Below are 135,305 nucleotides of genomic sequence, written 5' to 3'. Positions count from 1 at the left end.
ACTTCTGTGTGTTTGGTAGAGGGAGGGGCTTATTTTAGTTGTAAGTTATAAACCAGACACAAAATTTAGCTCTTTAATAAAATACTTCTGGAGCATTTATGTCCCAATACAACTTAACTGACTGAAGCTGTTAGACAATCTTGGGCTCTTCCATAAAAAGTTTTTAGGCATTTATGTCAATACAAGTAATTCGTGAAAATAAGGACTTCAGTGAGTTTACTTGAAATCAGACATTTTTCCAGGAGGTAGGAAAAGTTTGGGAAGTCATTTGACAAACAATATTTTGATGGTTGCTTTAAAACGTATACTTTAATAACATACCTCAAAGAAGATTACCAAAGTTGCTTTATAAATTAAGACTATAAAGTCAAAATTTAATTCATAAAATTTGAACCTTCTATGTAAACTGAAAATAAATAAAACCTGAAATGTCTGAGTTGTAATTTTTCTTTATTTTCTGTTTAAAAACAAAAGCAAAACATCCAGAATGCCCGATGTAGTGAAAACGTATACATGGGCCAACACTCTTAAAAAAATTCAGTGCAAAACAAAACCCAAGAGGTCTCTTATCTCAGGGTAATTTTATAATCAAATACTCAGACTACTGGAACAGAAGTATTGGAGAGGCCTGCTGGTCGAATGCAGACTGCTGGCCACAAATCATGAGAATGAACAAGTTGGATAAATCAACAGATCTGGGAGCAGCGATGGGCCTTTAAGGGAAGGTCCCGGAATATGGGGGAGGTACCTCGGTAACATTTGCGCTGCTCGCCCCCAATGCCTGTTGCGGGCGTCAGAAAGAAGGCTGCCGGACCCACGGTCTCACGTAGTTCGGAAATCCTCTGGGTTCCCAGTATTTCCGTCTCCGCACCCCGTCCACACCCCGAAGGTTCGGGAGGCTGCCCCGCCGACGCTCCGCCCGCAGGCAGCCGTGGTGCTCGGGCGCGCGCGGTTACCTTGTCCGCCCCGCGCCTCTGCCGCTCGGACGGGCTCCGGGAACCAGCCCTCTGGTCCGGCGCGGGGTGGGGCTTCGCCGGCGGGCTCGCGGGGCGGCGGGCGGCGCACGTGCGGGCGGGCGGGGATCCCCGGCGCCGGGGGCGGGGAACCCGGAAGCGCGCGCGGACTTGCCGCTCCTCGCCGGGCCGGCGGGGACGGCTCAGGGAGGCGCCGCCCGGGCCCCTGGCAGGCTGTGCTCACAGGTGGGCAGCTGCGGCGTGGGCACGGCCGAGCGGAGCCGGGGTCCCCGACTCTAGCCGTCACGCCAGGAGCCCCCCAGAGTCGAAATTCAGAGACGCTTCCGCGCCTGTGGTGGAGCAGAGCCTTTCCCATTCGGTCTCCGCCTCTTTTTCTGCAGCCGCACCTCCGTCGGGAGAGCAGGTAACTTCCCTTCCAAGGTCATTCTCCGAGCGGGGCGGCGCTAGAGGCCCGCCCACGTCCTCCAATTTGACAGTGGAGGTGGAGACGCGCTCCGCGGGAGGCTGGACGGCGACCTCGGGGCTGCAGGGGAACCTTGTAGCGTTCCCCCAGGCGGTTGGCGGCTCCAGCATTGGGGCGCATTAGCTGGTACGAGCAAGCGTACGCTTCGCTGTTCCCTGCACCCCCGGGGGTGAGTTTCCACAGCACTCAGCCTTGGGGCGGGGACCGCTCGGCCCTTCCCGGCCAGCTCCGCAGGTGAACTCTACCACCCGCGCCGGGGATGTCCCGGGCCGCGTGGTCGGCTGTCGCCATGGGAACGTCTTGTGTCCAGAAGGCGCCTGCCCCAGATGGGAAGGGGTGGTGAAGCAGCTTGGAGCCCTAAGATCCTAGGAGCCCCCTGTCTGACCATATGAAGCCACAAAAGCTTGATGAAATTGGGACCCCTCCCCCACTTTCTTTTCATTTTTGATTATTCAGGCGTTGGTGTTCATCAGAGAGAGAGGTGTGGATGTATTTACAAGATATGAATTGGAGTCTTTCCACCTTTACCTTTTGAGGGCTGCTTACATCTCATGGTGACAGGTGCAAATCACAGCACAGAAGGGCAGTCAGTATGAAGCCAGTGAAAAAAAAGAAAACCGAAGAACCTGAATTGGAGCCCCTGTGCTGCTGCGAATACATAGATAGAAATGGGGAAAAGAACCACGTGGCTGCTTGTTTGTGTGATTGTCAAGATATCGATGAAGGGTGTGATAGGTAAGAACAGAGCTTTTCTTGATGCTGACTCTACTGGTCCTTTTAAGAACTACCATGTGTACTTTTAGCTTTGCCATCCAGAACGCTGGATTTTGCTCTTGATTCCATTTTCAAGGATCAAAAATTGAGAATTGTTTTCTATGTCAAGTGTGGGGATTTTATAAAGATTGTATGCAGTAGTGTACACTGGTCCAGCTCAATTTACTAGAACATTATTAATTTTCATTTAAAGAGAGATGATGATGATGATGGAGAGAACAGGCAGATAAGGTATACCATGCAAGTTGTTATGTATATTAAAAAAACCCCAAAAACTGCAAGCTAGCAGAATCTGTAAGTTTAAAATAAACACAGTAGTTCCAGAAAGTTCCTATATTCTCAGTGGCCTTTCATTAGAGACTGACTACATTCTTACCTGGTTTCAAAGCACCTTGAGGTTTGAAAGATCATTTTTGTGTTGTTCCTGGTTTTGCACCTTGTTTCTGAGGAGGAGCTCCAGCCAAAAGGCATGAACCTCCTCTGGATCGACTGTTTTCAGGGTGAGCAGTGACGCCATCTTGATTGATCACATCATATTGTGCCTTTATTTCCACCACTCTCAATGATAGGAATTACTGTCCAAGAAGATAATTTTTAACATCACTGAAAAAAATGTATGTCAAACAGGAATAAACTGTTTTTTACCTACTTTCTGAATGGAAAACAAGAATGTGAGAAGAGTAGGGATATTGGACATTTGATTTAATTATTTCTGATTTAAAAAGTCATTTCACCTGCAGATTGTTAACTTAGACCTTGGTGCATTAATCTAGCCATGAAAAGCATCCTCTAGGGACCACTGCAGTCTTGTACTAACGTTGTCTCATAAAGACTCCATTGCTTCTTTATAATTCTTTAGATTTAGTCTAAAATTCATACTGAGAAAATGGGACACTTTGCACTAATAAATGGTAAAATTATGCTTTTTCCATAACCACTGTCACTTAGACCACAGACTTTCCATTAACTTTGTTTTTTCTCCTTCCTATTCCTTAAGACTGAGGCTGTCCCCTGAACTCTCTCCTCTGCTCTCTTTATACCTTTGTCCTCTGGAGATAGAGTTCCAGTGTTTCCACTGTCCCTGCTCCTCTGTATGATTCCCATGTAGTTACTCCCACTCACTTCAAAGTTGTAGTCCTACTGAATAAAATTGTCTAAAATCAAAGTTCTTTCCTATTTTCTATCTTTCCATATTAGCCTTAATCCATTCACGCTTCTATAACAAATACCTTAGACTGGGAGTTTATAAATGACAAATTTATTGTTCACCATTCTGGAGACTGAGAAATCTGAGATCAGAGTACTGGCAGAATCAGTATCTAGTGAGAGTCCTATTCCTCATAGATAGCACCTGCATCCCCACATGGCAGAAGGGGTGAGTGATCTTTGTTGGACTTCTTTTCTAAGGGCACTCATTAATCACATGAGAGTTCTGCCTTTGTAACATAGTCGCCTCCTAAAGACCCCATCTCTTAATACAGTTGCCTTGAGGATTAGGTTCCAATGTATAACTTTGGTGGGATACCAGTGTTCAGCATTCCACCACTGACCCTTCAAATTCATGTCCTCACATGCAAAACACATTCATTCCATTCCCCAAACCTCAAAATTCTTTATTTTTCCAGCATCAACACAAAAGTCTTAAGTTCAAATATAATTTAAATATCATCTAAATCAGATATGAGTAAGATTCAACTACAGTTCATCCTGAGGCAAATTATCTCCTAGCTATGAACCTGTGAAATAAATAAATTTCTGTGTGCTTCTGAAATACAGTGGTGGGACATGAATAGAACAGACATTTCTAGTTCAAAAGTAAGAAGGAGAAAGGAATGAAAGCTCCTAGCCCCACAGGGAAAACAACATTCAGGCTTGAGAATAAACTTGGGCTTGAAGTTCTACCTTCCAGACATACTGAGATGGAGAATGGGCCCCTACAGCTCTGAGCACTCCTCCCTCTATAACTTGCTGGGTGTGGCCCACACTGAAGCTCCAATGAGTTGGAGTCATGTGCTTACAGCTCTCTTTCCTTGGCTAGAGTTGCATACTCGTGGCTCTACCAGTCTGGGGGCCCCAGGCAGCCCTATTAGGTATGGGAAAATGGCCCTACTCCCATGACTCTGTAGGCTTTGCCCTAGTAGGGGCTCTCTGTGGTGGCTATGTCCCTGTGTCAGTTCTTTGCCTTGGCCTTGAGGCTGTTATGTCTCTACAGCTCTTAAGAATTGGTACTTATGACTGCCACCAAGATTTACCCCTAGAAACCCTTGGAGTGGTGGACACTGTAGCCTATACTGCACTTGGGTCCATTGGCGTCACACCTGGGCCTGCTGTGAAATGCTGCACCAGAATTTAGGGATAAGAGACTTAAGGTGGCACTGGGCAGCAAGCCCTGAATTCTCACAGGTACACTGGGTCTTTCCTATGCAACTGTTGTGTGGTCAAGGCCCTGGCATTTTGACTTGTATTGGAAGTGGAGCTTTCAGGGTCATTCTTCCATTGCCTTAGTGAATGGCATGACTGGTCTATATACTGATCTCCTCACCCACTCCCTTGGTGTTTGCCCCCAAACATACTTTCTCATTTGTTACAATATAGACAGGCTGAGAACTTCCAAATCTAAGTTCTGTTTCCATTTTGATTATAAATTCTATCTCCTAAAGTCTCCTCACATTTTATTATAAGCATTCAAGAGAAGCCATGCAGCACCTTGAACACTATTCAGAGATTTCTTCCATCAAATATCCAGTTCCATCCCTCTTGACTTATAACTTCTACAAAACACTATGACATGAACATAATTAAGCCAAGTTCTTTGTCACTTTGTGTCAAGCCTCACCTTCTAGTTTCTCATTTCCACTTAGACTTCATCAGGAAGGCCTTTACCATTCATATTCTAAATATTCTGCTCATGATCTCTTAGATAATTTCTAAGATTGAGGCTTTTTCTCTACCGTTCTCTTCTTTGAGCTGTCACCAGAATTGCCCTTACACAGTAATGTAGGTTTTTTTTTTTTTTTTAAAAGGATGCACTTCAAAACTCTAGCCTGTGTCCAGTTCTGAAACTGCTTCCATATTTTTAGGTATTTGTTATAGCACCACCCCACTTCTTAGTACTGATTTCTATCTTAGTCTCTTTGGGCTATAACAAAATACCTTAGATTGGGGAAGTTATAAATGACAGAAATTTATTGCTAACAGTTCTGAAGACATGGGAAGGCCTGGGCACGAGCACATACTGTGATTGGTGAGGGCTGCTGTCTACTTCATAGATGGTGCCTTCTTGCTGCATCCTCACATGGAAAGAAGGCAAATGAGCTCTCTTGGCTTCTTTTATAAAGTATTAATCCCATTTGCTCTCATGTATGACCTGATCACTTCCTAAACTCCTCCCCCCCTCTGCTTTTTGGTACCAGGGATTGAACCAAGGGATGTTCAACCACTAAGCGACATCCCCAACCCATTTTTTATTTTGAGACAGGGACTCGCTAAGTTGTTTAGGCCCTCACTCAGTTGCTGAGGCTGGCTTTGAGCTTGAGATTCTCCTGCCACAGCCTCCCAAGCTGCTGGAATTATAGGTGTGCACTACCATACCCACCCTGACCCCCTTTTTTTAAGATAGGGTCTTACTAAGTTGCCCAGTTGGCCTTGAACTATTGGGCTCCAGGATCCTTCTGTCTCAGCCTCCCAAAGATTAGCTGGAACTATAGGTGTGCATGCCACTGTTTCTGGCAGTCCTATCTCTTAATACCAATGTGTTGAGGATTAGGTTTTAGCACGTGAATATGGGGGAACATAGACATTCAGACCATAGCATAGCCTAAGTGTGCAAAAGTGTCAACAGACACCATTCTGTTTATTAGGGTAAGGCATTTAGCTCATACTGGTTTGATCTCCATTCTTCTTTGTGCAGAGCCCTGTCCCTGCTGAAGTGATGTGCTGTCCAGGACAGGTCTTGTGCTATACTCATTCCTCTTCCTTTCTCCCTTCCTCTCCACCCACATAAATGCTAGCTGGCTATCAGGGTCAAGTATAGATCCATTTTTTTTTTCTACTAAGACCCCTCTCATGACTCCACCTTCTTCAGAACTCTTTTTATAATGTTTGATCATAAGAATTCATTAGATGATTATTGTTGCTTTGTCCCTTATATAGTATTTTGTAGAATTCTCATTTTGTTTGTACAGGCTGTGATTTTTTGAGATTGTTTTAACCATATACACACCCATATCTATATATTTCTTGTATTGAGTATGTGTATATACTTATTAAATACCTATGTATTTGTTTAAGAGATAATCTTGACTGTTAAATTTCTAAATATTATCTTGTTCCTGTTTTTTAAAGTCTGAAAAGCTCATGTTTAGTAGTAAGGAAATAAAATGCTTGGCCTTTAGTCTCTTATCCTTATCCTGCTATTTGGCATTCAGTGTTCAGTAGTTTTGAATTCAGCAGACCTATATGAAGTGCCTTCTCTTTGTGCTCTTTCTGAATAGATGGCTTACGTGTAAATCAGTGCAGCCAGAGACTTGTGAAAGAATCATGGATACAATTTCTGATCGCCTCCGAATTCCGTGGCTTAGGGGAGCCAAAAAAATTAACATTAGCATTATTCCTCCACTTGTCCTTCTGCCTGTCTTCCTTCACGTGGCTTCCTGGCATTTCCTCCTGGGGGTGGTGGTTTTGACCTCCCTTCCTGTGTTGGCACTGTGGTACTACTACCTCACTCACAGAAGGAAAGAACAGACTCTATTTTTCCTGAGCCTTGGACTGTTCTCATTGGGCTACATGTACTATGTGTTCCTGCGGGAAGTGGTTCCCAGAGGGCATGTGGGGCCCACTCGGCTGGCTGTTCTTACCTGCGGGTTGTTTCTGATACTCTTAGCCTTGTATAGAGCCAAGAAGAATCCAGGCTACCTCAGCAATCCAGCAAGCAATGACAAATCCCTAAGGAGCAGCCAAAACGAATGTCTGAGCAAAAAAGGGCAGGAGAAGACCAAAGGGTTCCCCGGAGCCGACACGTCTGGGAGTCTCAACAACCGCATGCTGAAGGATGATCTTAAGGGCTCCTTCAGGATGTTGGCCAGCAGCCCGACCAAGGTGAAGGAGGACTGGTGTGCCAAGTGCCAGCTGGTGCGACCAGCCCGGGCCTGGCATTGCCGTATTTGTGGCATCTGTGTAAGGAGAATGGATCATCATTGTGTCTGGTATGTTGGAAAAATTGGGAGGCCTGGAAAGTGTGAATTCATGTACAGCTCCCTAGTCATATTTGATCTTTGTGCTAGCCTAAAATTCCTCTCTTTCCCAGCTTTACACCTTGTAGATATTTGCAGGCCTTAGGGATGTTCCCACTTAGTCATCAGTTTTTTGAATTTCACAGATTTAGTTTCTTCAGTTATTTCCTGAAGGAGAAAAACGCTTTGGGTGTGGTTTTCCTTTTTCTTTCTTTTTCATTTTGCAATTTTCCTTTGAACGACTCATTTATTTTCTCCTTTCTAATAGAGTTGAATGATTTTTTTAAAAACAGAATTTATCAGCATATGTGTATTTTTCTCTGCTATTCTTTTTGAACAGAGGGCTCGGGAACGTGTTCTCCTATTTTTAGGTAACTCTTTTGTTCTATTGCCATACACCCTTAATGATTTTTGATGCTAACAGTAATTTCCACTCAACATTATGGAGTTGAAGCACTATCAGATAACTACTTATTTGCAGAAGGATGGGCTTCTTTTATACCTTCCAGCTGGCCAGTGGCTGAGGAACTTATGTAAAGTTCATTAGATACACAGTGCAACATTTAAAGACAACGTCTGCAGCTTTACGGAGTTACTCTACACTGAAGGGAGAATTGAGTATTCAGGTACAGGACTGCTGTTAAGTAGCATGTTTGTAGCTTCATTGCTCTTAAGGTAGTTGTGATAATTGAATTGTGTTTTTTGGCCATATAGCTTACCTCTTCTTAGCAGGGGATGCAGGAGAAGGTGAGGGTGCTGGAAAGGCCAGGAGGGCATCGGAGTGGAACTCAAGTGTACAACCCAAATACAGGGGCAGCTCTTTTCTGGGACTTTGTCTTTAGGGGTAAACAGGTATTTCCATTTTTAGATATTCTACTTCTTTGTCTTCATCACTTATTCCTGTGTGTGTATATATATGCTAGTTTGCCAAGGGCCTAACAGCCTCTCCCAAGTGAAATCTACTTGGCCTATCTGAGCATCTTGGTGTGCAATAGGCAGGAGAGACTGCTTGTCCATCCTGCCCTACAAATGGCCATGACACCGAACTATTTTTACCTGACAAGTAGCCTGTATGTTATCAGGTTACCCCACACTATGTTTCTAACCTCTTTGATCCTTTTAATAATCTCCTGTACTGAATACTTCTGACTTAGCATTTTTAAAGATTTCATAACTCTACCGTATAGCTTCCTTTCTTTATTTAGCATGGTGATGGTACTGTTGACTCTCTTTGTCACTTGCTAATAGACTTTGCTTATTAATACCAAGGAAGAGGAGTTAGGAATGTAGCTCTATGGCAGAGCCCTTGCCTAGCATGTGCAAGGCGCTGGGTTCAATTTCTAACATAAAATAATATCAACATATGTGTATATATTTTAAATGATTCCTTAGCTAGGTCTGCTTTTTGCTTTTTTAAAAAATTAAATGATAATGATTCTACTTGGTAAAGAACATAGAATATAGGTATTGCTCAGTTTGACAAGTTTTAATTTTTTAAAGTTGAAAAAGAGAACTTAACGTTTTAATAACTGAATTACATTATTCTTATTTTAAAAGCTTTCTTATTATTTAAGTTATATAAAGAACCTTTAAAATATGTTTGCTTTTCATCCCCATGCTGTTTCTAGGATAAACAGCTGTGTTGGAGAATCAAATCATCAAGCATTTATACTTGCCCTTTTGATCTTCTTGCTCACTTCGGTGTACGGGATAATGCTGACCTTGGACACCATTTGTAGAGATAGAAGTGTCTTCACTGCCCTTTTCTATTGTCCTGGAGTTTATGCAAATTACAGGTGAGATATGTATCCCAAAGTTGATACACCCAGCCAGGAAGTAATAGATGTTGTCATTAACAGGAGCTGTTATTTGCTGTTAAGTTAGGATTTGTTCAAAATGAAGGACAGGTTATAGGGATCCTGGGTATCCCTGAAATTGCCAATAAAATTCTGTTGTGGTTATATGCATTTTTCTAGGGTGATGTCAAAAGGATTATTAATACTTAAAAACTGAGGAGCTAGTACTATACAGACAGGCCCAGGCTTAATCAGGAACTTTCAGAGTCAAATGACCACTTGCACACCCAAGGTAACAATAGTGAAACTGAAACAATAAATATAACTAGCAATACCAGGAATCATTTTTCACTTTATTGCTACTTTCAGGTGCTCTTTAGTCCAACCTTAATTTACTGTTTCTGATTCTTTTGAAAAGTGCTTATGATCTTTATAACCTTTCTTTTCTTTCTTACTTCTCATGGTTTTTCCTGTTCTTTTTTTTTTTTTAAATCACTCATGATTACTGTGGTATCTAGGTCAAAATTTCCTTAGGCATTATTAGGTGGGGGCCTGTTTATACCCTGTAAAGTTTTCAATGCAGTGGCAAAAACTGGGACTCTTCAGAGTTGGCTTTGTCACCCCCACCCCTCAACACCATGCGCTTCCCTGCAGCATTCTTTTTCCTTTCCTCCATCATTGTCCTCCAACATGGGTGTTCCGCAAAGGTTGTGGTACTTTCCTCTTTCTTTTCATTCGCCTGCCTTCAGAACCATCCCTGCTTTCTCCACATAGTATCCTGTGCAAATTCTTTTTTTTTTTTTTTTCAGTCTATGGACAGATTTCCCCACTGTTACTCTAGATTGGGACATTTTTGGGTGTTATTAAAATAGATTGGTTCTCTTCCTCAGGGCACAATTATTTCCTAGACGACTGGAGACTGTTATATAGTTTTGGAATTCTTGGCTGACACTGTGGGTGATGAATGTCCTTCTGCAGCAGAGCCTGTTGCCATGACATCATGGAACCCCAATTTTCTCTCTCCATGTACAATCCAAAAGAACTCCAATTCCTGTGATAACAGACTCCGGTTCCATGACTCTCTCTGTAGAACCCTGCATCCCAGGAAACACCATCATCATCAAATGTCCATTATGTGGCGCCTAATGTAGAGCCCATCAGAAATGTACATCAAAACACCAGTTATGATTCTACCCTTCCACATAGAGAGCAGCAGCCCTGCACATCCTGCCACCCATTGAAATCCTATTCCATGTATATCCAAGGAGAGCAAATCTGTCCTGGGAATTTTGCATTAATAGAACGCAAGTTTCAAGGATCTCCATGTAGAGCCCTTCAGTGATGTGGAAACACCCATCACAAATCTCCAGTCCCTGATCTCCAATATGAGTCCATCAACCATGAGAATCCACATCATAGAACCAGTGAAATGGTTCTCCACAAAGAAACAACATTCCTATACATTCTGATATCAAGAAAACCTCTATGCTGTGACTGTAAACATAGTGCCCAGCATCCTGGGAATTGTGCAATTAATAGAATCCTAGTTATTTGGATCTTTGTGTAGAGCACAGGAAGAGCTCCAATCATAAAGTTAATTTTCCTTAGTCTTCATGTAGAGTCCAGGAACACTGAATCCTGCCATCTTAGAACCTTAGTTCCCTGGGACTTCCATGTACTACTGGCAGCATTCCAGGCCCTGCCATCATTGAAGCCCATTTCCCTGCATCTCCACATAGAGTCCATCAGCCTGTGAGTCCTGCCAACATAGAACCATTAGTGCCTTGCTTGAACATAGAGTCTAGCAGCACTGCATATCCTGCCGTCAGAAATTCAGAGTTCTCTGAAATTTCCTTATAAATTCAGCAGCTCTGCAAGTTTTGCTAACAGAAAAATCCAGTTCCTTGCTTTCCATAAAGAAAGAAAAGAAAGAAGCATCCCTGACAACCTTTGCACTATAGAATTCCAGCCCCTGCATCTACATGCAAATCCTGGCAGTTCTGAATATCCTTCTACCATAGATATCCATATCCATCCGCTGCACATAAAGTTCAGCAGCCCAGCATATCTTGTCATCATAGAATCCCAGTTCTATGGAAATACATGAAACACCCTGCAACATGGGAGTCCTGACATTCCTTCTAGTCCCTCTATTTTCCTGGCATTCAACATTTATCCCAGCAGACCTAGGAGACCTGCCATTGTAGAATCTTAGTTCTCAGGCTCTCTACATACAAGCTACAAGATCTGTGATTCTTTCCATGATAGATACAAGTACTCTGACTCTAATTCTAGATACAGCAGGCCTGGGTGTCTTGGGATTATAGACAGCAATTCCTCTCTCTCCAGATAAATCTCAACTCTGCTCATCCTACCTGTCTGTGCTCTGTGGGGTGATTGAAATGAACTAAGGAACACAGCCCCACTGTTGGTTTTCACTCCACTGTGCAGGTGATTCATGTCACATCATCTTTTTTTTTTTTTTAAATACTTTTTTAGTTGTAGGTAGACAATATTTTTATGTGGTGCTGAGGATCGAATCCAGTGTCTCACACATGCCAGACAGGTGTGCTGTCATTGAGCCACAACCCCAGCCCCTCATGTCACCTCATTTTGATGGTGAGGTTCTTGGATTTAATCATTTCCGAGGCCCTTTTCAGCTTTACAAAAGAAGATTCTGAGTGAATTTATCTCCAAATAACTCTCCATTTGCTCATGTTTGAATGGATATAATCAAATGGCATGGTGATTAGGCATCTCCTCCTCGCAGCTTCATTGATGAGCCTAAAAGGAGCTTTGCTGCCTCGTAAGGTAATTTGTTTTAGGAAGCTGAGTTGGAAATGTTGTAGTGCTCCTGCAGATCTTATAATTGAGGCTACTAAGTATTGAAACTTGCTTTCTACTTTGTGTTTGTCTGCATTGGACTAGAAAAAGAATGGAGATTAATAACTTAAGCACGGTTCCTAGGTTCCCATTGCAACTTCCTAGAGGACATTTTTGGCAAACTTATGGCATCTTCATTTTCTCCTGTGTTAGGTACATTTTAGGAATTACACATTCATTCATCAAACAGATGTTGAATGTCATTGTGTCAGGGCTGTGCTGGTTGTGTGGAAGATACAAAATGTAAAAAACTGCCCTTGCTATTCTAGTATAACATACTAGAAACAGAGGCACTGATGATTATAAAATACAGTGGAACATGTTGGTTCTTGTAAATTAAACCAGCTATTGGTATTCTGAGGGTAGTAAGGTATTTTTAAGTTTGGAGGATTGGAAAAAATGGCAAAGTCCTTAGTAATACGTAGAAAATGTATAAAATGTGAGAATGGTAAGGACTCTGTGACAAAAATGGCTGTAGCCCTTTTCTCTCTTCACAGCTCGGCTCTGTCCTTCACCTGTGTGTGGTACTCTGTGATCATCACAGCGGGTATGGCCTACATCTTCCTGATCCAGCTGATAAATATCAGCTACAATGTGACTGAGCGGGAAGTCCAGCAGGCCCTTCGACAGAAGACGGGGCGCCGGCTCCTCTGTGGGCTCATCGTGGACACAGGCCAGTACAATAGGGGCTTCCTGCGGAACTGGCAACAGTTCTCCACCCTGGGCACACGTGCATTCCACCACCCTGCCGAGGACATCGTCTGAAGTGCCTTCTGTGCGGCTCTGAGGAGTGGCTCCTCCCTCCAGCTCCTTTCCATTTTACACTTCAGTGTCCATGCAGGATGTTCATTTTTATCCCCAGTTCCTTACAGGCATTATAGGGCCATGCTCAGGTTTGGATACTGGACTGGAGAGAAATTAATTTTTCTGACTTCAAACATAAGAGATTTTTATATTGAAGCAGTAAAAGTAGAGCCATTCCTTTCCAGTCACCTTATTAATTGACTGAATCACCAGAGGTTGAAAAGGATGTGGATTGCTAATGCACAAATTGATAGAAGCAATTCCCATCCATTAGCATGGGAGGAGGAGTTTGGGATTAGGAGAGCTTCTAGTCCCTCTTTCAATTTTTTAATAGCCATGTGACCCTTAGTCGAGTCACTTTCCCAAGTCTCAGGTTCATCTGTAGCATGGGGTACTGATGCCTGCCCTGGCTACTTCACAGAAGATCACAGGAGGATTACACAGGGGTCACATGAGGATGAGGGATGTGGAAAGCACTATGAAACAATTTAAGCACCTGAATATGTGAAATGTTATTAGGAAAATCCCAAGACTGAAGAAAAATGTTGTGGTTCAGAATACTAAAGCCAATATTATTAGGGTTATCAGTTTTCAGCATATAACATGTTGTACAGTTATGGGAATTTCTCCTTAAGTATTAGACATTAACTACTCACACGGGGCAAGAGATGATGAGATGGACTGATTCTGGTCATCTGATCTTAAAAGGACAGTTGATAACAATGATGAAGATAATTATTATCAGTGTAATGTGTAGTGGTCGTGAGTATAGGAAATGAGTTATTTTTATTTTTTTACGTGTTGTACTTACTGTAACAAACTCCAAAAGGTATTGAAGGGTTTTTTCCTCTTTCTGTGTTTCACCTGGTAAGGTGCTAGCACACAAGATAGTGGCTGGAAGAAGAACAGCACTCTTATATTAGGGAGTCTTTTTCTTGGTAGGGAGACTTAATTAATATCAAGGGCTTGTTTTTTTTTTTTTTTTTAATTCTCTACATACATGTTTCAAGTGCTGTAACTTTATAACACCAAATTGCAAAAACCAGTCTTGTGGCAGTCGCATTATTCTGGCATAAACTGTCTTTGAGGAGTTGATTGACATCTTCCCACTTAACTTACACATTAATTTCCATTCACTCTTCCCTACATAAAGTATCTCACTAGGAGAGAAAAACAGGGTATATGTGGCTTACTTTCATTAATGCATTCTTCCCTTATTTTCTCCAAAGTAATAAGTTGTTTCTTTAATCATATCTCAAAACTTGAAATGTATTAGATGGAATATTTATATAGAATGGATCATTCTGCCATAGAATTAAGAGTGCATTTCATATAGGGAAAATACTCTCTTGAAATGTTTGATTTTATACATGTACTGTTCTGCAATCCCAAAGATAATTCTTGAGTCCTTAAATTTGCCTTGGCTTGTTGCTTAATATAGGGGAAATACTGCTAGCTTTTTCCATCAGTCAGTGCATGCTGCTTTAGCAATAGATTTGTACGTGTTGAGAGGAAATACTACTTCCTACAATTCTGGGTAGCACCATCCCTAGTCTTGTCATTAGTTGACATTCTTCTTAAGATATTGTCATTACATTTTTATTCAGGCATGTCATTACTCTCCCCAGAGATGGATTGTTTAACAAATGATAGGCTCTGTGTTCCATTGGGACGAGCCAAAGACCCAGCCTGGGAATGCCAGCAGACACTGTGGTTTCTACAGTGATGCCCTCTCTCTGGCCCAGAGTCAAATATTCTTTTAGAATTGAAGTTGGCTCTGATATAACTAATTTCTTTCTGTGTAGGTTTTAGATACGAGAGTTGGTAATAATGTCAAGGACAGCGTTATGTAGGCAGAAATTGGTAGTTTTCATGTGTCTTGAGCCCCAGCTAAATAGCTAACTCTGATTATCTAGTGATTGATAATAAAAATTCATAGATACATCAGTATAGTCACTTATAATAACTTGCCAAATAGTAAATAGCAATCCAAATGTGATGTGAGCTGGGTGCAGTGGCACATGCCTGTAATCCCAGTGGCTTACGAGGCTGAGGCAAGAGGATTGCAAGTTCAAAGCCAGCCTCAGAAAAAAGCAAGGTGCTAAGCAACTCAGTGAGACCCTGTCTCTAAATAAAATACAAAAAAGTGCTAGGGATGTGGTTCAGTGGTTAAGCGCCCCTGGGTTCAATTCCCCAGTACCAAAAAACAAACAAAAAATATGACAACAGTAGTACAAAAAGACCAAAGTCATCGAGGAGATTTAGGAATGATCACCATCTCTGTAACATCTCACTCCTTACATTGATTACCTGGATGAGGCAACTCAGTGTCCCTTACTTGGATGGGAACTGCTTAGATATTATTCTGGCTTATTGGAATTAAGATACTTGGTTTAAATTCCTTAAGAACTCATGATTGTCAGTTTACTGAAAAAGCTCAAACCTGAAGGAAGCTCATTGTTTTTGTGGAGTAAAAGCTTTCTGAAGTGTTTAAACCAAAAGGAGCAGCAAATAAGGGTCTACATGTGCACAGTGTTTCTGTAGCCTCTGCAACATCCTTGGTCTAGACTTTTGAGCCATTTTATAATCTGGAACCATCTAAGGGATTTCATTATAGGCCTTGGTTCTCTCTGGAGGGCAAGAGAATTTATTGTGGAGTGTTTGAAAGGACAAGATCTCTATGTTTGAGTCATCCCAGAGAAATATCTGGTAGTTGTGGTAGTGAAGAATTGCCCTGCAAATCTATATCCCAGCAGTCCCTTGGCCATAAGAGCAAACTCCTTCCCATCACCCTCATGTTCCTCCCCTTCTGGTTGTCTCACATCCCCAGACTCTGTTAAGAAACATTCTGGATGTGAAGCTTAATAAATTGCCTGTTATATTCTGGCCACTTACAGAATTATCATACCACTGTGTACTTTCTTGGGGAAGAGGAATGAGTCCATTTGAAAGACTCAAGGGACAGATAGTTAAGGGTCAGGATTGGACAAAAGGAGAAAATTCTTTGATGTTCAATGTTTCTTAGATACCCACAAAATACTCCTGTGGTTCTAGCTGGGTGCTTCTGAAATGAGCAGACCATTAACAATGCCTCTTTGGTAGGTTACTCTGATGCTGCTAAAGTAAAGCCTTAAGTGTGTTTTCAGGATAGCATACTGCTTATTTCACCCTCAGCTACATTTGTGTTTGTCTTTAGGATGTTATAAATCTTTGCTCTCCGAGTACTGTTTTCCTTTGGTGAGTGAAGTGATTATTGTCTTCCACTGTTCCATCTGCCTAGAAGTAAGATTGCTACAGACTTCCTCTTATGCAATAGTCCTTGGTACTTCTAATATTTTTAAAAAGAGAAAATTTTCTATACTAGAATCTCTCACTGCCAGAAAACACAATGCCAGTAAGTTTCTGTGTAATACTGATCATCTGCTTAACAGACTTATTTCCTTGGTTAGGACATTAGCTTTTTATTATGAAGCTCAATTAATAGAAGCAAAAATATGACACTAGAAGCACAGTTTTAACCAAGATATTTAAAAATTAATATTCTGTGAGGTTTAAGGATCTCTATCAACTAGGTAAATAGGTTTATATGAATTACTTCATTTTAGCCATATTTTGGTACCCTGCATTTTAAAGAATTTTCTCAAACAAGCAATGGATGATAACAGACTTTTGCTTGAGGCACCTGTTTGGGATCCAGTGTTCTCAGCAGTTTGACAAATGTACCATTTTATATCCAGCACTGCAAAGGCGATGCAGGGGAGAATCAAAGCCATGCTGAACTTAATACCGAATAAAACTCAGTGTGTTCTTGTGGATGTTTGCTGTGATTAATATAAACTGTTTGAAGGGTCAGCTAAGCGTAATCCTGTTGCTAGTATAGTTATCCCCACTCTGGCTGGCACTGAGTGTCTCACTGGAGTACCAGCCATGGGCCACAGACTAAATGGTCAATGGAAACACATTTCTTAGAGGCTGTGGCCATCTCCAAGTGGGGCCTGTGACTTACTAGTGCTTTAGTCTTCAAATAGCACCTTTCACCTCTAGAAATTCATATTTATAAGGCAAAGCTTTAAAACCTCAGCTAGTCTATTTTAATTGTTGATGCAACTGAAGTTCTGTGTTTCTTCAGCTGGATCCATAGACAAGATGCCATGTTACAGAGCTTGTAAGCTCAACTTGTGATCCTTCTGTCTAGGTGATTTGATGGTTTGAGATGTTTGGGGCCTTTTCATTTTATTACATTTCTGGGCCTGATGTTGGACTAAAGGAAACCTAGGAGTATTTATTTAATATTAAAAATTCAATATTTAATGGAACTGGCCCAATAACATTAAAGGGATTTCTGAAGTCAACCTGGAGGCCATGGATTACATATTGCACTGTTTTTATACCTGTATTCTTATCCTCTTATCACCTCAGAATCAGATGCAAGGCCTTTTAAATCGAGATTTTACAAATTACTGCCATTTGTGTAAAATGATGTCCTGTGACCAAGTTGTTTAAATGGAAAATAAAGTGCTTTCTTTAAGGAAAATAGTTTGGTGTGTCTCCTGAATTCATCTGCTTTAAGAAAATCCTGCATTGTAGCTGCTGCTGCTTTGGCTACTTTGATTTCTCATCCTATGGACCTGTTCCTAACCCCAAACCATCATTTTCTTGGTTATTTTCCCAGTTTTGTATATCAGGAAACTGCTTGTTTCAGGTGTTGTGTTAGCAGTCACATTTCAAGTCATAGTTTTCTGATAGTTCTGAACTATCTCTTTTAAGGGTTTTACAGGTAGTTTAAAAAGTCCAGGTGGTCTAATCAGAATATTATATGATTATAATATTCATATCCATAATCAGAATATTATGGATTGCCAAGCTTGAGGTGAGCAAAAATAAAGCTTAAGAAAGAAAATAAGCTGGATGTGGTGGTACACAGCTGTAGTCCCAGCTACTCAGGAGGCTAAAGCAAGAGGATGACAAGTTCAAGCCCAGTGTAAGCAACTTAGTGAGATCCTTTCTCAAAATGAAATGAAAAGGGCTCAGGGTTCAATCCCTGGTGCCCCAATCCCAAAAAAGGAAAACTTGAATGGGATCTATTTAGGTCCCTGACGTTTTTATTTGAGGAATTCACCCTTCCTTATCTACAGTCTTGGCATTGAATTAATACTGATATTTGCTTTTGGATGCTAATATCATCCAATATTCTGTAACTGTTATATTGTTAAATGTATATAGTGGTTTGGATGGAAAGAAATGAATTACTTTTAGTTCCATTTTCTTAGAATCATCTTAGAAAAGATTATTTTTTTTTTTTAGTTTTAAAAACAACTATAATCACATTAAAGACTATTTTCTTTAGTTTTAAAAACAACTATAATTAAAGGAGACAACGTGTGGGGGCAGATTATTGTAGAAGCAGTAAAAGTTCATTTAGGGGTGTTTTATCATATCTTGGTTAATCATCATACATCTTCCATGAGAAAAGGATGCAAGGCACGTTGCAGGTAGTGGAGAGGGACATCCCTTCCAGGAAGTACAAGATGGAGACAGGCACTTTCACTTGAAAAACCATAAGACTTTATTTTACCAATTCACATTTCTAACACACCAAATAACAGATCCCTCAGGGCGACAAGGATCTTACTTGTTTTACCATGTGTATTAGTAGATTATTTGAATTGCTACAATAAACATGTATTGGTGATGAAAATTTTTTCCTACCAGGTAATTCTCTAAGACAGTTCATAAGACGAGACCATTTTATCAGTGTACCTTCAAGTACCTTAGAGATAAGTAATTCAACATCTAGATCAAACTGAGCTGAGGACTAGAAGACAAATCCAGTGGCTTATATGAAGTTGCAATTGGGAGCATGAATAGATATTTTAATGGATTGCTGGACTGTCTTTGACAGAGTTATTAACTTTTGGAATTTATACTTATCAAGGTATATTATATTCATTGACCCAGTTTCTCTAAAAATCAGTTTAAGCTGCTACCCTCCAAAGCAGCTGTGTTACATGGTTTGCCATAAGGGGTGGCCAAAAAGGGATGGGTGTTGTAGGACACTTGTCCTCAAACTCTGACCATCCATGCTTCCTTTTCTGAGTACTTACTATATTTAAAGTAGAAAGTTTCTATCAACAGCTCAAATTAAGACATAAGGACACATATTTTCCTTCACAAGCTCAGCAGGCAAAGACTTGTCCTTTTTAAAGTTTACTATGCTAAAAATGTATAGGATACACTTGAATAGTAGCGTCCTAGACTCCAACTTCATATGATCCCACCGTGCTAAATGCTATAGTAAATGACTAGCAAGAGGATTACAAGTTCAAAAACAAAGTATCTCAGAAACAGACCAGGTCCAGGAATGTACGTGGGTGGGTGGAGACAACATATACACACATTCTGGACCAACTGGCCACTGCATCTGTATTTATGGGTACACAAAAGACTTCTCTTACTCAAGGGATGAGTATCTGACTGAAGGGATAAGTAATAGTCATGATGGTGCCAACATCTGGAAGTCTGGGAGAATTTCAGCCACCTTCCTGCGGAGCTGCTCTCGCCTTTCTTCTTTCCCCCTTTCGTCTTTCATAAATCTTACAGATGTCTTCCATGTCTGAAATGCTTGGTTGAGAATCCTCCTTTAAAAATAAAGTTGGGAGGAAGGGTAAAATATTAAGGAAAAGTTGACTTTCCAACTGATGTACATTTAAACACTATTAAAATAGTTATGTGGGGGCTGGGGTTGTGGCTCAGAGGTAGAGTGCTGGTCTAGCATGCCCGAGGTACTGGGTTCGATCCTCAGCACCACATTAAAAAATTAAAGATATTGTGTCCACCTATTAAAAAAATAATTATGTGAATAAAAGGTTAACATAAAATGTGTGGAAATCACAACTGGGATTCAGTAAAAGGGGATGACAGTGGAGAGGGAGATTATTTATTTTGGTAAGATTGCAGGGAAAGCCTTTCTAAGGAGATGACATTTGAGCAGAGGACCCAGTTGGCCTCTGATAATGCAGGCTGCCTATAAGACATGTTTCTCAGGTGATCTGATCACTACCTGTTATTTTGTGCCCAAGCCAGGATCAAGTGATTCCAGCAAGGGCACTGACAGCAACAGCACTCAGGGCAAAGATTTTGGAAAACTACATGCAGAATGTGCCACTACTATGGGCACCGGGACTTCAGTGCTTAGTTATATTTTAAAAGCCTGCTGGTTTCTGGGTACAGTGGTGCACACCTATAATCCCAGAGACTCAGGGGAGGATAAGGCAAGAGGATTACAAAGTTCAAAGCTAACCTGGGCAATTAGCAAAACCCTGTCTCAAAATCTGAAAGGAGGCTGGGGATGTAGTTCCCCTGAGCTAATTCCCAGTACTGCAAAAATAAACAAAAATAAATGCCTTCTGATAACGTCACCTCCAACAAGAATAAAAACAAAAACAGGAAAAAAAGAAACGTCTGACTCCAGTTGAGAAAAAACCTAACATTATTTGTGGAAGCATGGTTAAGGAGGGCCACTGAAGCTTTATCTCTATGATCACAGGAAAGCATGCTATGTCCTTGGAGGGTTTCTCAGTGCCTGCTCCATCTGAACACCAGCCATATACAGGAGAGCCAGGAAACCTACCCAAGGAGGCAGTTAAAGTGAACCGAGAGTTTCAGTATAGTGGGAAGGGACCTCAGTGGTGAGAAGGACAGGGGCTGCCCAGTCTGGGGATGAGGAGTGTCTGAGGCTTTTGAAAGACATGATCTCTGAACAGCTTTAGTCAGGGCAAAGGAAAGGCTTTCCCAGAAGAGGGTGCATCTTGAATAAAGGCAAAGAGGCAAGAATAGCCGAGCATGTGTGAGGAATTACAAGAGCAGTTATGTTGAAACAGAGGTCAGAGTAGTTTATATTTTCACAACTGGAGGAAGGATTTGTTCTAGCCTCTTAACCACCTAATGAAGCCTGGAATGAGTCTCAATTCTCATTACTTTTATGGCTGTTGGTTGTCTGATGTTTTGGATAAGGTTGATTTTTATTGGTAGAAGTATGAGAGAAAGAGGGGGGATAAGGGGGAGTGTGCACATGGAGCTTTGAACTTTTTATCCATCCAGTCCATCATTTACAGCTTCCTGTACTCATCTCTAGGGCCCTGTGTTAGTCAACTTTTTATCACTTTGAGACAAAGATACCTGACAAGAACAACTTAGAGGAGGAAGAGTTTATTTTGGTTCACAATTTCACAGGTCTCAGTCCATGGTCATCTGACTCCATTGCTCTGGCCTCAGGTGAAGCAGAAGGTCATGGCAGAAGATCATGGTAGATGAAAGTAACTCAAATCTTAACAACCAGGAAGCAGAGAGCCAAAAAAAGCGGGGGTGGGGAGGGATATATATAATCCCCAAGACACATCCCCAGTGACCCATTTTCTCTAGCAATGTTCCACCTGCCTGGAGTTACACCCATTTAGTTCATTTAAATTATTAATCCATCAAGTGAGTTAATCCAATGATTAGGTTATAGCTTCCACTATATCATTTCACCTTTTACATTAACACAGGAGTTTTTCAGGGGCATCTTGTGTTCAAACCACAACATTGTCTTGTCCCCAAAAGCTCATGGCCATCTCATAATGTAAAATACATTAGTTAATTTCCAAGAGTCCTTATAATCTTAACAGTTCAAGCATGGCCCAAAAGTCCAAGTCCAAAGTCTCATCTTAGACTTAAGGCTAACTGTTGGTTGTAAGCCCTTGTAACAATCAAAAGCAGATTATGTATATCCAATATATATGGCACAGTGTTACGGTTTAGATATGAGATATGCCACAAAAGCGCCTGTGTGAGACAATGCAAGAAGTTTAGAGGTGAAACGGACTGTTACGAGAGTCTTAACCTAATCAGTGCATTAATCCACTTGAATAGATAGTAGGGTATGACTGGAGGAGATAGGACACTAAGGGTGTGACTTTGGGGTATATATTTTGTCCTTGGTGATAGGCAATATCTCTCTCTGCTTCCTGATTGTTATGTCCTGAGCTGCTTTCTTCATGTCCTTCTGCTCTGATGTTTTGCCTCACCTTGGATCCAGAGCATTGGAGATGGCTGTGTGTGGACTGAGATCTCTGAAAATATGAGTGCCAGATAAACTTTTCTTCATCTAAAATTGTTCTAGTCAGGTCTTTTTGTCACAGCAGTGAAAAAGCTGACAAAAACACACAGAGTAAACATTTTCATTATAAAAGGGAGGAATAGAGGCACAGGAAGAAGGGATGAGACCAAAGTAAGATCTAGCTGGGAAAATAGGTCCTGTAGCTCCACATCCAGCACTGAGGACTCACAGTGGTGAGATGTGATCTCCAAAGGGCTTGGGCAGCCCCACCTCTATGACCTTGCTGGTTGCATCCTACATGGTCTTTCTCTTGGGATGGCTCTCTCTGAGGCCAGCAGCTTTTCTCAGCTCCCAGTCCCTATCATTTTCATCTCTTAATTCCTGGGGTCTCCACTACAGCTTCAGCTTCACCTTCACAGCTTCATGCATTGCACTCTCAAGGGCAGCTGATAGGGATTCCAACCCTGCTATACTTTGCCTGGCCTCCTAAGCCTTCCTTTGAAATCTCAGCAGAAACCTCCATAACCCTTTAACTTCAGCATCCTGTAGTCCTCCAGAACCAGTGCCATGTAGAATGATACCAAAGTCTGTTGCAAGCTCAGGCAGTATCTGGGCCTCCTTGGACGATGGCTTTAGATAGCCTCTTTGTACCTGGGTGGCTGAACAAAATGAAACAAATTCTGAGGAAATAACTTTGTGGGTTCTGCTAGGTGAGCTGGGTGCCTCCATGATTTCTTTTTAAAGGCATTTTCACTTCTACACTCTTGAGCCTGCCATGGGTGTGGTCTTGCTGATTCAAGAGATATCCTCAAGGTATCTTTCCTATTGTCTTTGTGCAAAGTACTTGGCTTCTCCTTAGTGGCAGTAATACTTTCAATGACCACACCTTCCTTGTCCCCAATTTTACATACACTTTTCTGGCTGATTGCAAATTTTAAAAAATCTTTTCTGCTTTTTGTTCCCGATTATCACAGTAAACTTAACTAAAAAAGTTGCCAGCATTAGTCATAACACTGCCTGAATGCTGTGCTGCCTTAAAAATTTCCTCCACCAGATTAATCAGTCCATTACCTTTAAATTCAGCCTTACATAAAGTCTTAGGATGTGGGGAATCTGTAGAAAAGTTCTTTGCCAGAATCTAACATGAATGCTCTCTAATCTAATTCCCAAGAGAGTCTTCAATTCTATGAAACCTCATGAATATAATCCTTTACTATAGGCACTCCTGTGAGAATTCTGGTTTTCTGAGATCTTGCCAAAATTGTTCACTAAGTTTACAACATTCTAAGGCTTCTCCAGCCTGAATTATCAAAATGTTCCAAACTCCTTCTGCAAACCAGTTCCAAAGGCTTTTGAACTACATGGTCAGGTTAGTCACAGCACTTTCTGCACTTCTCAGTACCAATTCAGTCAGTTTTTTTGTCACTCTGACCAAAATTCCTGAAAAGAACAACTTAGAGGAGGAAAAATTTATTTTGGTTCATAGTTTCAGAGGTTCACTCAATGGTCAGCCTGCTCCATTACTCTGGACCTAAGGTGAAGCAAAGCCTCATGTTGGAATGGCCTCTTAGAGGAAACCTGTTCATCTCATGACAGCCAGGAAGCACAGAGAAAACATGAGGAGCCAGGGACAAAACACATAATCTCTAAGGCATGATTACAGTAACCATTTCCTCTAGTCAAGCCCACCTGTGTAGAGTTACCATCCAGTTCATCCATTTGAATTATTAATTCATCAATAGATTAATCCATTGATTAAGGTTACAGCTCTCCCAATCTAATCATTTTACCTCCTGCATTAACGTAGGAGCTTTTAGGAACACCTCATATCCAAATAATAATAGGCCCTCTCCCAGTCCTTGAACCTGTCTCCCACTTTTACCTGCTATTCATATCTTATCTCTCCTGTCTACACAACCATTTTCTGACTTCCACATTTTAGTTCCTACTGTTTTACCCTACTGAAATGCTCTGCCCCCTGCATGGAAAGAAATAGGGCAAGTAAACAGCTAGACAATGATGAAAGTAGGTTGGTCAGAAAGGTGATATTTGAGCAGATATCTGAATGATGGGAAAGTCCAGGTCCTATGAATTCTCTGAAGCAGAAGTGAGCTTTGTTTGTCCAAAGAATAGAGGCAAGTGGGTCAGGAACACAGTAAACAAGGAGTAAAATGGGAAGAGATGAAGTCACAACAATACTTTCATATCAATGAGACACTGCTGAGGGGCTGGGGATGTGGCTCAAGCAGTAGCGTGCTCGCCTGGCATGCGTGCGGCCCGGGTTCGATCCTCAGTACCACATACAAACAAAGATGTTGTGTACGCCAAAAACTGAAAAATAAATATTGAAATTCTTTCTCCCTCTCTCTCTCTAAAAAAATAAAAAAGATTTATTTAAAAAAAAAAAAAGGAGACACTGCTGAAATTTTATTTCTTGTTGATTGCATGGATTCCTACATTGATTTCATAACTTCAAACCCTGAAGAGAAACACTATCTTACAAACTATCTTAACTATACCATATATATCTTTACTATATCATTAACTATATGATATACTTAAGATATACTTAAGATATCTTAACTATATCATTTGTTATAGTTTACCAATGACAGTGAATTATGAAAATAGGGAGGAAGACTGATCCAGGGAGCTGCCATGCATTATCTGTCTGCCTTGAATAATTCATCTACCTGCCTATAGCCTGTTTCCTTGCCTGAAAATGCAAATCATGAAATCTGCTCCCCACCCCTGGGTTACACTGTGATAAGATGGTTTGTTATGAAGCTACAATGAATCTCAGCCTCTATTCAATGGCTGAGAAACAGAAAGAAAACAAAGAAAGGCAAAAAGCATTTTAATAAAAATACATTCACAGTGACACTAACTAATAAATATTAGCTATTCTTTTGGACAAACCAGTGCATTACAATGATACCTTGCTTACTTTTCACAACAACCCTATAAAATAGGTTCTTTTGTTATCCTCATTTTAGAAAGGGGAATCAGGGAGGTTTTGAAAGGTTATTTGTCCAAAGTCACAGAGATATTTTTTTTTTTTTTTTTTTTTTTTTTTTTTTTTTAATTTTTTATTGTGGGTTGTTCAAAACATTACAAATTTCTTGACATATCATATTCCACACTTTGTTTCAAGTGGGTTATGAACTCCCACCTTCACCCCATACACAGATTGCAGAATCACATCAGTTACACATCCATTGATTTACAAATTGCCATACTAGTGTCTGTTGTGCTCCACTGCCTTTCCCATCCTCACAGAGATATTGAGTCCTACCTTTCAGATTCTAAATCTGAAGCATTTTATTCAAAGGCAAACCTCTGAATACTCTCACTTATTGCATATTTATTTTAATTTATACAAAATCATAATCAACTTGCTTATCTGTTGCCAGACCACTGATTTCCAGTACCTGTAAATTAAACATGGATGAACGGTTTTTGTTAGGAGTCGGTATTCTAGTGTACTAAATTATGAAAACTAATAAAAAGAACAGAGATATGCATGCACAAGAGCGCGCATGTACACACACACACACACACACACACACAACACACACACACACATACTCCTACAAACAAATGAAAGCAACCAAAATAAATCTGAGGGCAGTGACAAAAGAGATATTTCTACACATCAAAACAGTCTTCACATCTCAAAACCCAGAGGCATCCTGAAAGCACCCACCACATTCACCGATGTTCATAAGGAATGATACCAAATCACCAAAAAGGATAGACTGTTTACTCTCAAAGGGAAGTGCATAATATTCAGAACATTTTTTGTACAAAATGCTTAAAATTAGAAATCAAAGAAAAAAAAATGTATTTATATAGACTACCTTATTTTCTAAAAATACTGGATTAAATTATTATTTTAAATATTAATATGATATACAGTATGATTCCAGGTATAAAAAGTTCTAAACCAGGCCCAAAACAAAAACAAAACAATAGCATAATAGCATTAAAGGCTGCATACTTAGGAGGGAAAAGTATAAAGGAAAGTTAGGAAGGGTTCACTGTAAAAGTCAGGAGAATAGTTTATCTTTGGGAGGGACTTATGATTGGGAAGGAGCTTAGCGGACTGTGATGTTCTATATCTTGACCTCAGTCATGGTGAAATGGATGTCTACTTTTTTAAAAAATGTTTTTAGTTGTAGATGGACACAATACCTTTATTTTATTTATTTACTTTTATGTGGTGCTGAGGATCAAACCCAGTGCCTCACACATGCTAGGCAATTGCTCTATTACTGAGCTCCACCCCCAGCCCTGGATGTCTACTTCTAAACAATTCATTAGACTCTATGATTTAGGTACTTTTCTGTATTTGTGTTATATTTCACAACTAATAATGTTAAAAAACTAATGAAGCAGACGGTATATTTACTTAGGTGTGTTGTGTGTAATCCGCATATTTGATCTCCTTGCTAGTCTCGGTGAGGTGAAGAGGGCAGGCCTCCTTCTCATTTTAAAGATGGGTTCCCCTAGAATCCCAGGGTGGTCAGTGTTTCCCTCTTACCCATATAGTCAGTGGATATGCTGGGACTCCCAACCCTGCCTGGTGTCTGAGGGCTTAGCTCTCCTTGCCTCCACCTCCTATTTCAAGACATATTCTAGTAGAAGAGCATTTGTGAAGTCAGTGAATTTCTTTAAAGATCAAAACCTCACCTGTCACTATGTTCCACTGAGATCTCGTGCTTGTTCTGAGCATCAATCTTCACCTCTTTGACCACTGTAAACCAGGCTCTGAAAATCCTCTTCTGAAGGAAATGTACACAAAGTTTTCTCACTTGTTCCTCCAGATCAGTCATGTACTGGGGATAAGGACAGGAACAGAAGTGAGACAAATAATATCAATCGACAAAGAATTAGTGCAAATACCTGGACGCAGAGGCGCATGCCTGTAATCCCAATGGCTCAGGAGGCTGAGGCAGGAGGATCATGAGTTCAAAACCAGCCTCAGCAATGGTGAGGCACTAAGCAACTCAATGAGACTCTGTCTCTAAATAAAATACAAAAAAGGGCTGAGTATGTGGCCCAGTGGTCGAGTGCCCCTGAGTTCAATCTGCGGTACCAAAAAAGAAAAAAAAAAAAAAGAATTAGAGCAAATAATATGAGAGAGAGAGAGAGAGAGAGAGAGAGAGAAACAGAGAACAGAAATATACAAAACAAAGGAACAAAGGATGCTAGAGGGATAAAGAAAAAAGAAGAATATGGAAGTCAAGATAATATCCTCTATAATGTATTATAAAAATAACAGAAACAGATGAGTAGGAACAGGTGTAAGATTGAGGGGTAGGTTTCTAATAAAATCATCTGGGAACTGTGAGAAAAAAATAAGAAGTATAAAAATGTGTTGATATCATATTACATGTACTTAGAATGTTATATACTAACAAAAATTGATCTGACATTTTAAAATTCATTTCAAAGCAATGAATTAGATTCACTACTATATAGTCTTCTTGAAAAAAATGTAATGACCACAGGTGTTCCACAGCCCGTTTAATTTTCTTATACAGGACTAAGCAGTGAGATATATTTAAAGTGTCCTTCCCACCAGGCCTGATGGTGCATGCCTATAATTCTAGCTACTCAGGAGGGAGAGGCAGGAGGATCACAACTTCAAGGCCAGCCTGGGAAACTTGATGAAGCCTTATCTCAAAAAGATCTGAGGATGTAGCTCATTGATAGAGTGCTTATGTTGCATGTGCAAGGCCTTGGGTTCAGTTCCTAGGATGGAAAGAAAAGTGTCCTTACCTGTAGCCAGCCCTGAAAGACTCTCCTAAGCAATATGTGGGAATAAAATTGATCTGCCTGGGCCATCTTCCTATTCAGACTGTCCTGACTACACTGGAACCAGGTCAGCAGGCATTTCCTTTGTAGAGCCAAAGAGTGATGTTCTTCTGCCACCTAGATATATTTTTAAGTGAGAAAAGGAAATTATTCCTTAAATTTTAAATCATTTAAGAAAACTTCAGCTTGTAGTATATGATACTGTATACTGCATTTAAGCAGTTCTTAGGGAAGAATAACCTTAAGGTATAGACAGTCTATGTCCCAGAAGTTTTGACTGCCCTGTTATTTGGAGGATATAGATACACATCATCATGCATGGCCCAATGCTGACTCCCTGAAGACCACTCCCTGACTGGCTGTTATAGAAATGGCATAAACAATCTCCAAAGCTGTCACTTCACTTCCATTGAGTTTTGGAGTGGGTGGATGGAAACATTCTTGGTTTGCTCTCCTGAAACAAGGACAGCAACTCCATAACAAACCTCTCTTTATTATGTACTTAACCACTGTTTAATTGAGAAAATGCCAATATTGTCAATTAGTTGTAATAAACTGTCACAAGCATTAAAATTTAGATATTATCAATAATTCACAAACCATTTGTAGAAAAATAACATGATGAGCATTAACATCTTAGCAACTCAAAAGGCAAAGAGTATCATTCTATCCAAAAAAATACAACTTGCCGTTTATAGATTTTATAAAGTATTGTTGTTTTCTGTATTGTTTTATTCTTTCAAGAGACATAAGAAAAAAAAAAAACCCTCTCTCTTAGTTCTCTCCAGGCAATGAAATATTTTCTAAGTCTTTTCTTAGTCATTCATCCCTGTGAATATGACTGATCCAAGCAAACCTTTTGGTAGTCATATTTATTGGCCAAAATGAACATCACAGGGGTACTCTGTGGTATATACAAGCCTGGAAGCCAACGTTTCATCTATTTTGAACTTCATGATCACACACTTGAATACTCTGTTCCATGCAGTGGATAAATTTATGAGAGAAATTTCAGTGGTATTCAATTTCATATGTCTCTGTGATAGAGGCCTTGCACATGCTGGTTCCAGCATGCTTTCACCTGGCACTGTGAAATCATATTACAAATGTTATATATATATACACTAACAAAAATTGATCTGACATTTTAAAATTCATTTCAAAGACTATAAAGTAGTGAATCTAATTCATTGCTTTCCCCCACTCAATGACCTTGATTGTGGCTCTATGACTTGCATTGTCCAGTGAAATATTAGTGGGCAGCAGAGGTTTCATATAGGTTTACATAATTTGGCTTGGTCTTTTGTATATCTGACAGCTGCCAGGTGAAAGCATGCTGGAACCAGAATGAGGTATGGGGAGAGACCTAAACTCAACACACAACTAGCCCACAGACATGTGAGTGAGAAATAAATTCTTGTAAGCCACTGATATTAGGCAAAGTTATCACAGTAGAACCTAATACACACCTGAGAACCTTTTCTGTTTCTTAAATTCTGCTAAAATTACTAGAAGTCTCTGTTCCTCTTACCTTGAAGATCTCTAATAAAAATGCTTTCTAATTTTTTCCAACCTGCTAAATTAGAAAGTCTTTAAAAGATTAAATACAAACTCTTATCCCAAACAAATAAATACACACACTTAAATAATTTATCTTTTGGACTTTTAAATCACCCAACTCCTCCTAAAGCCTAGTTTTGATACTTGTGCTATTTGAAGAAGTTGTTTTCTAATTTTGAGGGTGAGGGTAAGAGTGGGACACTGCACCTGGGTGTTTTGTTTGCTTTGCATTCTCAATCTCTTCCAAGGTTCTAGACCTTTTTTTCTTAGCAAGAGCTTTTTATAATGTTCTGTGGCTACTGCTTCCAACTCTTGGTTCCTTTTAATTCTCTTCTGTTTCTCTAGTTCTTTCTGCAAAAAAAAATAATGAAGTAAAAATGCCATGATGAAAACACTAAGGAATTTCAACAAGAAGTTAAAGTATTTAATTTGAACATGAAACAGTATGTTAATCATTATAAAAGAGCTCTGGAATATTTTTCAAAAGAAGAATCAGTTCTGCTTAAAAGGTCAGAAAAAGTTGGTTATAAGCTCTACAAGAATGAGCATTAAGTATATTCTTGGGTTTATATTTAGTACTGTTCACAGAAATGGTTTACCTCTTCCTAAATTACTAAAAAGTAAACATCTAGTCAAGAGACATCAGGAATTTTCCCTCATTTTAATGGAAAACCCAATGTAACTCCCTCATTTATGTTATGAGGTACAGATTGTGTATAAATAATGCTATTCAAATGTAAAGATACTCCATTAAAAAATTCCAGAAGTATAATCTCATTACCAATCTTTCTTTTTTAAGTGATGAACAATAAGTCCAGAGGCAAGTTAAAAAGTACTTGATTATCATTAAGCAGCTTTCCTTCCTCCTCTGAGGAGAAAGAGAATCCTGGTGATGCAATGAGGGAAAATACCCCACGTTCTGAACAGGAGAAATGCACCAAGTGGTATGCCTGGGAAAGGTGACAGACACTGCCAGGTACAGTGGTGTGTGTCTGTAATTGCAGCAGCCTTGGGAGGCTGAGGCAGGAGGATGGCAAATTCAAAGCCCAGCCTCAGCAACTTAGTGAGGCACTAAACAAATTAGTGAGACTTAATCTCAAAATAAAAAATGAAAAGGGGAGCTAGAGAAGGATAGAGGTACTTTGGATTAGATAGAGGGGAGTGAAAGGAGGAGAGGGATTATGGAGGTAGGAAGGACAGTAGAATGAATTGGACATTAATACCCTATGTGCATACATGATTATATGATCGGTATAATCTACATCATGTACAACCAGAAGAATGAGAAGTTATACTCCATATATGTATGATGTATCCAAATGCATTATACTGTCATATATAACTAATTAGAAAAAATTTTAAAAGTAGGGGCTAGGGCTGTGGCTCAGTGGCATATCACTTGCCTAGCATTCATGAGGCATTGGGTTAGATCCTTAGCACCACGTTAAAAAAAATAAACAAACAGACAAAATAAAGTAATGCTGTCCATCTACAACTACAAAAAAACTGAAGATACAAAAAGGGGGCTGGGGATGTAGTGGTTAAGCATCCATCCTTGGGTTCAATTCTGGTAAGGAAAAGAGAGAGAGAGAGAGAGAGAGAGAGAGAGATACATAGATAATAGAAACTTAATGCTCTACCCTACAGATATTATTCATCCTTTTCTATTTTAGTACAAATAGTTTATAATAAAAAGTGAGAGAAATGGTAAATGATAGTAAGTAACCTGCTATGAAAGATTCAAGAGTAACCGCAAAGATTGCACACTGCCTTCTTTGCAGCTGTCATCTATGGAGTATAAATATGAAAACATTTCTTTTTCTTTACATAATTTCATGTCAAGAAAAGGGTAGTGGCCAGGTGTAGTGGTGCAGGCCTGTAATCCCAGCAGCTCAGGAGGCTGAGGCAGGAGGATCACGAGTTCAAAACCAGTCTCAGCAACTTGGCAAGGCCCTAAGCAATCATCGAGACCCTTACTCTAAAAAATTACAAAAAAAGAGCTGGGAATGTGGATCAGTGGTTAGGTGCCCCTGAATTCAATCTCCAGTACAAAAAAAGAAAGAAAAGAAAAGGGGTAGTGGTGAATTGGCTGATTTGACAAGCTTCTTTATGTGCCTGAGACTACTATAAGAAAAAAATTAGAGCACTGGAACATTTCTAATATGGAAAGGAGAATTGCTCTACTCTCCCAATGCAAATGACCCATTTCTGTACAAGTTCCTGAAAATGGAATATCCAGATATTCTAAAGCATTAGGCCAAAATAACCTTTATAATACCCAGGCACTTGAGATATTTGTTGAATGGAATGGTCAGAAATAAAAATTGCTTATAACAATATTCATATGAATAGTAACAGGAAGCTGAGGGTTAAACATGAGGAAAACAGAAAAACTGTTTGTACATCCACAGAAATGTCCCTGTGGTATCAAAGCAGCTGCTGCAAGTTTGCAGATAGAAATTTAACCTGGACTATAGCCCTCTGGAGAAGTCCTCGGGCTCAGTGAAAAAAACCTGTTCACACATACACAGAAATGATAGTCCAACTATCCTTCTAGCCTTGTAACTCTATGACTAGTGTTCTAGGCTCCAAAAGGAAAATGGTTTTTAGATAGATTGCTGGGGAAAAAAACAGACTTTAAGAAAAGTCTGTATTTCCAGGCTGGAGTTTGTGGTTCAGTGGTAGAGCACTTGCCTAGCATGCATGAGGCCCTGGGGTTTGATCCTCAGCATCACATAAAAGAATAAATAAATAAATAAGGTTAATAATAAATCTTTATTTCCACAGAAAAATATATAGAGAAATATTAAATAAGAATTCTGCTTAAGTTAAAAATTTAATTGAAATGTGTATTTCCTCCACTGGTTATACACATTGATCAACTCCATTAGTATTATATTTTCCATTTCCTTATACATGTCCATAATAGTAGCTGCATCCACAACTGCTTGTGAAGATGATATGATGCTATGTGCTTTGAGATAATTCTTATATTTGGGATCTGGACAGCTAGGGTTTCAAAGAGCTCACTGTTCACTCAGGCTAAAAAAGGCTACTAAATATCAGTTTCTTTTTGACTTAGTGGTTTACATAATTATAAATGACATAAAAAGAAAAAGGCTCATAGCCACGTGCGGTAGCACATGCCTGTAATTGCAGCGGCCTGGAGGTTGAGGCGAGAGGATGGCAAGTTCAAAGCCAGCCTCAGTAACTCAGTGAGGCCCTAAGCAACTTAGTTAGATCTTGTCTCAAAACAAAAAAATAAAAAGGGCTGGTGATGTGGCTCAGAGGTTAAGTGCCCTGGATTCAATCCCTGGTACCAAAACTAAACCAAAATCCGAAGACTCATTTAAATGCATATCTATGTCAGCTACTGTCTTGAGAAAAAGACCAGGGTAGCTTATGTACAGAAAAGTACAGGTAATTGACGCTGCTCCAAAACAAATTTCTTCCTCACTACTGGCTCATTTCCATCACATAAACATGTACTGGTATTTACCATCTTTAAAATACAAACAAAGCCAAGAAACAATTATCAACAACAACAACAACAAAATCCTTCTCTGGATGTGATGGCTCTCTATATTCACAGGCTATGTTCTCCACCATTTTTCTTCAACCCACTAAAACGTGGCTCCTATCCCAGAACACCACTGAAAGCACTCTTGTCCAGGTCATGAATGATCTCCATGTTCCCAAACCAAAGAGGCATTTGTCTGCTCTCTTCTTAATAGAGCTCAGTAACATTTTCCCAGGTTAACTGCCACCACTCCCCTAACACAAATACTTTTTTCTCTTAGCATTGGGTTTTAAATTTTTCTGGTTTTCCTTCTACCTAACACCTCTTCATCTACTAATATAATATTGGACTCAGTCCTGGACTCTCATCTCTTTTTCTTCTTTGTTTTCTTTTCATGGTGCTAGGGGTTGAACCCAGTGCCGTACACATGCTAGGCAAGCACCCTGCCACTGAGCTATATGCCCAGCCCTCAACTCTTCTCTACTCAGACATTCTCCAGGCACTTCCAGAGCATGAAAAACACTGAATTTTTTTTAAAAAAATATTTATTTTAGTTGTAGTTGGACACAAACCTTTATTTTATTTATTTATTTTTATGGGGTTCTGAGGATCAAACCCAGGGCCTCACACATGCTAGTTGAGTGCTCAACCGCTGAGCCACAACCCCAGCCCTGAAATGTTTTTGTGACTAGCAGAGATACTTTACTGTAATTTTGATGTCCAGGCTTATATATCCAATATGAATATCTCATAGGCATCCCCACATGTGACATGTGGACACTGTGAGAGCCTCCGCAACATCTAGCTGCTCAAATATCACCTCCTTGGAGAGGTTTCTCCATTTTGCTTCAACCATTATTTCTCTCCCTCCCTATTTTTTAAAATTTTTGAGTTGTTTATTGCCTGTTTTCCCAAATTAGCATAGAAGATTTGTGAAGGAAGGTCTGTTGTTGGTCTTATTCACTGCTCTATTCTATCCCAATGGTCTCCTATCTGATTTCATGATTCTTTTTTTTTTTTCTCCTTTCTTTTTCCTCCAGCTTCCACACATGAGAGACAACATACAACACTCCTCAGATTTTCTGAGTCTGGTTTATTTTACTTAATTTGATATTCTACAGACTATCAATTTTCCTGCAAATTTGCCTGGTCTTTTCTGATAAAATTATTTTTAATCACAAGCTTCAAGTATCTATCAATAAAATGTATATTTATACAGCCACAAAAGTTATTGCCTGACACATATTACTAGAAAGTAAGTATCTGATAAAAACAGAGCAAAGGGATGTTATTTTCAGGAAGTTGTGGTGTGAGACCTATGAGTGGCCATTATACTGCTGCAGCTGACATGTTCTCCTGCCCCAGTCCAGACATGTCTTGCCTCTTGCATCCCTCTCAATACAGAGGACAAGTTTGCCACAGGCCTATCCTTGAGGAATTCCTCCAGGTCATTTGTCCTTAAACTGATGTCACAAAACCCTACACACAAATAACTGAGTTTATCTTACATTTTCTATCCAGAAAAGTATATGTGATTGTCTCAGAGACCTTCTCCATCATATCAATAGCAGGGTTGCCCATCTGTTTAATTAGAAAATATGGCACCTCTGCTGGACAATTTGCTCTGAACTCAGCAGAAATTTTCCCAGTTTCAAGAGGTGAAGCAGTGTTTTATCAGCTTTGCCTCACTGTGACCAAAAGACCTGACAAAAACAACTTAGAGAAGGAACAGTTAATTCTGGCTCACAGTTTAGAGTTTCAGTTCATGGTCAGCTGACTCCATAGCTCTGGGACCAAGGTGAGGCAGAACATTATGGCAGAAGGGTGTGGCAGAGGAAAGCAATTTAGGACATGGTAATCAGGAAGCAGAGAGAGCTCCACTTGCCAAGGACAAAATATAAATCCTAAAGGTACTCTTACTTTCTCTAGCCACACCTCTACCTGCCTGCCCACAGTTACCACACAGTTAATCTATATCAGTGGATTAGCCCACCAATTAGATTGCACTTCTCATAATCTAATTTCTCTAAAAATTCTTGTATTGTTTCACACGTGAGCTTTTGGGGGGACACCTCATATCTAAACAAGCAGATTTCCATCAAACATATCCAGTCACATAATCTGATTCAGAGAAGTCATTGGTTCAGAAGTGCCATTATCTTTTTGACATCCAGAGGAATAACATTAATATGGTCTTGGAGGTTGTTTACCAGGAACAAATATATATAAAATGTATAAGAAAGTAAGCAATTGCTTGTGCAGAATGTGATGCCTCAAAAGGACTAAGACCACATGATAAACTGGATGGGAAGCATACTGTGTAGATTATCCTTACACAGATGGAAAAGAAGACAATTGCCAAGTACATTTTAAATCTAAAGCTACTCTTAAAGAAGCCTCAAGCATAGCAAGTCTGCAAATGTGTAGATCTCAATTTAGATAGCTACAATTGACTGACTAAATGGAAACTAGTCTATGTGACAAAATCTTTTTGTCTATTGCTATGGACTGACATTCCTAAAAAAGGGGTTTGGACTTGAGATAATGAGTGAAATAAAACTATCTCTTGGCTGGTATATATTTTTCATTATTCTTGGTCTGTACAAGCAATTTGGTTCCAACAACAACAAAAGCAGGGCAGATATAAAATTAATGTCTTTTTGTGAACTGATCAGATGTGAAGCCATCCCTAATTCTGGAGACAGGGACTCAAAAGTTTTCTTACCTGAGGCAGCAGAATCTACCAGATACCATATGAGTCATAAGATGAGATATTTTGGTGAACTGCTGGAGGTTAAGAATACACCAGCAGGAGAAGAGTGGAGCTCCTGGGGGGTAACAGTCATGGTGGTGTTTCCCACTCTTATACACGTTTTTTTCTCTAGAAACTCCACTAGACTTTCACAGAGGAGATCAGGGAGGATTCAGAGAAAATTCCCACCATGGTTCTAGCTGAGAAAGAAGAAGAACAACACTTGCAAATCTACCCAGACCATTCTCTGTCGGGAAACTGGAGGCTCCATCCCATGGCGCCACCTGACAACATTGGTGGAATGCACTCAGCTGGGGGAGAGGCACTCAGGAAACTCTTTCCAGACAAGACACCCCCTGCTCCCATTTCACCAGGGGAAGGGACTTTAAGGTCACAGATTGAGATAGTGGTGGATACCACTGCATCTAAAAGAAGTAAATAGGGGTTCAAAAAAATTTTACCCTTAGAGTAGGAACAGGAATTCTCGTGAGTGCTCAATGAGGTATACTCCAAAGACAAATATAGTCGAATAGAGAATGTTTCCTCTTATCCATACCCTACCACTACACTAGTACAAACCTCCAATAAGATTACTGGATTTAAGGGAGAACTATAAGAGACAGAACTTCTCTGGGGAGCAGCACAAAGAGAAAACCCAAAGCCAAAAGAGGAGATAAATAAAAAGTCACTAGAGGAAACTGAAGTCTCTGGTGCCCATGGTGACATCAAACCTCAACAGTGGTAACTATAACAACAATAAACATCAAACACAGCCCAATTCTTGGCTAGATTAATACAAATCTCCATACTAAGGGCCTATTTACCCCAGTTTCTATTGTTCTTAACAAAATAGCTGACTTTCAACAAAAAATGCAAGACACACCAAAAGACAAAAAATAAACACAATTTGAAAAGGCAGTGTCTTATCAGAATAAGACATTGACATGACAGAGGTGTTGGAACTATCAGAAGGAGAATTTTAAGTAACTCATGACAATAATATTAGAGGATCTAATGGTGAAGATAGACATCATTCATTATCAGATAGGAATTTTAGCAGACATGAAAACAATATGCTTCAAACTAAAAATGCTAAAAAATAAAAATCACAAGGTACCAGAGATGAAGAGAGCCTTCAATGGGTTTATCACTAGATGAAACACCTGAAGAAAGAATCAGGTAACATGAAAAATAGGATAACAGAAATTACACAAACTGAAAAGGAAAAAGAGTGACAAACAAGTTCATCTGTCAGCTGTGGGACAATATGAACCAATTTAACACTGGAATAACTGGAAACTCAAAAGGAGAATAAAAAGAATGGGCTAGGTCAAATATTTGAAGAACTAATTGTTAAATATATTCCCAAATTAGTGACAGAATGTAAGACCATATATCTGAGAAGCTTAAGACTACTGTGAAAGTAAACAAACCAATCAACAAACCAATCATATTTAGATATATCATATTTTAAAAGCTAAAAACCAAAGACAAACACAAAGTCTTAAAGGCAGCTTGGGAGGAAAACCCACATTACCTACTGTTATGGAGTAAAAGTGTCCCCCCAAAGTTAATATGTTAAAACACTAATGCCTAGTGTGGCTGTATTTGGACAAGAGGCCACTAAGGAAGTAAGGTTAAATAAAGTCCTAAGGGTAGGAACCTTATTAGAATTAGTGTCCTTAAATGAAGAGATTCCAGAGAGGTTTCATGCTTTCTCTCTTCATGCACATGCACCAAGGAAAAGTCATGGAGGGAAGATGCAGTGAGAATGAGGCTATCTCAAAGCCAGGTAGATAGCCTTTAATAAAAACCAACCACAAAGGCACTCTGATCTTGGACCTCTACAACTGTGATTAAAATGAGTTTCAATTGGTTAAGCCATCTGGTCCATGGTATTTTGTTATAGCACCCCAAGCAGAATAGCATATCTACAAAACAACAAAGATTAACAATTACAGCAGACTTCTTGTAAGAAATTAGGCAAACAAGAAGACTATAGGATAACATCTTTCAAGTTTTAAAGTAAAAAATTGTCAACATAAAATTCTGTATCCAGAAAAAGTAACTTTCAAAAGTGAAGGAAATTCCAATGTGTTGGAACTAGAGACAGTCGTGCTAAGTGAAATAAGCCAGTCCCAAAAAACCAAAGCCAAATGTTCTCTCTGATATGCGAATGCTAACTAACAATGGGGATTGGGGTAGGGAAAAATAGTACTTTGGATTAGATAAAGGGGAATGAAGATAAGGGAAGAGGGATGGGAATAGGAAAGATAGTAGAATGAATTGGACATTATTTTCCTATGTTCATATATGAATACATGACCAATGTAATTCCACTTCATTACAACCATAACAATAAGAAGTTGTTCTCCATGTATGTATAATATGTCAAAATACATTCATGTATAACTAGTAAGAATTTTAAAAAGAGAGTTAAAAAAAAGTAAAGGAAAAAAATAAGACTTTCTCAGTATTTATTTCAATGTAAATTCCCTCAGTTTTTATTTAACTGACAGAAGATCTATCCTACAAGACATATTAAAGAAAGTTCTACCCACAGAAAGAATATTATATATTAACATTATATCTTAATTATTATTAAGTGAAAGAATTTATATCTATACAAAGAAATAAAGAACATCAGAAATGGAAGAAATGGAGGCAAGGTAAAAGACAACTGCTTAAAGCAATATCTTTAACAAGGAATTGGGTATTTATAGCATAAATAAAAGCAAAATTTGACATATGACAAGAGTAGCACAAGGAATATGAGAGAGTAAATGGAAATATATGTATGTAAGGATCTTTCACTACATGTAAAGTTTGAAGGTAGAAAGGGATCATTTACAAATATATTGTAAACACTAGGCAACCACTAAAAAATGTTTTTAAAAGAAATGTAAATAATAACTCCATAGAGGAGGTAAAATGGAAGTATAGAGATGCTCAAATAAAACCAGAGAAGGTGGGAGATGGAAAGGAGGAAATTTACAATGAGCAAGTTGGTAGATTTTCACCAAATTATATCAATATCACTTTATGTTAATGGCATAAAAATAATGTAAGTCTGTTAAAGGACAGATTATCATAATGGATATTAAATCAACACAGGTACATAATGTCTGAAAGAAACTCAATTTATAACACTTAGATTCAAGTTTTTTCCAAAATGTATATATGTACCTAATAACAGATTTTCAACATACATTAAAAGGTCTTCACAGATTTTAAAAGTGTCATAAAACAGATATGAAAGGAGAAGTAGACAAAGATGCAACTTTAAGCCAGAGACTTTCCTGTCTCAATAACTGTTAAAACAAGTAGGCACAAAATCAGTAAAGATATAGATGATCTGAACAACACAAGCAATGTGACTTAATTGATATTTATAAAGCACACCATATAATAGAACACTACATATTCTTCTCAAGTACATATGGAATATTAACCAAGATGATCATATTGTGGGCCATAAAACAAAACTTTTAAAATTCATTCAATGTACATTCATGTACCATAATGAAACTAAATTATAAATCAATAGAAAGTTATCTGGGGAATTCCCAATGTTTGAAATTTAAAAAAATATACTTCTAAAAACCCATAGGACAAAGAGAAAGTCTCAAGAATAGTTTGAACTAAATGAGATAAAATATCAAAATATTACTTGATATGCCAGGTAAAGAGAAAGGGAAATTTATAGCACTAAATGCATCTGTTATAAAAGGACAAATGTGTGAAATGAATAATTTAAGCTTCTGCCTTAGGGAATCAGGGAAAACAGAATCTTAGGCAAGCAGAAAGAGGGAAGTGACAAAAATTAAGCAGAAATTAGAGAAACTGAAAATGGGAAAAGGCCAAAGAAAATCAATGAAATTACAAGGTGTTTCTTTGAGGAGAAATAAAATTGATAACAAAGGCAAAAAGAGAAAAGATACAAATTACTGTAGCAGAAGCTCACAGACATTAAAAGGGTCATAAGAGAATACTATAAGCTCTATTCCAAGAAATTCAAAAACTTAGATAAAATGCTCAAATTCCTTGAAGTATTCAAACTACCAAGATTCACTCAAGAAAAAGGGGGAAAACACAAGGGCCCTTGGTGACATTGGAAAACTGAATTTTAATTAAAAAAAAAAAAAGTGAAGCTAAAGATAAATGGAACTATATATAAATACTGTATTGTAGTTGGCAAATTTCTTGTGTGGGGTATAAACTAACAATTCTAATTGCTTTATACCTATATTGGAAATGTACAACTAAGTAAATAATGGGTAGGTTGTGGGAGCCAGGTTTCAGAGAAGGCATTTACAAATAAGCAAGAAAGGAAGGATAGAATAAACCTTCTTGTATGAATTAGAGCTGGAGACGGAAGTATGAGCTCATGTTTAGTGCTCTCTCTGGCTCTCTCTCTCTCTCTCTCTCTCTTTAGATATATATATATCTAAAGTCCACCTAAAAAGTCCACCTAAAAGAGCTTCCAATGCTAACCAAAGCCAGAACAATTTGATCAACAAAATAAGTAACAGCATTTTTGTCACCCAAAGTACAAAATAGACAGACAGGAATTCTACTTATTTAAATAAACAATTGAATGATTGAACAAATAAATGGAGAAACAAAAATAAGCCTTCTTCAAAGACGAATTCCAAATAATGTAGGTAGATACTCCTCCCTTCAGCACGTGAAGCTTAATTTTCCTTCCTCCCTGCCCTGAGAGTATACCAAACTTAATGATTATTTCCAAAGGATAGAGTACGAAAAGGGAAAAATGATAACTTTACAGGGAGAAACCTGTCAAGCACTACCTAAACTAGCTTGTCAAGATGAACATCACCTTAGTATTGCCAAAAGAAAAAGGGGGAAGAGGGGAAAGAGGAGGGGGGAATATGAACAGAGAAGAACAGAAGTAGACATATTAAAATATTAAGACATTAAAAGGGCTGGGGTTGTGGCTCAGTGGCAGAGTGCTTGCCTGGCATATCTGAGGCACTGGGTTTGATTCTCAGCATCACATATAAATAAATAAATAAAAGTCCATTAACAACTAAAAATAATTTTTTAAAAAAGATATTACAGGTAGTTAATTCTTAGTGCTGAACTCAGAGATACTTTTCCATCTTCTTTGTATTTCTCAAATTTGTTACAATGAACAGATATGAGAGGGAAATTTTTTTGTATTTTATATTTTGAAAATTATCTCAATCATTTATAATGGTATGACCCCAAGTTGATCCATGGTGTGTTACTGGGTGCTTTATAAAAAAATAGAGTCTGTAGTCAGATACATGTGACTACCTGGAACACTGTGTCCCTCTTCTGAGATTCAAAATATCTGATAACTTGTAAAAAGGCTTTGAGAAGTTCACTGATAAAGAAACTTGTTTAACTACGTCTTATTTCTTCTGGTGTATTTTGCTCCAAGTGTGCAATCATTCATTCATTCATTCATTCATTCATCATGTATTTTCTGAGTGCCTACTACATGTCAGCCAATACAATAGTGAACAACACCAGGCTTCTCCCTTTACTGTTATTGAGATTACAGTTTAGTTGGAGACAGAGAAATGAAAAAAAGCCACAAAACAGAGACATAATTATTAGCATCAGTAATGCTCTGAAGGACACTTCAGAGGAATTCACAAAGGAGGATCTAACCTAACATTGGGTGGAAGAAGAGCAGCCAGAGCAGAAAAGGCTCATCTGGAAAAAGTCATGTTTTGAAGCTAAAATGTGAACAATGGTAGGTTTTCACTAAATAAGATGGAGAAACTTTTTCTGTTTGGGTAAGAAAAGAATACTAGTGGACAGGACTACAAGATCACACACAATAGACCTCAATAGACAGGTAACCTAACAAAGACATTACTGACCATTTTCTTCAGTCTTTTTTCTTCTCGTTTTCTCTCAAGCTGAGCCTCCTTTTCTTCTGCCTCCCTCTTCTGACATTCCTCCTCTTGGGCCTTTAACTGGGCCTGATTAAGATTAGAATGCAGAAAAATCAGAACCTTCAATCTGCATGGGAATAAGATTTTTCATGTTGTGGTAAGTCAAGTATCCACCAAAGTGCCTGCACAATAAATACATGAAAAAATGTTCAACATCGTTAGCAATTAGGGAAATGCAAATCAAGACCAGCCTGAGATTTCATTTCCCATCAGAATGGCAGACACCAAGAATACAAACAATAATATATGCTAGAGAGGATATGGAGAAAAAGGAACACTTTTATACTGTTGGTGGGACTGTAAATTAGTATAACCACTATGAAAATATTATGGAGGTCCCTCAAAGGAAAAGGAATGGAAACACCATGTGACTCTGCCACACTACTCCGATGTATTTATTCTAAAGAAGTAAAGTCACCACATTATAGTGATACATGCATACTCATGTTTATAGCCACACTACAGAAGCAGCCTAGGTATCCATTGACAGATAAAGAAAATATGGTATATATACACAATGGAGTTTTATTCAACCATAAAGAAAAATAAAATTATATCATTTGCATGAAAATGGATGGACCTTATGTTATGATTTGGATGTGGGTGTCCCCCCAAAGCTCAGGCAATGTGAGGTACCCCCCAAAATGAGACAATGCAAGAAGGTTCACAGGAGAAATGACTGGGTTGTAAAAGAGTCTTAACCCAATCAGTGAATTAATCCCATTATAGGAATTAACAGAGTAGTAACAGAAGTGGTAGAATATGGCTGGAGGAGGTGGGAATTGGGAGCATGGCTTTGGGATATGTATTTATTTATATTTGGCAAGTGGAGACCTCTCTCTCTGCTATCTGATCATCACGTGAGCTGCTTCCCTCTGCCACACTCTTCTGGCCATGATGTCCTGCCTTACTTTGAACCCCAAGGAATGGAGTCTGCCTGTCTATGGATTGAGACCTCTGAAACCATGAGCCCCTAAATAAACCTTTCCTCCTTTATAGTTGTTCTGGTTGGGTCTTTTAGTCACAACAGTGAAAAAGCTGACCAAAACACCTTGAGAACTTTCTATTAAGTGAAACAAGTCAAACTCAGAAGGTCAAGGGTTGCATGTTTTCTCTCATATGTGGAATGTAGAGAGGAAAAAGGAAAAGAAAGTGATGGGTAGAGGAGTGGAATGTCTCATGAAAATTAAAGGGTGATAAGTAAAGAAACAGGGTGGGAGGAGAAAAATGGGGAATGATACTGGCCAAATTATATTGTTATATTGTGTGCATGAATGAATATGTAACAACAAATTCCACCATTGTATGTAAGTATAATGTACCAATAAAAATATGGAAAAAAAGTTTTTTAAAAATGCCATCTTTATCTCTGGAATAAGTCTGCACTTTGTGATAAAAATAGAAAACCCAAACAACATGTGATCCGTTGTATAACTTAACAAGTTTCTCCAAAAGGATTCTTTTCAAGTTGGGAAGATGAGTCTGAGCATGAATAAGACCATTAATTTTTAATCATAAAATGAAAATTTTTTCTTAACTTCACCTGTGAAATACTAAGTCCAGTGTGGGGGAAAGATTTTTTTCCTTTCATTTCCCCAATACACTCTCCAACAAAAACTATCAGAACAGTTAATATATTCCTAGTAGGTACAAAATTTACTTCTGACAGTCTAGGTCAAATTTTCGGAAGATAAAACTATTCTCCTTTGCAAATTCATAAAGTTGGACATCTATCTATAACACTCTAATAATACTGGTTATGTGTGAATCTTCCAAATTGCTAGCTCTCAATAACTTTATATAGTTTCCTTCCTGCTAGGCTAATGATGTTGATGTTTTTCTCCTTCATTTTCTTAAAATGGTTACAGAACTCAGGTGAGTAGAACATAAGCCATTTCCAAAGCTGGTCTAACTTTACTGTTTCAAGCTTGAACAAGCAAGGTTTCATTATTTAAGAAACATCTAGACAAATCCTTTTTCTTGCCTCAGTTTGCATTCTGTATTTATTACCAATTTCTCTTCTTCTAGTTTTTTCTTCCTCTCTGCCAAGATCTGCCTACGTTCAGCTCGTTGAATTGCTCTTTCTTCCATGGCTAAAAAATAGTAACAAAATTCCAATATAAAAATATGAGAAACACTGAAAAAGAAATACCTCCATTTAAATGTAATATTTAAGGTTAATTTTAAGATTTTTCTTATAAATTAAATGTTCACATTCTCAGAAAAAAATTAGATATAAGGACTTATACATGCTGTATAAGTTAAAGGCCTACAATCCAATCCTCAGCAATGATGACTAATTTGCAGGTAATTATGTTTTTATTCACATTTTTATTTGAATAACTCTTTGTGAGCCAGGCATAGCCAGGCATACTTGTAATCCCAGTGACTCCAAAGGCGGAGACAAGGAGGATCACAAATCTGAGGCCAGTCTCAGAAACTTATAAAGGCCCTAAGCAACTTGGTGAGATCCTGTCTCAAAATAAAATGTAAAAAAAGGGCTAGGGATGTACTCAGTGGTTAAGTGCCCCTGGGTTCAATCCCTAGTACCCAAATCAAAACAACAACAACAACAACACAAAAAAACAAATACAAAACAAAAAACCAAAATAAAACAAAAAAGAGAAACTCTTTACTGGTTTAGGACTGGGGATATAACTCAGTGGTAAAGTGCTTGCACAACTTCCTGAGTTCAATTCCCAATACTGGAAAATAACAATAACAATAACAACTCTTCACTGGTTTAAATAAGATAACGTGCCTGATTGATAGACATTTAGTATATGAAATGCAGAAGCCAGAATTTTAATTTAGTTATAACTTGATAAACATAGAAGAATACAACTACATCTAACAAATACTTTGAGAATAGAAGCATTCCGTAAATCCTATTTTAAGTGAACTTGCTAAAATAGAAGCATTCCGTAAATCCTATTTTAAGTGAACTTGCTAATTTTTCTTAAGTCACTCTATATACATCTGTATATGCAGGAACAACAAACAAATTGTAAAGTTTGGGGCCATGACGAATACATTTTAAGTCTAGTCTTAAGACCTGGATATCCAGATGGGCAGGAAATGGAACTGTACCAAGCATTTGGAGAACTGGCATCCAAATGAATTTGAGTGTCAGACTCCTGTTCTTGACAGTCTATTAAGTATCGATCCAAAAGAAACAAATGTGCAAGATGGTCTGATAATATGACTCTGTAATCATGCAGGGCTTTCATAGAAAGGAGGGGTGTGGGTAGGAGGAAGTATCAAGTTCTGCTCACCTAAACCATCTCGAAGTTGCTTTCAGTTCTTTGGACCATGTTACAGAGAAGATTTAAGTCCAAGTTTTAAGAATTAATAAACAAAAACTCACCAAGCTATTTCTTACAGATATTAAGTGTCTGTTTTGCTACAAAAGAATAGTGGTGATGCCACAGATAGCAGGAGTGAGACTGTCCTTAAGAAGACAGAAATAGAATAAAGGATTAAAGTGAGAGAGCTCTGAGAAGTAGAGTTTCTGGTAATATGCCCTTTCCTCATCTTTTCTAGATGGAGTCATTAAAGTCTGCTTGAAAAGTAGACTGGGATTCTAAAATAGCTAACGCCTTGATCAAATAATAATTTTAAAAAACTTATTGCACTGAACTGGCATTTCTGATCAGGCTTAGTGGTGGGCAAAGATAGCATAAACTATTGCCCTGGCAGATAGTTGATGCAAAGACTGCCGATTTCCAATTAATAGGAATTGACAACAGTATTTCAGATGTCACCCCTTCTTGTTAGGATAGCAAGTTTGCCAGAGGTAAAAAGTCAAAAGTCACAATATAATTGTCATCCATACAAGATGTGACAACATATAACATACTCATTGTATAAACATATACAGTGAGTGACTAAGTATATAATAAAAGCAATTAGCAAATTTACTAGGTGGATTCTGAGGAATGCTCCTGTTCTTACTGTCCTATGTAGTTTTTAAATAAGAGTTTCTATGTGCTTAAAAATATTATCAAATGAAAATATCTGGTTTATGGCTTTCATTACTAAAACACTACCAACCTCATCACAAAATGACATAATGACTTGGATTGCTATAAACTGACCAGAATTTTAGCATTCATGAATTACAATGACAGATGATCTTTACAAATAATTAGCCTTAGTAATTACTCAGAGTTTTCTCATTTGTGTAATTTTCCCATTCTTTTTTCACAGCCTGGATCTGAAATTACAGAACAATCACATACCTTTCAACACTGTGTGTGTGTGTGTGTGTGTGTGTGTGTGTGTGTGTGTATGTGTGTGAGTGAGCCAGGAAAGCCAAAAAGGATTCCAAAACGGGCAGGAAAAAAGTAGTGAAGCTCCCTGATACATTCCATTCCTCTCCTGTCTACCCATCTTAGATTCTGACCAAGTTCTGCCAAATTTCAAAACCTGAGCTGCCACACTTCAGACCCAGGCATATTATACACTAGGAGAGAAGATGAACAACTTGCCTTTCAGTATGGGATGGGGTGCCTTCAGCTGCTTTGGATTCCTTTTGGGTCCAGAAAGAGAATTTTGGGAGTCACTTCTGCCTTCAGTCCTAGGGGAAGTAACAGATAAATTGGGAGGAAAAAAAAGAAAGAAAAAACAATGGAGAAAGATTTCAGACCAACATTCAGCTTCCTTTAATACATTTTCACCTGAGGAGTTCAAAGCATTTTACAAATTTTAATTAATCCTTCCTCTCTGAGATAACTGTGTTATTATTATACCCAGCCTACACATTGGTGTATTAAGGTACAGAAAGACTGCATGGCTAACCTGAACCTACAATGAGAGTCAGGCATTCTGATACCCATTCTAGTGCTTCAAGTCAAGGGTTTCATCTCTTCTTACCATTTATTGCATGTAGTGAGTCTCAAGCACATGTGAAACTATCTTAGATGACTTTGAGAAATTTGGACTCTTACTCCAGACTTGAAGATATTTAGTTTTATCCTAAGCAACTAAAAATTTAAGTAATTAACGAGCCCAGGGGATGCGCCATGTGTACCTAATGTTGCTCAAGCTGGCTTTTTAGCCTTAAATATAATCAGAAACTGAGAAATCTAGTTAGAGAAAGTTAAGCATTTTTCTTTTTCATTGGATAGTTGGAGAGCTCCTCAGACAAAAGCAGCCATGACCCAAATGCTAACTGTAAAATTGGAACCTTATAGGCAACCACTTGCCTGAAATATCTGTTTATAACTGTCATGTATGAGTCACAACATGTGAAGATTCTTTGCTTTGAGAGTGCACAATGAAAGAAAAGATCAGGGAGTTTAGAAAAAGTGCAAAACAGTTTAGGAACATCTCTATCTCAAAGTGAAGAGTGTTTGATACAACAGACATACTTCAGAAGCATCTGGCAGGTTCCTTTTGGTTCCTCTGGCCCTTGGGATTTTAACAGGAGGCGATTCTGTGCATCTGTGACTACAGCAGCATGCTTAGCTGCCCACTGAGCCTCTGCCAGCCGCTGTTTTTCCTTCAAATCGAGAATGGTTTTCTGCTGTTCCTGAAGTTTCTTCTTTTGCTTCTCAATCAGCTGTTGCTGGAAGACATGGCGGTTGCAGAAATGCCTCACACAAGCTGGTTCTGCTTTGTGGCTGGTGGTTCTGAGCTTGTCCTCGCTGCCTGGCTGTTCAGAGAGCTCAGCATCCAAGGTCTTGGGCTCACTGTCAGGTATGTTCTGAGAGACATTCTGAAGGGGACACTGCAAGTTGCTCATTGTTGTCTTTCCTGGGGGAGGAATGAGCATACAGCCATTGCTCTCTAAGGATGAGTTTTCTGATAAAGAGGGCATAGCAGTCACCTAAGATAGAAAGAACATGTTACAGCTCAACTATTTAAAGAACTCTGTCCATCAGCATTGTTTTGTTTAAGGCACAATGGTCCCACACCCCAGGCAGAACTGCCCTATGCTCTTGGTCTGGTTATCTCAAAGGCCACCAGCCTTGGCTCTGTGAGCCTGTTAGAATGTGCAAAGTTGCTCACCATGAAGAGTGGGTGGAGAAGTGGCTATAGCTGTAAGAACCACTACAAGGGGCCAAGACCCTGGCAACAGGAAAAAAATGTTATCTTATTAATTAATTTGGCTAGTTCACTTGTAAATTAGGCAATTACTCCAGATAAATATGTGGGAATTTTATGTAAGAACTGACTTTAAATTTTGCAGAAATTTGAAAATTTTGTAGATATATTCTTTCTTAAGAATGTTTAAAAACTAAAGAATATAAATTAATACTAGATCTATTCTTTTGATGCCTCTCTTGCCACTAGTAAATTAACTTTTGCCTCAGTGCAATATATTTATTTGCTGCAGCATCAGGCCTAGCTGAAAGCCTAGTCTCCAGCTATTTGTGAGAAGTATTTGGAAGCCCAGGATTACCAAGCAAATATCTGTATTGCATAAGAGTAATATTACTTAACTACTTTGTATTAGCATATGACTTAATCGTTTCAAAGCTTTATCATGTAAATTTCATTTTTTTAATATTTATTTTTTTAGTTTTAGGTGGACACAATATCTTCGTTTTATTTTTTATGTGGTGTTGAGGATCTAACCCAGTGCTTCAGGCATGCCAGGCAGGCCCGCTACCACTTGAGCCACATCCCCAGCCCATGTAAATTTCATTTAATAGACTGAGCTATCACATGCAATTACAAGTTCTATACAGAAGGGAAGAAAACAAACATTCATAATCAGCAAAACTTATCCAGGCCAAAATAATGTCAAGTTAAAATGTCTCTTTTGAATGGTTTGAGGCCATGATCTACGATCTGATCTGCTATTGATTCTGCCATCTTCTGGGGGCATAAAGAGAAAAATACTATGAACTATCTAATATCAGAAGCTTTTAAGTCTAACAGAGTGCCATCTCAGGTACTCAAAACTATTTTTCATGATGATGGAAAAGTGTTCCATAGACTTAATTCAAGTGAAAATTTTAATATATGGAAACTCTGACATGTTAAAAGACTTTAAAAATAACCTTTTATTTCAGAAATGTCAGTGGACATTTACTCATGAGAATACCTGCTTATGTAATTTAGCATCAAGCAGGCTATATGTTTTAAGCTCTTTTAAACTTTATGGTAATGTCATGTTATTAACCCAGCAAGACTAAAAGCCTTAAGTAGAGCAACGAGATTTCTTTTAGATCATGGTAACATTTTAGGTTAAAAAATGAGCGAATGGAAGAAAAGCTTAATGGTACACATTGTACTAATAGTTTTGAAAGATTTTGAGGTAGAAGATGTGTGTTCTTGGTATATGAATACCTTGACTGCATAATTAATGAACATCTAACTACAGAGTTTATGTTTTCATTTGTTTGTTTTACTCTAAACTCTGGAAAAGACTTAATTTTGTAACCAGCAGAATCTATTACAGCCTTCTATTTTCATTTGTTCTATTTTTACAATGTCATCTCTTCTTGATAAAATCTTATTCTTGATTTTAGAGGTTTGGAAACATTTTTCTATGCTCAGCCATTTTCATTTTTTTTCCTGTTGCTAATGTGTGTGTGTTTTGTGTTCTGTACAGATAAAAAAATTTTCTGGGCCTGGGGTTGTGGCTCAGTGTAGGGTGCTTGCTTGCCTATATGTGTGAGGTCCTGGGTTCGATTCTCAGCACCACATTAAAAAAATAAATAAAGATCTAGTGTCTATCTACAGGTTAATTCTGCTGACTTTTTTTTTTAAATTAAAGATAAGGGCAGTGGAACTTTGTAAGGAAAAAGGTTCCATAATCTACTTCTTAAGATACAAGACTCTATTGGATCTCAATGGAGATAGTGTTATCTAATTGACATAAAGGTAGATAAATTACCTAGGGGAAGGGACCAAAATGTTACGTAAGTCCCAATAAGTACTCTCAGGATCCCCCTTCACTGAGAGACTAAGTAAGCTTAAATTAAAAGCAGCCTACTTTGCTAGCAGTAATCAGGGTCAAAATAAGGCTGCGGACCTCAGTGCCCAATTTAATTTCACATGTCTGTGAGTTAAGTACTTAACAGCATTATGAGGAGGGAGGAGGTGACCAGGTAGAGGACCTTCTCCAAAGGGCTCTCTAAACCAGACAAATGCAATGAGGAAAGAAAAAACTGACATAAATGACTTTATAAAAAATTAACAAGTGGACACAGTACCAAACGCCATAACTAAACCAAAAGACAAATGGGAAAATGGAAAAAATGTTTGCAACCTATGTAATAAAAAAGCATCCATAGTCTTAAAAATATAAAGAGCTTTTATAATTAAAAAAATGTACTCAAATAGAAAAATCAACAAAGGGAATAGATAAGTTACTTTATATCTATATCTTTCTATATTCATATATATATCAATATATCCAATAAAAAAATGTTTTAACCTCACTAGACATCAAAGAAATGCAAATGATGAAACAATAATCAGATGAAAAGAGAACATGCACTCTAAATTTAATTATTTATGCTAAGTAAAGCATCACGGGTATATGCAAAGATTTAGCTACCAAGATGTTCACTGAAGCACAATTTAAAATAGTAGCAAACAGAAAACAACTTAAATTCCAGCAACAGATGAGTTAAACAGATTCTAGCTTATTGTCCATCACAGAATGTCATTAATTATCACAAAACAATGGCATGGAATAGTAGTCCTCATCCAGTGGTACATATCAAGTTTACCTATAGAACTTAAAAAAAACCCACAGGTGTCCCACATCAGAAGTTCTAATTTGTAGGTCTCATTTTGAAGTATATTTTCAGTTAGAACTGTTTATTGCTAATGTAATAGCATAAGAAATTCTCATGTTATATTTTAAAAATGCAAAAATAATTTTTTAGAGAAAAATAATTACATTTGTATTAAAAGAAAAGACCATAATTTCCTTTTCCTGAATTATGGAAGAGATTTCCTCAATGACCTGACAGAAGGAAATTTAAAAGCTAAATAAAATATTAACGAAGACAATTTGCATATGCTTGAGTAGAAAGTCTAGTTGGCTATACTTCCATGTTATCAGTTACCTCCAAATGATGAAATTATAAATTACTTTCTTTTTTTCCTCTGTGATTTTCTTCTACCAAATTACTACAATTGGCATGTATATATTTTATTATATGTACTATTATAATAATTAGAAAAATAAAAATATTTAAATTCCTCTCTTATAAGTCACAAGTTCATTTAGAAAGGAAATATGTGAAGATCAAAGAAGAAAATAAGAGGAATAGAGAAGCTGTAAATAGTGCTTGCTTTGTTTCTTCCTAAAGCAGTCTTTCACTTAGTTGTTATAAATTCCCTCTCTATAATATGTACTTACCGACTTTCAACTACTCTAAAGTTGTTATGTGTTTATAGAAAGACGATTCATTTCAAGAAAATAAACACTGCCTGGAAGGTAACCTTTGTGCACTGCAGCTTCCCTAACCATTAGATGGCCTAAGACAAGCAACCTGACCAGGGCTGATGTACCCCAGGCTGTAAAAGTGCAAAGCTCAAATGCAAGTGTTTAATGAGCAGGAAGACCAATCAAAGAAAAAACAATGTACCTCCATGTTTCTTACTAGTGAGTCCACCGTGGCTGTTGCCTCCTCAGGTACACTGATGCCTGATGACCACCCACTTGTACTGAGTTTCCCTAGCGATGCTGCCTTCAGCAGCTCATCCATTTTCTTCCTAGTTTCCTCCTTTGCTCGAGCCAGCTCTTTCTTTAGGACCTCTGCACTACACCAATGATGCCATTCTGCAAAGCAGTGTTGAAGAACTTGTTTCCGGTTATACTCAGTGGCCAGTTGTTGTTTTCTAAGCAACAAAGCACTTTCATTAAAATAAAGAAGGCATTTATACTTCATAAGTTGATAAAATAAATGAGTCCAAGGGAGTCCCAGAAATGCTCTAGCCTATCCTTTTAGATTAAGCTAAATGGAATGGAATGGCTTTAACATTCCCCAGTGCACAGGGTCTCCACATGGAAGGCATAAGCACCTCAAGACAGTACCTTCAAGAAAAAAGATGAATATTCAGTTCTATCATGTCACAAAAGAATATTGTTTTTTTTACATGTAAGTGTGTATTATCTTCATTTCGATACAAATTTTTTAGATAATTATAATTACTTTAATTTTCACATGCTTTTTACCATCTATATATTCTAGTATTTTGATAGCTATAATAAAATTTAAGTGACAATGATTTTAAAAATGACATATATTATTTGCTTTTATTCTGAAGGAATACAAAATACAAAAATAGAAAAAGTTAAGTCCCAAACCTAGAGGCAGAATTAATCACTTTTATGAACTGTAAGCTTTAAAAAATAGAACTTTAATAGTGATGAACCCTTGCATCTCTACCATCCTCAATGTCCATGTGTTAATATTCCTAATTCCTATTTCTTAGAGGAGTTACAATACTAGACTATACAATGTACTAGGCTCATATTTTAATAAATTTTATTTTGTTTAAAAAAAGAATATTAAATTTTGTATAGCCTTAAAATAGTTTCTGACCATAAAATAGGGGAAGGAGCAAAAAGAATAGGTATATAAATAACTTTTAAAAAGAGGAATGCATGAGGGAGAAAGATTCAACTGGTAAGCTAAGGAAGGCAGGCTTGGGAGAAAGGAAAAGGAATAAATTGTCAGTAATTTTAAAACTTATAAAAGTAAAATAAAACTATGAGAGTGGATATTATAAATGAAAGACTTGGTAGGAGACTGATCATTAAAAGGAAGGATTCATTTAAAACCCTTGAACTGAATGAATGACAACATTGTGAACATGCTTGCTAATATTACATACATCCATGAAAGGTAAAGGCCAGGCACTTGCTCTCATGAAACTCATCATCTAGCTCTTCCTGAGGAAGAGCTTCTTTCATTCCCCAAAACTTCATAAATGTTAGAAGAAGTGAGTGGAATCTTTATCAGAAGACACTTTGGTGATAGCCAGTCAAGAATTCAAGTGGAGGTCTCTGAAGTCTACCTACAGGTGGATGGTTATTCCTGCAGAAGTGAGCTTGGAACCTATTATGTGGCATTAGGGATCAATCTGGGGGTTTAAAATCTAATATTTAGATGCATACTTGATTTTATCTTGTAAAGGTGGCTAATCTAAGTTCTCTATAACACTGCACATAAATTTCTGTTACATATATATAATGCTTAATTCTCATGGACTCTTTGGGGTCATATCAAGAACATCATAAATTCTAAAATCAATGAGTCAGGAAAACATTTCTAAAGTTCTTACTGCTTACATGACTTTTAAAACTCTTTTGAATGCCACCTACAGCAAAGAAAAAAAAAGTTACGCTGTACCTCAATATATAAGTTTGTGTGTATATGAAACAAAAATATATATAACTGAAACAAAAAATTCATCAAATAATATTTACCCTTATACCAGAGAAACACTGATATTTCTGTTCTAATCTTGTCTTTATTTCAGTAATTATAAAACTGAAATATAAGCAACTCTGCTGCTTATGGTTTGACTGTACCTTCTAAAATTCATGCTGAAATTTAATCACTACTGTGACCAGTATAAAGAAGTAGGACCTTTAAAAGGTAATTACACCGTAAAGGGCTGTACCCTCCCAAATAGATAAATGTCCTTATCACAGGGGGTGGAGAAGGTAGGAGGGCTGGTTAGTTATCTGGAAGGTGGGTTCATGATAAAAAGGATGAGTGACCTCATTTCCTGTCTCTGTGATGTGCATGCTTGTTTGTCCTTCCACCATATTGGGGAAAAGCACAAAAGCCCTGGCAAGATGCAAGTACCATGCATCTTGAAAATCTTGGATTTTCTAGCCCCAGAACCACGAACCTAATAAACTTCTAGTGTTTAAAAATTATTCAGTCTGTGGTATTCTGTTGTAGCAGCAGAAAACTGGCTAAGTCATCTGCTAACAACATATTTCATTATATCTAATTGATCTTCATGATAGGTACTCAAAAAGTACTTTGTGATTGGTGGGTTTTATAATAAAAGTATATTGTAGGTTATAATAAACATCTGTATATAATATTTTACTTTAATGAAAATAAAGTATCTGAGACAGAATAACATTGAATTAAAAATTGTAGAAGAAATAAAAACAATAAATTAGATAATAATGCAGGTAAGAACAAAGCTCTAAAAATACCATTGTATAAATAGGGAAACAAACAAAACACCCTATAATATTTTCTTAAAGTGGGTAAAAATCATCAATTTCTACAGGATAGAAGAATGTTGCTCTGATTAATGTGAAATTCAATTTACATCAATCTGCTCAAGAAGGAGGAGTGTGAAATGTACCTGATGTGCTAATTTCTTGTTTTTATAGCATAAACAGCCAAAATCAGCACTGGGGTTTTGACTGTTAGGGAAGAGATTATTTGGACACTATAAATGGCAAAGAGAAGGCCATTTATGTAACTATAACGAGATTAAAAATGTAAAAAAAAAAAGAGTAGGAAAAAAATACATGTTTACTATAGCACTTAGATCCCATTGTATAATAATTATGTAGGAGATTTGAAAATGCAGTTAAGATGTCTATATTTGTGGGTTCAGATGGATGAACAGAAGCAAAGAAGCTAGGGATCCAGAGACAAGAGTTGATCCCACTCCTGCTGCCTTGCAGTTCATTTCAGTAGAGTAATGATGTTCCATATAAGCCAGTTTCTATACTTTTTAAAAGATGACACTAAAACCATTAATATTTCTAAAAGTTAAAAAAAAAGAACCCAAACTTCCTAAAACCTTAGTCATATGCAATTTACTTGTGTAACTTCACCTAAAGAAATGGCTTCAGACATAGTTCCCAGATAATTATAAAATGAAGGACAGAGTTCTCTTATGGAAAACAGACTGTCCCAATATGCTTGCAAGCTAAAATCAGAAAATTTCTAGCTAGAGTATATAAATTGATCATCACAATTATATAACTGCATGCAGAGAAAGGCTGTCTCTGTAGACCTAAGAACATAAAATATAAAAGGTTTAAAAAGGAATGTGTGAACCATGCTACCCAGGATCTACACCTCAAATGACACTTAGTGAGAAGTGCATAATTTAGAACCTAGAAGTCAGAAGAACACTAACCAGATCTGGGACACAGGAAAGCATCTGAAAATTTCTAAGCTATAGATTCATCCTCAGAAATGGTGTCAATAAGCCCTGAATTGCTTAACCTAAAAGAACTTTATTTTCAAAATATAATTCAATAAGAAAAGAATCTGAAAATAGAGTACAAAATTCACATGTAAGGTAAAATGCTGAGGGCAAGACTATCAGATGTCTAAAAAAAAGTCTTGAATTTTTAAAAAAGGGAATAGAAAATAATAAAAAAACATATATTAGTGATGTGATTGAGTGCTGAAATCTGGTGTAGAACATAAAAACAGCAGTGACACGAACAGCTGCATTTGGGATGAGCAGGTTTAGCAAGAATAGGAATGAGCAAGCTAATGCATTCAATAATGCACTAGGCAGCCCCCAGGGGAAAAGTGGAAGATAAGGCAATTCTGTTTTAAAGAATTTTTAAAGTAAGCTGGCAGCACAAGTCTGGTCCTCCTGCCTCTCTGATAGATATATCAGGAAGTTTATTAGCTACAGATGCCACGTGGCTTTTGGACACTCACCTGGGTACCCAGGTGAGCAGAGAGGAAAGGACAATTGAACATGATTAACAGAGGCACTCCATAAATGATTGCCTCAGAGAAGGCTGAAATTAGAAGTGCTGTCCATAAATGATTGCCTCAAAGAAGGCTGAAATTAGGAGTGCTGGAAATGAAGAATGCCTGACAACTGAGGACTACAGTGACAACTGAGGATTACAGTAAAAACAAGTAAGGGGCTTGAGGGACAAAGAGACAAAAAGCATGCTCTAGGCAAGGCCCAGGACACCTGTGCAAGAAAGGGCAAGACCGAAGAGGTTGTGGAGGTTAATACAGGGAAGGGCAGAGATATTTGCAAAGAAAGAATTGAGAAACGTAGGAAGCAGGCCTCAAGAAGGGTTGGCAGAGAATGTTGAAAACAAATCCTGCTTCTTCCTAGTTTTGTCTAGAGCTGGCTGTAAAATCAGAGAGGAAGGGAAAGAGGAGGAATAGAAGATCTGGAACCAATTTGCAAAGCATGCTAAGGAAACTGAAAGTACAGTTCAAATTTCAATATTACCATGTCAAAGGTTTGTAAATACTAGAATTTTGTCTCATTACCTAGATAAATTCATCCTTGGGGTTTGGAAATATTTGTTAATGTTGAAACTGTGTTATGATTTTTTATTGAAATTTTATGATACCATTAGTTACAATACCTAAAGAGATAGATAAAAATAAAGTGTCCATAATTCCCATTAGGGAAAGCAAGATGCATTTTTAGAAGAAAGAAATGGATAAACCCTTGGAGTTTAGGTGAGACTCTAAGCACAGTGTCAATAAGAAAAGATGGCTGCTAAATTATGAATAAGAAGAGAGGGATTTTTTGTTGTTTTAGAGAGAAAGTGTGAAGAACAGAAAAAAAAAAAAAGCCTGCAAGATTAAGCCCTGCATAAGGGACAAGGCCAGTGAGAGCAAACCTCAGAGGAGTAACCCAAGTGGGTGCAGGAGATGGAGGATGAGGACTCATCTAAGATCTGAATAATAGATAAAACAATGATCTCAGGGGTCTGCGGGCGTGGGAGATACCTCACACCAATTGGAGGAGGGGCAGAGCAGAGCCGCCGCCCGTGCCTGCAAGGTAGGCAGACCGCCGCCCAACCCTGCAAGGGAGACTTTTCAACTATACAAGAGCAATATAAATATATAGGGGGAAAAAATTTTCAAAAACACAACAGTTTCACCAAGCAGAAAGAAACGCAAGCAGTATGAAAAGACAAGCAAAGAAAGGACCACAAGCAATGCAGGTCAACTCAACTTTAGAAGAGGTAACAGCTGCAGCAGATGGAATGTCAGATAAAGAATTCAGGATATACATGCTTCAGATGATCTGGAGTATCAAGGAAGACATTACACAGCAAAATCAGACAATGAAAGATCACTTTGACAATGAATTACACAAACAAATCCAGGAAGCAAAGGATCAACTATACAGGGAGATAGAGGTTATAAAAAACAAACAAACAGAAATCCTAGAAATGCAGGAAGCAATAAACCAACTTAAAAACTCAATTGAGAATACTACCAGCAGAGTAGAACACTTAGAAGATAGAACATCAGACAATGAAGATAAAGTATTTCAACTTGAAAAGAACATAGACAGCTCAGCAAGACTGTTAAGAAACCATGAGCAGAACATCTAAGAAATATGGGATAACATTAAGAGACCAAACTTAAGAGTCATTGGGATACAGGAAGGTATAGAACTCCAAACCAAAGGAATGAGCAATCTATTCAATGAAATAATACGAGAAAACTTCCCAGACATGAAGAATGAGACAGAATCCCAAATCCTAGAAGCCTACAGGACACCAAATGTGCAAAATCATAAGAGATCCACACCTAGACACATTATAATGAAGATGCCCAACATACAGAATAAGGAGAGAATTTTAAAAGCTACAAGAGAAAGGAAGCAGATTACACTTAGGGGTAAGCCAATCAGGATAACAGCTGATCTTTCAACACAGACTCTGAAAGCTAGAAGATCCTGGAATAACATATTTCAAACACTGAAAGAAAATGGGTTCCAACCAAGAATTGTGTATCCAGCGAAATTAAGCTTCAGGATGGAAGATGAAATTAAAACCTTCCATGATAAACAAAAGTTAAAAGAATTTGCAGCTAGAAAACCATCTCTTCAAAACATCCTTGGCAAAACATTACAGGAAGAGGAAATGGAAAATAACAATGAAAACCAACAGTGGGAGGTAGGACAGTAAAGGGGGGGAAAATAATCAAAGAGGAAAACAAACCATGTTTAGTAACAGAAATAAACAAATATGGCTGGAAGAACAACCCATATCTCAATAATAACCCTAAATGTTAATGGCTTAAACTCACCAATTAAGAGACACAGGCTAGTAGAATGGATCACAAAACAAGACCCAACAATATGCTGCCTACAGGAGATGCATTTGATAGGAAAAGACATACATAGGCTGAAGGTGAAAGGTTGGGAAAAATCATATCACTCATATGGACTTCGGAAACAAGCAGGAGTGTCCATACTCATATCAAATAAAATAGATTTCAAGCCAAAGTTAATCAAAAGGGATAAAGAGGGACACTACATACTGCTTAAGGGAACCATACACCAACAAGACATAACAATCATAAATATATATGCCCCAAACAATGGTGCAGCTATGTTCATCAAACAAACTCTTCTCAAGTTCAATAGTCTAATAGACCACCATACAACAATCATGGGAGACTTCAACACACCTCTCTCGCCACTGGACAGATCTTCCAAACAAAAGTTGAATAAGGAAAGTATAGAACTCAATAACACAATTAATAACCTAGACTTAATTGACATATATAGAATATGCCACCCAACATCAAGCAGTTACACTTTTTTCTCAGCAGCACATGGATCCTTCTCAAAAATAGATCATATATTATGTCACAGGGCAACTCTTAGACAATATAAAGGAGTAGAGATAATACCATGCATCCTATCTGATCATAATGGAATGAAACTGAAAATCAACGATAAAAGAAGGAAGGAAAAAGCATACATCACTTGGAGAATGAACAATAGGTTACTGAATGATCAATGGGTTATAGAAGACATCAAGGAGGAAATTAAAAAATTCTTAGAGATTAATGAAAACACAGACACAACATATCGGAATCCATGGGACACACTGAAAGCAGTTCTAAGAGGAAAATTCATTGCTTGGAGTTCATTCCTTAAAAAAAGAAAAAACCAACAAATAAATGATCTCATACTTCATCTCAAAATCCTAGAAAAAGAAGAGCAAAACAACAGCAAAAGAAGTAGAAGGCAAGAAATAATTAAAATCAGAGCTGAAATTAATGAAATCGAAACAAAAGAAACAATTGAAAAAATTGACAAAACTAAAAGTTGGTTCTTTGAAAAAATAAACAAAATCGACAGACCCTTAGCGATGCTAGCGAAGAGAAGAAGAGAGAGAACTCAAATTACTAGCATACGGGATGAAAAAGGCAATATCACAACAGACACTTCAGAAATACAGAAGATAATCAAAAATTATTTTGAATCCTTATACTCCAATAAATTAGAAGATAGTGAAGGCATCGATAAATTTCTGAAGTCATATGATCTGCCCAGATTGAGTCAGGAGGATATAGACAACCTAAACAGACCAATATCAATCGAGGAAATAGAAGAAACCATCAAAAGACTACCAACTAAGAAAAGCCCAGGACCGGATGGGTATACAGCAAAATTTTACAAAACCTTTAAAGAGGAACTAATACCAATACTTTTCAAGCTACTTCAGGAAATAGAAAAAGAGGGAGAACTTCCAAATTCATTCTACGAGGCCAACATCACCCTGATACCTAAACCAGACAAAGACACTTCAAAGAAAGAAAACTTCAGACCAATATCTCTAATGAACCTAGATGCAAAAATCCTCAATAAAATTCTGGCGAATCGGATACAAAAACATATCAAAAAAATTGTGCACCATGATCAAGTAGGATTCATCCCTGGGATGCAAGGCTGGTTCAATATACGGAAATCAATAAATGTTATTCACCACATCAATAGACTTAAAAATAAGAACCATATGATCATCTCGATAGATGCGGAAAAAGCATTCGACAAAGTACAGCATCCCTTTATGTTCAAAACTCTAGAAAAACTAGGGATAACAGGAACATACCTCAATATTGTAAAAGCAATCTATGCTAAGCCTCAGGCTAGCATCATTCTGAATGGAGAAAAACTGAAGGCATTCCCTCTAAAATCTGGAACAAGACAGGGATGCCCTTTCTCTCCACTTCTGTTCAACATAGTTCTCGAAACACTGGCCAGAGCAATTAGACAGACGAAAGAAATTAAAGGCATAAAAATAGGAAAAGAAGAACTTAAATTATCACTATTTGCAGTTGACATGATTCTATACCTAGCAGACCCAAAAGGGTCTACAAAGAAACTATTAGAGCTAATAAATGAATTCAGCAAAGTGGCAGGATATAAAATCAACACGCATAAATCAAAGGCATTCCTGTATATCAGCGACAAATCCTCTGAAATGGAAATGAGGACAACCACTCCATTCACAATATCCTCAAAAATAAAAAAAAAATACTTGGGAATCAACCTAACAAAAGAGGTGAAAGACTTACACAATGAAAACTACAGAACCCTAAAGAGAGAAATAGAAGAAGATCTTAGAAGATGGAAAAATATACCCCGTTCATGGATAGGCAGAACTAACATCATCAAAATGGCGATATTACCAAAAGTTCTCTATAGGTTTAATGCAATGCCAATCAAAATCCCAACGGCATTTCTTGTAGAAATAGAGAAAGCAATCATGAAATTCATATGGAAAAATAAAAGACCCAGAATAGCAAAAACAATGCTAAGCAGGAAGTGTGAATCAGGCGGTATAGCGATACCAGACTTCAAACTATACTACAGAGCAATAGTAACAAAAACAGCATGGTACTGGTACCAAAACAGGCGGGTGGACCAATGGTACAGAATAGAGGACACAGAAACCAATCCACAAAACTACAACTATCTTATATTTGATAAAGGGGCTAAAAGCATGCAATGGAGGAAGGATAGAAGCTTCAACAAATGGTGCTGGGAAAACTGGAAATCCATATGCAACAAAATGAAACTGAATCCCTTTCTCTCGCCATGCACAAAAGTTAATTCAAAATGGATCAAGGAGCTTGATATCAAATCAGAGACACGCCTTCTGATAGAAGAAAAAGTTGGCTACGATCTACATACTGTGGGGTCGGGCTCCAAATTCCTCAATAGGACACCCACAGCACAAAAGTTAATAAGTAGAATCAACAAATGGGACTTACTTAAACTAAAAAGTTTTTTCTCAGCAAAAGAAACAATAAGAGAGGTAAATAGGGAGCCTACATCCTGGGAACAAATCTTTACTCCTCACACTTCAGATAGAGCCCTAATATCCAGAGTATACAAAGAACTCAAAAAATTAGACAATAAGATAACAAACAACCCAATCAACAAATGGGCCAAGGACCTGAACAGACACTTCTCAGAGGAGGACATACAGTCAATCAACAAGTACATGAAAAAATGCTCACCATCTCTAGCAGTCAGAGAAATGCAAATCAAAACCACCCTAAGATACCATCTCACTCCAGTAAGATTGGCAGCCATTATGAAGTCAAACAACAACAAGTGCTGGCGAGGATGTGGGGAAAAGGGTACACTTGTACATTGCTGGTGGGACTGCAAATTGGTGCAGCCAATTTGGAAAGCAGTATGGAGATTTCTTGGAAAGCTGGGAATGGAGCCACCATTTGACCCAGCTATTCCCCTTCTCGGTCTATTCCCTAAAGACCTAAAAAGAGCATGCTACAGGGACACTGCTACATCGATGTTCATAGCAGCACAATTCACAATAGCAAGACTGTGGAACCAACCTAGGTGCCCTTCAATAGACGAATGGATAAAAAAAATGTGGCATTTATACACAATGAAGTATTACTCTGCATTAAAAAATGACAAAATCATAGAATTTGCAGGGAAATGGATGGCATTAGAGCAGATTATGCTAAGTGAAGCTAGCCAATCCCTAAAAAACAAATGCCAAATGTCTTCTTTGATATAAGGAGAGTAACTAAGAACAGAGTAGGGACGAAGAGCAGGAGAAGAAGATTAACATTAAACAGGGATTAGAGGTGGGAGGGAAAGGGAGAGAGAAGGGAAATTGCATGGAAATGGAAGGAGACCCTCAGGGTTATACAAAAGTACATAAAAGAGGAAGTGAGGGGAAAGGGAAAAATAATACAAGGGGGAGAAATGAATGACAGTAGAGGGGGTAGAGAGAGAAGAAGGGAGGGGAGGGGAGGGGAGGGGGGATAGTAGAGGATAGGAAAGGCAGCAGAACACAACAGACACTAGTATGGCAATATGTAAATCAATGGATGTGTAACTGATGTGATTCTGCAATCTGTATATGGGGTAAAAATGGGAGTTCATAACCCACTTGAATCAAAGTGTGAAATATGATATATCAAGAAACATGTAATGTTTTGAACAACCAACAATAAAAAATTAAAAAAAAAAAAAACAATGATCTCAAGGACACCCAGGGGATGGGCCCCCAAGTCAGTGTGTTTTGTCCATGTGATAAGAATTAAGTTTGTATAATGATGAACTCATTATAATAAATGTTCTCTCCTCTCCCTTGAGCTCACAATTGAGAAAGAATGCTTCAAAGGCTGGGGTTGTGGCTTAGAGGTAGAGCACTCGCCTAGCATGCGTGAGGCAATGGGTTTGATCCTCAGCACCACATTAAAATATTGTGTCCACCTATAACTAAAAAAATAAATATTAAAAAAATGCTTGAAAACTCTACCAATGTGCAGAGAGCCGGGGATTTAGAGGAAAGTGGCACGAAGGAAAGTCTGGGTAGAATGGCTCCTTTTTTCTCATATGTTTCTAGGATGACCTGTTACTTAATAATTTACCAATCTTAGTTTTTATCTGCTATAATCCAAATTTCAGAACAGTTGAAAAAGATGGATGTATCAGGGAATCACAGCCTAGACACTATTTATTTTAACAGTGTGGTATAGGAAAAAGCATCTGACTCACATCAAAAAGATAGGACTCTAGTCCTGGACTAGTCACTCTTAGCTTTGGATTAACAGAGTCACTTATTCTCTCCCAGCCTTCCTTTTATTATCTGTAAAATGAGAGGCTAGATCAGACAATTCTTGAGGTGCCTTCCTGATCTAGGATATTTTTTGTTCTAAAGCTTTGTAGTAAAAAATTATTATAAGTTAAATATTTTCTAACTCTGGCAGTTATGGAAAAAGATTGGTACCCATTCTGAACATTTAAAAATAGACACCTGAAAATAATTCACAGATATGAGACGCAAAGTTCTGAGAAGATCTTTTAAAAAAAAAAAAATTGGCACGTCATGCTATTATGAAATCCCCATTTAGTGCTTTTATATTTAAACAGTTTAATTGGAATGGAATCCTAAATTCTCCAGATTTTTCTTCTACAAATTTCTTCTAGCATGTAAATCTCAGTCTGCTTTTAACTTTGCCATCTCAGTTTCTATTCACTTTATGCCCTCACTCACATTGCTTCCACATTATAACACTTCCAGTTTGCCTACTTTGTCCAACAAATCCTGACATCATTCATTTTTCAGTAAGCAACTTCCCAATTCTTTATATCAAGCACTAAGCCTTGAGATTCTGGAAACAAATTATAGGTGAGATTTCTACATGGACCCCCACCCCACCCCTACTCTGAAGATTTCACCCAGAATACTGCAGAAAGCGAAAGTGACTACCTTTTCACTTAAAAAAAAATCTTCAAGAATTCACCTTTATTACTAAAGAAGATCTACCTTGTTCTGGCATTTAAAGACATTCAGAAACTGAAGGACTTGACAGCTATATACTTAAAGATCTCCATCCAATCCAGGTGGCTATGCTTCATGCCACCACCCAGTTTCCCAAACCCACCCAGAAACATCCTGTTTACCAGAAAGAACCCAGATCAAATCCCATCTTCTTGTCAGAGTTTTTCCTGGCACTCTTAAGGAGTTTCCTTGGCCACAGCAGTGTTTCTCTGTGCCACATTCTTAGCAGCAAAAGGGGATGTATTCCTCTGTTTGCAATAGTGCTCAATACCTGTACTGTCTCTAGATCTTGTTTCCTCCATACAACTATGTAGGAATATGTGCCAGTCTTCTCTGTACTTCCCTAGTGCCTGATGTTGTCATGTGGTTGCAAAGCTCCAGGGGGCATCATGCCCTTCTAAGTAACAACACTTCCATATTTCATTCTGAATGAATGTCAGAGTTGCCAGGAGAAAATGGTTACACATAAGAACATGAAGCCCCCAAATAAACAGATAATTCCTTCTATATCTATGATATTGATTCTAGAATATAAAGTTGATGAAGTGGGTGGGGCTGTGAGGTATAACTCAGTGGTAGAGCATGTGGAATGTGCTTAGTATGTGTGGGTTCAATACCTAGCACTATCTAACAAACAAAAAACAGAATGCAAAGATGAACTTGGAAATAAGAAGAAAAGGTATTTAATTTATCATGGAATAAAGAAAGCTTCATTTAAGGATAAATTTTGTTTCTTGTGCTTGTTATAAGTATAAGAGAGAACCAATATAAAAGCATCAAAAACCTCTAAATAAGGTGTGGAACAAAAGACAGTAGAGTGGGAGGAATCACTCTTGGCAGGTTGGCCCTCCCAGATGGATGTTCCCTGTGTCCTTAATTAACATTCTATGTGCAGACAGTGATTTCTATCAATGAAGATTATTGGCATATAAATCAAACTCCCTCTTTGAAGCATACGATGGTCCAAAGTGCAATGTGGCGAGATTAGCATTAGGGAAAAGTCTAATACTTGCTTCTTTTAAAGAAAGAAAATTAGGTACATTAGTTTTTAATCAGATAATTTTGTTTGCTTGGAATTTTCACTTAAATTTTTCTAGTTGAAATGTAACATAGAAAAACTAATTACCAAATTTTATAAGTAGTTAAGATAATTCTAGTGAGCAGCATTTTTAGAATTTATTTCTAGATTCTTCAGGAGGAAAAGATGCCCTAGTTAAACCCACTAGAAGGATTTTTATGGTATAAGTAATGGTACCTGTTTTCTTCCCGAAGATCATTTTCCAAGGCTTGAGTCTCCCTCTCCAACTTCTGGGATCTTGTGTAGTCTCTCCAGGCTCTCAGGACCTTCAGTTGGAGTTTCCAGTCAGATAAGGTCCCAGCTTTCCCCAGCTTAATCCTATGATCAAGAATCAGCTTGTGCCAGGCAGAGAAATACCGTTTTTGACACTGCAGAAAAAATATTGGAAAATCACCACTAATGTGTATTAGTGTTTCTAATATTTAGTATTGAGAGTCCTTTCCTCAGATTTTCCCCTCACACTTTTTCTAATAAATCTAGAAACTTTGATCTTGATAGAAGAGAACAAAGAAAAATTCCTTTACATTTATAGTGATGAGAATTATCCAAGTCATGCAACTGAGGTGTTCTCAGTCTCTCAGTTTAAACCAAAATTCCAAATTTCCATTGTGAGGCACCAGTCTCATGGGAAACTGGAGACACAAGTCATATCTAAAACACGAACTAAGGCACTTGAGAGCCTTGAAAGACCTGCTTCCAACATGATTTGCACTGCCAGGCTGTCTTGGAGCTTAAAATGTCAACCACTTAATTCATTCCTGTTCCTGGCACCACTGATATCCCTGAGTACAAGATAGCTAAAAGCAACAATTTTAGCTGGGCTACTGATGACCATGTTAGACTTTAGTGAGGAGGTTTAGAGAGACCAACTTAGATAAGGTCTATCAACCCAAAGGATGTCCTCAGTGTTACTCATGATCTTAGTCTAAGAAAATCACTGCAACCTAGTCCTTGTCTATCTATTCTATCTTTACAACAAAATTTATGTTCCTTCCTTTCAGCTCTTGGCTTTAATACCAACCATACTATTTCACTATCTATGTTCATGCTAATTTTTCTGTCTTTCTTTTTAGTCCTCTTTCTGCCTGACTACTTTAGGAGTCATCTCTCTCAGAAAACTCTTCTATTACCAACCCTCTTCCCAAATGTAACTGCCGACCTACTGTGTTCTCAAGGCCATCTATGCTGTCTTCAATCAAAACACTCTTCACACTGTGTCATAATCACCAGTTCACTGATTTCCACTATACTGTGAGCCTCCTGAGAAAAGAAAATAGGTTCCTAAATAAGAATGGCAAATCTGAGTGTGGGGAGACTAAAACAGGAGGTAAACTCTTGGGAAGTGACTTTATTGAAAATACGAGTGATGCTTGATACCAGCTTCAAAGACTTCAGCAGGGCCAGCCCATTTACTGCTTCCTTCTTTATAAAAATATACGATATTCTTTATTATACTTTCTCATTGGGAGAAACCATGGATGGTAAGCTTAAAAAAAATTGTTCCCTTGTCATTATGTCAAATGAGGGCATATTTTCTAGACCTTCACCTTAGATCTTAGAAAGGAGGGGAGGAAGGAAAGGAGGGAGGAAGAAGGGAAGGAGAAAAGTAGATTTGCTGAATATGGGATATGCCTTTAATCATAACAAGGAGAAGATAGACAGCTGCCAGGTTGAGGGGATATGCTTTTTTCCACTATTTCTTATCTCACAAAATACAGCATAAAAATGATGTTCGCATGTGACACTGTCAAAAGAAAATAATCTATGTCTATCCAGATAAAAAGATTCCTATTGAGTGACGAGGTAAAATATTCTATGCATAGCTGTCTCTAATTTTAACTCTTGGATTATTTCTAATGATGGAGTATTACAAACATAATCCACCTAGACAATAACACTATTAGTAGTGTCTTTGGATTTCTACAGTACTCTTGTCTATAAAGCTTAAGTAATTTCCATGTATTATTTTTTTGCTTTGGAGTTTTCAAACCCAGGGCCTTATGCATGCTAGGCAAGTGATCTACCATTAAACTATATCCCCAGCCCTTTATCTTTTAAACATGTGTAATTTTATTAATTCTTAGATCGTGACAAAATGGAAATTGAAAAGAATCTTATGATTTACCTCAGCAAGTTAAAACTTCAAGTGGAGAAAGGGTTAATGACTAAACTCACAAGATAAAGAGTTAGTAGTATACCTGAGTTAGCTAGGAAAGAGAGGAATAGAAAGTGGGATATCTGAGACTAAAATTAAAACATTGTATTATCCTGATTAATCTATTTGGTAATTAACCAATCCTAAAAATGAAGGGCAAATTCTTTGTGGTTTTTGTAATGAAAGAAAACTCTTTATATAAATTAACATGGTAGAAGGGCACTGGTTAGAAACTTATCTGAACTTAGGAGAGAAAAACTGGAGTTTATAAATTCTTTAGTTAACATATTTCTTTAAAATACCTAGTATGAGACTTTGAGAGCAAAATCAGTTTTAAAGGTCTATTATTCAGTTTCATGACACAGAAGTTAACAGCAACAAAGTGACAGACTTACAGAGCAACTGTTTTCTTGAAATTGACTTGCTATTGGTTTTTTCCTGCCTGCTCAAAAGCTTTTCAATTTCAAAAATTAAAATTTAAATAAAAAGAAATTAAGTACAAATCAGATAGCTGCTTAGTTATTCTTGATTCACAGCAAACATTATTCAGGTAAACCTGAGTCCCATGAATGTACTTGGGAAAGAAATCCACTCTTAGCCCTTCTGTTTTCATTTCGAAGGAAAAGCAGAAGTGGCATACTTTACTGACATGATCTACTTATTCTCTCTATTCCTCCTCCCCCACCTAATTCTGCTGCTTCCAGGTCTGCCACTCTTTTTCAGCTCTACATTCTAGTACTATTGTAGTGTTGTATGTCTTTGCTCTTTGAAACAGAACTATGATTTAACACCATAACTAGGTTGAAAGAGGAATGTATTCCATTTAAGCCAAGAGACCTTAAAATTTTAACCAGCTCAGTAATTAGTCTGATTGCTTTCCATTTCTTTCCTACTTTCTTTCTGAATAAGATTAAAAAAAATTTCAATACATTTTCAAATATATTATGTATTCATTTCCTAACTTCTACCATCTGTTTATCAGAAGCTCTGGTAACTAAGACTTGAGATAGGTAAAAGTACCAAAAATCACTGTGGGGGTGAGCTATTCCTAAGTACATATCTATAATGATTTTTTAAAATAAAATACTACAACGCGAAATTTAGAAAGTTTTAAGTAAAATGCTTTCCTTCCCTTAAAATCTTCCACAAGACATCATTTGGTTGTTAAGGATTCTACTCAAGAGAAGAAATGACAGCTCACCCTGCTAAATTTATTACCTGCACTGGAGTTGCCCTCGTTCTGTTGGCAAGAAAAGCTCTTCCCTGAAGTGTAATCACACTGCTGTCACTGCAAATGATTGACGTTAGGTGGAACAGCAATTTGCTATCTAATCTTCATTGTAATTCTAACCCTGTCACTAGAGATGCTTGTTCTGATTAATGAAGTGGATAACTCATCAAAATTCCTCAGCTATTTCCCTTTTGTCAGAAAGCTCAGTGATAATTGCATCAAAATTCTCTGTCATGGAAAAATAAACAATGAATTGTGAAGAGGACAAAAATGTCAACAAGTTTACAATTTATTTTCACTGAATGGAACTAACTGTGGTACAACTAGTGGTCTAGGGGAGCTGGCCAAGGCTCAAATGCCAGGAAGAAAGCCACACCACTCCTTGCCTCCAAATAACTCCTGTTGCTCCTGTTCCCAAAAGACAGACATTCTATTGCTACAAAAGGAAGCACTCCCTAACTTCTCTTCTTCCTTTTGAGGACCACTGTAGCTAGGCAAGAGACCCCACAGATGTTACAAATAGGCTGGGGTTTGGATAGAGAAGGATATTTACCACGGCAAGATAAATTTCCAGTGGGAAGGACCAGCCCTGAATCTGGCATGAAAAGAAGTACCCTGTGATCAATCCTATTCCTGGTTTCCATAATTTTGCCCCAAAGAATAGAGAAGAAATCATGGCATCACTCCACCCACAACCATATACATTGACGTTATAGCTAATTACAGTAGAGAAAATAATTGAGTTCCTAGAACACAGTGTTAAGATTTGGACTGGCTGTTGGGTTCCAAGGAAAAGCCTAGAGACTCAAACTTTAACGATCACTGCTGTGTGAAACTTCTGTATTTAAATTTTTATCCTTCTTCTTTTAAAAAAAGCCCTTATTACATAAATTTAACAAACATATCCAAAAGTAGAACAAAAGAATAAATCTTCACTCTGCTTCAAAAATTATCAGCATTTTGCCAATCATGTTCCGTCTGTCTCCCACCACCTTTTTTTTTCCTTGAGTATTTAAAAATAAATCCCAGACATCAGACATTATATCATTTTACTCATAAATGTGTCAATATGTACCAGTAACATAAGGACATTTTGTAAATTCTTCTTAATTCTGCTAAGAAGTTTCAATCAACAATATTGCTGTATTTATCTAATATTCTGTCTCACTCTAGAAGTAGTACAGTTTCAGGCAGCAATTCCTTAGTCTCACCATATAGTAAATGCTTAACCAATAGATGGCTCTAGCCTCTTTTAAAGAAGAACGACCTTAATACAACCCAAAACCTAACTATTATTAGGATAGAGCTTCTTTCCCCACATAGCCTGGACCAGTTCTCATGACACATTGTCTTTACAGAAGGCCAACCTACAGCTCCCCATTGTCTTCTCTTTCCCTTCAAGAATTTCTTTCCCACCAATCCCTAGAACCTGCCCACCCTTCTCCACCACGGCCACACACAAACTATTCCAAGAACAAAGCTTACCTCAAAATATATCAGACAAGTGCTTGGTTCACTCCCAGGGTAGTCTGACAGTAAGACAATGACATGATGTCATTTGTTCCTCACCCACTCAAGATCCTTATGAATATTCACCCCAAGTGTCTAGTGTTTAGGGAAAAAGATATTCTACTCTGTAAAACTTTAGAGAACAGACTCCATTTATGCCAAAGGCTCTTTTTTTCAAATTTTAAAAGTAAATTTTAATCAGTGCTTTTTCCAAAAGATAAAAAAGTATATATAATCCACGTTTAATAGGAACCTCTGGGAGATCTGGGTTCCTCATAGGATGAGGAAAGGCAGACAACAGCAAATAAACAAGCAACCTTCTTGCCCCAACAGATAACTGTAAGTGAAAAATTTCTAGAGTTGGCTAAAGTAATATATAATTATGCTTCAAATGCCTCCCAAAATGCATCCCACACATTGCCCTTTTCAATGAACCTGAAGGGGAGAGTTTCATGAATCCCCATGTTGGCATTTCTTTTTTTTTTTTTCAGTTTTATTTGCAGAGGTATTCCCTTTACTTCCCTCCTCAAATATAGATACTGTTGAGAGGATGGTTGCTACGTGTCAGTTCAGAAATGGTTTTGCTTCAGTGGTGTGTAGGAAGTTCTGATAAAAGTAACATCTTTGAAAAGGAATCATGCTATATGATGAATGAGTTACTTAACTACAGTTTTCATCATCCTGTCAGGAAAAAAATACAAGTTTCTTTTCCATTCATCTCTATGCTTCATTGGTTGAATTTGGGGTGGGCTTTTGGATAGTGCTATGCCATAGTGAACTATCAACAATGATTTCTTTGAGTCATTATCATCTTACTTTCTAATAGAAAAATCTAGCCAAATCAGCAAATCAAAATCTCCCTCCACCCAGAAAATAAGATTTAGGTCTATGTCACCCTATCTTTCATTATTCTCTCTAACTTTCATAAGCGAGAAAGTTTATAGAGTTTCTAATCTTATTTTTTAAAAAAACAAAAATGCATTATAGAATAGAGTGAGAATTAAGAAGCCCACTTTCCAAATACTGTAAGAATTTCAAAGTTAATCCCTTGTTGTCTCTGCTAATTAGCAGTGACACGTGGGTTGCTGAATCTCCCTAAGAGATTTCACCACAAGATCAAAGAGAAACTAGGATAGGATGGAAGTAGAACATTTCTACATAAAAACAGAAGTTTCCGATATAACAAAAAGACCTGTCAATGAAATGGGTAGGAGAGATGAATGAAGAGTGCTGCATCTGAACTTGTATTTTGATAAGAAAGCATTCACTGTTTCTGAGACTCTCTCATTAAATAATATGACCCAAATGAGATATAAGATTTCCATTGGGAGAACATAAAATCCAGAGTCAAAGCACAAAGAATTACAGGAATTAAAGGAAACTTGAACCAGAGCAACTACTAGAAACACATTCTTTTAAAGTCAGCCTCCAAATACTCTATCCAGCTATGTTTGTTGGGTCTGTACCAGTGACGCATTTTGAGGGTGCTGACAAGAGTATCCAGTTATCTGGGTGCTCAGTGTAAGTTACCCAGTTCTTATTATGCATCCATTTGTAGATTGCTGAGTATCTAGGTTTCATTACCCAAGGGCAGCTTCAGTCTCCTTTAGAACCAGGCTAGGAATCTGGACTGGGACCAACATAGCGATCCCAGAGGGCCTACCTACTCCACTGGCATTTACCAGGACTGTCCAGCCAAGTCTACGTAAAAGTGTGAGGTGTCTAGTAGGTAGACTTTCACCACGTCTCAGTTATACCTTTATATTAGGGAAATCTAAATTAGAGGTTCACTACTTATTATAAATGAATAGCATTATCACACTGAAGGACAAGGCAAAGAAAAGAACTAACCTAAGTAACTTTGGAAAATAATATTCTGACTAAATACTATAAGCTAAAACCAAAAATAACTGTACAGATATTATACATTATATGTTAGTACATTTGCTTCCATAGTGGTATATGTTAGTAATTCTGAAACTAGATTTATAGTATACTAGTACTAGACAAATAAATAGAATGTGCACAATGACAACTGGGTGTCTCATTGTCAGAGAAAGAAGTTACAAATCAGCAAGAGGGAAAGGCTACACTGAACCGGGGTGCTAGATTAGCATTGAAAATATCATTATGACAAGTCCCACCATTATGTACAACTATTATGCACCAATAAAAAATATGAAGAAAATATCATTATAAATTCACAATTACTTAATATATAGTCAGGTAGAACTGAAGTAAGTTACAAATAATAAAAGGGAGAACAAAAACATGACTCCCTGTGTTGTAAAGGTTTCAGAAGAAGCTCTTGGATTTCAACATGTATACAGATATACAGACACAAATCAATAGAATGTGCATGTGGGCATGGGTTAGTGTACCTACAAACATACATTTCCTAGCCCCATCTGCTGAGAGGGCCTAGAAACAATGACATCCCAGCAGCAGTGAGCACATGGATCTTGGTTTATAAAAGACCCTTCTCCAATAAAAAGGTTCTGTGTAGAAGTAGACAATTCCAGGAGTTATGCCAGGAAAATAGAAGCTAGACCTGGAATACCTTGTGGTGCCATAAAGAAAGGAAGCACTCAGAAAAGGATGGAAGCATGTTGAAAGGTCAAAGAAGCCAGCTGTAAGACTTTCCAATGGCCAAAGTTGGAACAACTTGACATTAGAGTTAACAATATTAGGTTATAACTCATAAAATAAAATAAATATGGGTCAGCCCATACTAAATAAAATGAATAAATGCATAAGCAAATAAATGGGAGAGATGGCATAGTTCCTTCTAGAAGAATTTTAATTAATAAATCTAGAATAAATGAGGGAAACACAAAGTCACCATTGACAGATACCATATTAATAATGACTGTAGGCAGGATCTGCCACTGGATGCAATAATCAATGGATGAGCATTTTAAGGAGGAACAAGGAATTTACATAGCTTCACAATATCTCCTACAAGACATTTATTAATTATGAAAGAGAAAATAGTAACTTTACAATGGAGAAACCCAGGAGACACAATCAACCAAGAGATCAAGGAAACATCAATAATTATGTACTCCTTGACACGATATACTGAGAAAGGCACAGTATCACTTATAAGTAATTACATGAAAAATGTTTAATCTCATTCTAAGCAGGAGACAACATCATAAAACACAAATTGAGAGATTTTCTACAAAAATACCTGATCAATTCTGTTTAAAAATGTCACGGTCTTAAATGACAGGGTAAGAGTCAGTGCAGAGATACACATCCAGTGTCTCAGGAGGCTGATGCAGGAGGATCACAGTTTGAGGCTAGCCTGGGAAACTTAGTGAGACTCTGTCTCAAAATAAAATAAAAAAGGGCTGGGGATGTAGCTCAGAGGTAGAACACCCCTGGGTGTTCAATTACCAGTACTGGTGGGGTGGGGGGAATATACAGTAAGAAAGAAACTGTCATGACACACTGGGGGAAACTAAGGAATAATAATTAAATGCAATATGGATTCATGGTTTGAGTACTGGAGCAGTAAAAGGACATCAATGGAAAAACTGGTGATATTCTCATTGGGTCAATTGTTTAATTAATGGTATCAAAATGGTATTATAACAGTGTTAATTTCCCAGTTTTGATAATTACACTATGCTTATATAAGATTTTAACATTGAGAAAAGCTGGGTGAAGGGTATTCAAGAACTCTCTGTACTATTTTTAAAACTTTTCGGTATGCCAAAAATTATCTCAAAATAAAATCTTAAAAATAATAAAGTGTAGGAAAAAATCAAGCAAAATCTCTTGCAAAGTGGAGATAATTTATTCATGACTTGTCTTTTTTCCCTTTCAAATATATTGACACATCCTTTTAAAACCAAGTAGTCTGTCTGAGATGGACCACTAATTCTGTAAAACTATCTATGTGCTTAACATTCACATATAGCAGTTCCATCTAAAACATATATGACTTCTCATTTCAATACAATTTTAAAATTATTTTTTTAGGGAACACATGTTGTATTCATCTCTCATTGGTTGTGTAACATATCATGGCACTCTTTCCTTCTGGCTTCTCAACATGGTCCCCTGAATATTCATTTCTCTCTCGATTTGCCCTTAGAACTCTTACCTATTATTATAGTAGGTCACACTAACTCCATCTGTTCACAAAGATCCAGAAGTCAAGAGTTTTTGAAAATCTTTCTTAAAATATTAACCCCAACTTTTAAGATTTCCTCCCACCATATTTTCCTATTTCTGAAAGCAAAACTGATCAAAATTTTGTTGTTCAATATCTGAATAAAATGGCTTCCTACCCATCATTCCAAAATGCTGCCATCAAATATGTCTATCTTTTAAAAAAATCACTTATGCTACTTTATTTTTTTTCCTCATACCTTCTTTGCCCATATTATATTCAAATTCCTGTTATTGATTCCTGGGGCCCTTATAAGTCTATCTCTATATTTATCAAGATTCCTCAAAATCTTTCTACCATTCTCTCTCTCTCTCTCTCTCTTTTATTAAATCTGCTCATTCATGTGTTGATTTTATTAACTTTCACTGCATTTTAGCAATACCTAAGGCCCTGGGTGGATGTTGCAGGAGATAGGAAAAATTTTATATATACACACACACACACACACACATATATATATATATATATATTTTTTTTTCTCATCCAACCATCCCATTTGCAAATCTGTCAAGTAATTTGTTTCATGTGAAGTGTAATAAGTCCCAAATTCATACTTTTATCAGAGCCCAAGGAGGTTACTCAATTGTCAATGGCAGTTATTTTTACAAAAAGAGAAAGCAAAAAGAAGAAAGGTAAAATGAAATGTAGACCATTAGAAAGAAAAAAAAACATAACATAAATGTATCATTACTTTGAGATCGGACCTAGCAAAGAGCATGTAACTTGTTCTTTTACCTTCTAAATAACCCAGTCATAATGATGCTTGAGAATATCAAGGTAGAAGTGAAACTTTAAAAAATTTCCAGAGAGCTGTCTATGTAGTTAAATGATATTTTGAAAAGGGTGATTGAGGAGAGTCCTAAATTTATCTGCCAGTTTCCTAGGATCTCACCTAGGCTCTCTATAGTACAAAAAGAATAGCTCCAGAAAGGGAGACCAACATACAGCTCCAGTCTCAGGTCAGCTGGACAACAGAGAATAAATAGTGTGGGCAATTTTGGTATTTAGGATGAGTCTTTCATGGGCTTAGCATTTACTTTATCCCATCTCTGATGCACCTCTTGTCATTTATACTACAGAAAACTGAATAAAGAGACACTATAATTCCTACCTGGTGATTTTCCTTGAAAGTTTGGATTAATAACTCTTTGAGTTTCCTTTTCCTTTCTTTTGCCACTTTTTCTTCATTCAAAAGAATGTGAGCACTTGGAAACATGTCTTTCTCTGGATTCTTTTGAGAATTTTCTTCTTGCCTTTTCTTCTCTCTATTAATAACAATTTTAAAATACATACATGTATAATAGAATAACAATGAGTTATTACAACTTACTGTAGTGGAATGAACACTGACAATACATATTTTTAGATTTGGCTCTAAAGTTACATAGTACGGTGATTTTTCTGAGTCTTAGTTCTTTACAAAATGTAGATCAAATGAAATAAAAATTATTATAAATTATCTTAACAAATAGAAAGTTCTACGGATTATGGGCTGGGGTTGTGGCTCAGAGGTAGAGCGCTCGCCCAGCATGCGTGAGGCACTGAGTTCAATCCTCAGCACCACATAAAATAAAATAAAGATATTATGTCCACCTATAATTAAAAAATAAATATTAAAAAAAGAAAGTTCTATGGATTATTTTAGTAAAATATTTTTATTCAGTTTATCATCAAACCATACTCTGTTGAAAATTTGAGAGTAAACAACTACTAAGTATTCTCTAATGTGGATACGCATTCTCACTCCTCATGTTAGGAGGGTAAAAAGAATCCACAAGTAAGAAAACCACTAGGCTTTTATAAGGTTTCTAGGAAGAAAAATAATAAAAGAACCAGGTGTTATTGAGTAAGGAAAGAATGGAGTCTATAGTAGTCCTAAAATAGCTGACCAGAGAAAAATGTAGAAAAATTCAATGATAAGGAAAGGCCTTTAGGTAAGTTCTAAATAACTTTGTTACTCATTCTCATTTTCCTCTTATTCAGATATTCTTTTTCTTTATTAGTGATAATAAGGCAATGGTGACTTTCTGTATGTTTATCAGAAAGGAAGGTGGTAACACAATGCACAGTAGGACAATAAACAATGATAACATGTCATTCCTGCTTCATTGTGTAATAACAATTTAATCATTTCTCTAATATTTATTAATGTCTGTCATTTATAAGTAACATTATTTTAATTATCTTCATAAACAAATCTTTGGACCTTAGATTATTTTTTTGTACTATAATTTCCAAGTCAAGGGATAATACCATTTTTATGGCATACTGTTTATTGCCAAATTGCTTTCTGGAAAGTTTAAATCAGTTCAACCACCTAGAAATAAAGGACATTATCTTTCTTACTGTAATGATGGGTAAGTTTTTAACTTTTGTAAGAAATTACCGGTCAATGAATATTTGTGGAGCACCCATTGTGAACAAAGCATCCTGCTATCATCAAGTGTTACTTGTTTTCACAGTTTATTTTAGGTCAGCCTAGTTTTTCCAGGGCTTGGGTGCAATCTGAAAAGCAGAGTTGACCTTAGAAAGAACTCACTAAAACACTGGTGATTGCTTTCTGAAAGGAACGGCATCTGGAGGAGGCCCGAGTCTGGCACTTGAAGGAGTGAAGCGCACATCCACTACTGAGCTGTTTTAAATTGGGTAGAAGGAGAGCAATCAAGAACACAGGGGGGAAAGCTGTGTAGGCTGATGGGCGGAAGGATTATCTAATAGGTCTTTCTGGCCTTTCACTTTGAGTAGGCAGGCACTTTAGTCACGTTGTTCCAAGACTTCAGCAGTTCATGCATCAGTGTTATTTCTCAGAAAAAATACGTTCATTATTTCACTTACTGAAGCTCATTTTCTGCATAAGGATGGATAATAGTACTACATCCTGTGAGGATTATTTTCATTTTCCTCTTATTCAGATATTCTTTTTCTTTATCAGTGGTAGTAAGGCAATGGTGACTTTCTGTATGTTTATCAGAAAATAAGGTGGTAACACAATGCACAGTAGGACAAGGCATAATTACCAAATATGCATATGGAATAAAGAAACATGTTCAACCTTAAAGGTATTATGCAACCAAGAAATGCAAACTAATCCAACACCTACTGAAAGTATTGAAAGTGAGATATTCCCCAGTACTGAGAAGTGTGATAAACTGCCCCACTGCCAGTAAATGAGTAAGTATAACCCATTTGAAAGCAATTTGGCAATGTTTCAAGAGCCATAAAAATATCTATACCTTTTACCTCACTAATGACATTCTTAAGACTGTAATTCAGAAGAATAAAAAAAATCTTTAGGCTAAGGATGCTCATTACAATATTATATTGATGAAAAAGCTACATAGCCAGCATGCTTAGCAGTACCTGGAGGAGGTCACTGGGCAGGAGGTCATTATATAAAGGATAGTATAGGACCTCAATGGAATAATACACAACCCTCAGAACTCCAGACTATTTTAATTACAGCAGGATAACAAATTAAATGTACTTTATGGTTGGAATAAAGTATGCAACATGGCCAAGACCAGGAGGAAACATAGAAAAATAAAATCAGTTAATTTCTTAAGAAGTATAATAGATTACATAATGGGATGTCTGTCTGTCTGTCTGTCTGTCTCTCTCTCTCTCTCTCCCTCTCTCTCTCTTGGCAGTACTGGGGAATGAACCCAGGTCTTCATTCATGCTAGGTCCCCAGCCCATGGGATTTTTCTTTTTTGTTAAGTTATTGCAACGTCTATACATTTTACAAACTTCAGAGTACTTCCAAAATCACTCCCTTAGACAGAAAGCCTCCATACTGCTTATCAGGCTGGCTTACATTTTCCATGCTTCCTCCACAGTGCGTCTCCTCTCAAGTATCTCCCTCCGGAGCTTCACCATCTCCCTTTGGATGTCCTCCTTTTCTTTCTTGGCCTCCAGAGCCTTCCTTCTCTTCTCTTCTTGCACCAGATACTGAGCCTCCAGGAAGGCTGATTTTTTCAGGGCCTTTTCAATTTTCTGGTATTCTAGTTCTTTCTCACGTCTTAAACGATTTTCTTTTACCTTCGAATACAAGAAGGGTGAAATGCAGCCCTTTCAAGTATAGGGGAACTGCAAAATTCAGAATATATTTTGAAGTTCAGAATACATCTGATTTGAAATATTCTGGGTCAGAGCCCTGCTGCTTATTGGTAGAATTAGGGGAATTGATTTGTTTACTGGGAAAAGTTTTACATGTAATCAGATGAAGAAGACTCTCAAACCATTGATCCTGCAGCATGGAAAACCTGGGTCTACTGGGTCAGATTCCAAGTTCTGTATTCTTATTCAAAAATGATCTCCCACCCATAGAATTATTCAAGGTGCACATGTCTGCTTTTTATTGAGGTTCTGTCTGCATTCTAATTATAATTCAAGAAAGAACAGGAGTATTCTTTAGAATATTGTGAAAGTTAGAACAGTGATTTATTGCCTTAGGTAACACTACAACTCTTTGTTAATTTCGATTATTATTTAAATACACCAGTGATTCTGGACCAAAAACATGAACTTTGCACATATTCTGAATAAGCATATTCACTTTTTTTCAGACCTATCACTTCTTTGGGTGATTGACTAGTTATTAATTAAGGAATGGTCCTTTCCACCTTGCTTCACTTATCTTACTCTCCAGTTGTGATAAGACTTCTAGACAATGGCCATATAGCTTACCGAACCTTCTCTCCTCCTTTTTGTCACACATCCAAACCAGGATTGTATTTGGGCCCCTGTTTCTCCAACACCACCAGTGCTGATTAGGCATAACTTACTTGTTTAAACCATTGTTTTTCAAATTTGGCAACCAGAAATTCAGTATTATAAAAAGATTGCACACACATATATAAATTCCAGTTCAGCCTTAGTCCTGCACAAATGACAAAGACTTGGTCATTCTGATTCTCCGAAGCTTCTTCATAAAGTGTTGAGATAGTCTTTTCCCCTATTACCTACTATTGACTTTGAAAAAAGGAAAGTTCCCACATGCCTTTCTAATTCAAAACAGCTGAACTAGATTTAATTCCGATCTGTCCTCCTTTTCAAATTATAATCACAAAATGAGTGAATTTCAGTTGTCTAGAAAAGAATTATCTTTATAATATTCACCAGAATATTCATGATAATATATTAATGTCACTTCAAAAATCAAATTAAAGCAAATGCAATCTACATATTTATAATAGGAAATACCATGCTCAAACTAATAAAGTTTAGTTCAACACTCTTTTGGTCAAAATCAATTATTCTAACTTAGGTTATTTCTTAAATAAATTGTTTCCTACCCTCAGTTTATGAGAATTATTTTTCTTCTGAAGTTCTTATATTTTATTTTTATTCTTTCTAACCAAACCACAGATGGCACCCTTTTTCATAATAAAGCCTAAATCTTTATTTAAGCTTATTAAATGTGTTACACAAAGACTGCTTCCTGTTATCCATTTTAATTTTGTTTTTCCCTCCCACCTGCTTATGTCTCATCTCCATGGTAAGACGAGGATCCTTCTGCTGCTTCTTGTCTTGGTTTTCCTTCATTCCAAGATCTTCCAACATCCCAGAATCCACCACTTCTTTATGGAGCAGATGGTCTATAAATTTTTGAACAGTGGTACTTTCCTCCTCTTCCTCCAAATAACCATATAAATCTGGGGAAAACAGAACAACAAAGAAAACTTTTTAAAAATTAATTTATATTCATAATTATATAAAGACTCCTGAAAATATACAAAGCCCCAGTGTTCAATAAAGAGTAATTGATAATGCCAATTGGATGAATAAAGCCCTCAGCGATTATTACCTCCAATTCAAGTAAGAGGAAATAGCTCCACTTATCAGAAATTACCCTCACCCAAGTCACTAAATACTTCTTCACAGCCAAATCTACAAGATACTTCAATTTAAATAACCTTGAGAACTCCACCCCTAAAGAAGTAAAAAGCTTTATAAAGGTGGTAAATTGACATACAATATATAAGAAATATCTAAAGTCTCCAATAAATTTTGACATATGTATTTATCAAAAAAACCATCACCATAATCAAGATAATGAATGTGTCCATTACCCCACAAAATGTTCTCCCATCTGAATCTTTTTCTCTCCTTCCTATGCCCTCTGTCCTGCTTCAAGTAAGCACAGACCTGCTTTCTGTCAAAAAAAAGTTCACACTATCTAAAATTTTATTTAGGTTAGGCCATACACTATGCACTCTCTTTTGGGTCTGGTTTCTTTCACTCAGCACAATTATTTAGGAGATTTATCCATTTGGTGTGTTTTTATTGCTGAGTAATACAATATTCCACTGTATGGATATACAACAAATTGGTCATCATTCCTCTGTTGATGGACATTTAGATTGTTTCCAGATTTGGACTATTAGAAATAAAGCTGTTAGGAGCATTTGTATACTAGCTTTTGTATGAACAGTCTTTCTTCTACTAGGAAAATGCCTAGGATGCTGATGGGTGGATTACATGGTATGTATATGCTTAACTTGAAAACATCAAACCATTGTCCAAGCAGTTTTTCATTCCCACCAGCAAAATGGAAGTGTTCTAGTTCCTCTGCATTCTTAAGTGGCACGGCCTGTCTTTTAACTTTAAAACATTTTAAAAGATATGTAGTGGTAATGGATTACACTTTTTTTCTTGTACCATTAATATTTATTGAATAACTTTTAAAATGCCTTTTGCTAATGATTAATAATACTACATCTTCCTTGTTAATTTTTGTTGTTATTGTTATATACTTTATTGAGAGTGAGGGTACAGAAGTCTCCACCTATTATTGCTGAGTTTTCTCTTCTTCCTTCAGTTTTGCTTTATCCATTGTGGGACTCTTCTTTCAGGTATATATATATTTGTAATTACGTTTCCTTGGTGGATTGGCCTTTTATCATTATAAAATGTACTCTTTGTCTTTAGGAACAATTCCTTGTTTTAAAGTCTATTTCCTGTCCCACCCCCATATTAGTATAGCCACTTCAGTTCTCTTTTGGTTACTATTTGCATAGTATATCTTTTTTTCATTCTTCTATTTCAACTTATCTGGGTCTTGAGTCTAAAGCACGTCTCTTGTAGAGAGGATATATTATGTCATGTGTTTTTAATCCATCCTGCCAATCTCTGCCTTTGGACTGGAGTGTTTAAATCCACTTATATTTAATGTATTTCTGATAAAGTGGGTTTACATTTATCCTTTCAGCCCTTATTTTCTGTATTATGTAAGTGTTCTTTATCAATTTTGAGAATTTTCCTTTTATTACTGGTGTGCTGAAAGTTTTAATCAAGAATGAATGTAGATTTGTCAAGTGCCTTTTTTGTGTCTATAGCTATAATTAGAAGTTAATTAGTACTTTTGGTAAATATCCTTTTTAATGGTTACACAGTATTTTGTTCAATATGTTGAGGGGGAAAAAAAACTCTCTCCCAGAATAAGATAATTGAGGCTTAGTATGATACTCAATGATAACAGACAATCTGAGTAAAAGGATATAAGTAGATCTATTAGCATAACATCAAAGGAAGCAACAATTTCACTATATTACATGACTCTGATCCCCTAGCTGGAGATTGTAGAGTTTTAACAAGGCAAATACTGCCAGGTACTTCTCCAAGGGTGTTTACTTCATGCACGGGAAGCTGCCCCTAGCATCACCATGCCTACCCCTATACTCAAGGAAGAAAACCTTAGACCCTTGAGTACATTCGAGGAACCCTCATGAATTGGCTAAGTGACTTGTTTAACATTAGCTTTGCACAAAATACTAAGGAAAGAAAAAGACCTAGAAAAGTGATAACTAATGTACAAAGAATTTTGTAGCCAGGTAGTACATGTGTGTAATCTCAGAGACTCAGGAGACTGAGGCAGGAGGATCACAAGTTTGAGGCCAGCTTCAGCAACTTAGTGAGGCCCTCAGAAACTTTAGTGAGACCCTGTTTCCAAAATAACAAACAAACAAAAACAATGGGCTGGGTTGTGGCTTAGTGGTAAAGTGCTCCTGGTTTCAATCCCTGGTATCGAGAGAGAGAGAGAGAAAAAAAAAAAAAGAAGAATTTTGTGACTAAAATAATATATGAATGCTTAAACATAGTCTCCACTGAAGTAAATAGTCACGACATAGGAGTAAGAGATACTTTTAATTGCTATTATAATAATAATCAAAATGATAAATAATGGAATATTTTGTTTTGTTTTACAGAACAGGGGATAAAACCTGGGACACTCTATCACTGAGTGATATATCCCCAGCCCTTTTTGGTTGGACTTGAAATTGCAATCCTCTTAACTCGGCTCCCAAGTAGCTGGGATTATAGGAATACACCACCATGCCCAGCAAATAACAGAATATTTTAAATTTTAAAAAACACCATGAATTTACTTAGGATATAGCATGAGGACTTTATATTCAATCAAGAAAAATTAAAGCTAATAATAAAACCAAACAAAACAGAAAAGTAGAATGACATTGTTTATTATTCAAAATAGTTTAAGGAGTGTTCCAAATGATAGAGCTTGTTATCACACTAAAGTTTTTGAATATTGAAAACTGCATTAATAAGTTATTAAACAAGTAATCGTTAATAAATGTATCTACTTACAAATTGTAGTTCACATAAAATATAAATAAAAAATTTAAAGGGAACCTGGAGAGAGAAGAGGGAAAGGAGAGGGAAGATATTGGGGAGTGAAATTGACCAGATTATATTGTTATGTTGTATGCATGTGTAAATATGTAACATTGAATCCCACTTTTATGTGTAATTATATGCACCAATAAAATTTTTAAAAATATATAAAAAAATAGTTTAAGACTTCTTAGACAATTGATTAACATTAAAGCTTAGAACAATTAGATAAGGTCTTACCATCAAACTTGTCATATTTCAAATGGCCACTGGCTTCTGGCATAGCAGTGCTACTTGCGACAGTGTTTTCAGAATCACCTTCTCCATCACTTGCTAATTCTTGTTTAAGTTTGGTGTCTAACCAGTCATTGACCAGCTCCTGAGCTATCAATAAAATAAAACATATTTTAAATATTTCAGTTACTTCAGAGACTTTCTTTATTCACTATTTTTATTTATTCAATAAATATCACATATTTATCATGTAGCAAGTACTGTTCTAGATGCTGAGAATATAGCAATGAACAAAACTGGAAAAATAAATCTTACCACTATGAAGCTTATCTTCCAATTGGGAAGATGATGGGTAGAGGAGGGTAAAGAGAAAGAAGAGAAAAGAAAAATTAAACAAAGCAGGGCAGGAAATAGAGGATGGTGTTATAAGCTGGGTGGTCAAAGGAGGCTTCAATGTGAAGTAGATATTTGAGCAAAGAGAAGGAAGTGAGGAGTGAGCCATGTGGATGTAAAGGGAAGATTATACTATACAGAGGGAAAGCAAAGGTCTTAGAGCAGGAATGTCTGAGAAACAACAAGGAGGCCATTGTGGCTGAAGGAGAGTGAGTGAGTGAGAGAACAGTAGGAGATGAGACAGAAGAGGAAATGTGTGGATCAGGCTGGAATAATGGTTATGAACTGGGGAAGATCTCCGCCCAGCCCTCCCCCTGCCCCCCACCATGGAGACATGGCAATGTCTAGAGTCATTTTGGGTTGTAACAATAAGGGGAAGTGACATTAACATCTAGTGAGCAGAGATCAGGGATGCTGCTAAACATCCTATAAGTCAGGGGATAACCCCCAACAACAAAACGTCTCTAACCCAAAGTGTCAATGGTCTGGAGGCTGAATCCCTTTGCTTAGAGTCTTCACATTTCTAGATTTCTTGGCTCCTATTCTTAGTGTACTGAGGAGCCACAGGAGGGTTGTGAGAAAAGAGGTGACAAATTTTAAGAGGATCACTTTGACTACTTTGTTTATTAAAAAATAGACTAGAGGGGACAAGCACAGAAGGAGGGATACCAACTGGGATGAATGCAAAAGTCCAGGAGAAAGGTTATGAAGGCCTGGACTTGGAGTGAAGGAATTACAAATGGTCAGATTCTACAAATATGTTGTAAGGAAGAGTTGCCATGACTTGCTGAGGGTCTGAACAGGAGATGTGAGAAAAAGAAAACCACAGGGTTTTTGGCTTTAGCAATTGAAAGATGGAGATGCTATTTACTGAGATGGGGCAGGACAAGGGATCAGCAAGTTTGGGGGAAAGATTCAGCCTTTGACATGTTATGTTTCAAATGCTTATGAGAGGGGTTAGGAATGTAGCTCAATAGTAGAGCACTTACTTGCCTAGTGAGGCCCTGGGTTCAATCCCCAGGACTTGCGAAAAGAAAAATTTGAGCAGACACTTATGAGACTAGTCTAAATAGGAATGTCAAATACGTATTGGTAATTGGATTTAAAGAGAGAGGTCCAAGATGGCATTTAAAGCCACAGAAAATACCAAAGGAAGAAGTTAGAGCAGCTTCAAGAAGCCAGCCCTGGGGAAGTCCACTACTTAGAGCTTGAAGGGAGAAGATGAAGCAGGAAAGCTGAATAGGAAGGAGAGGCCATTGAGGTAGGATGAAAATCAAGAGTGTGATATACTAAACACCAACTTCCATTTGAACTTGTTTCTTAATGATATTGAGAAAATCTTCTTAAAATACATAGGTATTGGAGTGAAATGTCTTCCTTGGTATTGCTTTCATCATTTTTATCAGTCTCAAACAGCTCATTTGTGCAGGGAATGAAGATTTTAAAAAAGAAAAGCTTTTGTATTACCTTCATTGCTATTATTATCCTTATCTCATAGCTCTTGGGGAATGGGGTATTTCTCGATTAATGTCAAAAGCATTTAATATAGATATAATAGGAAAAAAATCAGAGTTCAACAGCACCCTTCCTCTATCTTATCAGGAGTTTCATTTTCTATAGTTTTAGTTTCTGGTGCTCAACGATGGCCCAAAAATATTAAATGGACAATTCCAGAAATAATTGATAAATTTTAAATGAACAGTGTTCTGAGCAGCATAATAAAGTCTTGTGCCATCCTGCTCCATCCCACCTAGGATGTAACTCATCCTTGTCCAGCATATCTACACTGGGTACACCACCTGCTTTTTAGTCACTTAGTTGCAATCTCACTTATCAGATTGCCTATCATGATACACAGTACTTGTGTTCAAGTAACTCCCAGGCAGTAGTCTAATGCTATGTCACAATGCCTACGTCATTTACCTTGCTTCACCTCATCACATGGGCACTGTATCATCTCACCTTTTAAGAAGAGTGATTACTAGATAAGGTATTTTAAGAGATGGAGTTCACATTCATACAACCTTCATTACAGTATAGTATAATTGTTCTATTTTATTATTATTATTATTATTAATATATTACTGTCCCTAATTTATAAATTAAATATTATCATAAGTAGCATGCATAAGATTCAGTACAATCTCCAGTTTCAGGCATACACTGGGGGGAATCTTGGAATGTATCCCTTATGGATACAGAGGTAAGTAGGGGAGACTACCATAGTAAAAACTAAGTGTAACAAAAATACTAGCAACAAAAACTATTGGCTTTCAGAGGAAGGTAGAGAAAGGAGCAGATATTTATTGAGTAACTCTTGGGTATAATAAATTCAGGCATTTATGTGTATAATAGTTTATATATAAAAATAATTTGGATGTATCAAGGGCCATTCACTGGAAATTAAGGATTTACTATTAAGTATCCCTAAAAGAACAAAAAAAGGAAACTTCCCTTGGAGGATTAAGCTATAAAACCCCCCCATATTGAATCAGACGCGGGGCTGGGAGGTTACTTATAAGCAATTTCTCAAATGATGCTCCTCACAACACTAGTTCTTGTATAACACATTGTTGTAAAATATTTAGTTGATAGGAGGAGAAAAAATGAGTAAATCTTTGAACACCATGTTCTGTCCATAAACTACTACAGTGAATCACTAGTTTCTTAGGATATTAATAGCTAGTTCAGGATTAAAGGAGGTTTATGGGCTAGACAGTTTTTAACCATAGGACTTTGGGGAACCCTTAATAGGCTCACGTATATTTTGTATTCCTATTGGCAGAATGGGAGGCAAGTGGACAAGACACAGTCCTGCCAATTTCACAATCTCCTTTTTCTATGTCCAGTACTACTGTAACCACCTGAGAACAATCACTACTGTTGCTCACTCCAGACCACTGCAAAAGCCTTCCACTGGTTACTTTTCTCCCTTGTTCACTCCATTCTTCATACATTTAAAAAACTATCCTAAAAGATCTTTGCCCCATTAAATCATACTCAATGAAATCTAAATTCTTTTCTGAGGCCTATAATGTCCTATGTGATTTGTATCTGCTCACTCCTTCAAGTTCATATCTGCTGGGAGGCTCCAGCCACACATGTCTTGCTTCAGTTCCTCACCTACACCAAGCCTGTCTGTACTTTAAGCTCCCAATGTGACCTTTCCCTCTGCCAGGGAAGCACTTTTTTTTTGCCATCGTGCCTCCTTGTTATTCAGGTCCAAACTTGACTGACTTTTCCCTTCCTAATGATTTGTTTTTCATTTTCTTTATTCTCACATTAGAATGTACATGCCATTACTTCCAGTGCCTAAAATCTTAGAGTAAGAATCATGTATATAGGTGTTGAGTAAATGAAGAAATAAACTAAACAGTTGAAGACATAAACAATCCAAACAAAAAGCTGGCTTGTAGGGCATCATACTTGGACTTCCCACCTACCTCAGCAGTTTCTCCTTCACAGTATCCTTTGCTAGTTCCTCCTGATCCCTCAGTCAGGAAGAACCAGTAAAGTACTTCCTCGGAGCATTATAAATTAGGATACCAAATTCCAAATGAAGGGAGCTTTGGGGGACTTTTGAGAGGTACAGAAGTTAGGTTGGTTTTTAGATCTCTTCATAAGGCACAAAATTGGTTTTATTAACTAGTGGTTGAATTATCAATAGAAGGCCACATCAGTGCCATAGGACGAATACAACACTTACCAGTTAACTATTAAAAATGCCTCTGAATGTGGCTGTTTCTATTTCAGGAAACAAAATGGACTTTAAATATGCCCTTACATATAGTGACAGGGTTAATTTCAGAGTAAAATAGCTTCAAGGAAATAGAAAGAAACAAAAATTAGGAGCAAGAGTAAGAAAAGCTTTCAGTCTTTGACATACATTATAGGATATGCTTTGAAAACTGTTAACATCACAGCAAAAAATACATTCTCTCACCTTCTGTGTAGACTTCATCATGATCCACTGTTTGCTCAGATGTTTCCAAATCTATCATTTGGTCCTGAATCCTTCCAGGTAAGTGTGAATTTCTGGCTGAAAATGCATTCAAAACTGCAAATTCTGAGGCTTTCTCCACTCTCTTCAGCATAACAGAAAACAGTCTATTAAGATGATAAGTAACCTTGTTCGGGGTTAGACAACTTCTCTCTTACTCAACTGATTTTCTACCCACTTCTCAGATTCTTTCATTTTAAAATTTTTGACAAAATTCTGAGGTTTAAACATCAACACCAAATAATTTTTACTTTCATGTGTGACATTGAATTAATTGCAGCATTTTATCAAGATATGACAGATGGTCACAATGTTTATATAAAAAGTTATTTAAGAGAGCAGAGTCGCCGCCCGTGCCAGGAACAGGCCCAGCGTCCTGCAGGCGGGGTAGCCATGACACCCTAATTGGAGTAGGGGTAGAGCAGAGCCTCCACCCGTGCCCGAAAGGTGGGCAGATCTGCGACCGACCAGCGGGACAGGCCCAGTGGCCTGCCGGTACGACAGACACGTCACCCCATTTGCAGTAGGGGCAGAGTAGAGCCGCCGCCCGCGCCTGCAGGGTAGGCAAACCTGCAACCGACCGGCGGATCAGGCCCGGTGGCCTGCCGGCGTGGTACACTCGTCACCCCAATTGGAGTAGGGGCAGAACAGAGCCGCCGCCGGCTCCCAGAACAGGCCCAGTGACCTGCCGGCGTGGTAGCCACGAAACCCCAATTGGAATAAGGAGAGAGCAGAGCCGCCGCCCGCACCTGCAGGAAAGATACGCAAGCAGTATGAAAAGACAAGGAAAGAAAGGACCACAAGCAATGCAGGTCAACGCAACTTTAGAAGAGGTAACAGCTGCAGCAGATGGAATGTCAGATAAAGAATTCAGGATATACATGCTTCAGATGATCTGGAGTATCAAGGAAGACATTAAACAGCAAAATCAGACAATGAAAGATCACTTCGACAACGAATTACGCAAACAAATCCAGGAAGCAAAGGATCAACTATACAGGGAGATAGAGGTTATAAAAAACAAACAAACAGAAATCCTAGAAATGCAGGAAGCAATAAACCAACTTAAAAACTCAATGGAGAATACTACCAGCAGAGTAGAACACTTAGAAGATAGAACATCAGACAATGAAGACAAAGTATTTCAACTGGAAAAGAACATAGACAGCTCAGCAAGACTGTTAAGAAACCATGAGCAGAACATCCAAGAAATATGGGATAACATTAAGAGACCAAACTTAAGAGTCATTGGGATACAGGAAGGTACAGAGCTCCAAACCAAAGGAATGAGAAGCCTATTCAATGAAATAATACAAGAAAACTTCCCAGACTTGAAGAATGAGACAGAACCCCAAATCCTAGAAGCCTACAGGACGCCGAATGTGCAAAATCATAAGAGATCCACACCTAGACACATCATAATGAAGATGCCCAACATACAGAATAAGGAGAGAATTTTAAAAGCTACAAGAGAAAGGAAGCAGATTACATTTAGGGGTAAGCCAATCAGGATAACAGCTGATCTGTCAACACAGACTCTGAAAGCTAGAAGATCCTGGAATAACATATTTCAAACACTGAAAGAAAATGGGTTCCAACCAAGAATTGTGTATCCAGCGAAATTAAGCTTCAGGATGGAAGATGAAATTAAAACCTTCCATGATAAACAAAAGTTTAAAGAATTCGCAGCTAGAAAACCATCTCTTCAAAACATCCTCTCCAAAGCATTACAGGAAGAGGAAATGGAAAATAACAATGAAAACCAACAGTGGGAGGTAGGACAGTAAAGGGGGGGGGGGAATAATCAAAGAGGAAAACAAACCATGTTTAGTAACAGAAATAAACAAATATGGCTGGAAGAACAACCCATATCTCAATAATAACCCTAAATGTTAATGGCTTAAACTCACCAATTAAGAGACACAGGCTAGTAGAATGGATCACAAAACAAGACCCAACAATATGCTGCCTACAGGAGACGCATTTGATAGGAAAAGACATACATAGGCTGAAGGTGAAAGGTTGGGAAAAATCATATCACTCATATGGACTTCGGAAACAAGCAGGAGTGTCCATACTCATATCAAATAAAATAGATTTCAAGCCAAAGTTAATCAAAAGAGATAAAGAGGGACACTACATACTGCTTAAGGGAACCATACACCAACAAGACATAACAATCATAAATATTTATGCCCCAAACAATGGTGCAGCTATGTTCGTCAAACAAACTCTTCTCAAGTTCAAGAGTCTAATAGATCACCATACCATAATCATGGGAGACTTCAACACACCTCTCTCGCCACTGGACAGATCTTCCAAACAAAAGTTGAATAAGGAAACTATAGAACTCAATAACACTATTAATAACCTAGACCTAATTGACGTATATAGAATATACCACCCAACATCAAGCAGTTACACTTTTTTCTCAGCAGCACATGGATCCTTCTCAAAAATAGATCATATATTATGTCACAGGGCAACTCTTAGACAATATAAAGGAGTAGAGATAATACCATGCATCTTATCTGATCATAATGGAATGAAACTGAAAATCAACGATAAAAGAAGGAAGGAAAAAGCATACATCACTTGGAGAATGAACAATAGGTTACTGAATGATCAATGGGTTATAGAAGACATCAAGAAGGAAATTAAAAAATTCTTAGAGATAAATGAAAACACAGACACAACATATCGGAATCTATGGGACACATTGAAAGCAGTTCTAAGAGGAAAATTCATTGCTTGGAGTTCATTCCTTAAAAAAAGAAAAAACCAGCAAATAAATGATCTCATACTTCATCTCAAAATCCTTGAAAAAGAAGAGCAAAACAACAGCAAAAGAAGTAGAAGGCAAGAAATAATTAAAATCAGAGCTGAAATTAATGAAATCGAAACAAAAGAAACAATTGAAAAAATTGACAAAACTAAAAGTTGGTTCTTTGAAAAAATAAACAAAATCGACAGACCCTTAGCGATGCTAGCGAAGAGAAGAAGAGAGAGAACTCAAATTACTAGCATACGGGATGAAAAAGGCAATATCACAACAGACACTTCAGAAATACAGAAGATAATCAAAAACTATTTTGAATCCTTATACTCCAACAAATTAGAAGATAGTGAAGGCATTGATAAATTTCTTAAGTCATATGATCTGCCCAGATTGAGTCAGGAGGATATAGAAAACCTAAACAGACCAATATCAATTGAGGAAATAGAAGAAACCATAAAAAGACTTCCAACTAAGAAAAGCCCAGGTCCAGATGGGTATACAGCAGAATTTTACAAAACCTTTAAAGAAGAACTAATACCAATACTTTTCAAGCTACTTCAGGAAGTAGAAAAGGAGGGAGAACTTCCAAATTCATTCTATGAGGCCAACATCACCCTGATACCTAAACCAGACAAAGACACTTCAAAGAAAGAAAACTACAGACCAATATCTCTAATGAACCTAGATGCAAAAATCCTTAATAAAATTCTGGCGAATCGGATACAAAAACATATCAAAAAAATTGTACACCATGATCAAGTAGGATTCATCCCTGGGATGCAAGGCTGGTTCAATATACGGAAATCAATAAATGTTATTCACCACATCAATAGACTTAAAAATAAGAACCATATGATCATCTCGATAGATGCGGAAAAAGCATTTGACAAAGTACAGCATCCCTTTATGTTCAAAACTCTAGAAAAACTAGGGATAACAGGAACATACCTCAATATTGTAAAAGCAATCTATGCTAAGCCTCAGGCTAGCATCATTCTGAATGGAGAAAAACTGAAGGCATTCCCTCTAAAATCTGGAACTAGACAGGGATGCCCTCTCTCTCCACTTCTGTTCAACATAGTTCTCGAAACACTGGCCAGAGCAATTAGACAGACGAAAGAAATTAAAGGCATAAAAATAGGAAAAGAAGAACTTAAATTATCACTATTTGCAGATGATATGATTCTATACCTAGCAGACCCAAAAGGCTCTACAAAGAAACTATTAGAGCTAATAAATGAATTCAGCAAAGTGGCAGGATATAAAATCAACACGCATAAATCAAAGGCATTCCTGTATATCAGCGACAAATCCTCTGAAATGGAAATGAGGACAACCACTCCATTCAAAATATCTTCAAAAAAAATAAAATACTTGGGAATCAACCTAACAAAAGAGGTGAAAGACTTATACAATGAAAACTACAGAACCCTAAAGAGAGAAATAGAAGAAGATCTTAGAAGATGGAAAAATATACCCTGTTCATGGATAGGCAGAACTAACATCATCAAAATGGCGATATTACCAAAAGTTCTCTATAGGTTTAATGCAATGCCAATCAAAATCCCAACGGCATTTCTTGTAGAAATAGAGAAAGCAATCATGAAATTCATATGGAAAAATAAAAGACCCAGAATAGCAAAAACAATGCTAAGCAGGAAGTGTGAATCAGGCGGTATAGCGATACCAGACTTCAAACTATACTACAGAGCAATAGTAACAAAAACAGCATGGTACTGGTACCAAAACAGGCGGGTGGACCAATGGTACAGAATAGAGGACACAGAAACCAATCCACAAAACTACAACTATCTTATATTTGATAAAGGGGCTAAAAGCATGCAATGGAGGAAGGATAGCATCTTCAACAAATGGTGCTGGGAAAACTGGAAATCCATATGCAACAAAATGAAACTGAATCCCTTTCTCTCGCCATGCACAAAAGTGAATTCAAAATGGATCAAGGAGCTTGATATCAAATCAGAGACACGCCGTCTGATAGAAGAAAAAGTTGGCTACGATCTACATACTGTGGGGTCGGGCTCCAAATTCCTCAATAGGACACCCATAGCACAAAAGTTAATAACTAGAATCAACAAATGGGACTTACTCAAACTAAAAAGTTTCTTCTCAGCAAAAGAAACAATAAGAGAGGTAAATAGGGAGCCTACACCCTGGGAACAAATCTTTACTCCTCACACTTCAGATAGAGCCCTAATATCCAGAGTATACAAAGAACTCAAAAAATTAGACAATAAGAAAACAAACAACCCAATCAACAAATGGGCCAAGGACCTGAACAGACACTTCTCAGAGGAGGACATACAGTCAATCAACAAGTACATGAAAAAATGCTCAACATCTCTAGCTGTCAGAGAAATGCAAATCAAAACCACCCTAAGATACCATCTCACTCCAGTAAGATTGGCAGCCATTAGGAAGTCAAACAACAACAAGTGCTGGCGAGGATGTGGGGAAAAGGGTACACTTGTACATTGCTGGTGGGACTGCAGATTGGTGCAGCCAATTTGGAAAGCAGTATGGAGATTTCTTGGAAAGCTGGGAATGGAGCCACCATTTGACCCAGCTATTCCCCTTCTTGGTCTATTCCCTAAAGACCTAAAAAGAGCATGCTACAGGGACACTGCTACATCGATGTTCATAGCAGCACAGTTCACAATAGCAAGACTGTGGAACCAACCTAGATGCCCTTCAATAGACGAATGGATAAAAAAAATGTGGCATTTATACACAATGGAGTATTACTCTGCATTAAAAAATGACAAAATCATAGAATTTACAGGGAAATGGATGGCATTAGAGCAGATTATTCTAAGTGAAGCTAGCCAATCCCTAAAAAACAAATGCCAAATGTCTTCTTTGATATAAGGAGAGTAACTAAGAACAGTGTAGGGACGAAGAACAGGAGAAGAAGATTAACATTTAATAGGGATGAGAGGTGGGAGGGAAAGGGAGAGAGAAGGGAAATTGCATGGTAATGGAAGGAGACCCTCAGGGTTATACAGTGGAGGAGGTAGAGAGAGAGGAGGGGAGGGGAGGGGAGAGGTGGGGAGGGGGGAGGGTGGAGGATGGGAAAGGCAGCGGAGCACAACAGACACTAGTATGGCAATTTGTAAATCAATGGATGTGTAACTGATGTGATTCTGCAATCTGTGTATGGGGTGAAGGTGGAAGTTCATAACCCACTTGAATCAAAGTGTGGAATATGATATGTCAAGAAATTTGTAATGTTTTGAACAACCCACAATAAAAATAAAAAAAAAAAAAATAGTGAAAAGCTGGAAATAATTTAAATTATCACTCAGAGAAATAGCTAAATAAATTATATTTCTAAAATACATAATACTATATAATAGCTAATGAAATGCAGAACTAGAAGTACTAACATGTTGAGATCTCTAAAATACATTGGACAGAACACATTGTAAAATTATGTTTGGTATGATTTTATGCACACATTTGCATAAAAAAAAAAAAAGTTATTTAAGCTTTAGATAACTTTTTTTTAGGGCATTAGTAATGAGATCCTGAGACCTGGATATTTTATTTTAAATAAAAAATATATTTTATTAGTTTCTCTACCACTGAGACCTGTGTATGAATATGGACCAGAGTGAGTAACTACAATATCCTCAAATTACTGCTCCTGAAAGGAACCTATTCTTATATATTAGGCAAACCACAGGTTCAATAAAATTGAGATAAATAGCATGAAGTTGTAGTCATCCAGAATATTTAACTAAACAGTGAGAGTTTAGTAAAAATAGGACCAAATTCATGGGTTTGGGGAAGGGAATGGTGGAAGTGGGCAAACTACCTTGGCATCTGGACTTATCTGCACAGTACAAAATAAGTTATTTTATAACTAACTCAAGACTTTCCCTCTTCCCAAGAACCTGCTTCCCCTATGCTTACTGTGCCCACAGTTTTCCAACTCAGGAAGTGATAACTTCTTTCTTTTAGTTCTTAAGGAGGAAAACTTAAAGAGTCTTCCTTAAACCAAGCCCTACCCTCCTCCTCCTCCTCTTCCTTCTTCTCTCTTTCTCCCTCCCTCCCGCTCTGTACCTCTCCTTTTCTCCTCCCTCCCCATCCTCAGACAATATGTCAAGAAAACTGTGGACTTTATTTTCAAAATGTATTCATAATCTGAGCCCTCCCCATCACTACCACCTGGGTCCAAGGCACAACTTTATGACAGATTTTCTAGAATAGCCTCTGACCACAGCAGTGAGTGATCATTTAAACCGAAAGCCATATCATGCCATAACACTACTCAAACCCCATCAATGGTTCCCTATCTCAATCAGAATAAAGTCAAATCCTTACAATGTGCTTCAATGTCCAGGGCCCTTTGGAAGCTCTCCAACCTCCCCACCTACTCACTCTGCTTCATCCACACCAAGTGTGTTACCAGCTCAAGGCTTCTGTACTTAATCCCCTCTGCATGCACAATTCTCCCACATACATCCCTGACTCCTTTGCTCAAACATCACCTTCTCAGTAAAGGCCCTCTCTGCCCACCATATGTGAAATTGTAACCACCTTCCTCTTGCTCCCCTTCTTTATAGCGCTTTTCACTTTACACATATTTTCTCATGTATTGTCTCCTCCAAGTAGCATTCTGGCAGAGATCATTTTCTCTTCCACGTGTGTACCCCTAGCAGCCAGAATAATGCTTGGCACTTAACAGGTGCCCAATAAATGTTTGCTGAAGGAATGAATTGACGAAAGATTAATTTTTAAAAGATGCACTTTCCCCTATTATATTTTCACTTGGCCTATTTTGAAAATAGCTTTTCCCCTTGCCCTGGGTGATGAAACTAGGAGTGCCTCTACAAAAACTTGCCAGGGGTTTAATTGTCTCATTCTCATGTATTAGGTTTAAATTAGAAGTCAAGGAATAAAATTTAAAAGTTGAGGGCAATTTGAAAAAGATGTGGAAAATAGAACTGTAGGAAAAGCTATAAACCAGAAGAAAATGTGATTTCATCAGAGTTAAAGTTAAGGAAATATCATTCACTCCTTATAAGATCACTCTGTAGAGACCTGTTTGCCCCCATTATTTCTTTTACCAATTTATGTTGGTGGTATATGTACTTTATTGAATTTATAGTTGGTATAGTATTCCCCTTTAGGTTATTAAGACAGCAAGATAAATTTTACATGTACTATATGTTTGTATATACATGTATATGTAAACATTGTACAAATAAATTAATCAAATTAAGTTTTTTTAAACTGATACCCACAAAAATTAATGACAAAAACAGATTTTTAGACCTGACTTAGTTCTTAAGGCTATGAATAAAATAAATAACTACATATGATGTGACTTTTCATCTGGGTTGGAATTTGTGCACACTCTTAACAGAGGAAGGTAGAGAGCTTGGGAGATTATGGAAGAAAGACTGTTCTTGGTTACTAAAGAAAGTCTGGTAAAGGGAGTAAAGATAAATGTTTGCTTGGCTTTAAGAAAGCAAGTGCTTGGGATATCACTTAAAATAAATATTTGTGTCACTGCCTACTAGATGATACTAAGGATTAGAAAAAAATCTGGTTTTTGTCTTAAAATATTACTTAATTTTTTTTTCAAAATAAATGTGCAAGAGTTAGGAGAGCTCTATCCTATACTCCAATAAAACACACTGTGTCAAAGTAATATCTTATTCTTTCAGCAAGTCCAGATTGAAGACTAGCTCTGTTCCCAATACTATAATGGGTATTAAGGGGAAATGAACATAGGTTTCTGTACTTTAAAAAGTTCATGTTTTTATTTTTTGTTCCATATGCCATGTGCACAATAAACAACAGTTCCAAAGCAAGACAGAGTGATTTAAAAGAGCCAAATACCTTCAAAAGTTTATTATTCAGTAGCTATGTTACATGTAAGCATGTGATCTATAGAGGAACTGTCTCAGTTGTTCCTGCAATCTTATATGTGCATCTTGTGTTGGATGGATCATTATGGAAGAAAGAAATAGTAGCTTACATGTGGTCCTTCATTTCCTCAAGACTGGGTGGTACAAACACAAGTTTTCTAATATACCCCTATGTGTACATAGCATGCTCATTCAGAACAGTTTTGTACGTAATATATTTTAAAAGCACCCAATTCTCTTTTAATCCCCTTGTATAAAATCAAATCCTTGATACTGTATCAATAAATGTGAATACAAATGCCAAAAAATTTCTAAGGGAAAGAGTATTAAAGAATGGCATTATGTGGTTGAGGTGAGTGAGGGGGTTTTGTTCACTAAGAGGGACATCTCAAGCTGAGCTGTAAGGGAATAATCAGGACCACTCTCAGAGAGGACACACTCCAGGCTGAGGGATCAGCATGAGTCAAAGCAAAAGGAACCCCTACTTGATGGAGGGGAAGAAGAATGGCCTGAAGGGAGCAGGAGTCACACAGAGTATCAGTACAGGGGCTGTTTCAGGTAAACGGATATTATAAGTTGATTGACAGATGGCCTTAAATGCCCATCTGGAATTTAGTTTCATATGATGGTACAAAAAGTCACTAAAGGCTCTAGAGTAGAAAACTGACCTGGTGAAAATGTTTAGAATGTTCAATCAGGTAGGAGAATGAACTGGAGTAAGATGAGTCAGTCTATCAACTTGAGATGAAGATAATTGTAAATCATGGCCTGTTGTATTTTGGGTGAGCTGCCATAGGATTCAGTACTAACCAAGCATCTTCTGGAATCTAAGTGATTTCAAGACTTCCCTAAGGATGACTCACTACTATCTCAGCCTCAAGGTTTTCTAGGTCTTCTGCATTCCAACAACCTTCCCTTTTATTCCACTTTAGCAACTCTCAGTCACTCTGAACCATGTTGCACATTATTTTTCATTTTTTGATCCAAACTCTTGATAGCCCCTCTCCAATACCAACCTCCAAACCAATTCCCTGCTTCATTCCCTGTACTCCCATGACATTGATAAGGACCTGATCAACTGTTCCAAACTCCATATTCCCCCTAATCTATGAATCTTCCCTTACTACTCAGCATGACTATTCAGCTAATATCCTACAATATTCTCAAATCTCTGTTCCTTTGTATTTGCAATGAAAACCTCCAAGCCTGGATAATCTGATCTATCAATTTTGGGTACCATGAAAAATTATGGTTACTTTCTTCAGTCATGTCCATATTGCTGCTGGGAAATCTTCCTTTTCCTCTGAAGAGAGGCCTGTCTCAGTCTTCTTGATCCTTCACACCCTTTCCATATACACCCCCTCCATCTGTGGAACACAATCTCTGCTAATTTTAAAAGGGGAGTCCTCTCAAGTGGATTTGGAAGTCTTAGTTCCAGAGGTCAGAACTACTTGGGATATATAGGGGGAAAAATCAGAAAAGAAGAAACTGGACAGAGAGGTAGTAGGAGAAGCAGGAGAAAACAGTGCTACAGAAAAGATAAAGGAAAAAAAAGTTATAACTACCAAATGAAATTTGTAAAAATTTGAGGTCTATCAAGAGACTGCTGAATTTGGTCAGGAAATCATTTATAACAACAGTTTTTGTGTAATGGAAACTGAACTATGAAATGGAAACTGAAAGGAAATAATTGTGGACATGAGAGAAAAATACAAAGGCAAAGAGTCCAGACTATACATCTAAAGACATTAGATAAGAAAATAAAATCACGAAGCAATCAGAATGCACTGCAGGGTCAAGTAAGGACTTATTGATTTTTTTTCAGGATGGGAGATTTGAGGACATAATGGAAAAAAAGTCATTGCTGAAGTGATAGAGGAATGATACAAATCGGAGTCAAGCTGGCTGACAATTGTATGAAAAAGGAAAATGATATTGATAAGAGTAGCATTTTATCCTCCCAATTTAGTTAAATCTTTCTCTCTAGAAGAGAAGATTACTAGCTGGTGACCAAGCCAGGCAGGGGCCTGGCACTGGGCCTATCAACACTGACACACAAGTTAGACTTACTAGATGTTAAATGGTCTTCTCAGAGGCCAAGTAGCCTTCATGATGGTAGAACTATTGTAGTTGTCTTCTGAGTCAGGCCTTCTGAAGTACTGAAAAAGCCTTCCCTAGTCCTATCTATATTAATGCCTCCCACCATATGCTTCCATTACATCTTTAACTCTACTCAGCTTTAAGAAGGTTGTTTGTGTCCCAATGAACTATAAACTCTGGGTGGCCAAGGACTATACTTGCCCTGTATCCTGTTTTAGCTTCAGCATCAAACTCAGTGGACTAGTACTTAGTAGGCATTTAATAAATACCAGTAAAATAACTGAATGGATAAAATTATTACATCTGGCCTAGGTTCCATCTGCCCTGGTGCTCACAAGGCATGCCAATTTATATAAGTAATAACTCTTCAAATTACTATTAAGCAGAAGGATATTTTCCCAGGAAAATAATGCATGATTTTGAACTATGAAGTACACAAATGAACTGATTAGCAAGTTGACAACCCAACACTTAGAGACATGCACTCAATGTGGTTTAAAGGAACTTTCAACATACATGGTATCTAGATTCAAAAAAATACATCTCAGGACTAGAAGAGATCTCCCAGGATTTCTAAACCATGCTCTCTCAGTAAATATTCAAACATATTCTTCAGTAGCCTAATAGTAAATGACCTTTCTGGGTCATTTAGGATCACTAAATTTTTGGATCACTCTAGACATTAGCAAATTCTTGTGATACTTAGCTTTCACCCACAAGTTCCCTGTGTCAATATAACTACAGTACAATCTTGGCAGCATCTGAGGAAGATACAAGGCTTCTCCTCCCCTGCTCTTTTAATCTCCTTCACGTGATACTCATGGCATTTAAAAGGTCATATCTATACATCTGTTTTCTAATTTTCATACTTAAATGCTTTCATGAGAAGCAACAGAGTAACAAAAAATACTAAAAAGTATAAAATTAAGGTAACATATATAACTACACAGAATAAAAATAGTCAAGCATGTACAAAGTATTTCTTTTCCATCTAATTATGCCTGAATCTCAATTCTCTTTCCATCCTAATTTTGAAATATCCTTACCTTAATCCAGTGCTCCACATTGTCAGGGTCAAAAACAGGCTGCAGAAAATATATATAGAATATTAATGCACTGCAATATCTTTATTAACTTGTTCATTTTATCTGTTTTTCTGACTAAAGCATGTGGAAATGTATCCTTTATTCTTTTTCCCCAAAGTATTTCATTGGAAAGTTCAGCACTGATTGACAATAAAAGAACAGAAATAACAGCACAGGAAGAGGTATGAAGCCTTCTCTGGGACATTGTCTATTTTTTTATTTCTTGTCTATCCTACCTTGAGATTTGGATTTAATTTTTCTGGGTAAGGCCCAGATATCAGTATTTTTTTTAAAGGTACCAGAGTTATGAGTCAAGATGTAAAAATGCTACATATAATACTGTTCATAAGATCCAAACAAGTACTAATTAATTAGTCAGGCTGTCCGAGTAATTCTCTGCTGGGAGAAGGGCATGATACTCTCCTTCCTCTTTTCAGGAATGGCCTGGAGACAGAGGCTTTCCTGACTTACTTATATCAGAGACATTGTTTGTCAATAAGAACTGGGGAATTGGGGAGAGCATTAATCATCTGACTTCTACTGTTCTACCAAGCAGAAAATAAGATGGAAAATAAATTAATTTCTACTCAGATCAGTCAGATATTAATCTAAAATTAGTAATCAGACCATAAGGATACCTCCTTCCTTTATTTTCTGTAACTCTCAAAAGGTTGCAAAAATCCCTGTGCTAGTCACTTAAAAGCATACATATTTGCTTTGCTAAAAATTCAGGTAGGTTTTTAAAATAAGGCTATATCTCCAATGTGATGCAATACTATTCAAAATATCAATGACATTCTTCACAGAACTAGAAAAAAACAGTCCTAAATTCATATGGAAGAATAAAAGACCCAGAATGGTCAAAGCAATTTAGAGTAATAAGAGCAATTCTGAAGGCATCACAATACTTGATCTCAAATTATATTACAGAGTTATAGTAACAAAATCAGCATGGTACTGGCATAGAAACAGACATGTATACAAATGGAATAAAATAAAAGACACAGGGACAAGCTAACACAGATACAAACCCACATCTGATCCTTGACAAAGATGCCAAAAACATGTATTAGAGAACAGACAGGCTTTTTAAAAAATTTTATTGAGAGGGAGAGGGAGAGGGAGAGGGAGAGGGAGAGGGAGGGAGAGAGAGAGAGTGAGAGAGAGAGAGAATTTTTTAATATTTTATTTTTTAGTTTTTGGTGGAGACAACATCTTTATTTTATTTTTATTTTTTTATGTGGTGCTGAGGATCGAACCCAGCGCCCCATGCATGCCAGGCAAGCACGTTACCATTTGAGCCACATCCCTAGCCCCAGACAGCCTTTTTAAACAAATGCTGGGAAAACTAGATTTTCTTATGTAGAAGAATGAAACTTGACCCCTACTTCTCACCACGCACAAAAGTCAACTCAAAGTGGATCAAAGACCTAGGAATTAGACAGAAACTGCAACTGCTAGAAGAAAACATAGGGTCAACACTCCAATATATAGGATCGGGTATCTTCTTCCTTAATTGCACTATTGTTAAAGCTCAGAAAATAAATCATGAATTAATAAATAGAGTAGCATCAAATTAAAAGGCTTCTGCACAGGAAAAGAAACATGAAGAGAAAGCCCACATAATGGGAGAAAATCTTTGCCAACTAAGATTAATATCCAGAATTAGTAGCCAGAATATATAAAGAACTCAAAAAACTTAACACCAAAACAAACGAACAAGTACAACTCAAATAACCCAATCAATAAATGGATAAATGAACTAAACAGGTATTTCTCAAAAGAAGAAATACAAATGGCTAAAAATATATGAAACATGTTTAACACATTTAGCAATAAAGGAAATACAAATCAAAAGTACATTCAGATTTTATCTCAGAACAGTTAGAATGGCAATAATTAAGAATACGGATAATGATAAATGCTGGCAAGGATGTGAGGAAAGAGGAACACTCCTACAAAAAACTATTGGTGAGATTGTAAATTAATACACTCATTATGAAAATCAGAAGGAGGTTCCTTAAAAGCCACCATTTGATCCAGCTAATACCATTCTTCTGGATTTATCCTAAAGAATTAAAGTCAGCATACTATAATGATACATGCATAGCCATATTTATAGCAGCACAATTCACAATATACAAGTTATGGAACCAACCTAGGTGTCCATCATGGATGAATGGCTAAAGAAAATGTGGTTATAGACACAACAATGTTTTCACACAGTCATAAAGAAGAATAAAATTGTCATTTGCAGGAAAATGGAAGGAACTGGAGAACATCACACTGGGAAAAATAAGCTAGACTCAAAGTCAAGGGTTATATGCTTTTTCTCATATGTGGAAGCTAGAGAGAAAAAAAGAGGTGGGAGGGATCTCATGAAAATAGAAGGAAGACCAGTAGAAGATGGGGATTAGTGGAAGGGAGGAGAGGAGAGAAAGGGGAAGTACAAAGAAATGAAATAGACCAAATGATGCTATGTGCAGTTATGAATATATCACAATGAAGCCTACTATTATGTATAATTATAATTCACCAATAAAATATTAAAATAAATAATAACATTGCATAAAGAAAAAATAAGGATATATCTAAACTAGCATTCTGACTCATGGAAGTGGGAAAGGCATAACTTTCTTTCACTTATCTACACTTTACCTTATATCAAACTAATTAATGCAATTTCATTGCTGAATTATTTTGTCACTGGAAGAGCTGATCCTATTAAAACCAAACTTCAAGGCACTCTTGCGTGTTTTTTTATTTTTATCTTCTAGGCAGTAACAATAAGTGCTATCAGCAAAAATTCCTCCCTATGGAGTCCTAAGAAATTGTCCCAAATTTTTACCTTTCATCATCAAGTCTATATTCATAAACTATTTTTGGATCCAATCTATTATGCAACTGATACATTGCAGTAGTAGCAGCCTCAGTTTCCAAGTCTCCCTAATGCTCTAGTCTATGCCCTCCAGTATCTGGAGCAAGATTTTCAACAAGTGAAATATGTCCAGTGCATTTAGTTGGTATATTTAGAATAAACCACAAGAACAAATGCCTGAGGCCCTCACAGAAGGCCACAAACTTACAGGTTTTTTGTTTTTTTAAAGGAAAGTGTAACTGAAGGGTGAAAATGCTCTGGAGCTGAAAGCTAAGAAGCCTCTCCATTTTAGTGGTCTCATTTACATTGAAGGATTTATTTTTGTGACTGTTAAAAGGTACCCTAAAAGGTATACACTGTGTGACTTTGTACATGTCACTTCTTTGTTTCAAGTTTGAAATGGGGTTATCATTTTTTGTGTGTGTCTTCAGGATCTAGTGTATCAAAAGAGATGCCACATGTAAAAGGATCTATTTTTGAATGGTGGTTGAATTTGGAAATTACCATGTGAATCAAGTATTGATGTAATTTAATAATGACTTGGACAACTTTGTTCATTTTAGATACTGTATGTAGGACGGAAAGCAGGGAGAGAAATAGACAAAAGCATTTAAACTTATGATCTCTCCCTTTCAATAAAGATCAGTTATGCAGATTTGCAAAAAAAAGAAAAAAACATTTTTAAAGAAAGAAAGACAAGAAAAGGAAGGAAATATGCAGGAAGGTTCCTGAAATTGGTGGCAGGGGAGGGGTGGGTGCCAAGGTCGCGAATTCTCTTCACCCTGATGCGCAATAGCAGACCTCTCGGGTTTGAGAACATTAGATGGGAACAATTGTTCCCTGATGCTGTCCACCCAGATCCTAAAGTTCCTATACCCATTTCACTTAGACAATGTGGATTCCAGGACAGTCAAGGCCAGGTAAGGCTGCCCCTGGGGGAAGTCGGAGGAAGCACAGGAAGGGTAGCGGCTGTTTCGGGACAGGGTAGCAGCGGTAGCGGCTGTTTCGGGTCTGGGCAGCATCTTGGGCGATCCCTGTCCCCCCACAAAGTTCCCGACGGGGATCACCTTGGGATTCGGCTTCCCTGTGAACTGTTTCCAGCGATTCACCCCCATCCTCTTCTTTGAGGTGGACTTTTCCTGGGTCGCCAGCAGCATTTTCCGGGTTCGGTCCCGGACCTCGGCCAAAGCTCCAACAACCACTCCTCAGTCCAAGCAGCTTCCGGGTCGCACTGGGAGTTGTAGTTCCTTCCGCTTTCAAAGACAGCAAGTGTGAACGCCGACGAACTACCACTCCCAGGAGGCTCTGCGCAGGCGGAGCGCGTTCTCTCAGTTACCATGGCAACAGCGACTGTCCACGGGGATGGCTTTGATAGGACTTTTATTTCTTTCTGGCGCCTGGTGATGACTCAATGTTCCTTGATTGGCTCTGCATCGGGGGCGGACGTTTAGGGGGACGAGAATTCTGCAAGCCGGACACGTGGTAGCGAACTGTGGAGATTTTTGAGTGTTCCGAAGGCCAAAAGAGTTGGGATTTTTTTTTAGGTAAGCGTCCCCTCTCCCTCCTGGTGTGTGATTGCTAGGGATTAATGAGTCTGGTCGGGCCCAGACGCTTTCTGATTCTGTTGCAGTAATGGTAACTACTCCCGCCATCTCTCTTCTTCCTTTTCCTGGGTCACCATGTAGAACTAGGCTTCTCTGAATTCGATTTCTCACTAATCGTGTGAACGTGCTGACATCTCTGAGAGCAGAGGGACTCCTTTTGACCGCCTCAGGGTCAAGTTCCCCGACGCAAAGTTTTTCTCCACAACCCAGGGTATTTAGGAGCGTGAGGTGTTCTCGAATCTGAGCTAGGTGCTTGGCGAGGTCTGGGCCCCTGGAGGAGACCTGTGGGACCAAGATAAGTACAACCGTCTTGGCTGAGCCTAGATGTTGTAGGGGACGGTCCACTTAGTGATAAGTGTAAGCTTGTTAGGCAGAGATTTAGAGCAGGAGCTTGGGATCCAGCTACTTGTGGGTTGCATGACCTCAGGCAACTTAATAACTCTCAGACATAACGTTTTCTCGTTGGCAAATGGGGACGATAATACCTAAACCCTTGGAGTGTTGTAGTGATTAAAAATCAATGTGTGAAAAGCATTCTGCCAGGAAATGTAAACAAAAGTTCACTTGAAATTGCTGAAAATGAGGTCAGGAAAGCAGTGCCTTCCGATTTTGCCGCTCTCCCACGACCTGCCCTTTAACTTTAGCGCCCAACAGAAAGGGATGGTTGAATAAATTGCGTTGCATTGAACTATGCAATATCGTGAAGTAGTTCTTTTAAAAGAGTTAGTTAGCTCCATCTTTCTTTTTTTGGTGGTGGTGGGGGAGATGATCCGTTGTGTATTCCTGAGAGCAAAGCAAATTGCAGAGAAGTGCATATAGTATAGTGTGTTTCTATTTTTGTAATAGCAGATCCCCTCCCATATACAAGTATGTCTAAATGTTTGGATGAGTATGGGGAAAGGTTCTAGAGACCGGGAAGTCGGATTAGAGGTAGAGGAGAGAGAAAGGAGAACAACAACAATAATAAGACCAGCAATAGAAAATATGAGTATGAAATTTTATCTTATTATTATAATTAATATGTAAACGTTGCATGTGCTTATGGACAAGATGGAACCTCTAAGCAGCTATCAGCCTATTAGTGTGAGTATAACCTCTAAAGCTAGACATTCTAATGTCTAGCCCTGTACTTTCTATTTTGATGGGCTTTATTTGTTCTGCTGTAAGTAGTAGATCTGCCACTTATCCATGATGACTTTATCAGTCTCATTTTCCCAATTGGTAAAATGCAGACATTAATAGCATCTATTAATGCTTGGTATGAGGATTGATGGAGTTCATATAGAGAACATACATACTAACTACCCAAAAGATGTTAGTTGCTACTGTTATTATGCCTTTCAGTGGATGAAATTAGTATAACTCTAATGAACTTCTACCTTACATCTTAATTTGTATTTTCTATTTTAAAAAAAATATTTATTTTTTAGTTGTAGTTGGACACAATACCTTTATTTTATTTTTATGTGATGCTGAGGATCAAACCCAGGGTCTCGCACATGAGAGACGAGTGCTCTACTGGTAAGCCACAACCCCAGCCCTGTATTTTCTATTTTGATGGGCTTTATTTGGTCTCTTTTTCTTGGTTTTCATTAGATTAGTCTTTTTTTTTTTTTTTTTTTATCCTCCTTCATCCATCCCCAGTAGGTTTGAAAATTTTGTGTTGTCATCAGGTTTGGGGGGAAGGATACCAGGGATTGAATTCAGGGGCACAGGTCCATTGAGCCACATCCCCAGCCCTATTTTTTATTTTATTTAATGACAGAGTCTCACTGAGTTGCTTAGTGCCTGGCTTTTGCTGAGGTTGGCTTTCAACTCACAATCTTCCTATCTTCTCCCGAGCTGCTGGGATTACAGGCTTTTACCTGGCACCATCAATTTTTATTGACTAGTTTTAAACTTTTAACACACATGCTTAACAAGTTTGTTAAATTCAGTTCCTTCTTTGCCTACCCCATAATGTAAGAATTTTAGAATACTTTCCCTCCAAATAGTCTTCTCATCTTCTATTACTGTTTTCTAGAATTTTAGCATCTATCATTTCTATTTGATTTTTTTAGTCAGCTCAGTACACCATATTGCTCAGAAGCCCTTCATACTTTTTTGTATGTATATATACTTACTGTAGAATCTGTATGGAGGAACTAGGGGAGAGGTAGTTTTGTACTTATAAATGTTTATTGTTTTCCTTCTACATACACACACAAAAAAACTGGCAAATCTTACTGTATGTTAATTGTACCTCAATAAAATTGGCAACAAAAATTGTTAAAAAAAAAAAAAGATGCAATCACCTATGTTTGCTCTATTCCCTTAGCAAAAATTGGAAATCTTTCCATGACAGTATGTAGAAAATGCATTGAAGAAATAATTTGAAATTACTTCTTTCCTGACACCTGAATGGTAGGGTAGACTAAGGTGTTAGGACAGCTACAAAGTTACCAGAAGTGCAAGAAGTCTTTGTTGGCTCTTGTAAAGATACAGATCCTTGGAAGGCCTGTCATTTGTCCTTATGTTCTGATGGTTCTTCCTTAGGACTTTTCCAGGAACTTCATCTGTATAAGTTAAGCAAAGTAGAAAGTACAGCACCAGAAATATAAGAGACTCACAACAAGTGAAAGGGGAAAGGATAATAATAAAGACAAATAAACCTGGTTGATATTTGAAGACCATTGACAAAAAGAAGTGCAACTATAAAAACATTGGCATACATTGAACAGTGAATGAGAAAAGGAAGAGTTTGTTTCACTCTGAACAAAAATCCCATTTTATATTTTTGAATGTTGATTTCTAGTTGAAGTGCATTCTCTGATGCTGTCCTCAGATTTCTTTTTGTTTTTCTCTTTTTTGTTCTTGCAGTGCTGAGGATTGAACCCAGGGCCTTGTGCATGCTAGTCAAGCACTCTACTCTAATGTGACCCCAGCTTTGTCACATTTCTTAATGTTCACATTCCTCCTCACAAAATGGAGTCATTGACAATAGTAGTTTATCCATTACAACACTTCTTCTTAAACCCATTCTTCTGCTTTCCCTTGTTAATCTTTTCCTTCAGCAACACGTCGAATTACCATGATTAGGGAGGTACTTTTAAGAAGCCTCAAACAGCAGAATGTGAGTACACAGCATCAAAGTCTAGCGCTATAGAAAGAACCACGTGTTTCTCTCTAGCTGACCTACTGGGTTCAGTATGCCAAGCTAAGAATTTTGAATTTGATCTTTAAAGTTATGGGGGTTAAACTTCTGAGATGCAAGCATTGTATTACATGAGAGCCCATCTCTGCATTAAAGAATTATGGGTGATGTCCACTAGAGCTGCCAAGGACCTGTAATGACAGACTGTGGGTTAAGAATCAAAGAAGCTATGTCTTCAATTGAGGAAAGAGTGGGAAAGAGAAGTGTGAGAATATGTCTTCAGGAGTGAGTAGATGATTAATTACCCTTGAGATTCTTCTGTTAAATGATGGAGCCTTCTAGAACATGTTCATTCTTCCTCAGACAAGGAAAGAACTAAAAGGTTTCCAAGAGAAAGCTGAGTCTTGGAAGCTACCAGTCTGGGCTTTCAGGTCTCCTTGTCTCCACACTTTTGGAGAGACCCATGTTCAACCTTAAAGAATCTGATTAGATATATTAAGAGAAACTAGGTTTCCTTTTAGTTGCCATTATGTGTGTAGTTGTTACTTATGCTTCTTATTCTGATGCTTTGTGCACACAGTGTTATTTTGGGTTCCCAAATGGCATTCTGTAGGGTAAGAATGTACTGAGTGACCCACTTTCCTTTCCAGAGTAAATAATCTGATTTTGTTGTTTAGTCTCGGGTTGGTTTGTTTGAGCCAGTCCCTAAATGACAGATCTGTGCTGTGAGTATAGACAAGATCAGACTCAGAGCTTGCCAGGCAGAAGGTCAGATCCCTGACTAGTGGCCAGCTTACTGAGCAGGGCAAGCCTGTGAGGACTTGAGGAAAACAGCAGGCAGCCATTCTTTGATCATATGTGCCATTCTGTTGGCACAGATCAGAGCTTGAGAGCTACTTTCTCTTTATGACTTTACAGTATATTCTTGGGGTGGAAAGATGTTTCACAGATTTCAAATGAAATTTTGAAAAATCATCTTTTTCTTTGAGTGGCTATGGTATGGCTGCAGGATGTCTTTTTTTTTTTAAATCAGACTGCATCTCTTAGCATGGTAGATTTACTCTTACTCAAAAGTCATAATGTGAAGAGCACATACCTCTTATGATTAAGACCTGGGTTCCAGACTAGTTCTCTAAGTAATCTTGCTGAGCCTTAGATTCCTTATCATAAGATGACAGAAGGAATGATGATGGTTATGAGGTGTCCCAGCTTGGGGATGAAGGTGTGGTAGCAATGATGGAACTCTATTAAATATTTAGCATTTTTTTTTTTTTTTTTTTTTTTTTTTAGGCAAGTACTCTACCACTGAGTTACACCTCAGCCCTTTTTGTCTTTTGTTTTGAGATAGAGTCTTGTGAAATTGCCCAGGCTAGCCTAGAACTTCCAATCTTCCTGCCTCATCCTCCCAAGTCATGCCTCCATGCCTAGCTGAAATGTATTCCTTCCTTCCTTCCTTCCTTCCTTCCTTCCTTCTTCCTTTCCTTTCCTTTCTTTTCTTTTCTTTTTTTTTTTTTTTTTTTTTGTACCAGGGATTGAATCCAGGGGCACTCAACCTATGAACCATATCCCCAGCCCTTTTTTGTATTTTATTTAGAGACAGGGTCTCACTGAGTTGCCTACGGCCTTGCTATGTTGCTGAGGCTGACCTGTCATCCTGCCTCAGCCTCCTGAGCTGCTGGGATGAAGTGCATTTCACCTAACTTTGTGTTTTCCTCTGCTTGAATTCTCCACAGCTTACTTAGGTTGCAAAGTACTGTCTTTAATTTTGCTACAGAATGGCTTCAGGGTTCTGTTAGTTTAAAATATATATCCATTAATACATAAGGTGAGTATTATCTGATAAGTAAGGAATATGATTCTGGTACTATGTTTTCTATATTGTGTTCTTATTAGCCTTAATTATATTTTTATAATTCTGGGGGATAAATTTTCCTTATCAGATTTAATGTATATCAATTTTTTGTGGGGTAGGGTGTATAATAGCCTTTTCCAGGCATGGTAGAACACACCTGTAATCTTGGCTACTGGGGAGGAGCAAGTTTGAGGCCAGCCTCAGCAACTTAGTGAGACCCTCTCTCAAAATGAAAACTAAAAAGGGCTGATGATGTAGCTTAGTGGTAGAATGCTCAGGGCTCAATTCCCTGGTACCACAAAAACTAAACAAAACAAAAGCAAAAAACAAACTATTCTCTTGTTAAAACTTTTTGTTTTTCTTTTTAGTTGCAGATGGACACAATATCTTTATTTATTTATTTTTATGTGGTACTGAGGATTGAACCCAGTGCCTCACGCATGCAAGGCAAGTGCTCTACCATTGAGCTACAACCCCAGCCCTTAACTTTTTCTTTTTAACAGTCTCCATTTCTATGGTTCCAATAATAGTAATTTTTATGTCTTTACTTTTGTGGTAACTTGAAATAATGATGTTATACTCAGAGAAAATCAACCAGACTTTCCTCAAATATCTTATGTTTAACATGACATTTCTTTTTGGATCATACAGAAAGTAATTTTTCTCATGTCTAATAGCTTAATAATGATAGTTATTGTCATATTTAAATTTTAAGAATTTGCCTCCTAAAAAAGTAATGTTTCCTTAATAATAAGTAAGCTTGTTTGTTTTATAGCATCTTAAATAATGGGTGACATCCAGAACAATTTTTTAAGGGTACAGGATCTGAGGTTGGAGTTTCTAGATAGCTGTAATAATTTGTCTACTAATAAAACTTGACCTAGTCTAGTTGGAAAGAATTCCAGAGGGTACAGTAAGATTATGGTATTTGGCTGTAGTGATGTACTAAAGCATTTGTAAAATGTTGATATATCGAATGACATTTTGCAAATGATCCACCATACCTGCTTATCCAATTCTGAAGTGCATTTTAAAAGTAGAACCCAGGGGCTGGGGATGTGGCTCAAGCAGTAGCACGCTGGCCTGGCATGCATGGGGTGCTGGGTTCGATCCTCAGCACCACATAAAAATAAAGATGTTGTGTGCACCAAAAACTAAAAAATAAATATTGAAAAATTCTCTCTCTCTCTCTCTCTCTCTCTTAAAAAAAAAGTAGAACTCAGATTTTACCACACCAAATACTAATTATTTAGTAGTTTCCAGTAAATAATTGGTGATCTTTTCTTCTTTCTCCGTTATATCTATAGATATTAGATATCTATGTTTTTCTTTCCCAGTCACAAAAGGAATGAAAAATTGCTTGTGAAATACATATATACTCCATGTATTTTTCTCACCTGTGTTTAGATACTATCTGAGAACAAATTGGAATATAATCCCATCTTAGATATAATCTTTGTTGATTTTGGTATACATTCTTTGATGTGTATTCATATCAGAATGCTGTTTTGAAATATGCTTTTGTTACTAAACAACATTATTAGGGAAAATTGCTATGTTGTTTGGTATTCTCTCAAATTAGAGAAAGGAAAAAATGGTTCATATCAGCAGTCAGTATTGCCTAAGCATTGGGACCCTTCTTTATATACATTTTCAAAGCTAAGAGTGAACCTTGACTTCTTGGCATTCTTTTCACGATTATTCTTTTCACTTCCATCCTCCATCTGTTTGGTTTTCATCAACTTTGACTAAAATTCTATGACTAAATTTAAAAGTAGTTGATGTCAGTATATTGCTCTGGGACCTTGGAGAAGGGATCTGTGACATTCTGTGTCTTTTTTCATTCTTCTATTCCTAATATCCCCCCTCCCACCAAAAAATCATAGACTAGAAGTAATAATATGCTATTTTTCATTTTTATACAGATTGTTTTCTTTCCAAAATGCATAGCCTTTAGATTTTGCCAAGCTTCTAAATTTAATGCTTTTTTTCTTACAGGAAGTGGACTAATCCTTAAGGATGAAGCTGAATCTTACCAAGGTAGTTAATGGCTGTCGCTTGGGAAAAATACAAAACTTAGGCAAAACAGGGGACCACATCATAGACATTCCAGGCTGCCTTTTGTACACCAAGACTGGCTCTGCCCCACACCTGACTCATCAAACACTGCATAATATCCATGGGATTCCTGCAATGGCTCAGCTTACGCTGTCATCCCTGTAAGTATTGGACCCCATCATTCAAGAATTGACTCTGGCAGCAGTTTAGTTACCTTAGTTAGGTGTAAGAAAGAGAAAAATGTCTTTTACTCATATGTATTTATAGATTTTCATATTAAAATCAGAAGAGAGGTATCGGTATACATCATTTGGCTCAGACCTAGAACCACAGATGAATCCTGAGTATTAGTGCTGTGCTGCTTTTTCTACAAACTTGCAATCCTTCTCTGCCCTCACTGCTACTGCTTCCTGTAGGAATGGGGCAAGAAATGCTCTCTAAGAGCTAAACTTGGAATTCAGGGGCTGTCATCATGGACCAGCCTCATAGTTATTCTGCTTCAATAATTTTTCTGCCTTAGCACTTGAACTTGCTAGTACTACTTTATGAAAATGGAACTGCTGGAGTTAAATGACTTGTGTAATATATAAACCAACTTTGTACTTACTTGAAGAGCCTACTGTATGATCAACTGATTCTGTAGTATTGTGATATCAGTTGTGACTTTGAAGGGGCAAGAGAAACAAGAAAATCCAAATATTCTGAAGCAGCTGATCTGTGCCAATTTCTCTTTCCCCAGAACCATTTACAAATTTAAGGCTTTGATTTTGAGTAATGAACCTAGTCTAGTTAGCAAGGTCTCTTGAATAATGAAGTACATTGTTGTACAATACTGCATTTAAGACTACGTAGCTTATTTGAGTGAGAAGAAGAAGGCTTCAGTTGTTATGCAGTATCCATAGAATGATTCATTATTATGTATTTTTCTGTTTTGTTTACAGGGCAGAACATCATGAAGTTTTGGCAGAATATAAGAAAGGAGTTGGAAACTTTATAGGTAAAAATTAAATTATTTGTGTCTTAAATGAATTTGGAGTTTGGAGATGCTATTGACTTATTGATAGTTTATTCATGTATTTATTTATTCATTATTCTAATAGAAATCTTTTGGACCAAGAATCAGCCATTGGGTATTCACAGTTGTATAGGAAACAGTTGTTGCTCTCATGGAACTCAGATCCTAGCTGAGATAAAGATAAACAGGTAATTCTAGTAAGAATATAGTGACTGCTTTGTAGGATTAGGAATATGTATGTATATCATGATAGCCCCAGAGGGAGGAGCACATACCTGCTCTGAGGATATGTGGAAGGTGATCAGAATAAAGAAAGAATTCTTGAGAGAGTAGATAAGGGGTCGTCTTAGATGGCTCAAAGGAGAGCATTTATTAGCCAGGTCAGTAGTGGGAATGCAGTGGTGGAAGACAGACAGTTACAAGGCAGGTACCGGCACTGAGCAAAGGACAGAGGGAACATACACAACATCCAAAGCATACTCAAGATCCCTTGAGCCACACTCATAAAACGGCAGATGAAGACTTTATATACAGCTATATTCTGGTATATTAATATTATCTTCTGTTCCAAAAGTAGGATTTTTTTGGTACAGATTTATGTATTCGTTTATTTAGAAGAAAAGCTTAATGGTGACAGGTACAGAACCAGTTTTTCTGTGGACCACTTTTTTCTGAAGCTTTTTCCCCAATACCTGGGACTCACTTAAGTGAAGACAGATCCTGTTTCCATTGGTTAGTGAGTCTTCTGCTTCTGTTGGTTCATCAGAGGAGTTGATGTGGCATCATTCTCCTAGATCTGAGGCCAGGTATAGTCTCCAGTTTTAAAGTGTACAGGCATGTAATTAAGTCAAAATAGCTATTGTAAGCTTTCTAGAAATAATCATAATAATTGAAATTGTGGAAAATTGAGGTGAACTGCAGAGGTTTGTAACTCACTTTGTTTATCTCTTTTTGAATGGAATCCCCCGCTTTTTTTTATGGGAAATTTGGGTAGTATATGAAATTTAACCACTAATGGTTTACTAATTGTTGTTTTAGATTTTTTTTTTTTAAGTGGCTATCTTTTAGACTAAAGAACCTAAGAAACTGTCATCTTGAGTCAATAAAACAAAACATACTGAGAATGAGATCCATTTGTAGTATCCCACAGCATCACTATAATTCTGTCCCTAGGGACCCATGATTATTATTAATGAGATTTGTGGTTAATGAGATTTCCTTTTGATTATATCTCTTTATCTTTCTAGTACCAGTTCCTTTTGGATGGTTCCTAGAATGAGCATACTTAATGTTAAATTCTTTAAAGAAAATTGGGATCAACATGTCACTAAAAACTTTTCATTGTATCTCATACTCTAAGATACACCTTTTCTTTGTAGCAGCTCACTATATCATTAGACATGAATCATTACATTCCATTCTTTTAGATGAGTAAGTTTCAAAGTAATCTTTTTGCTTATGCTGATAGGCCACTTATAATTCCAAGATAGGTACCAACTGTTTACTGTGGTTAGAGCTGATATATCCACCAATACATATGTGAAGCTGTTCCCTGTTACAGTAGTGTTATTGTTGACATAAGCACTCTCAGTGGTTCTTCTTTGTGTTTGTACAGGCATGCCAGAATCACTCTTATACTGCTCCCTGCAGGATCCAGTCAGCCCCTGTCCAGCTGGTTATGTAACAAATAAGGTGTGTTCTCAGAAGGGCCTCCAAGGCTGCAGCTTTGTTCCGGGAAGTCAGCCTGTTATGTCTCCTCAGAAGTGAGATTCTCTCTGTCTGGGTTGAATTCCTTTATATCTTCTTTTTATTGTGATGATTTTAATGGAATTGGGCTGAAATATAAGAGAGAATATGGCTGCGTAAGGATGAGTTAAGGGGAGGAATATATCCTCAGCATTTTTTGTTACAAAAAAGTGGGGTGTGGAGGAGGGTCAAGCATGTGCCCAAAAAAGAAGTTGCTATGATGGGAGAAGACAGTTGTCTTTTGATGCCATGCTGTATTTGCAGTTTTAATAACTCCAGGGAGAGTGGGGAAGTTGCTGGTGAGTGTTATCACATGCGTAACTATATATAGTAGAACCTCAGTGTAATACTGCTTGTTACTAGAACAGAATTTGGAAAAGCTGGGTCCATAGCCAGTGATCTTAGTGAAGAGTGATATCAAAAGGACTTCCTTAAAAGTTTTAATCTAGAGGTGTCCCCGTTGGCAGGATCTCTGCGGACAGTGTTCAGGTGAGGCCTCAGCAGGTACTACTGCTTTACGAGTGAAATCACTTTCCCTGCACTCACTTTGTTGATCTCAACAATGTTGATTTATCTAAGAATACTATTTTCAATTATTCTCCTGTTTTAAGCTTTATTTAAATTTTATAATTTGAATTCAAAAGGCAATATTTGACCTCAGTTATCTTCCCTATTTAACAGGGGAAGACTTCATTTAAACAGTATTCTTATGCCTTTGGTACATACTGGAAAGACCATTTATGGCTTCTCTGTGTCGTGGTGATCTCATCTAAGAACAGATCCTGTAGGGGAAAGATTAAACAAAGATGGAATATGATACAGTGATTCTCATGAACTAAAGGGTTGATGTCTTTGCATGTAATTCTGTATCTACCTGAACCTAGTAAACACTTACTAAATGTTAACATGTAGAGCTCCAGAATATGCTTTTGGGATATAGGTATAAAGTGAAATATTCTAGACAGACAAATATAAAATGGTATAATAAGTGTTTTTTTTTTTTTTTTTTCTGTAAAAGAAAGAAATCCAAATTTCTGTAAGAGCTTAGAGGATTAAATAATTCATTACACCCAGGAACAGTTGGGGGAACATGTTACATGATATTTAAATTCAGTTCTTTGAAGGACACATAGTATTTTTCCAGGCAAAGAAGTAGAAGGACATGTCAGTCAAAAGGAATAGTGCCATCAAAAGCGAAGAACCAAAGTCTGTGGTTTGTTCAGGAATAGCAAGGGTGAGGTTGGGGTGGGAGAGATGTGATTGGGGACAATGGAAGATTGTGTTAGAAAAGTGTGACCGAAGACTCTTTGGGGGGCTAACTCAAAAGTTGGCTTGCATTACCATTGAAGGATTCTTTATGAACTGTCAGATCTCTAGAGCATTTGAAATTTGGAAATTTGCTTTTTCTCTCCATGAGTCATATTTTTACCCACCATGTCTAGATCCTAAATTGATACCATCTCTCCAGTTGTAAAGAATTAATGCTTTATTACTTTATTGCTTTCTCTCTTTTTTGTATCTTACTCTTGCTAATTCTTCTTTGTCTTGCTTTATGGCAGTCTGTGTCTGTGTGGGGTGTTGGAGGACGAGTAGAAATGACTGTATCCAAGTTCATGGCAATTCAGCAAGCCCTTCAGCCAGACTGGTTCCAGTGCCTCTCAGATGGAGAAGCATCTTGTGAGGAAACAACTTCCACAAAGAGGGCCAGAAAGTCTGTGGACCGATCCCTCCTATTCCTAGATAGCTGCCTGCGGCTACAGGAAAAATCAGAGGTATGCTGCACCACCACCCCTCTTTTCTCTTGAAACTCCTTCCACTCTGTGATATCTCCTTTTCTGTTTCTCCTTCTACTTTTCTGCTTCTTGGTCTGTTTCACTTGTTTTTATTTTTCTTCCTTGAACCCTGAGAACTAATATTTTCTAGGATTCTATCTTAGGCTGTTTTCATCACATTATATGTGTCATATCCAAGCAGCCTTTCCTTTATTTTAATTGCTGAATAATTCTAAAAATTATATGTACTGTCAAGATTTGTCCATATAATTTCAGTTACATAACTACTGGCCATAGCTTGGTTGTATTACTCAAACTAGTTGCTATTCATCAAACTCAGAGGGAATCAGACTTCTTGTCTTACTTCTTCAAACCTGTTCTTTCTTTCACTCTTCCTTAATACTTTATCTCAGTTCAAGTTCCTTAGTCCAAAAACTTGAGATTTTCAAGATTATATTGATTGATTGATTGAGTATTGAGCCCAAGGGCACTTTACCATTGAGCCATATCCCCAGCACTTTTTTATTTTTTATTTTGAGACAGGGTCTTGCTAAGTTGCTTTGAGCCTGCCTAAGTTGCCCAGGCTGGCCTCAAACTTGGAATACTCCTGCCTTAGCCTCCCAAGCTTCTGGGATTACAGGCATGCTCTACCACCCTTGGATTAAGAATCTTTTTCTGCATGCATATTTAATATCCATTTATTCACTCTCCCTTGATTCTATCTCCCTAATATGTCTAGAACCTGCCTCTTCCTTCCCACCCTTCATATCACCACCTTAAGCTACGACTTCATCATCTCTTATATAGTTACCTTTGAATTATTCTTTCTGTCTCTATTGTCTTTTTTATTTAATCCATCTTCAGCCCTGCTTTCTAAGAGACCTTTGTAATACCCAGGTACAAGCCCATTGCCTACTTTCCTAAAAGAATTTAATGACTCTCCACTTCAACTCTTACATGGCATGTACACCTGTGACCTGGCCTTCACCTGCTTTTCGGCTCATTGTGGTCTTTTCTCCTGTGGCCTGCACTCTGACCTTCCTGAATTATTTACAATTCTTTATGGCATTTGCCTGTTTTATTCTTGGGCCACCTGTATACAGACTTTGTATACAGACTTTCTTCTGGGCTATATCTTTTATTTTTTTAATCTCCAGCCATAATCCCATACTTTCTCCCATTGGCTTACTTCATCCATTCTATGAAACTGGTTCCTGATTTTTTCCAGAAGGTGCTATTCATCCTTTGATATCTCTTTAATTTGTAGTTGTATTATAACCCCAGTTATATTCCAGTGATTTCTTATGCATTTACCTTTATTAAATTGTGGCCTCTTTAAGCTCAATTTCTATGTCGTTTTTGTATTTTCATCATGTAGCAGAAGACCGGCACATGGTAAACCTCAGTAAATGTTTGCTGATGGTGAATGATTATGATGGTGAGGAAGATGAAACTATAGCAGTATATAAGGGAGCCCAAGAGCAAATTTGGTGAAGTTGGAAGAGGATGCATTTATTAGGAGAGCAGAGGAGGTGAGGGAACAAAAGATAGTGATCAGACAAGAGACTTCCAATATTTAAGATCATTTATGTGGAGTAATTATTTATATATATAAATTATATATATATATATATATATATATATATATATATATACACACATATATACATATATATATTTTAAATTATATTTAATCAGGTCTAATCAGGTATAAGCTCATTTTGAGGAACACGGTTATTTTGACGCTAGCAATAAAAATATAATTTGGCTAATAAGCTTAATGTGCATGAAATATTAGAGAAGAGAGAGAGAATTTTTTTAATATTTATTTTTTAGTTTTTGGCGGACACAACATCTTTGTACGTGGTGCTGAGGATCGAACCCAGGACGCATGGATGCCAGGCGAGCGCGCTACCACTTGAGCCACATCCCCAGCCCAAGCTTGCTTTTTTCTCCATAAATTCCCTAGGTCAGGAATGGCAAATGGGTTTCATCCATGGAGCTTAGCACCTTGCCCAGTGCCATAGGAAGAGTTGTCTGTTAACTCTGTCTGCCACAGAAACAGGAGAGGAAAGTGATGTCAGTCAAATGCCTAACATTCTAGTCTGGATGACCTAACTTGTGTCAGATATATTCATATAACTTAAGCTTCATATATTCAGTGGTTGAATTGAAATTGCTGTTTGCACATCCCATTAATACCTCAGATTTAGAGTGTACAAAGCAGAATAATCATTGTGCCTCAGCCTCCACTATTTTTCTAAGATTATTCCCTGTCTTTGCTTTTAGCACCATCTCCCTGAATTTCCAAAACAGGAGCCAGTAGTCTTTCTAGAATTCATCTTCATCCTCTACTAAGAAAACTAATTCACCAGGTTGTATTGATCCTACCTCCTGATGCAGTTGCAAATTTTATTTGTACTCTTTCTTCCTCTGCCTGGGCCTTAGTCCAGATCATCTTGTGTTTCACTTAGGTTAGTTAAATTGTCTCCTACGCGTTCCTTAGCCATACTCATCTTTATTTTTCACACAGCAGCCAAAATAGTCTGATTCTTTCCCTTCTGCTTAAATGAAGGGGTGAAATTCCTTCTTTACAGTGTTTCAGACTTCCTCCCCATCCTTTTCTTTTACCAGAGAGCCAGTTATTTTTGGAGTTGTATACATGTAATGAATACTAGAATCGGGTGCAGTGGCACATGCCTGTAATTCCAGTGAATCGGGAGGCTGAGCAGGAAGATCACAAGTCAAGGCCAGCTTCAACAACTTAGTAAGGCCCTAAGCAACTTAGTGAGACCCTGTCTTAAAATAAAAAATAGAAAGTGGCTCAGTGGTAAAAAGACTCTGGGTCTAATCAGCAGTACCAAAAACAAACCAACCAATCAACAAGCATAGATATGCATGCCTGTATTATGGGCATATGATTACATGTTCAACAATTTATTTGGTTTTGGTCAACAAAGTTCTAAAACTCCTGTCCATGCACTTAATTAGTATATCTACTTCTTTCTTTTTAAAATAACTATAGGAAGCCATGTTATGAATATGTCATAGTTTATGCTTTTGCTCTGCTGATGAATGTTTAGGTTGTTTCCAGTTTTTCATTATTCTAAATATCTTTGTAAATATGTCTTGATGCATATGAATGAATGTATTTATAGGACAGATCATTAGAAGTGGAATTTTAGGATCCAAAGATGGATATTGATATTTTAATAGGTGTTACCTACTTGCCCTCCTAAAAAGCTGAACTAATTTTTACTCTTTTTTGGTGAAAGTCTAAGGTAAATGAGAGGGTGTTTACATGCCATTTCCCTTACACTTTTTCCTCCACTCTGTTATTTGTGTTTTAACTTTTTTGTTATTGTGATTGGCAAAAATGGCATCTTATTGTTTCCGCTTTGCATTTCCTTGCTGGTGAAGCTTAGTAGCTTTCCATATGCATATAGGACATTCAGATTTTTCTGAATTTTGTTTAGTTTTGTTTTAATCGAAGTTAGGACATACTGATTCCTGTTGATTGCCCCTGTTTCCTCAGTCTTTTCTTACCTATTTTGTGTTTTGCACAGAGTGTTTCTGGAGATTGTTGGGGAGCATCACCTTCCTTTGATGTTTCATCTGCTGTAATTTTGTTGTGATCTCTTCTGTCCATTGGACCATGTAAGGTTCATGTAAAAAAGAGTCTTACTGAAAATGGTTAAGAGCATCAATCCTTTTCTTACCTCAGGTCCTTCAGAAAAGTATCATCATTGGAGTGATTGAAGGTGGAGACGTGATGGAGGAGAGGTTGAGGTCAGCACGAGAGACAGCCAAGCGGCCTGTTGGAGGCTTCCTTCTGGATGGCTTCTATGGGAATCCAGCAACCCTGGAGACTAGACTGCACTTGCTGTCGTCTGTCACTGCAGAGCTCCCGGAGGACAAACCGAGGCTAGTGTTCAATTGGGATGCGGGCCAACCTCAAGGGATACAAGAAAGGAGTGCTGGCCAGTTGTGTATGATACAGTCTGTGTATGAGTATGCCTTCTGATGTTTTGATTATGTCCTTTCTGTCCTTTTCTCAGCAGACTGTGAGGGAAGTTTTCATCAAGCTTAGCCTGCCTTGATTTCAGAATGTAGAACAGAGGATGATTGCCATGTGAATTACTGTATTGATCCCCATAAGTGAGGGCAAGTGTTATACTGTTTCCTCACATTCTTGTGCCAAGTATAAATATTGTTTTTGTTCATTCTAGCTTGTTACTTGAGGACAGGTGTAGAGTCATGTGGAATTCTGGTTTAAATCAAGGAAAGTTGAGGACAGATCTTGGATGCCTAATGCATTGAGGCTCTACTAATAAGAAGTTTTAGATTTGAGATAGGTAGTGAGTAGTGTCATTTTTTGAAGTTCAGGGAATTGGCAACATAAGTGGGATTGGTTCTCAGGTTTCCATACTTGCAGGATTTGCTATGTACTCATGAGCAAAGATGATCTACAAGATTCAAAGCTACAAATTGGAAGTTTCTGAAAACAGCTCATGTCACCTTAGACTTCCTAAATTTTAGCTCTTTCTTTCTTAAAAGAGGAAAACAAACAAACAAACAAAACACCAGGTAAACCTGGAGGTCATTATGTTAAGTGAAATAACCAAAGCGCAAAAAGACCAGTGCTGCGCAATTTCACTCATATGTGGAACCTAAAAAAGTTATGTCACAGTATAGAGTAGAATAGTGTTTATAAATGACTTGGGTGGGTGGGTTAGGAGGATGTTGGTCAAAGGATATATAATTGCACAGGAGGAATAAGTTTAAGGGATGTGTTGTACCTTATGATGACCGTGGTTAATGATGATAAATTGTATTCTTGAAAAAGGCAATGTGAATGGATGTTAAGTGTTCTCACCATAAAAGTGATAATTAGATGGGATAATGCATTCATTAATTAGCTAGATTTAACCATTTCATAATACACACACACACACACACACACACACACTTCAAAACATGTTGTATATGACAAATACATACAATTTTATCTGTCAGTTGAAAAAAAAGACTTTGTAGTCTTTTATTTCACTTGGTGTGTATAATCATGCTTTTTTTCCTGCATATATATATATATATATATATATATATATATATATGAAGTTTGATTATGGGGTGCTGCCTAGTATTCCTTGAGGGCTATTGAATAGTATATAGAATATGTCATTTTATTACTTTTTTTAAAATTCAGGTATAACATGCAATAAAATGCACAAATGATTGGATACAGGTTAATGAATTTTTGCACATTTGTGTAAAGACTCTACAGAAAAGGGTTTTCCCACCCAGCTTTTGCCCCAGTGTTTATCCTCATCCTCTTGCATTCATTGCACTCCCTGTCCTTGTTCATTCCGGTTCAGATAACAACTCAGCACTAGTATTCCTAGTCATTTTCTGGACTTTTTTGTGTTAAGTGCTCACAGATGTCTGTTACTGAATTTGAAAGCTGGGATTGTTTTTCTTTCTATCAGCATGTAGAAATGCCAGCTTCAGTTGGAGAGGAGTTCTAAAACACTACATTATTTGAAGGAAACTGTAGTCAGGAAAACTGGCATATATTTAAGGTTTCTGCTTGTTTAATATTACATAAGCCTTTTTTTGAACTTCTTTTAGAAATCAGAGAATATGTAAGCTCTTCTCTTCCAGTTCATGAAAAATGGGCTATCAGTAGAAAAACAAACATAAAAAATAGTTTCAATCAGCCAGCCTGATCAAATGCATCTCTACCATTTTGTTTTAGTGGCAAAACCTGCCTGAAAATTATTAATACTCTCCAAATGCCTTATCCAGTCCCTCAGAAAACACCATTTCATTCTACGGTGCAAACTTTCTGTTAACAGAGAAAATAAAAAGAAAACCAATTAGATTCTTAGATCTTGTGGCCAGAGTTCAAATTCTAAGAGCAAGAGTTGCTGTATATATGAAGCTATGTTGAATATGATAGATAAAATATCTTTACTGAACCAATTATGAAAAATAATTATAAGAAAAATTCAGTTAATAATTTGAAGGAGAAAGAAAGTATATGGCTTTGCACTCTTTAAAAAAAAAAAAAATCTCTATAGTATGTAGACGAGCTATAAAGTTCACCCAAGACCAGGGAGGTTGTTCAGAAAGGATGAGAAGGGAAAGAGAAACCAACCATTATTGAGTTTTTCTATAGAGTCAGGAACTATACTGTATACTGTATGCTTTTCCAAATATCTTATTAATCCTCACAGTGATTTTGTGGAGGAATATATTATTGCTCTTAACTCAGAGATGTTAAAAACCTGCCCAAAATAACACAGCAGTTAAATAAACGGTAGAGCTGGGATGTAAGCTCATCTCTCTCTTCCTTCAAAGCCCTAAGCTCTTTCTACCACATGTTGCTATCTGCTGCCAACCACTCCAACCCTGATTGCTGTCTTTTGTTATTATTGCTTTTAATGCCCTTTTCATCAGACAGACTCTTGATGTCATTCTGGGCATTGTCCTCATGTCACTGTTCTTATTGTCATTTTCACAGGCTCATTTGTGGTGTTAGCCGGCCAGATGAAGTGCTCGAGTGTATCGAAAGAGGAGTGGACTTATTTGAGAGTTTTTTCCCTTATCTAGTGACAGAGCGAGGATGTGCACTGGCTTTCAGCTTTGATTACCAGCCGAATCCTGAAGAGACATGTAGGTCTTCTGAAGTTCATCTCTGTCTTAAGGAAGTTTCTTCTATTTCCTATTGATTTTTGGCCTGAGTCACCAGTCAGAAATATGTACACGTCAAGCCAGTCTTTTATAAAACACCATCTTTGTGTGTTATCTATATGCCCTGGCATTTTGGCATACAAAACTAGGTACTTAAAACTATACATGTAACTCTTCAATTGTGGGTTATTGATATTGTAGTGAGTAAAAAACAAGACCTTTTCTGTTAAGCTGAAAAAAGAACATTCAGAATAAATTGTGATAAAAATCTAAGAAAATTTTGAAAACCTTTGAACTGCTTGGTAAAAGTTAATTTGTCGTCCCCCCGCCCCCGAGCCCCCACAAAAGAGTTCTTTGCTTTTTGCAAGCCCCATTTTTGTAAACCCCATGCAATTAAATTACAGGGAGCCTTACCATCGTCTGATCCTGGTGTTGCATTTAGCTTTTTGGAGTTTTTTTACACACTGAGATGAGAAAGCTGTTTTCCTCTGTTAATATTGCTTTGAAGCACTGCCATTTTTCTTTTATTGTTTAGTTATTCAGAAGTCAAGGCAAGCAGTTTTAGATTCTAACACTCACTTGGCAGTGGAAAAGGAACCGGACACAGCCTGTGGCTGGGGGTCTCTTGAAGCAGTTGTGCTGCCCCATCCCCCTCTGGCTTTGGAGATGGTCTTTCCTTTTCATTTTCCTTTCTCTGCTTTCCTCTGAACTCTTCCTTGACCACAGCCAACCTTAACTTTGAATAGGACCCCAGAATTCTTTAAATGTTCCCTTTATTTCCTACAAGTGATTAAATTTCATTCAGAAGATGTCACACTTTTATAAAGCAACTTCGATATTAATCTAAATCAGATTACTTCTAGATACAAAATAAATTAGGTTGATCAAGTTCTTATATATAGGAGGTCAATTTTACTGTTCTTTTAGACAGACCAGAGCATGATATGTGTGAATAGGCATACCATTAACACTTTATACATTTTCATGACTTCATTTACAAACTAAATTACTTCCAGGACAGAGATAACTTAGACTTCCAGTACCATAAATATATGCAAAGCTCTACAAGAGGCTGACACTGAGTTCTGTGTCTCCGGAAGGAGCAAGTTCCTTTTTGGCTAGAGAAAGCCACATTCCTTCATGATTAGGAAAACTGAAATAGTTTTATTAATCATATTTGTGTGTAGTGTTTGTGTAAGTATGTTGTACATTAAAGTTTTTGCCAATTAATATTGTATAATCTACTTGAAATATAGACCATATAGACCAATACAAAGCCCTGTTTTTATTTGCGTGTACACTTGAGATGAGGCTAAGGAAAAACCCCAGCACATACATACATATCAAGTGTTAGTTAAAATCATTCCTTGATAGTAGGGTTATATGTTACATACCTAAAACCATAGTTTGCTTAGACATTGTTGAATATCTCAAATTGTTTCGATACGGTAGATAATAGGTCAGTGATCATCTGGGAGTATACTGCTATTTTTCTTTCTTGTGTGATTTCCTTAGGATAAATTTCAAGAGTGGAATTACAGGGTCACAGGGCATGAAATAATAACTAAAATAAAATTCTTCCAATGGCTACTCTTTATCTAATCTTCATTCAAGACTTTCTGTTGGTTTGTCCTTCAGTATTACAACAGAATGGGACACAAGAAGAAATCAAATCTGTGGATCAAATAGAGAAAATTAAAACAACTGATTGCAACCAAGAAATGACATCATTTGAAATTAATCTGAAGGAAAAAAGGTAAAAATTTTTTGAAGTTTGAATTTTGATTTCTAACTTTTTAATTTTCGTCTGTTTTAAAAGTTTATGTAACTGTTCCTTTTTCAGTTTATGACTTCATAAAATATTTATAGTTGGATATTACTTAGGCCTTCTCAAATTTGGTTCCAGAAAAACTTTTTTCTGCAGATGAATTTGTGTACTTTATCTTGTCAAAAAATTGAGGCTAGATAACAATTGCTTTAGAAAGGCTGTCAAAAGATTAGACCAAATCCATTTGTTTGGTGTCTTTTATTCCTTCCAAGTACTTTAAATAATGATGGAGTGAAATTGGATTTCAAGATAAAACAAAGTTTATAACTTGTAAGGAACTCAAGTTGTCTTGGTTATGTGCACTTATAAATCTTAAATAAAACATTTGCCTCAATGAAGAATGAACTAAGATACACTGTAACTCCACATTTGATCAAAAGTGATAATCCTCAGTACCAGAGAGGGGTGTTTCTGTGAGTTTGGTGCATTCCCTTCAGGATGAGGATTTGTTGGTTTCTGTGAAGGGACATTCTAGGGATTCTGACTTACTTATGTCAGTCTAATAATACTAGAGACTTGGGAATTTAAGAAAGAACATGAAAATCTTAGTTTATATTTTGTTGGGGCTTCTTGATGTAGGTCTGAAATAGTAAAAACTAACTCATTTAACTTTGAAAAATACCCAAGGAGATTAATTTCTGTTTTTAAAATATTTTTGTATTTTAAAATATAAATGGTTACAGTACTACTAAAATTCCCTTTTTCTTGTAGATGTAATTGGAAATTGTAGTATGCTTATTACCAGTGCTAGACTTGAAGTTTTGGAGACTTGGAGACAAATTCTAGCACTGCTTTTAAATATAAGACATTGGTCAAGTCATTTAGCTTCTCTTTAATAGCTGATAAAAGGTAAAAACTGTATAGTACTTAGAATGTGCCCAGCAGAGTTCAACCCTTTCAGCTCTCTTAACTCATTTAATCCTCTCAACAACTCTGAGGTATAATAACTTTGGTTCAAGGATGAGAAACAAAGGCACAGATTAATGTTAAGTGACTTTCCCAAGTGAGTTGTGGAGCCAGAACTCACTCTCGGTAGGCCCAGAGTCCTATAAATCCCAACAGTAGTCTTCATCTGTAGAATGACAATAAAAACAGCTATCTCAGAGAGTAGATGCAGATTAAATAAGACAGTGTGTGTGAAAATGCTTTGTAAACTACAACAGCTATGGAAGTAGAAGGCTATGCCATGTTTTTTGATGGCAAGGGGCGAGAAGTGTCATTCTCCAGACCAGCATTTCCTAACCTTGTGTGACTTTTCAGTGCTCAACATGAGTGAGTGACCATGTGGATTTTTTAGCCACCAGCCTTGAAGATTGCATCCATTAGAGGAAAACTCCCGAGTCTCCGTGATTCATTGCATTCTTTGTTAACTTTTATCCACATTGCCATCTTATGGAGGTGCCTAGCACTAAACATTTGCCAGGCGTGTTATTAACGATTGGTAACTTTACCAGCAAAACAGATAGTCTAGGTTGTGGCTTTCTTATATTCTTCACTTTCTAGAATGTCACTGTGGCTTCCTTTTGCAGGTATCAAGAGGACTTTAACCCACTGGTAAGAGGGTGTTCCTGTTATTCCTGTAAAAATCACACTCGTGCATACATCCACCATCTACTGGTGACCAATGAGCTGCTGGCTGGGGTCCTGCTAATGATGCACAATTTTGAACACTACTTTGGATTTTTCCAATCCATCCGGGAAGCATTAAAAAGTGACAGACTGGCACAGTTGAAAGAACTCATCCGCAGGCAAGCATGTTAAGAATTGGCAATACAAATCTGCCTCTGCACTGAGCTTGTATCACGGTTATAACATGGAAAGAAGAAAAGAAGAAATAGTCGTAGTTTGAAGCATTTAAATCTGGAATAAAATCTGTCAAAATAAAGAATGTCTGTCCCAAACTGCCCACATGAGGGTGAAAAGATGTCTTCTAAAGACTTAAATGGCCTAGATTGATCCAAAAGGATTGAACCATCATCTGTAAAATTTCTAGGCCAATTCTATTAGTAGGTAGAGATTCATTTAGTAAAAAACCAGAGGTGAGAAGATACCCTCGAAGAGGAGGATGAGATTCTGGGAACACTGAGATGGAGATGACTGTGCATGAGTAGCATAACCTCTGTGGACACATGTCTGTTGATTGGGGTTTTCTTAATTTTGATCCTCATAGTTGGGGAGCTCTTTTGGATACTTTTACCTTCCATACTGCCGTGGTAATACAGTCACTCCGAAAGGGCTCTTGTGACTTAACCATGTTTGCCTCTGCCCTGGAACATGGGGCTTAACCAATGCTCCTACGAACTTTGACCCAAGTCATTCTCCTTCATTTGGCCATTGGGTCTATTTGTCTTCCTAGAACCACTGTTCTTGCCCGTAGGATCCAAAAGTGTACCTAGCTGCTTTCGACTGGTCATACAGATCCATAGTCCTGTCACTTGTGAAGATTCATTTCTAGTTTGTCCCCTTGGATGAAGCCTGGTGGGCAATTAGAAGATCAGTTTTAGTCCTACTTAGCTGTGTTGCCTAGGAAAACGAGTTAGGCCTCTGTGCCTGTTACCTCATGAATAAACAGGGACAGGCATAGTGGATATGAGCTTCTAAGAATCTTCTAGCTTTAAAATTTGAGGAACAACCAGGCATGGTAGTGTACATCTATGTGTTCATACTTCTTGTTCAATGCCAAGCCCATCTATAATCTTAGCTACTCAGAAGACTGAAAGCAGGAAGATTCCAAGTTAGAGACCAGCCTGGGCAGCTTAGTAAGACCTTGTTTCAAAATTAAAAGTGAAAAAAAGCTGGGGATACAGTTCAGGGTTAGAACACTTGCCTCGCATGCATGATGTCCAAGAAAACATTTTTTTTTCCTTGAGAAACGAAGTTTTAGATTAGAGTACTAAACATACTTTTCATCCTTGCTTATTCATCACTATTGACCTGACTTTAAAAAAATACAGCAGTACCAGGAGACAGGCAATAGAATAGATATTTAGCACTAAAATGAAGTTCTGCCTATCAATTTTGGAGTTGTTGGTGAATTAGCATCAGAGATCCTGGGGGAGTCCTTCCTTGGTCCTCTCTGATTGTATGATTTTGTTCTTATCAGAAGAGGAGTAATATTTTTGTTGATATGACTGGTTATTTTTATTTTATTTTGTGCTTTTCTATATTTGTCAATTTTTATAAGGAATACAAATACACGTATATAGTCATTTTTGTAAAATAACAATAACCAAACCAAAAAGACTTTTTTTGGAAGGGGTAACAAATGCATTGTTTTACCCTCTTATGTTTTTCTGGTTTTTAAATTTTAATGGGCATTACTGAATGTTGTTTGTAGTTATTATGTGATTCTTGTATTTTTATGTGTTGGGAACCCATCTATATGTTTTTCTTTTTAGTGATGTAACTTCTCGGTGAATGGCAAAGGACACTTATGGACAACAGAGTTTCTAATTCTCTTGGAATTATTGTATTATACTTATTTATGTGTTCATATTTCTTGTTCAATGCCAAACCCATTGTTGAAGGATTATCAGTAAATATCCCAGAGTCCATATAAAAGTTATGAGTTTTATTTATGTCCAAAATACTGAAAATTCTGTTCAACATTATTCAGTTTCCTGGGTCTTTTTCTTATTAGCACATTTCAAAAAATGTTTCTGTCCTTTAATGTAGTAAATCTATTAAAGGCAATATCTAATAAACATTTTTAATTTAAAAAATTCACTGTGTATTGCTTTCTGTAAGTGGTAGTGAGTCTATTAAGACAAAATATTAAATTTCCATGGTACCAGAAATGTTCTAGAGATTTCTCACTGGAAAAATATTTTTTCTCTAAGAACTTTCATGCTAAATGCAGAATCCAAAGAGGAACTATTATTAAATGATAAGTGTTTTGAAGATTTCCTTATCTCTATATTTATATTATCAGAGGCCATAAGACCATGATAGTGCATAATTTAAAAAAATAATAATCACAATCTTGGGAGGTTTTATTGTACCCAAGCAACTTAGTAAATGCATTCCATATGAATCTCACTGACCTTTAAAGCCTCACTGTGAGGTACTGGTATTACTATATTGAGGTTAAAATTTGAGTTTCAGGAATGTAGAGTAGCCTTCCTGATGATCTACCAGAAATTTTAGGAAAGTTGAGTAATTTGCCTTCAGGCAAATTACATGTTGTTCCTTTTTTAGCCAGATACTCAGCCCCCAGTTTAGATTGTAGCTCCATCTGAGTAAAACTCAACAGTTGACCATTGCACTAAATAGATTCTTGTTTTGACTTGCTCCTAGGTTGAAGGGTTAGGATTGAATAGAGAGGAATAAACCAATGAGGAATAGCACGTACTAGCAAGTGTAGGCCATGTTACCATGCTGGCACCTATAGATGCTCAGTAGGGGTTGCCATGTCATGTCCCCAACTCCTCATCCAAGTTTGGGACTAACTGCACCCTGAAGTGTTTGGGGGCTTTCATTAGTTCAAATGATCTCCAGTAATGGAAGTCTGCAATTTCCCATATATCTTGAAGGAGAAATATTTTATTGCTGGCATTCAGGGGAAATATTTTTCTAAAACAATTTTAAGCCAAATTCTTGTATAATTAGAGCATTTTAATAAAAATTTCCAAGACCATCAGAGGGTCAAGGCTGGAGGGTAAAGCAGTTATCTTATCAGGGATGTTTTTTCTGGAGAAGCAGCTTGGAGAAAGCTCACTGAGACACCACAGTTAAATGATTAGCCTGTACCTTTCTGATTAGGAACAGCCTGCTCTCTGCAGTTTGATTAGTCTTGCTTGTAGCTAAGAGCTTACAGCTTATTAAAACTGACAGTGCTGTGTAGGGCAGGAAGCCTGGAAGGTCAAACTTACAGGCTGAGCCAGCCCCCAGGAAGGCTTTCCCTTCACCTAAAGGTTTGGTGTAATTGGGATTCGTTTTAATATTCTTTTAAATATCTGCTTGTTTTTCGACCTTCATGTTGTTCCTCATTTTACACGCTTTCCTTCCTTGTGAGATTCCCAGTTGTGACCCCCAAATCCCAAATAGCAATGAGCAACAACAGTGTAAACAAATTGACAAAGTGATCATATATCCTCATTGCTCAACAACGCTGGTTTATGCCTGTGGTCCAGGTATAATCACTAATGGCGTCCCCACATCCCTTTTCTCTCAAAAGTGCACAGTTTGGACAAGTTATATGGTCACCCTAATGTGAGTGGTAGAGATGATCAAACCAGAGAGCAGGTGTCGCCATCTAAACAGGACAGCTGCTACCCACTTCTAGCTAATTGCTGCTGTGGGTCTGCTACAGTCAAAAACTCCAGCCTTTCCAAGAGAAGCCAAAAATCTGGGTTCTCACAATTTTCAAATGCTGCATCAATTTTTAAAAAATACTCTATTAGCCAAACAAACATGGGGGTACTTAGTTTTTAACTTCTGGCTTAAAATCTGGAGGAAAGGCTTTGTTATCTTTAGCAGTTAAAATTTTCTCAACTGATCACAACATGCAGAAAATATACTGATAATTCCTAGCCCATGTAACTGTACAGATTCTCACATTAAGAGATCTCTATGTTGTCTCATTTTTACTTCATGATCCCCAGGTAACTCCTGGAACCATTCTAACTTTGTCAGAAGGAAGGTATGCTTCATCCTGTTCACCTTCTATTTTATGGATGAGAAATTTTAGGCTTAAAGAAAAAAGGACTAGTAATTAGTTGTGTCCTTCCTCTTTGGGAAGGGTCTTAGTTTGCTTAGGGTGCTATAACAAAATACTGCAGATGGGGTCTTACAAGCAACAAATTTATTAATTATAGCTCTGGAGTCTGGAAGTCTTGGATCAGAGTACCAACATGGTTAGGTCCTAATGAGCTTGCAAACTGCCGTGTTCTTGTGGTATCCTCATATGGTAAAAAGAGGGCTGGAACATTCCTAAAGTCTCTTTTATAACAGAACTAATCCCATCCATGAGGGCTTTACTCTCAAGAACTCAAATTTATTTCAAATCTTATACCTTTTAATATTATGAAATTAGGGGTTAGGATTTCAACATATGAATTTGGGGGTGATGCAATCAGTTAATTCATAACAAGGAGTTGAAACATACACACATTCCTTTTTAGTTATTATGTTGGTTCTCCTACTTCTCACTCCTATTTTCTGTTGGGCCTATGTCCTTCCAGGGTCAGTATCAAATTCCCAGATTCACTTTCCACTGATCCTCTCTGGTCTCATAAAACCAGCTTGTCCAAGGACAGAGGGCTCCTAATACACCATCCAGCATTCATCCTGGCTGGCACAGCGAGATCTCAATGACTATCAAGTGAATAAATATCCTCAGGGTAGTTGAGGCATTATCTTCAGATTTTAGCCAGCTGAGCACTGGTTGGCAGTGACTTGCACAGCAGTATATGGTAGGCCCAGGTTGACTGTCTTGTCAGTGGTGGTTTTATCTCACTTTTGCAAGGCAAGCTCCCAGTGACTCGACATGTTATTTATTTATTTATTTTTCTGTTACTCACTTCCACTTTCTACCATCTTTTAGTGCTGACCTCAAAACAATTTCTCCTGCTCTAACAAGAAGAACTCAGGGTGAACTTTTCTTTTGTTCTCATTCCTCACAATCCACTCTGAGATCAGGCTGAAGTTGCCAAGGAGTTCAAACAGCCTGTGCTCCCCCCAGTGTGATTCAGAGAGATTAGCCATCCTCTCTGCACCCTCTTCCTAGCGTTAGCCTCTCTTCCTCAACTCTTCTCCCCTGCTGTCTGCGCCTTTGTCTGTAAGACACATTTTCTCTTATTATCACCTAGTTCCCTGCCTGCTCTGGATAGCTTCAGCTTGTCTCTTAACAAAATCAAGATGTTGCTATAATGGTCTCCTCTTTCTTAACAGCTTAGAGTCACTTCCTTTTATTTAGTTATTTTCTCCTTTCCTCCCAAACCACATAATCATCTCTGCTTCAAATAAAAGTTTTATAGACATTTCATAACAACTGCTTTATAGTTGCTATCAAAAAAGGCACAAGAGGAAGAGATAAAACAAGGGGAGAGAAACCAGAAGGTGAGGGATTGAGGGATACCCCAATAATTGAGAAACAGGGTAAGCATCTTCAGGACACTCCTGTGAAGAAATTTAAGAAAGGTTAGCCCTTACAACTGAATGTTGCAAGCTCGGTCGTCTGTGAGGACAGATGGAAAGGTGGTCTCCCCTCTGAGGATCTGTTTTCCTTCCAAATAGTTAAAATCTTGCCTTAGAAGTCTCCCAGCATCATTTATGTTGGTCATAAATCCTTTCACAGAATCTAATCACATGATAGATACAAGTTTTTCAAATCACATCCCCCCAAAGCTAAAATATTTACTCACATTTTCCAGCATTTTCCATTCCCTCCTCATTTATTTTTATTTTAGTTCAACAAACTTAAATAACATTTCCATCACAATTCCATTTATTTCTTCTCCATAATGCCAGCTAAAGAAAACACAAACAATGCAAATATGCTCAGTTTCCACATAGTAATTACACATCAAAAGAGAAGAGAGTGACAGTATGTTTAGTTTCTTTCTTTTTTATCCTGTATCTGATTTTGGTTAGACTCTCCATTTCCATGTTGTTTTTTGTAGAAAATCCCTTCCAGTCATACAGAAAAATCAGTTCTACTTTACTTTTCCACGTGAACATTCAGTCATTACCACTAACCCAATATGTCAAAAATCAAATTTACCATCTTTCTTCAATCAAACTAGCTCTCCACTTCAACTTGGCCTGTGTCAGTGGCGCCTCTCTTCCAGTCAAATGCAGCTGGAAGTTATTCTGTGGATGAATACTATCATACATAGAAGGACTGGATGCAAGATATTGAAAGAAACGATCACTAAGACTTGGTGACTGGTTCAGAGGAAGCAGTTAAAGCATGATTTGTGGAAGATCACTACCCATCCTGCCCTCATATCCTTATCTTCTCTAACTCCATTCTCTTCCTCTTGTACTATTCACCGTAACTAGACTAAGCTTTCACAAGTTCCCTTACTAAAAACCTTCAATGGCTCCCTAATGCCATCCAGACAAAGAACAGCTGAGAGCCTGAATTTCTTGGCCTGCCATCATCTGACCCCATTCAGTTGCTGTGGGCTTTTCTCCTTTTTCGCAGTAGTTGTATCCTAATCCTACCCATTCTTCAACATCCAGCCCAAGAACCAAATCTTTATAAAGACTTGCTTTTCTAGAAGTCTAGACTCTTAGGACTAGTCTCTTTGAATTCTCCTGTTCACAAAGGCATTAGCAACCAAGGCTCTGGTCATTGGGTTTGCTCATGGCTTCAATTCTGTGTGCCTTATTCCCCAAGCAGACTATCAAAGTGGGAGGAAAAACTATTCAATATTCTTCATGCCAGCTCCCCACCTCCAATATTCTCCCAACTTCAATATATTTGTCCAATGAAATAAAGGAAGAATATGTAACTAGGCCTATAATATGCTCCTTCATTATTAACACATAGCTTGTCCTATTAACTATTTGCATTATAATTTCTTCTATACTTTCTTGTGCTTTAGCCTATTACCTACTTAATTGCTCAGGGCAACCCTCTGAGGTTAATAACATCTTCTCCAATTTACAGAAGAGAAACTGAGGCTCCAGGAGGTTCAATGACTTAACTAAGGAAACAGGATCCAGAATTTGAACTCAGTATTTTGACTCAAAAGCCCAGAATTTTACCATTTCATTCCCTGACTTCCCTAAATTGTGTTTTTCTTATGCAGAACATCTGTTCTCCTTAAAGAGTAAAGGACAGAGTAGGTGGAGGCCTACGCCAAGTGGTGCATGCTTTCCTGTGTGATCACCTGCTCTTGTTCTAAGGTTGTGCGTTGGCCACCCCATGATGGCCCTGGTACCATAAGACTAGTAGGTCAGGATGGCTTAGAAACTGTTTCCTTTTCTCTTTTAAGTTTCAGAAATCCACATTGCATTTTAATGATGAGAGGGCTTATGAATGACCCAGAAATGGTGATTTTGTTTTGGTCAAGGCACATGCATTTACAAATAAAACATGAAAAGGACATTTAAATTGTAGAAAGGGGGGACATAACTTAGTGTCAGAAAAGGGTTTTTTTGGTGACACACAAAATATGAGTTTAGAGCCGGAAGGATGGTTACTAAACATCTAACCAACCCCTTCATCGTTCTAGGTGGAACTTGGCCCAAACACAGTGTGACTAACTTAAGGTCCAAGGGGAAAGGAGAGGCAAGGCCAGGAGAGTCTAGCTTCCTTTCCCACCTCAGCCTTCTGCATGTCTAACTCTTATTCTGCCTTTATGCAGCCCAGGTACCTCAATGTAGCTCCTATGTCACATACCAGGTGCTTTACAAACGTGATTATTGTTACTTTGGGATTCACATAACTTCTCCGCCTGCTGGAGTGATAGTGACTCTTGAATACAGAGGCCATTCTGCCTATAGATACATTTTAGGCGATTTCATTTGCCTCGTTTTTATGAATTCATGGGATTTGGCAAAAGATGACTCAAGTCAGGCATGGTGGTGGATGCCTGTAATTCAGTGACTTGGGAGGCTGAGGCAGTAGGATCCCAAGTTCAAGGCTAGGCTCAGTGATATAGTGAGGTGCTAAGAAACAGTGAAACCCTGTCTTAAAATTTAAAAAATAAACAAATAAAAAGCACTGGGGATGTGGCTCAGTGGTAAAATGCCCCTGGGTTAATCTCCAGTATCTCCTCCAAATGTCTCAGACCAAGATCATATCGAACAAAACTTTTCCATGTATTATGCCATTTATAAAATCCTCCCTAGCATATACTCTTCCCATATATACCTCTATATAATTTTTATGTTTCTGGTTTTATCAGGAAAAGGGAGGAGTGAGCATTGGTGTTCATCTTCCAAAGCTCCATCTAATAATTATATTTTTTAATAAGTCCTTGATGGTCTTGAACATCTTCCAGCCAATCAGCATGTCAAAATCAACATCTTGAATAGGGACTTTTTCATATCTTGGCCACAGGGATATTGCTGTTATTGCTGTTATATGCATCTTCCTCATCCTGATGCTCTCTGATAAATGGCATTTGTTCATTCACCCAGTTGAAAAATTTATCCATTTCCAACTAAGGGTTGGTTGCTCTCTAGACACTTGGAGTTGAATGACAAATGCCTTGTAGGGAGCCCTACCTTCTCAGAATTTACAGACCAGGAGCAAACTCTAAAGTTACATATATATTTTACATAGGGTAGAATTTTCAACTGTTGCTCCCAAATTTTGCTCAGGTAGTCTACCGAATCATATCCCAACCACAAAATAATTTGTCCTGAGAGATGAGAGAAAGTGGAAAACCACCAGATGACAATATCTATAGATAAAGAAATTTAAAAATAAGTGTGAGTGTTTACTATTCATTATCTATTTGTTATTAAGGAATAGAACTGCAGCCAGATTAATGAGTGTGAGTTTACGTCTTAGCTGGCTTGCAGATCAGCTCACACTAATTCTGTTGTAGTGTTTTTCATTTTAAAGTTTGAAACAAATCTATAGCCCTCCCAAAAGTTTACATTCTATAATTGAGGAAATAGGGTTAGAACAAACAACTGTTTACACTTAATTTGATGTCAGGAATATCTGGTTCCAGAGGCTGCACTCTTATTTCTGTCCTCAACTTCCTCTTATTCACTGGTACTTGGCACCAGGGCAAGTCACTGTGATGGGTAGTAAAACAGTACAACCTACCTACTCTTATCATGTGTTTTCAAAGTCAAGTCACTGATTTAAAAAAAAAATTTTTTTGAAAAAGGTGATTTAATCTTAATATCTAGGAAGATAGTTATGGGGATACAGATCTTTTCTGATGATACTACATTTACTCAAAACATTTTTGGAGCAACTTTTGAAAATAAATTTCAGGAAAAGAGTTCCAACTGGGACAGGTATAGCACACATGCCTGTAATCACAGCAATTTGGGAGGCTGGGGAAAAATGATTACAAGTTCAAGGGCAGCTTCAGCAACTTAGACAGACCCTGTCTCAAAAATAAAAAGGACTCAGAATGGAGTGGAATGGTCAAGCACCCCTGGGTTTAATTCCTAGTACAAAACAAAACAAAAAAAACCTCAGATTAGGTAGAACATTCAGCTGAATATTCATGAGAGCATTGTCTGTATGCTTTAAATTTTAGAAAACAGCAAAAAGTCATTTAAATCCACATCTGAGGCTGGGGGGATGTGGCTGAGAATGTATACTTTGTATGCGAGAGGCCCTGGGTTTAATCTCAGCACCAAAATCAAAACCAAACAAAAATAAATCCATGCCTCATTAGGAGGTCAAACTAAGTAATTCTGGTTATAAACTTTCATTTCTATGGGTTAAGAGTGACTGTAAAGTAAGTTATTGGGTTGGGGGGAGGGTTTGTGTGATTTTGAAGTCAATGACAAGATATCAGCTAAGAAGCTGCATTTTGAGTATTCATTTGGTGGTCAAAGGACTTAAAAGAGTTTCCGTTTCGTACTGTTAATCTTCTTAATAATATTTGTTGAGTGGATGACTCTTCATTCCACAAACATTCATTGCTTTTTACTATGTGACACATATTTTGAATGGTGGAAACTTAGTAGTAAAGTGCTTACCCAGAATCACTGTTGAGAGAGAGAGAGAGAGAGAGAGAGAGAGAGAGAAGAAAAGAAAATGTCAAGGTCCTTGCTTTGCTTTTGAAATCACAGCTTGGTGGAAGTAATAAACATTTCACTGAAAAATAGCATGGTAATGACTTTGCTAATAGGATATACAAAGTAACATGGAAAGTCTTTCTCCACATGTTTTTTGACCTAAATAAGAGCATGCAGGTTGATGAATAAGAATCTTCTTATGGGGAGAAGAGTGAAAATAGTTGACTTGCTAATTTAATAAAAGATGTGCAGAGTTTTTAATTTCAGGCCAGTAATAAAATGGCCTGAGAATTCATCCCAGATTTTGACTGTGCTCTTTCCACAATGCCATGTTGCCTCTGACTATCCTTCTGTCATTTGTTCTGTTATTCACAATTCACTGTCTGACTGGTATGTGAACGATACAAAACAAAGGAACAATATCTGTTTGATGAAACGAAACCTGGACCTCCAAGTTTAGAACCAGAAAAAAAAAAATTCCACAAGCGAATAGTTAACTGACCCTAGTAACTCCAGTCTTCCCACTCTGGTTTTAACCTCTTTGGAGGTCTCATATTTGAGCTAGTACTTCTCCAGCAGGCTAGCTTCTGCAGAAATACTCTGACTCATATTGGTTTG

The 135,305-nt window shown here is 37.5% G+C and overlaps 3 protein-coding genes across 3 annotated transcripts; 2 read left to right on the top strand and 1 right to left on the bottom strand.

Moving 5' to 3' along the window:
• Positions 1-1,150: 1,150 nt before the first annotated feature.
• Zdhhc23 (zinc finger DHHC-type palmitoyltransferase 23) lies at positions 1,151-17,459 on the top strand. The gene is made up of 5 exons (XM_027936143.2): positions 1,151-1,377; positions 1,894-2,172; positions 6,705-7,415; positions 9,071-9,238; positions 12,619-17,459. The coding sequence occupies exons 2-5, from the start codon at positions 2,030-2,032 to the stop codon at positions 12,884-12,886; spliced, it is 1,290 nt and encodes a 429-aa protein (XP_027791944.1). The 5' UTR covers positions 1,151-1,377; positions 1,894-2,029; the 3' UTR covers positions 12,887-17,459.
• Positions 17,460-18,467: 1,008 nt separating this feature from the next.
• Positions 18,468-102,525, bottom strand: Ccdc191 (coiled-coil domain containing 191). The gene is given in 18 exon segments (XM_027935900.3): positions 18,468-19,433; positions 19,435-19,563; positions 26,715-26,860; positions 27,807-27,959; positions 29,610-29,753; positions 41,551-41,652; positions 43,636-43,718; positions 46,116-46,204; positions 46,998-47,455; positions 51,183-51,435; positions 64,413-64,603; positions 74,425-74,578; positions 77,128-77,351; positions 78,789-78,967; positions 82,188-82,331; positions 86,518-86,659; positions 98,400-98,438; positions 102,384-102,525. Coding segments are annotated over 18 exon segments (2,946 nt in total). The 5' UTR covers positions 102,474-102,525; the 3' UTR covers positions 18,468-19,207.
• Positions 102,526-102,777: 252 nt separating this feature from the next.
• On the top strand, positions 102,778-126,679 carry Qtrt2 (queuine tRNA-ribosyltransferase accessory subunit 2). Its single transcript, XM_027936091.2, has 9 exons — positions 102,778-102,860; positions 109,904-110,124; positions 110,905-110,960; positions 112,594-112,670; positions 114,284-114,496; positions 118,221-118,420; positions 121,023-121,174; positions 122,831-122,948; positions 124,550-126,679. The coding sequence occupies exons 2-9, from the start codon at positions 109,925-109,927 to the stop codon at positions 124,779-124,781; spliced, it is 1,248 nt and encodes a 415-aa protein (XP_027791892.2). The 5' UTR covers positions 102,778-102,860; positions 109,904-109,924; the 3' UTR covers positions 124,782-126,679.
• Positions 126,680-135,305: the final 8,626 nt, after the last annotated feature.

Source organism: Marmota flaviventris, chromosome 8 (genome assembly GCF_047511675.1).
Source record: "Marmota flaviventris isolate mMarFla1 chromosome 8, mMarFla1.hap1, whole genome shotgun sequence".
Taxonomy (NCBI): domain Eukaryota; kingdom Metazoa; phylum Chordata; class Mammalia; order Rodentia; family Sciuridae; genus Marmota; species Marmota flaviventris.
This window is presented reverse-complemented; position numbering and strand designations above follow the sequence as displayed.

Excerpts from the sequence above, each read along its gene's own strand:
- Zdhhc23 (XM_027936143.2), top strand. The coding sequence starts at position 2,030 with ATGAAGCCAGTGAAAAAAAAGAAAACCGAAGAACCTGAATTGGAGCCC. Across the intron at positions 2,173-6,704 it reads ATCGATGAAGGGTGTGATAG|ATGGCTTACGTGTAAATCAG; the intron begins GTAAGAACAGAG and ends CTTTCTGAATAG. Across the intron at positions 7,416-9,070 it reads ATGGATCATCATTGTGTCTG|GATAAACAGCTGTGTTGGAG; the intron begins GTATGTTGGAAA and ends TGCTGTTTCTAG.
- Qtrt2 (XM_027936091.2), top strand. The coding sequence starts at position 109,925 with ATGAAGCTGAATCTTACCAAGGTAGTTAATGGCTGTCGCTTGGGAAAA. Across the intron at positions 110,961-112,593 it reads AGGAGTTGGAAACTTTATAG|GCATGCCAGAATCACTCTTA; the intron begins GTAAAAATTAAA and ends GTGTTTGTACAG. Across the intron at positions 114,497-118,220 it reads GGCTACAGGAAAAATCAGAG|GTCCTTCAGAAAAGTATCAT; the intron begins GTATGCTGCACC and ends TTCTTACCTCAG.